General features: G+C 39.0%; 5 protein-coding genes across 13 annotated transcripts in view; 3 read left to right on the plus strand and 2 right to left on the minus strand.

The window, feature by feature from the left end:
- The window catches only part of MYBPC1 (myosin binding protein C1), a 68,843-nt gene extending 62,808 nt beyond the window's left edge, over positions 1-6,035 (plus strand). Inside the window, exons 28-31 of the mRNA XM_083860135.1 lie at positions 1-93; positions 2,405-2,463; positions 3,963-4,002; positions 5,921-6,035. The exon at positions 1-93 is cut by the window's left edge and continues 94 nt beyond it. Coding sequence (XP_083716261.1) covers positions 1-93; positions 2,405-2,463; positions 3,963-3,983 — 173 coding nt within the window. The 3' untranslated portion in view covers positions 3,984-4,002; positions 5,921-6,035. The remainder of the gene's footprint in view (positions 94-2,404; positions 2,464-3,962; positions 4,003-5,920) is intronic.
- Positions 6,036-11,139: 5,104 nt separating this feature from the next.
- On the plus strand, positions 11,140-51,736 carry CHPT1 (choline phosphotransferase 1; the record flags this gene model as incomplete). Of its 4 annotated transcripts, none has more annotated exons than XM_083860343.1 (9): positions 11,140-11,382; positions 21,011-21,158; positions 21,957-22,098; positions 25,503-25,587; positions 33,397-33,528; positions 33,914-34,072; positions 35,014-35,139; positions 35,630-35,740; positions 51,713-51,736. In XM_083860343.1, the coding sequence occupies 9 exons, from the start codon at positions 11,140-11,142 to the stop codon at positions 51,719-51,721; spliced, it is 1,155 nt and encodes a 384-aa protein (XP_083716469.1). In that variant the 3' UTR covers positions 51,722-51,736. The 4 variants fall into 4 exon arrangements, with proteins under 4 accessions (XP_083716469.1, XP_083716468.1, XP_083716467.1 ...); XM_083860342.1 differs by lacking the exon at positions 51,713-51,736 and adding an exon at positions 39,869-39,901; XM_083860341.1 differs by lacking the exon at positions 51,713-51,736 and adding an exon at positions 38,695-38,853.
- Positions 38,529-46,864, minus strand: SYCP3 (synaptonemal complex protein 3). 2 transcript variants are annotated; one of them, XM_083860346.1, is made up of 8 exons: positions 44,894-46,864; positions 44,330-44,402; positions 43,261-43,295; positions 42,156-42,273; positions 41,053-41,152; positions 40,196-40,294; positions 38,910-39,014; positions 38,529-38,774 (listed from the first exon to the last, which is right to left on the minus strand). In XM_083860346.1, the coding sequence occupies exons 1-8, from the start codon at positions 45,021-45,023 to the stop codon at positions 38,721-38,723; spliced, it is 714 nt and encodes a 237-aa protein (XP_083716472.1). In that variant the 5' UTR covers positions 45,024-46,864; the 3' UTR covers positions 38,529-38,720. The 2 variants fall into 2 exon arrangements, with proteins under 2 accessions (XP_083716472.1, XP_083716471.1); XM_083860345.1 differs by having other exon boundaries at positions 38,529-39,014; positions 44,894-45,040; positions 45,115-45,127.
- Positions 46,977-86,833, minus strand: GNPTAB (N-acetylglucosamine-1-phosphate transferase subunits alpha and beta). Of its 4 annotated transcripts, XM_083860338.1 has the most exons (22): positions 86,677-86,833; positions 82,787-82,872; positions 76,793-76,912; positions 75,093-75,134; positions 74,143-74,348; positions 73,379-73,443; positions 73,050-73,184; positions 66,635-66,796; positions 64,779-64,958; positions 63,621-63,791; positions 61,820-61,943; positions 61,047-61,250; positions 59,035-60,143; positions 57,833-58,032; positions 57,347-57,566; positions 56,175-56,288; positions 55,351-55,436; positions 54,381-54,479; positions 51,371-51,538; positions 49,635-49,725; positions 48,996-49,053; positions 46,977-48,504 (listed from the first exon to the last, which is right to left on the minus strand). In XM_083860338.1, the coding sequence occupies exons 1-21, from the start codon at positions 86,791-86,793 to the stop codon at positions 49,006-49,008; spliced, it is 3,747 nt and encodes a 1,248-aa protein (XP_083716464.1). In that variant the 5' UTR covers positions 86,794-86,833; the 3' UTR covers positions 46,977-48,504; positions 48,996-49,005. The 4 variants fall into 4 exon arrangements, with proteins under 4 accessions (XP_083716464.1, XP_083716463.1, XP_083716465.1 ...); XM_083860337.1 differs by lacking the exon at positions 48,996-49,053; XM_083860339.1 differs by lacking the exons at positions 48,996-49,053; positions 49,635-49,725.
- A 246-nt stretch (positions 86,834-87,079) lies between these two features.
- On the plus strand, positions 87,080-111,112 carry DRAM1 (DNA damage regulated autophagy modulator 1; the record flags this gene model as incomplete). 2 transcript variants are annotated; one of them, XM_083858673.1, is made up of 8 exons in its annotated part: positions 87,080-87,514; positions 89,376-89,505; positions 101,903-101,970; positions 103,177-103,319; positions 105,511-105,688; positions 106,742-106,800; positions 108,066-108,158; positions 109,453-111,112. In XM_083858673.1, 7 exons carry the CDS (start codon positions 89,486-89,488, stop codon positions 109,495-109,497), a joined length of 606 nt encoding a protein of 201 aa, XP_083714799.1. In that variant the 3' UTR covers positions 109,498-111,112. The 2 variants fall into 2 exon arrangements, with proteins under 2 accessions (XP_083714799.1, XP_083714798.1); XM_083858672.1 differs by lacking the exons at positions 87,080-87,514; positions 89,376-89,505 and adding an exon at positions 95,798-95,955.
- Between the last annotated feature and the right edge of the window lie 27,369 nt (positions 111,113-138,481).

Below are 138,481 nucleotides of genomic sequence, written 5' to 3' on the forward strand. Positions count from 1 at the left end.
GCAAACCAAGCCCCTACGATGGAGGCACTTATACCTGCCGAGCAGTCAATGAGCTGGGAGAGGCAGAAGTGGACTGTAAACTGGAAGTAAGAGGTAAGGGCTTTTAAACTCTGCAAACACCTTCTTTGCCTGAGCACTGTCTACAGAGCTGAAAGAATGCAAGGCAAATGCAAAAGGGAGTTTGACTTTCCTGGATTAAATCAATAGCTCTGTTAGGACAAAATAATATTGGTTGCTTTCTTTTGTTTTGTTTCTATTAATGGATATTTTTTATGAATTTCAGGTAGTTTAGAATTAACTGGGATACCATGAATGGCAACAGGACTTGGATAGGAGAGCTAATGAATAATCTCAGGACCATATTTTTCAGAAAATTCCGTCCTAGGAAAAGATAGGGTAATATTTAACTGGAATAATTCCCACCAAAGGTTTAGTTTCAACTGTGGAATAAACTAAGTGTTTCTCAAAAAATTATTCCAAGGTTATAAGTAAGGAAAACTGTCTAAAGCCAGCTGATAGGAAGTGTCTAACTAAGGAATTCAGAGAGAATTTAAGTGACATCAATATGGCTTTAATAACATTACTTCCATCATGCTAGTCTATAATGAAAACCTCATTTAAAATTTTTATGGATTGCCTTGGTGTTAATTTTGCATTTCAGTTTCCATTTTCTGTATCTTCTGATGTATCTCGTCCCATGGCTCAGATTTACCAGCAAGAAGGCATTTTGATAAATGTTTGGTCTATTTTAAGTTTAACACTTAAAAAATGTAATGGAAATATGCATAATGTATTTCTTAGTTTTTATTTTTAAGATACTGTCTTTAAAAGGCAATGTCCTCATCCTGGAAGTAAGATTGTTTTCCTTAATCACAAGCAAACTTTCTATTTCACACCATAACAGAAGATCTCAACACCTGAGAAAGTTGCTTTGTCTGGTTTTTTATACTGAAAAGCCAAATTATGTTACTAAGTGAACACAGCAGCTGAAGCTTAGCAAACCAGGATAGGCTCAGGGTTTGCTCTAGGCAAATATAGCAAATTAGTCTAAAACAGCCAGAGTACAAAGACATCATTATATCTTATTTCTCTCTTTTATTGACTTACATGTTGATTTATCATCCTCTTAAGTTTCCCAGCCTGTTTGTTCATTTAGGAGGGCTCCCCAGATGACTGCTCACCATGCTGATGCAGAGCAGAGACCTGCGGATTTCTGACTCTCTGGAAATGAATTGCAGGGTGTGCGTGTATGTGTGTGTGTGTTTGTTTTCTTATGTACAGCTTTAAACTGATTCAGCTTTATTCCAGCAAGTAACTATCAAGGTCTGGATTTGTAAGATGATGAGATAGAGTTGACTGTTGTCTGAATAAGACTAACAGGCTCAAGGCTCTGCAGCCTATCTGGTGAACGTACAAGCTACAGTGCTATTACTACAGGTAGTAGGTATGACTTACGAGTAAGTCCTGCTAGAGATCTCTATGCCATGCAAGAATATTTATTGTAGCAAGCTATGTTTCCTTATGTTGGCTAGAATTACTTTTAGCCATCCATCTCTGACATATTGGAGAACTTAAATTATTGTGCCTATATAAATGCTCAGCTCCAAAAGTATCTGAACAGCCTAGGATTTCAGAGTGTGCATAATATTCGAACAACTGACTAGTTAGGAATACACTGGCAATGAATACTATCAGTATGCTACAATTTTCTACATTTTTAGCCATTTCCTTACACTATTTTAGGTATAAAATTAACCCCCCTAGTTGTTGCTAAATGTAATGCTCGTTTCCTGAAACCATTTTAGTGAAACTTATAAGCACAGTAAAAATAATAAAAACTTATTCTGTCCTCATAAGAGGTTTTTCATTTACTGATGTTATTTCAGACATACAATCTTTTGTTCTTTGGTTTTAAGTTTTGCTTAGTGAATTTAAAGATGGAAGTTATATGATCTACTCGCTTACTATTGCACATATAGTGGCTTTTTTTGTAAACATGTAAAAAGTCATGTAATAGATGATTCTTTCTCATCTATCTTCAAAGATAACAACATATGCAGAATCTCATTACAAAAATTAGTGTATATATCTTTTGAGTTTGTTGAAATTGATCACTATATTTGGGTCTAAATCTCCCATTACAAGCACTAAAGAACTGATTCCTTATTAGCTTCACTGAGGTCGATGAAAAGAATTAGATAAGGTGCTGTGCTTCTTTTATCATGGAAAAAACAGCTTTAGAGAACCTTTATCTTAGAAGTGAAACAAAGGTTGGTGATTCTAATAATAGGTTAGTGATAGCAAAGTTGCTGTATAAGAAATTTTATTTTTAAAAGGTGTTAAGATCAACTGGGAAAAATTTCAAATGTGAATAAATACCACTATAAATATTCTAATTCTGCAGTGATCTATCATGGAGTAATTAACCCAGGAGAACCACTCAGCTTTGCGGGGGATAATCAGGTTTATAATGCGCGTACTCCTCTGGACGTTCCATTTCATTCCCACCCTCTCTTTCCACATGCAAATGCATTTTCTGCATGCAAAGTGTGTATTTCTTTGCTTTTTTAGATTAAACTAGCTAGTGACTCATGGCATACATTGTCTATGTCACATGAGCAAAGAAGGCCAAATTAATCAAGAAAATATCCAATCATATGGATATTTAATATCAGAATTACTGAGGTTTTAGACATATTGCATAAAAGTAGATGTATCTATGAAGAATTTATTTAACGACTGTGAATATGTTTGACCACAACACTTAGATCTTAGATCTTTCCAGGAGAAAGAAATATCCATTTCAAAAAAACAGCTCTCATTTAGTTTGTGGAATTATTGAAAGACCAGAAGTATCATGAAGTCATTTGCTGCACTAAAAGGCATTCTTTATAACAGATTACTCTGTGGCTGCAAATTAGTGCTCAGAATGATAATCCATGTTTGAACTTAACCTACCAATTCTAAGGATGAAATCTTGATTTAATTACTTAGAAGCAGAAAATTTGACTTCATTTACTTCATTTCTTCTAGAGCTTATTTCACATTCAAGTTCATTGGAGTTCAGAAAATTTTACTCTTTCTACTCTTTCTAGAAAATATCTCTCTCCTTGCAATCTTGCCCAGAGTCAGAATATTAACTGTGCAGTTTTAAAATGACAGTGATGCCCAGAAACTGGTCTGCAATATATTATGCATCTAGGCTTACAATTTCAGTCCTTAAATACATTAGGAGGTCAGACTGGATAATGTTTCTGCAGCTTGTGAAGTATTGGAGCATTTTTGTTAAAGGCTTCAATAGGTAAAATGTTTAGTGCTTTTACAGACATACACATAGATAAGTGTATATATATGGGTGTTTTATAGAGCCAAAATATTTAATTAAAGGCAAGGGCCCCTACAGAGTAAATAGCATGCTTTAGTAATGTAAATGTAGATATATGACAAAGTACATACTTTAGCAGACAGGTGTGTAATTAGTCTGTACTTGATTATTTTGCCTTACAGAGTTTCAACATATATATATATATGCTTAGGTGTTATGTGTGTGCCTTTTTTTTTCCCTGGTGGAAAATACTGTGTATATATATATATATGTGTGTGTGTGTGTGTGTGTGTGTGTGTGTGTGTGTGTCTGCGTGTGTGTGCTAGCTTCTTTGAAGCTACATTTTGGAAACTTTTATTATAAATATAATTTGGTTACAATCTATACTTTAGACTAATTAGAGGTTTTTATAGTTACTTGTACCTATTAATCTAGCTTTTACATATTAATGATAAATTTGAAGTGGAACTGGATCCCTACCTTTTACTCTTCATGTGCTCCTATTCCCACATATTTTACATGACTAAGGATTAAATTATCATCTTGACATAATTGCAATAATAATTTCACTCAACATTTTCTCTCCACTTTTGTGTTTGCAATTAAATTGTTACTTCTCTTTCTCTCTCTCCCTTAGTTACACAGTAAGGATTTTTGAATGTATATTGTCATCTAAGGTAAGCTTTCATATGGTTCTTGCATATGAAGCTTATGTCTGTTTATACGTCATACAATGTCTGCCTAGTATGGCATGATTTTCATTATGTCACTTAATGAAAATGTCTTTATAAGTTAGCAGCATGATGGATTTAAGGCATATAAATTCAGATTCTAGTAAATGCTTGTTATGGTAATTCTCAGTAGTACATCCCATATCTTCTAATGGTGCACGTTTCAATGGAATTTAACAGTGCATGACTTAGCATGATTAATTAGCATGAATAAAATGCAAGTAATAAAAAGAGCATTATGTATTTTCAGCAAGTTATTTTTATAGGAATATGCCTCTACATAAACAAAATATTTATTCCAGCGTTAACTTCTTTTAAAAATGAGTGATTTGTAGCACAACTTGCACTCCATGAGCTGAAAGAATGCCAAAAAGCATGATTTTTTTTTTTTTATTTTTTTTTTTTTTTTTTTTTTTTTTTGTCTGTATTGTGCTTCTACCTAGGGTTGGAAGCAAACTGTTCTGCCACAATGATGACAATTAAATGAGACAGCACAGTCTCATAATCACTAGTAACTAATAGCATTTTAATTGAATAATCCTTGTGTTAATAAAAGTTATAAGTTCTTAAAAATCTGTACTCAGCATAAAAGTTGTAAGTATCAGCTCAATTGCATTTAGCTGAAGCATTCAGAGAGTGTTATCTTTACCCTGGCAATGTACTTTTGCTTTAAAGCTTTTGGTGTGCTCCAGAGAAAGCTCAGAAGGTAAGTGCAGCTATCAGTGAATGGTTTGCAACTTGCAGAACACAATATTCATGCAGATTTGTAAAGAGAAAAGTAATGGTATATAGCTTTCTTAAAGCAATTCACACCCTTTGTCTGGAGAAAGAGCAGATTCTAAAGTTTTTAGCAAAATATTTATCTTTTTTGCACTATTTCTTCCAAACATCATTTGATTTCAGTGAAACTAACAGAAATACTTCCATTCAATTTTCATGGCTTTTATTTCAGTTTCATGGGGCATCCAAAACCTCTGTGGGAAATGTGTGCCAGGGCCCCATCACCTTCACAATAAAGAATGTCTTCTTTTCATCTAACCTACACCCACCCTTTCCCAGTTTGAAGCCACTACCCCTTGTCCTGTCACAATAGGCCCTTGTAAAAAGTTCATCTCCAGCTCTCTCCTAAGTTCCCTTTAGGTAATGGAAGGTGCTCTGAGGTCTCCCGAGAGCCTTCCCTTCCCCAGGCTGAACAAGCCCAACGAAAAGGGAAATTTTGAAGTGAATTTAAAAGCAAATCCAAAATGATTAGACTTAGACTTAGACTTCTCCAGCAGATGAAAATTTCAGCTTTCATTATCATCTCTCTCTCTGGAGACTGTATCTGAAATCCTGGCTTTTTTTTATATGATTCTTTCATTTATGGCATCTCGATTGTTACTTCAAGCAACATGGTAAATATTTTGCTAAATACCTAGAAACCATTTTAAGACCCAAAACTAGAATAAATTGAGTATCTCTGCATGTTTTCCACAACTCATCCTGGTCAGTGTTTTCTACATTGTTCCCCCTGCACTGACTTCCATCTCTGACCATACTCCACCCAGTGCAATGGAAAGCCAGGAGAGTTATTTGAAGTGAAGCTTATCATAAACTATTGCACGTGGTGAGATAAATGACTGAATATATGATAGCCTAGAAATGAAATTCACCCTGCACAAGAGGACAGAAAAGGTCTGTCTAGTACCAATTAAATAATGGTTAGATGTCATACTGGACTTTTGAGCAGGGCTGAATTTTACTACATCTCAAAGTATGTAATAGGGACTGACTAAAACTTGTCACTTGCGCCAGAGAATAAAGGTTCAAATCTGTTGCTCTAGGGACCTTCAACCTGAAGATTACCTGTTTTCCTTGCTTGCAGGTGGGCTTTCATTCTTCAAGCTATTAATGGATGGAGTGCCTCCGCATATCATTGACTCGTATATGCGTGAAGTGCAGGCAGAGAAAACTGAAGGGAAGTGAGAGTCCATCCACAGCGCTTCCTCCCACTGCACTCGAAGCTGGTAGCAGAATAACAACATTTTAGTTCTTGCAACGACAGAATAATATGTGCGGTGGGGGATTTTATGACCTTTTTTTTTTTTTTCTTAATTGTCCTTTTGTTTTCCCTACCTGCTCTTACTGAAAAGAAAGAATACGCATGGATTGCTTTGAGGTTGAAATGAAATGAACTGAAGACAACACATCTTTTGTAATGTTCGGCTTTATTTTCTGTTTGATATCGTGTTCTGTTTTTTAATGAGGAAAGAGGGGAAGCTGTGTAACAAGCATAAGGAGGCAGTTAGTCTGTACTCAGTGGTACAAAGCATATCTTTTTCAGACTGGAAGTACATGGGTTAGCCAGTAGATGTGCAATAAGATCCTTGGAAAACATACCTCTGATAATGTATCTTATTCACCAGAGAATTGTTTAAAAGAATATGGTTTTACTATAATGTAACTAATGCATATGTAATTGATGATCATTTAAGCTGAACATATCTTCCTATAGAAGTTTTGATTTTCTAAATCTGACCCATCAGTCTCTCAACTTAACGGAAATTGTTTTATTTAATGTACAATAAACATGAAGTGTTTAAGATCTATTAAGTTCTTGTTTACTTTTTTTTCTGTCTCATTTTACCACATTTCTTGTTTTATTTCCACTTACAATAAAACAGGAACTCATGCACACCACATGGAGCGGAAAACAGTATCAGCAGTCACATAACCCAGTGGGCTTACACCTTAAGATACATGACACAGAATGTGAGTGGAGATAAATGCTGCAGATACATGCAATTTTTAATCAATGGGTTTTCAATATTTTAATGTGATAAATGCCAATCACGACAGCTGTCACCATTCTGGATCCACTCCCTTTCCCCAGTAATTCATGGAGCTCTTGCAGCTGTCACATCAGAAAAGGGACATAGCACTGGTGAATCCACTGTGTGTGGCAAAAGTGCCTGAGATAAGGTAGAATGGCTACATTTCTTCTCCAGCTCCAGCTTCATTAACATCCAAGTTCTTTAGGAGAGGGGGTGATTGTCCCTAAATCTCCAGCAAACCCTGAAGCATGTGAGACACAAGGTCACACATATTTTGGCCAGGTTGTCAGTTCCCTATTGCCCTGTCATTCATTTACCAGTTCTCACTCTGGCTATACAAATAGGGCAGGTTATGTGCTCACTGGCTAATGACTGATCCCCAGTTAGGGTTTTTAAAGATAAAGGCCTACTTAGACCAGTAGTACATCACAAGATGTTTATTTGATGTCAGTGCATTTTCAAACATTCAGCAGTCAGTAATTATGCAATAATAAAAGAATGTGTTACTCTGAACTGCTACAGCTGAAGTGGTGTTTTTACAGTTGTGCTCCCACTTCTTTTGCTTTGGGGATCTGAGTGCCTTTTCTCACATTGTTCTGTGAATCTTACTCTGAGAGATAGATAGATAGATAGATAGATAGATAGATAGATAGATAGATAGATAGATTAATTCTTTTTCTTTTCTCCCTTCTTATCTTTGTGATTTCTTCTGTGGTGCTATCTGTGCAGGGAAGCAATTCTGCACTCCCAGTGATCCCGGACCCCCCCACACACCCACCTGCATTTCACCCTGCTCCTGCCAAAATCAATCCTCTCATACACATAAATGTGCAAGAAAGCAACACATCTACTAGGAAGAGAATTTCACACAGGATTAATAATTTCCATTTATTCTGTATCTCACCAGTGAATTGAGACTCTCTCCATCTATTCTGAAGCACAGAAAGCTGCAGGAGAAGGTCAGTTTTATTAAATGCCAGAGGTTTTAAGCATTTAAGCACATGGGCCTCATTTTAAGTAGTATCAGTCTGTTATAGTCAGCACCAGAAGCTACAGTTATTGTGAGTTTGTGCTTGTCAGCCCAAAAATGAGGCACACAGCCATCTGCACTTTGTATGAATAATGTTTACAACTTCAAGCTTACGTTTATCTGCCTCCTCAGTCTTAATATTCCAAGCATAATAACCTGGAAGGCAGCATAACCTCAGCTTCTGTGGGCTCTCTGTGGAAGGAATTAAGTTACTCTAATTTCTCCCAGATGCCAGCGTTGTTAAACGACAAGCTGAACTAAGCTCCTTTTCCCCGTGTGAACAGTGACCGTTGTACTCGGCTGCCCTCAATTCCTCCCTCCTTGTGCTGCCCAGCATTTGCCATTGGCCGTCCCTCGGGCTGGGAATGCACCAAGCGAGCAGGAAGCGCAGGGCACCAGGCCGTGGGTAGGGCTGGCAGGAGGGGGCATTAACGCGCTCTAAATGCAGACTACACTGAGCAGCCACCACTCTGGATTAAGAGTTAACCGACTCACCGAGAAATGACTGGATGGCGTGGGACAGGACAGGGATTTATAGTGATTTAAAACAGGCTGCAGAACCTTATCTAGAGAATAATAGAAGGTAAAGTTTTGATTTATGATAATTTGCCCTATGGGATTCTCCACGGGTGATATTTGATGGATGTAATAGTTACCAAACCCACAGAGTTAGGGAAATGAAAATGAAATCTGCAGTTAATACCATCTTGAGAAAATAAAGAGGTACCAAAGACAGCAACTACAGGAAAAGCAACTTAGAGCAGAATATCATGCTGTAGAATATGGGACACAATGCTCCAAAGAAATTTCTCCAATGCCACAGGGATTTTGAAGTAACTAGTGAACCTGAAAGAAACCTAGGAGTAACAGAGGACAGCAAATACATGTAAACACATATAGATGGACACACAAAGATAAATCAAAGTTAATTTCAATTCTTTTTTGTTTGTTTTTACTGCAGCCAAAGTAAAATATTTGTTCTTATCTAGGTTTCTATTTGCTTTCTTTGCCCACGGAAAGTTATTTGGCATGCAAATATAGAAATACAGCTCCATTCTCAAACTAGTGTACATGGAGTTTGATACAGGCACTGCAGTTACCCATTTGCATTCAAAGAGCAAGCCTGCCAGCACACTTTTCCCTTACTGAAAATAATCTCACAAATATAAAGGAGAGGAAGAAAAAAGAGACAAGTAATCTTTAAAAGATTATTTGATTGGGATATACTGTTAATAAGGTCTTTATGGAGAGTCAGAAATTTTAAGCAGTATTCCTTTTATAAGAAATATTTCAAGCTTCCTGAATTTTCTTTTAGGGGGAGAAAGAAAAGTGTAATAGTTGTATCTTTTACAGAGCATTATGAAGGGACCCTTACTTTATGAAAGTCTCTTGTTGCATTTGGAGATTCTGGGGCAAAAGGCATTCTATTTTAAGCACACTTACTGACATTTGATGTTCATGTCCTGCTTTCCTGACTGACAGGTAAAGCTGCTGCTTTGGAAGCAAAACTATCCTGAATGCTGAGGAAGCACTGGAAAACTAAACACACTGGACTTAAAATTCTGTGTTCTCTTATTCTATGCTTTGTTGCTGAATACTTTTGAAATTAAAACAACCCTTCCCCAAGCCCAGTGATAAATTCAATAGGGAAGGTTTCTTCCTCTAATGTGTCCCTTGCTTTTAATGCCAATTACTTTTGCCTCCACTTCTTTCCTTAGTTTCTCTTTTTTTCCTCCAGGTATCCAAAGAGCTTGAGCAATTTCTCCACAAATAGCAGTTCTATTATGCTCATTGACCACAGTGATGCACAGGATATTAAATTAAACAGTTTTACCTTCTTCCAAATGTAGTGATTCCAGTGGACTGGGGATCTGATTGGTTGTCAATGTCAGATTTCCCTTTTGCCATTCTCTAGTTAGCTGTAACTGAACCTTTCTTTACTGTATTATACGCTACCTTCTCTTTTGCTAGCAGTTCCTATTCCCTCTGCTTTGGCCTCTAATGACAATTGCTGCATCATACTGGTTTTAATGATCTGTAAATTAAATCAGCTGATGAAGAATGTAGCACTTGGAATGTACCTAGCATATAATGGGATTTGGAAACAACCATTTAACCTGTGTCAAGCATTCCTGACTCTTGCAGTAGAGACACCTACTCAAACTCGTATCAGTTGAAGTGGATCAACTCACTTTGAATAACAGGAAGTGGCTCTATCCAGGAAATTGTAGTGTCTGGAGAGAAAGATGCACCCTCTGGCTCAGAGTGAAGTAACTTAGAATTTCCAATACTAAGAAGATGCCATTGCAGATCGTATTTTTCACTTTCTACTTCAGCTACACAGCTTTTCCTTGGCCTCACTCAGAAACCACACACCTTCCTGGAGATTCAGGAATACATCTAAAATCCTTCATATGGCCAATTGAAATAATTTGATGTGCCACAATTTCTGAAAAGGCGCATTTGCTTTGAAGCACCCTCTCTAAACAAGTCAAGGTGGTGACGTAAGTCCTGTCTAACACCGTGTGCAGGTGTTAGACCAGAACTCCCCAGGCAATGGGTCTGCTCCGGGTGGTGGAGGGATCCTTGGATGATACCGTGGGGTCACCTCCCTGCAGGCACGGCTCCCCTGTGCTGCTGGCTGCAGGGAGCCCACTTGCTGCTCAAACCCTGCCTTTATGCTTTGCTCCGGCAAAAATCCTTCTGGCCACCTGCTGCGTGCACCCCACTGCGGCCACTATCTGCATGATAAAACTTGTGAAAGGCAAAGAAGCCGAACAAGGCAAATCACCGGTGAGAGTGGCTCTCATTCACGCCGCGGATGAGAGGTGCGCGCACGGGCGCATCTCCCCGGGGACAGCACCGACCCTGAGCGCCCGCGGCCTGCGGAGGCGGCGGGATGGGCCCTGCCGGGAGCACCCCGCCACGACCGAGGGCTTCCCCGCCGCCCGGGCATCCCCAACCCCACGCGGCGAGGCGGGACCGGCGGAGCCGTGCCCGCTGCGGGGCTGGGGCCATGAGGGCGCCGCGCATTCGGGGTGAAGGAGCCAAAGCCGGGCCGTGACCGAGGGCGTTCGCCGCGCGTTGGCCGAAGAAGGGGCGGCCGTTCCCCTCCGGCCAAGCCGCTGTGGGGCGTCGGCCTCTTCCGCCGCTGCCCCCGGCTCGGCTCAGCCCCGCCCCGAGCGGCGGCGGCGACAGCGGCTCCTTGACCTCGGTGCTGTTCGTCTCGGTGGTGCGGGCATGGCCGTGTTCTGGGCGCTGCCCGCGCCCCTCAGCCCCGCGCAGCTGAAGCGCCTGGAGCAGCACCGCTACAGCGCGGCCGGGCGCTCGCTGCTGGAGCCGTGGCTGCAGCCCTACTGGGGCTGGCTGGTGGAGCAGGTCCCGCGGGGGCTGGCGCCCAACGCCATCACCATGGGCGGCCTCCTGCTGAACTGCCTGACCGTGCTACCGCTCATCGCCTGCTGCCCCAGCGCCACCGAGCAGGTACCGCCCGACACAGCTCGGCCCCGCTGCTGCCTCCTGACAGTGTCCAGAGCCGGGGGGCCGTGCCCGCCGCGGGTGCGGTGCCCTGCTCCTTTGGGCTCCACCGCAGCCACACGCGTGGCCCGTCCCTTGGCAGGAAGCGCTAAGGCAGCGCTGCGGGGTTGTCCTGAGAAATCAGGGGAGCGGTGACGAGCGGCTAACCCTTTGGGGCAGCAGGGGTCAAGCTGGAGACGGGTGTTAAGGTTGAAAGCCAAAATGCTGTAGGGATCACGTGGAAGGGCGAGGTTCAGCAGGCGAACTGCGGCCCTTCGCTGCCCAGAGGACCCCGTGAGGCCGGGGCTTTGGAGTGATGGGCACTTGGCCTGCCCTGCACGCTATGGTGCGGAGGGCACAGCCGGCCTCACCTGAGACGTGGGACACCCGCCTCCCCCTCGGCCCATCCTGCATTCCATGTGCATGCCTCTGGCTGGGAAGGGAATGCCACCCTCCTCAAGAATGTGGTTGTCACACGGGCCGTGGACGTAGAAGCAGCAGCTGGTCATGATAGAGGGTGCGGGAGGTGCCCAGGAGCAGGGCAGGGCTGGGCCAGGAAACACGGCGGATGCCGCTTCGGTATCCGAGCTGCGGCTGGGTTGAGTAGTAGATGTGTTAGCTGACAGTAGCTCAAATGGTTCCTGTCCTTGTGTGGGAAACATTTGATTGCTTTAACTTCTGGAGGGAAGACAAGCTTGTTAACGTGGGCTGGTGCTGCTCTCAGTTGAACTGCAGTACCTACAGTTTCTCAGTCAATTTCAGGAGCTCTATCAGAGCTTCCCAGCCTGTTGCATGTTTCCCATTGCAGAGTCTTTATGGTAGTTAGGGTGGGAAATTGCTTTATGTGGGTAAAATACCTTGAAAGGTGGCCATTGTTTTTCTTGTGTTCTGATGGGCTTAAATTCTAACCGCAGAGGTTGGCAGTTGGTTGGGACTTTTTTAATACCACAGCTTTACCCTGATGAGTGCTCCTGCCTGAAGAACATTTCTTTTTCTCTAGTTGCTTTGTGCTTTGTGTTTGCAGAGGTATTTGCGGCAGACATATCAGGAAACTGATCCAGATAGAAATTAACTTCGGTTTGGTCTCACCCTAATCACTTCCCTGGTGCACATCACCAGGTAGAGGCATTCGAGCGTTGCAGGTAGTAGAAGGGAAGACAGAGATGATAGCGAGTAGTTGGAAGCTACAGATGGTCTTCTAGTCCCACTTTCAGAATTAAAATGCCTGTATACTGCTACTGTTAGCTTAGTTTTGTGATGAAAGTATCAGTTGTGCCAGCTATGTGCCTGAATGCTCATTGTAGTTTTTCCTCTTTGCTATTCAAAACTAAAAGCAGAAAGTAATTTTTACTTAAGTTATTGTTCCCTTGAGGACTCTTGTACAAAAAGAAAAACGTTGTGTTGCAGATATACAGGGAATTATTCCTTCCAGGAAAACTTAGGCTGGGATTGAGGAACTTTTCTGTCTAAACGGTCTTTAATTTTTTTTTTTTTTTTTTTTTTTTTTTTTTTTTTTTTTTTTTTAAATTTTGGAAGCTGGATTTTTTAAGAACTGAAGCACTGATTTAGAAGAATTAAAGACTTTAGTCAAAATAGATAGTGCTGAGATAATGTAGCTAGGACTTCCCTTTTTGTTAACAGAAGCCGGACTGAAGGAAGTGATAAATCATGGAAGGAACTGATAAATCATGGAAGCTGTCAAACTAGGCTTTTGCATCCTGAATAATCAATAGACCCCATGAATACAATACAATCATAAATCAAACAGTCCTGGAAAAAAACAGGATTCAGCTGTCACTAACACTAAAGGTTAAAAAGTCAAAGAGAGGAAGACCCATCTTACTTCATCATTTTGGGACTCCACCCTATAAAAAAGACCACCGACCCATTTTAAAGAACAAACTACGCATGCTTAATGGCTTTTTGGGCTAATTACCATACGAAGCGGGGAATGGGATGTACCAGAGTTATGAATATGCATTTGTGTTTTGGGTATTCAATAGTCCTGTACATAAAAGACCCTGTGATCATCTGTAAATTGCGTGTGTGTATTTGGGAGCGATCCCGCACGCTGCCCGGCGTCGTAATAAACATACACTTTCTAACTTTAAACTGTTAGAGAGTCTTTGTCCGTCATAGTTGGATATTGGTATTAGATCAATATCCATAGGTTTTTTTAATAAATCAGAACCTATAGTTTGGACTATACTTTCATGTTCAGATACCAGTATATCCTTTATAAATATGCAGTGTGGACCCAGCCTGTTACTTTGTTTGTTGCCCCTGCTCTGTGAGAATAGCCCTGATTGACTCTTGCTGCATCACTTAGAAGCATCATTCACTCTCCAGCTTGTTTAATGACTCAGTTTATCTTCCGCCTAAGCTGAGGTCATGTTTCTGGATAGCTTTTTGGAAAAGCTAAAACTGTTGCAACACTAACAGGTGCTGCACGCATTGTTGTAATACCTACTTAGTAGTTTTGGCCGGGCTGCGTGGGCTGGAAAGGATAGGTGGAGCTGAAAATTACGTTAAAGATGGTTGAAATCACAGACTGAACTAATACCATAGTTCACTTCAACAGCACCTCTTCCCATCCTGAACATGTCTTGATCACCTGAGGGACAAACAAGAACTTGTTATAGTTTCATAGGTAGGAGCACTGAATGGAAGACTTGAATAAAATTACAATCAGGTTTGGGTTTTGGTGCGTGGGGGGAGGGGTTAGAGTTGGTTTATGTAGTTGTTTTTTATTCCCTAACCAATTTTAAGTGGGTAATTTTGGTTAAACCTTTATTGAAAGCACAAAAGTCTTGATGTTTGTACAAACCATCCAAACCAAGTTGTTGAAATTCCTGGAGAGCAGCTGCTAACAAATGCTTAGAAAAGAGATCTTTCTCCAGTATACCAGTCTTCCAGCTGCCAGAAGACTGTGGTTTAGCAGTTTCTTTGCAAGGGATTCTGCTTGGATTACTTGCTAAAAAGCAACTGATGGATCTCTTTCCCCACAGACACTTTCCACCTCATGATTTTGGTTTTTGAATTAGTTGTTTTGAACCTATTTGTACTTTCAGTTTCCATTTTGTCCTATTGCAGTGATTTCCATGACTTCATACTGCTTATTCCCAACCCCAATGCAATTAATGTCTCAAACCACAAAATGCTCTCTTGTTCTCCTAACATAGAGCTATTATTTCCCTATACACTCTCCTTTTTATCTTCATCAGGATCAGTAGCCACTAAAAGCCAGTTTGTTACTGACTAGCACAGTAGGTTTTGGAATTATAAAATATTGTCTGTTTCAGTAATGTTTCCTTGCCTACCAGGAACATGGCTTGTACCACTGTCTCCTGTAAGTGCGTGTTTTGATACAAGCTTTCTTATTTACAGCTAAGCCATTAGCAGGTTGCACCCCTCAGGCATTATTGTAACCATGATTCACGTGTACATTTTTATTGAGTGTTCATCCAGTTTCCTAATCTCTGTAATTTAGGATGGCAATCTATAAAACAAGTACACAGGTGTGGTGGTGGTGATGATACCACCGGCACGTTTCATGTTCTGTGGAGCACTGAAATATTGTTTTCATTGTGACTGCAGCCTGAGTTGTGTTCCTATTTTTTCCTTTTTTTTTTTACACTCACTAGGAAGTATTTAGGAATAAAAACTCTTGCTAACATTAAGTAAGACCAGTGTGTATCTGGTGTATTAGAGTGTGAAAGAAGCACTTTTTAGGTGAGGATTTCGATTTTATCCCCACCATAAGACAGTGAATGTTGTTTCGCTCTACTGCTGGCAGACTTCTTTGAAGCAGCAATTCATAAGGCTTTGCAGGGGAATCTTGCATATCCTTCGCCTTTCTAGGGAAAACCAAGGAAGAAACATTACATTTTTTAAAGAGAGAAAGGAAACTTTGATCCTCTGCTTTCATGGCTCCTCATGGAGGGGTCTAGCTTTGGTAATCCTTGAAGATCAGCCACAGGTCTCTCTAAAATTATAGAATAGCTGGGTGGAAGAGACCTTTAAAGGCCATTTTGTCCAGCCTCTCTGCCATCAGCAGTGACATCTTCAGCTAGATTGGGTTGCTCAGAGTCCTGTCCAGTTTGACCTTGAATGTTTCCAGGGTTGGGGCATCCACCATGTCTCTGGACAACCTGTGCCAGTGTTTCATGACCCTCATAAAAAAAAATCTGCTTTATATTTAGTCTAAATCTGCCCTCTTTTATAAAGTCATAGAATTGTGGAATGGTTTGAGAAGCTAGAATTTTAGACAGAAGTGCATGCTAACTGTAATTATTACATTGTTAAAAATGGGGGGAGATAATATTTTTCTCCTTAAAATGCCTTTATTAATCAGCTCTTACAAGGGTGGCTTGAGGGATTTCGCAACCGGGTTCGCCCTTGAGGAGGAGGGTCCTGGTCAGCTCTGCAGCAGGAAGTTCAGCAGAGCTGGAGAACTCTTCCCTCGCCGGGAGTCTCCAAGAAGTTCTGATTTCTGTTTGTTTGCCTCAGGGTCTCACCTTTTGTTTGGTATTTTTAGGTTACAGCGAGTTACAAAAATTGTATTAATTAGCTCTATTGATGCTCTAGGGTATATACAGCTTAGTAATGGTTTTTGTGGGTTTAAATCTTACTTAGATTTATCTTTATAGGGGGTTTTTGGTGTTAAAAAGGGTCCCAGAATGCATTTTGGATTTCTAATCTACATGTTCTACGGGGTGGTCCCGGTGGGGCAGGGGCTCCAGCAGCCTCATGGTCATTTCGCAGCTGGTATCAGTGAGATGGCCGTGCTCGGGGAGCGGGCGTCTCGGAGGTCCCGCGGGCTCGATGGTGGCGGCGGGGGGAGGGGGAGGGCGCCAGTGGCGGCGCTTCAGCGGCGATCCAGTGCGGCTCGGGGAGCGGGTTCTTTTTGGAGCGGAGCCGGGCCGGGGTGGGCGGCACCCCATCGGTAGAGTCACGCTGCCGGCGGTGGCGGTCCGGCGGCGGCTCGGGGAGCGGGTTGGGTTGGGGATGGGCCGCCCTGTCGGCAGAGCTGCGGCGGTGGCAGCTGCCCGGGATGGGAGCCGTGGGCTGCCAGCATTTTGCAGGGGTTGGGGCTGGGATAGCCCGCTCCAGGGTCTGTGCAGGTTTTTTTAAGGTGGTCCGGGGTCTGGGGGGGTTGCAGGCTTTTTCAAGGCAGCAGGCAGTTCACTCCGGCGTCGGGGGGGGCCTGCGGGCGGCCTCCAGTGACTAAGTAGCCCCCCCCCTCACTGCCCCCTCCAGGGGGACCACGGAGGTGGCTCCTTACTGTTACATTACAATTTAAGATTATTACATTTAAAATATTAATACACTTATTCTATGACAATCAAGGGTTTCAACTCTTCAAATCTTTAACATTTCTAATTTTCATTTTTATCAACATTGTATTGAACTATAACTATTTGAAAATTAATATTGTAGCACTTACAGCATGATCTAAGCAAAGAACTGGGAGCAGAGGAAGACAGGAAGATAAAAGCATGGATTATGGATTTGCTTTTTGGGCAGTAATAGGAAAAGGGGGCAGGAGCCCAAGGGTTTTCCTGCAGAAAGCTAAGGGAAGGAAGGGAGGTTTGTGGTGGCTAGCTCTGTAAGATTGTTCAAGGAGTGGTGTAGTGAGTTTATAAAGGGTATCATACCTTGCTGAAATGTGCTGCTTTGAAAGCCATATATCTAGGAAGACCAAAAAGCAGGGAAGGGTCTCAATGACTTCACCTGGCTTTACTATCAGCTGTTTGGAGGGAGAGGAACACTGGTGAGATGCTGTTTCTGTCTTTCTGTCTCTTAAAAAACACAACAGCAAACCCAAACAACCAACCAAACCACCTTTAAAATTAAAGAGGCCTGCCAGAGGGCAAAATGAGGCAAAGATATTGACAGGTATGATATTATGTAAACAGCAGGAGCACTGCTGAACTTCGTGGGAGAGAGAGTAGAGAAGTAGAAAAGAAGTTGAGCTGGAACAGCTGGTATGAACAGGGCATGTGTGGGGGCGGGAGAAGAGCATGAAGGAAAAAGCATTTCTCTGACTTGCAAGAGAAATGTGAAGCATGGAGTGGGAAATTCAGCCAAAGCTCACGAGTGTGGGGGGACAGATCAGTTGTGAATGGGAGAAGGAGGTTATTTTGCATAAAGTAAGAAGGTACTGGAATCATGACACAAGGATAGGAGCTCTTTCAGACAGGGCTGGTTGGAGAGATGAGGATGCTAAAGGAATGCAGAGAGTCCTTGGCATGTATGGACTATGGTATGATTATTTGATTATTATTTTTATTTTTTTCATCCCTGCTGTAGTTCAGGTTTGAACAGCTCCTTCCCTCACCTTGCTGTTAGTACAATTGCAGCAGTGCTTTGTGCTGAACAGAAGCATGGGAAATGATCCATGTTTAGGGAGTGGAGGAGAAGGAAGTCCAGTCAAACTATCTCCCTCTGTTCTGGATCTGATCCAGAGAGGAGCCATGTAAACTAGGGCAACACTGTTAAGCATGGATTGAGGAAGCGAGATTATGGGTAAATGTGATGAGTAATTAAGGAACTGAATCTTTAAGTACTGCAAAACCTTTGCCTGTTGATCTCTCTGGACTTGAGAGCTGTGCTTTAAACAAGTTCTAAGAGGTTTCGCTGACACATGTAGTCTTTTGCAGCTGTTAATGTTCTTTTGTGGGGTGGAATCATGGGAGCAGAAGAATGCCTGCTGTTCAATCCCCATTTTTTTCCTGAAGGAAATGCAACACTACATGTACATGGCTTTGTTTTGACATGCTCTGGGTCAGTAAATGACCAATTCTACTGTTCCCAGCCTGTGTGTGACAAGATTCTGGGGTTGTAGTATCTTCAGACATCCCTTTGAATTGAAGCACAGAAGCAAGGGGCAGACAGAGTGCTTTAGTTCTGGAATCTGGAGGGACTGTTGCTTGCATTTGTTCCAGGAGGAGCTAATGCAAACAGACTTGGATCAGCCTGAATAATCATACCTGTACCATAACTTGGAACTGGAAAAAAGCTACTGCTTTGTCAGAAAGACCTAATAGGAGAAATCTGAGTTAAAGCTGATGTATGTGTTTGGTTTTGCATATGTTGTGTAACACTTGCTTTGCGGGAAGCTAAATGTAGATCTCAAGCTATCTTTTCATAATGAATGGAAGTATGTTGCTGTAAGGACATCTCACAAAACACTGCAGATGACTTTGGTGGCACTTCACAGAAACATTGCTGATAATTTGGCAATGTCTTTCCTTTCAAAGTCAGCAGTGAAACCACTGATTTCTCATGGCCTTTCTGCTCGTAGGTCTGGAGCTGCAGTGTTTGAGATTCTGTTATTCTCCATGTAACAAAGTTAGAGATTCTGTTATTCTCCATGTAACAAAGTTATTCTGAAAACCAATGCATATACTGCGGTAACTTTAGTATGTGGATTATATCACGACTAAAATTATCTCAGCTTCAGCAAAGTCCTAATTGTGCTTTTATGTTCTGAAGTACCTGAGCAATGACTGACAGCCCTCTGTTTATGAAGGGTGGAGAGCAAGTGGAGGTAGCCACAGTCCCCTTGCACAATGTGAGACCAAGTGAGCTTGTGCCATGAGAGACCCTTGAGTTCTATGTGCCTCCATGGGGCTCTTGGTGATCCTCACTCCTGGGGTAGCCACAGGCACCTCCTGTTCTCCTTGCAGGCTCTATCCTTTCCCCTTCATTAGAGGAGTGAAACTTTTTCAAAAGGTGGCTAAAAATTCCCTCCCTTGTTTAACCCCATCCCCCAAGACAAGATTCCTTTGTGTAAGTAGACTAAAAGGGAGAAGAAACCTAAGAAATTTGACTAATTCCATCAGTAAGCATCGAACATGTATTGCTGTCATCACCTGACATGGTTTTCTATAGTGCGATCTTTGCAGGAGTTACCAAATGCCAGTATATTAAATGTCCATTGGAATATCTCCTCTTTCACTGCTTAAGTCTTCCTACATGACTTGTGATAACAATTTTTCTTGGTTTCTTTGGATTAAGAGAGGAGACAGCCTTGCCAGTTTTGAAGAATGTTTTAAGTTTTCTAGATTTTCATTTGCATACACATGCAGAGCTTGCACCTAAAGCAAATTCCTGATTCTTTGACTGTCTTTTCCTTCAAAGCTGGGTGAAGCAGCCAACCATTTGACTTTGATAACAGTGTGTCAGCCAGCCTGAAATACATGAGGAATTCTTAAATAATAGCAAAAATGCTATTCAGAACTGCACTTTCCTTAAGCATGTCGCTGCTTAGTGTGAAATCCTTTCCCACTACCTTAGTGTTTTGTGATCAGTCTAACTGGAGACATAACTTTTTTCCTAGCTCAAGACAATGAGTATAATGATGATGAGACAATGGAATGTCTGCAGGAGCAGCTGCACCTCATCTGCATTCTTACTGCTGCCTTTGAACTGACAGATGGCTGCCATTTTCCCTTCTTCCCCAGCAGTGACACTGGGTTTACTTGAGTGTGGATAAATGTCAGCACACTGAGATCTGATCTGTTGTCTAATCTGCTTAACAGCCTTTACTAGTGTTAGGAAGTAATACATGGACACATGTTGATCAATTTCTGCTGCAGGAGAGGAGTTGCAGAGGTGTAGCTGCACCACAGCTGTCGCTGAGCAGGGAGTGGGAAAGGATTCATGTGACTGCCTGTGGGTGTTCACTTGTTTACCCTGCAAGTTGCATTTCCAGCATTTTTACCTGACTTTGTTTTCATGAATGGTATTTCTGAGTGCTAAGGGTACCTCTGGAAACTACATGAGGCAAAAATGTTGCCCGTGCTTTGTTCCAAAGGTATTTTAAATAATTTTAAACAAAACCTAATTCTTAGACAAAGCCAGACTGAGTTTGCATATGAAAGTAGTGCTTTTGAAAGGAATTACTGCAGAACAGTTCCTTTGAACCTAAGAGTGATGTTAATGTGACAGCTTGGTTTGACAGTGATGATGTACATTAAGTAGATAGTTTCTCCTTCATGTTTAGTGAATTACTTAATTTTTTGAGCCCTGTCCAAAGTGCCTAGGTAGTAATTTTTTGTGTGTTGGAAAAAATATCTTTCCCTAAAGGCTGAAGTCTTTATTAAATAAAAAAATTAGTGGGTTTTAAATATGAATATAGTGCGTTGTGAATATGAACAAATCGTCTAAGTGTCTGTCACACAAACTGCTGGAAGCTTAGCAAGTGCATTGCCAGTATTTTTTTTATATATGATGTTTATTTTTTTAACTTTTCAGCACAAAGAATGCAAATAATTACAGAAATACTGTGGGTTTAAGGTAGAAAAAAAAGTCAGTTGATGCAGAAGAGAGGCTAAAGTTTTGGATTTGTTTTTGTTTAAATAAATAGAAAGACCTGTGTTCCACTGGTGTATCTGGAGTAGTTAATTACAGTAGTTACTACAATCCGTGTAGAAATTAGTGCAAGGTGTTTGGTTTGTCCATTAACTAAGTAACAAATAGCACAATGTAGTGAAGTTTTGTGGTGAACATTATTTTACCTTTAATGAAACAAATTATCACCTAGGAAGTTGGGAACTACCTGGTGACCTTTTATGTGAATCTCTTTCAGGCACCTTTTTGGGCATACATCCTGAGTGCACTAGGACTTTTTATCTACCAGTCTCTGGATGCCATTGATGGGAAGCAAGCCAGAAGAACAAACAGTAGTTCTCCTCTCGGAGAACTCTTTGATCATGGTTGCGACTCTGTTTCCACAGGTAGCCTTAACCTACTGTTGCCCATCCTAGTTTGTAAGTTACCTCTTTCCAAGAGGAGCTGATTAATCATAATTTATTGAAGTTGTAAAGGACTTCTGGAGATCATTTAGCCCAAACCCTTGCTTGAAACAGAGTCTTTTAGAAGTTCCTTTGGCAGATGTTGGGTAAGATGTATTCTGCACTTACTTAAGTAGTCCATCTACTCTGCTTCAGGAGTAATGTGCCAAAATATCAGTTTGGTAATAGGGTATCCAGCCTGGCACTTAGGAGAAGGGTAATTTATATTCCTTAGAAGAAGCAGTTTTTAAAAAGTTGGGAGTCCTTAGAAAGTAAGCCTTGCTCAGTTTCACTTTCCGTAACTGAGCATAACTGAGCTTAGTTTCACTTTCCATAACAACTGCATTGGTGCCAATGCCTGTAGTTCTGTAAAACTCATGGCTGAAACAGTTGCTCTGGGAATTGGTACTTCTTTATGTCTCACTTCCCAGAGAAGTGCAGCTGCCATTCTCCCTGAGCTTGGTCCTTGAGCTGAATTCGTCAGTGTTGCCAAGAATACAAGATGACAAGGCCAGGAGGAAGGAGAGCAACCACTGTAGGCTAGAGGGCAAGGCCCTGTCTTGGTAGAAAAGGAGTGTAATGTTTTGGTCTCTCCTGCCAGGACTGCCCCTGAAGGTCAGCTACTTAGTTATCAGTCATAGTATTACTTTGTTAGAGTGATGTACATTGTCCTGTGTTTTTAATTACTCTTAACTTGAAGCAAAGACTAACATGACTAACATGTTCATTTTTGCTTTTCAGTATTTGTTGTCCTTGGATCCTGCATAGCAATCCGACTAGGAACAAATCCTGACTGGTTGTTTTTCTGTTGTTTTGTGGGACTGTTCATGTTCTATTCTGCTCACTGGCAGACATACGTATCAGGCATACTAAGGTTTGGAAAGTAAGTAGGTATCTTTAGAAATACATGTGGCTTAATGTCTGAGGCTGCCAGCTCCTTGATTTCAGTTTCTTCTTGGTTTAATCCCTGCTTTCTCTTTCTCTCACCTTCTTTCTCATCTCCCTTCCAATCTAGCAGACTTGTGTTTTGCCTGACAAGAACTTGAAACTGCATAATACCGAGGGTTTGTTGTTTTAGCAGTTGATTTTAGCTCTATATGCTTTGTTTGCATGCATTTCTCTCTTTTTTTTTCTGCAGATTTGTTGTCAGAAGCCATACAAGCACCATGCAGGTTCAGGCCAGAGAGATCTTGTTTACATTGCAGACAAGTGCCTTGTGTAGGAGTAGGGACAGAATAAGCATCTGGGTATCTCCCTTTGTAATCTCCCAGTCACAGAACGGTTTCAGCCCCAGGGCTGAAAACCACATGCATTTTAGAGAAATTCCCCTGCTAATGGCTTTCCTTTTCATAGACATCTTCAGTCTTCCTTGGAATGAACTCTGTGCACCCACTGCATCCTCAAGGACTTCCACAGATCTATGGCAATGCTTGAAGAATTACCCCATGTTTATGTGAGGGCCTTTTTTTAATCTGGCTCATACTGGCTTTGAGATTTTATGTTAGGTCAGTTCTAGAGACTGCTGTGGTGCTGTTCATGACTTGATAGAAATTTTATCTGTTTATTCTGCAGCACAGGAAGAGAAGTCATGACATTCATGTAGAAGACAATAATTTCAATTTAACTGCTAATAGTGTGGGGATTGCTCCACCCTCCTATAGCTGTGGTAGTGCTTGACCATGGCTTTTTGCTGATTTTAAGCAAGGAGCTTCACTTCAGTATAATTACTTCTGAAAAGAGGAAAAGGTCTGAGACTTCTGTGGCAGCAGAGCTGAAAGGAAGTGATACATGAAGGCTGTCCTTCTGCTAATCCTAGTCACTTGCTAAATCACCTGTTCATAGTCCTACTTAGCTCTGCCCTGCAAGAAGTGCCTTAACAGGCTAGTGATCCCTGCACACTGCAGCAAATGCAGCTGTCTCTGCAATATTGATAGGAACTCTTTTTTATTTGCTGGTAATGCATTTTACCACACAAACTGTAATTCTTCTGCCTGCCTGCACATCGTATTGTTTTTAAAGGACATCTTGTGCTATAAACAAAAATAGGTGCTTTACAGTGATGGCTGAAATAGGATTCTTTCTGTCCATGACAGTAGGCTACTTTGAAGGGAGGTGGACTAGGCCTTGAGCTCTGGCATTTTGCAGACATGAGTGCTTTTCTGTACCTTTTATTCTTGCAAAAAGCATGAGAATGATTTCCCCACATCAGGAAGGCACTGAGACTTCTTTACCACATAAAGATTTTGTTAAAAAACTTGGTGACTTATACTGTACTATAATGATAGTGCGTAGTACAAACAGCTCAGAATGGCCTGGTGTTCCATGGTTACTGTTTAAAGTTAAACAGACACAACTTTTCCACAAGATAACTTACTTCTGTCCAGTGAAAACAGGTCACAGTTTTTTCAAGGCTCCAAATTTTGTTTGTCTTAAACATAGAGGTGTGAAGAAGCCATTACTATAGTGCTCCAAATATGATGGTACATAATAGATGGATGGAAGTTTTCACTTCATGCTATTTCTCAATTAGCAGCACTTGATTTTAGAAATAAATCACAAATGAAAGATTGCTAGTGCTGATGGCCAGGAAGGATCAGAGAGCTGAATAATGTGACACTGTCAGGTTGTGGAATACTGTGCAGTATCTGAGTAAAGTCTTTGGACTCTGATTTTGGGCTCTATTGCCACCAACAGTTTTGAGCCACTGTAAAATTAAGTATTAAACTTTGGCACAACTTCAACTTTGAGCCTCCTCCCACCACCAGCAACAGCAAAGGCAATGCAGATTAGAAATCCTGGTGTTAATAGTACTGAGTGCAACCTCTGAACACTTGCACATGGCTGCTTTTGCATAAGGTAACTGGCAAGTTCAGCAATGGCTGGGTGGATGTAACACTTCATCCCTGGCAGAGAAGGAAGAGCCTAATCCCAGCCCCACTGTTCCCTAACACTCTCATTTGACCTCAAACCATTTCATGAAATGGGCAGAAGTTAAAAAGCCTACACTGGACTGGCAGGCTGGACTGGTTCACCTTACAGTCCAGTGTACAGTACAGTCTAGCAAATAAAACTGAGGGAATACAACACCTTAGGAAGACGAGGACTCTGCATGCTCTTGGCTTTAAGAGGTGATGAGCACCTCAGCTTATCATTTAACTTGTTGAAACTCTAGATCCTCTAAGAATCACAAAACTGTGATGAAATTTAGCATATTTTATCACCATCTTTCTGATGAAAGAAGAGAGTTTTAACTGAGCTTATCAAGTTCAGATCAATTTTTTCCATTGCCCAAGAGGTGATTGCTATCTCCTTTTAAAAATCCACTGTTTCCTGTGCAGACAGGTCATGTGCATAAGTAAGTAGCAATACACAGTGGTCATAATACCTTAAAAAAGCAAATTTATTCCAACAGCTAAAAGAAAACTTGAACATTCATTATCACTGTTTACTGATAATTTTAGTATGAAGATAAGGCACCTGTCTCAAAACTTTTGGTACCATAAAAGGTACCTTTGATATGCACCTTTTTTTGTCATTATTTTAATTATTTATGTTAAAGGTTAAAAAGTACTGATTTATTTTTTCTTGAACCTTGGCTTCATGTGAGGTTTCATCAATTAAATACAACTATAAAATGTTGTCTATCTTGTCTGAGAACAAAAGAAGGTGAAATATGGAGTCTGGACTTCACAGGGCATACAAGGCCACCTTTCCTAAAATAATGGAGGAAGGCAAGATAGCAATTATATGTCTTCAGAAATATAGCAAATGCTTACCTATCCACTGACTCAGTCCTCACTTGTTTTGCAGGCTATTTCTGTCAAGTTTTCATTATATGAGGCTTGAAGAAATCCTTTCTTTCCCAGCCTGCTCATTATAGTCTCTGCTTTTATATGCTGTGCTTTTAATGGAAATGTTTGATTGTGTTTACTATGAGTTTACCTTAAATCTTTATTTGACACTTACACATCAACAAGTCTAAATTTGTACAGAATTCTCAAATAGTTAACAATGTATTCATTAATGAATCCCCCTTTTAAAATAATATGTAGCTTGCTCCAGAAGAGGAGTATAGCTTCTATTTTAAATCTTAGCCAGAGATGTGTGCACCATATAGAGTAACTTTCTCAGTCAAGAAAAGTAATATTATATATATATATATATATATATATATATATATAATTTTAACTGCAGTTACTGGGGTTTTGTTTCCCCCTCCCTCCAGACACACTTTACACTTACAGTAAAAAGTCCTTGAACTAAATCTCTTTTTCTTCCCCTTCACAGAATTGATGTAACTGAAGTTCAGATTGCCATAACAATGCTGCTCTTGATATCTGCCTATGGAGGAACAGCAATATGGGACTATAAGGTGAGTGTGTTAAGTGCTCAGAGTTCCTGTTCAGTATTCTTGTTAAGTGTCCACACTTCCTGTGGTATTTGAAGCTGCTCTGTGCAAGTACCATCAACACCTACTAGTTGTGTAATGTTGTTTTAGCTTATTGTGTAAGTGTAGGTTATTTTAATGTCATAGTTAACTTAGATCTATTGGTGTGACTCCCTGTGCACAGATTTATACCTACATAGAGGAAAAAAGACCCCATCTGCCACATATAAACTTCTAATCTGGAACTAGTATTCCACACATACTTAAGCTTTAGCAAATAGTTTTTGTTCTGGTTTTATGTATTTTGTATATTTTATTGTAAGGCATACATTTCAGTTAAACAATTTATTTAAAAATTTAAGGATTAAATGCTTCAATCTAATGAAACCATGGGATGAAGCCAGGGGGTTTTGGTTTAGTCATCCATATTTGTGTCAGTGCAGATGTACTGATTTTTAAGAATTATGTCACAGCCTTGTAAATATTTATATTTAAAACACTGTTTTCTGTCCCAAAACTTTTTCATAGCTCTGGCTTTTATTCTGTTTAGTGGGCAGTATCAAAAGATCTTCAGCCTTTCTGGGGCCTTTACTCAGAAATTTATAGTTCTGCTTGGTTGTAGTGTGAAGAACTGAGACTTACTTTTTCCATACTATTGATAACCACTAGAAATTAACCTAAATATAAACCACCAAGAAATGAAAACTATTTCAAAACTGGACTCAGCAATTAAGGAATGCTTCACTAAACTTTGTTTCCCTTTCCCAGCATTTTTTTTTCTATTTTCAAAAAGTTTGTATTCGTGTTGGAAAACAATGTAGGTGGATTAAACTTAAATTATGATTAGTTTTTCCCTCACTGTTAGAATCTGTTGTACTTATGCTGTATCTCAAAAAACTATAAATTCAAAAAATGTAGTTATGCTGTACCTCAAAAAACTATATATTCAAAAAATACAGTAAATGGTTTCTATTTATCACTTTTTTTTTTAAATCCTCTGCTGCCTTTGGAAGTTTCCTTGAAACTGTAATTGATTCCAAAAGGTAACTTTTGATTAAAATTTGTATTTGGAGACTATTCATTAGAGTCTTGTAACATGCAAACATACAGCATACAAATAACATGCCAAAACACACAGCAGGCAGATGGTGTTTGTGTTTCCTGTGGATCAGTGTTGTTTTATGCAGTGGAATAGAAGGAACTATCCCTCTTCCTGCACCTCTGTCATGGTGATTGATGGCAGTAGTCTGTGATGTTTTTGTTTATTTGGTGAAAATATCTGAAGAACATATTAAGGAGGATGTCCTGGGTTGTAGTGTAGGATGTACACAAAGTATTTATTCTGTCACCATCTTTATGAACTGTTGAAACCAAGTGTTTGCAGGCCCTCTGCCTTTGGGCTGTCTTCTGCTAATGGCCCATCAACGCCTTGCCCATGACTCACAGATAACTCCCTCCAGGAGTTATCTCTGTTTAATGGGCCATCAAGGACCCACTTCACAACTCATCATCCCATTGTGAGATGCTGCACCCAGGGGGAGGAGCCAAGCATTCTCACCTGGATATAGTCTGGGATTTGGAACAGTACAAACAGCCCTTACCTACTGGATTCCCAAAGGACCAGAGCTACCATACCTTTTCTACAGGATCACTGCTTCAGGAAGACCACCTCATCTGGACTGCTTCCACCATCCTGCTCAGGTTGTATTCTAACTCTGTCACTGGTCCTTTGTGTTATTGCATTTATTTTATTTTATTTTATTTTATTTTATTTTATTTTATTTTATTTTATTTTTACCTTTTTACCTTTCTTCTCATTAAATTATATCTCTGACTTGGAGCCTCTCACTCGTTTTGCTTTCAAACCACAACATTTTTTGGTGCCCAACGTGGGGCACGAGGCACTGAGAAAAGTCAGAACTACAGTTTTGTATTTGAGAAGACACATGTTTGCTATGATGCTCAACATGCTTACATGTGTCTTACACCTATCTCTCTATATTTTTCCACACAAGGGGCACTGTCTGCCTGTCTTAATGCTCCTGAGTAGACCAGGGTATGGTACTAAGATTGCCTTATTGGTCTATTATGTCCATTGCTTGATAAACTCTGAGGCAATGAACAGCATTCAGAATATATACCCGGTTTTGGATTCGTGTTCTGGTCTAGGATGCTACATCTGGGGCCTCAACAATCTCACTCAGCCCCTGTGGGGAGGAGTAAAGAATGATTTTTTTCCAGCTTTTCAGGCATAACACAGCAGTTTTTGAAAATATTGAGTACCCTCTTGATACCAAGGATAGTATGATGTTGTTAGTCCTGCTTTGTCTTCTCTGCACAGCCCTTTGTTTTTTCTGCACCATGCTTAGGATCAAAACACTACATGGTGTGATGCAGCGTGTTCTTAAGGAAGAGGAAGAGGGAAAAAGAAGCAAAGCAACAGCATCAGCATCTACACAGACTGTCACAGAGGAGAAAGAAGCCAAAGGTGAGGCAACAGTGTCCACATCTACACAGACTATCACAGAGGAGAAAAGAACCAAAGGTGCCATCAGCATCTCCACACAAACCGTCACTGAACTGGAACCACCTAAACCAGCAGCAGTTGCCACCACTCAGAAGAAGAAGTCAAGGAGCAAATCAGTCCGCGTAGTGACTGACGAGGATGCAGCAGGACCTTCACAGCCAGCAGAAGAGACAGAGATAGAGATCATTACTCGCTCCCTCTCTCTGGGTGAGTTGTGTGACCTGCGAAGGGAATTCACCCGCCAGACCAACGAGTCCATCCTGACCTGGCTGCTCTGCATCTGGGATGCTGCAGCCAATGACACCATTCTGGATGGAACTGAAGCCAGGCAACTGGGATCGCTGTCCCGGGATGTGGTCATTGACCAGGGGATTGGGAAAACCCAAGAACCTTTCAGCCTCTGGCAGCGACAGCTAACAAGTTTGAAAGACAGATACCTTTGTAAAGAAGACCTCCAAGTGCACCAAGGAAAATGGAGCATAATAGAACAAAGTATCCAACACCTGAGAGAATTGGCTGTGCTGGAGATCATTTTTGCAGAACACGAGAGATTTCCTAGAAGCCCAGATGATGTCCAGTGCACATCATGGATGTGGTTGAGATTTGCACAGCTTGGACCAGAGATGCACTCACATTACCTGGCAACACTGCAATGGAGGGAAGGTGAGGACAAGGTGGGTGTCTTGGCTAATAAATTAAGAATTTATGAGGACACTGTCACCGCCCCAGTTCGTACCCACGTCTTGTCTGTGGAAACAAGACTGGCTGAGCAAGTCCGGAGCTTGATTGAAGAAGGCCATCAGAAACTGAAAAAAGAACTTAAGGAAGAAATTTACCATATTTCACCAGAGCTGACGAGAGTCTCTGCCATTAGGAGCAGGTGTCCCCCAGCCAGGGAGAGAGGATACACACCACGGGGTAACCTCTGGTCTTTTCTTTGGGAACATGGAGAAGACATGAAGAAGTGGGATGGAAAACCCACCTCCTCCTTAGCAGCCCGGGTACGTGAACTGAAAAGAGGAACACCTACCACAAGAAGCCCATCTAGAATCAATGTTGCCCCAGTCTCTCAGAACTCCAGATGGTACAGGAATGATGATATGACTGATCCTCTTGAAGGGACCTCAGAAACATACGTGCAGGAGGAGAACAATATATGCCATGACCAGGAATAGGGGGGCCCTGCCTCTAGCCAGGAAGAGGAAAGGGACAATTGGATCTACTGGACTGTGTGGATCCGATGGCCTGGCACTTCTGACCCACAAGAATATACGGCGTTGGTTGACACTGGGGCCCAATGTACCATGATGCCATCAAGATATGTAGGAACAGAATCCATCTCTATATCTGGGGTGACAGGAGGGTCCCAGGAACTGACTGTATTAGAGGCTGAAGTGAGTTTAACTGGGAACGAGTGGCAAAAACACCCCATTGCAACTGGCCCAGAGGCCCCATGCATTCTTGGCATAGACTATCTCAGGAATGGATATTTCAAAGACCCGAAAGGATATCGTTGGGCTTTTGGGATAGCCGCAGTTGAGAAAGAAAACATCAGACAGTTGAATACTTTGCCTGGTCTCTCAGATGACCCCTCTGCTGTGGGACTGCTGAGAGTCGAAGAAAAACAGGTACCAACTGCCACAGCAACAGTACACCGCTGCCAATACTGCACTGACAGAGACTCTATGATTCCCATACATGAGATGATTCGTAAACTGGAGAGCCAAGGGGTGGTCAGTAAGACTCATTCACCTTTCAACAGCCCAATATGGCCCGTGCATAAGTCCAGTGGAGAATGGAGACTGACAGTGGATTACCGTGGCCTGAATGAAGTCATGCCACCACTGAGCACTGCCGTGCCAGACATGTTAGAGCTTCAGTACGAGCTGGAGTCCAAGGCAGCAAAATGGTATGCGACCATTGACATTGCCAATGCCTTCTTCTCCATTCCTTTGGCAGTACAGTGCAGGCCCCAGTTTGCTTTCACCTGGAGGGGCGTGCAGTACACCTGGAACCGACTGCCCCAGGGGTGGAAACACAGCCCCACCATCTGCCATGGGCTGATCCAGGCTGCGCTAGAGAAGGGTGAGGCTCCGGAACATCTGCAGTACATTGAAGACATCGTCATATGGGGGAACACCCCAGGGGAGGTCTTCGAGAAAGGAGAGAAGATTATTCAAATTCTGTTGAAAGCTGGTTTTGCCATTAAATGAAGTAAGGTTAAGGGACCGGCTCAAGAAATCCAGTTCCTGGGGGTCAAGTGGCAAGATGGACGTCGCCAAATCCCCACAGAGATAATAAACAAGATCACTGCCATGTCCCCACCTACCAACAAGAAGGAAACACAAGCTTTCCTAGGTGCCATAGGCTTCTGGAGGATGCACATTCCTGAGTACAGTCAGATCGTGAGCCCTCTCTATCTCGTTACCCGCAAGAAGAACGATTTCCACTGGGGCCCTGAACAGCAACAAGCCTTTGTTCAGATCAAACAAGAGACTGCTCACGCAGTAGCCCTTGGCCCAGTCAGGACGGGACCAGATGTGAAGAACGGGCTTTACTCTGCAGCCAGGAGCCATGGTCTGTCCTGGAGCCTGTGGCAGAAGGTGCCTGGGGAGACTTGAGGCCAACCATTGGGATTCTGGAGCCAAAGTTACAGAGGCTCCGAAGCCATCTACACTCCCACAGAGAAGGAGATCTTGGCCGTCTATGAAGGAGTTCAAGCTGCCTCAGAAGTGATTGGCACTGAAACACAGCTGCTTCTGGCACCCCAATTACCAGTGCTGGGGTAGATGTTTAAGGGAACGATTCCCTCCACACATAACGCCACTGACACCACAAGGAGCAAATGGATTGCTCTCATTACACAGTGCGCCCGTATTGGAAACCCAAAATCGCCCTGGGATTCTGGAAGTTATAACAAACTGGCCAGAAGGTGAGACTTTTGGATTATTGTCTGAAGAAGAAGAAAAGCAAGTAACACGTACCGAAGAAGCCCCACCATATAATGAGCTACCGGAGACTGAAAGACGATACGCTCTCTTCACCGATGGCTCCTGCCGAATTGTAGGCGCTAACCGGAAATGGAAAGCTGCAATTTGGAGCCCCACACAACAAGTTGCACAGGCTACCGAGGGACAAGGTGGATCGAGTCAGGTTGCAGAGCTTAAAGCTGTCCAGCTGGCTTTAGATATTGCTGAACAAGAGAAATGGCCGAGGCTCTATCTCTACACTGACTCATGGATGGTAGCTAATGCTCTGTGGGGATGGCTGAATCGCTGGAAAAAGGCCAACTGGCAGTGCAGAGGAAAACCCATCTGGGCCGCTGACATTTGGCAGGACATCGCTGCCTGAGTAGAGACCGACCGTGAAGGTTTGACATGTGGATGCGCACGTACCCAAGAGCTGGGCTAATGAGGAGCATCACAACAATGAGCAGGTGGACAAAGCTGCCAAGGTGAAAGTATCACAGGTGGATCTGGACTGGCAGCACAAGGGAGAACTGTTCCTAGCTCGTTGGGCCTATGATGCCTCTGGTCATCAAGGAAGAGATGCAACATACCGATGGGCTCGTGACTGAGGGGTGGACCTTACTATGGACAGCATCTCACAGGTCATCCACAACTGTGAGACCTGCGCTGCAATTAAACAGGCCAAGCGAGTGAAGCCTCTGTGGTATGGTGGACGATGGCTGAAGTACAGGTATGGGGAAGCCTGGCAAATTGACTACATCACCCTTCCCCAAACCCGCCAAAGAAAGCGCTACGTGCTGACCATGGTGGAAGCCACCACTGGATGGCTGGAAACCTACCCTGTGCCTCATGCCACTGCCCGGAACACCATCCTGGGCCTGGAAAAACAAGTCCTGTAGAGACACGGCACCCCTGAGAGAATTGAGTCGGACAATGGGACCCATTTCAAAAACAGCCTTATAAACACCTGGGCTAGAGAACATGGTATTGAATGGATATATCACATTCCTTATCACGCACCAGCTGCTGGAAAAGTTGAACGGTGCAATGGACTACTAAAAGACTGCCCTGAAGGCACTTGGCGGGGGAACCTTCAAGAATTGGGAAATGAACTTAGCCAAAGCTACTTGGATGGTCAACACCCGAGGGTCTATCAATCGAGGTGGTCCTGCCCAGTCTGAACCCTTGCACACAGTGGATGGAGATAAAGTCCCTGCAGTACATATGAAAGGCATTTTAGGGAAGACTGTTTGGATTAATCCCACCTCAGGAAAAGGCAGACCCATCCATAGGATTGTCTTTGCTCATGGACCTGATCACACTTGGTGGGTAATGTAGAAAGATGGGGAAACCTGTTGTGTACCACAGGGAGACTTAATTTTAAGTGAGAACAGTGTGTAACGTTTTATTCTCTATTTGTATGCATATCTTTATAAGAATGTATTAATTTGAATATGATGTAGATGGTAATAGAATAAGGGGTGGATTGTGTCCTGGGTTGTAGTGTAGGATGTACACAAAGTATTTATTCTATCACCATCTTTATGAACTGTTGAAACCAAATGGCCAATCAGCGCCTTGCCCATGACTCACAGATAACTCCCTTCAGGAGTTATCTCTGTTTAATGGGCCATCAAGGACCCACTTCACAACTCATCATCCCATTGTGAGATGCTCCACCCAGGGGGAGGAGCCAAGCATTCTCACCTGGATATAATCTGGGATTTGGAACAGTACAAGCAGCCCTTACCTACTGGATTCCCAGAGGACCAGAGCTACCATACCTTTTCTACAGGATCACTGCCTCAGGAAGACCACCTCATCTGGACTGCTTCCACCATCATGCTCAGGTTGTATTCAAACTCTGTCAGTGGTCCTTTGTGTTACTGCATTTATTTTATTTTATTTTATTTTATACATTTTTACCTTTCTTCTTATTAAATTATATTTCTGACTTGGAGCCTCTCACTCGTTTTACTTTTCAAACCACGACAGAGGAGCAGAATAAGATTTAGCTGGATTTCAAGAACACAACTTAAGTACTCAGTAGTGGAGTTTAAGCATTAGAAAAGATACTTGTTGTTTCCTTACTAATGAAAGAAATTTTAAACACTGTTGTCCTGAGCTTGTTCCCAGGAAAGTGAAGGTTCAAATAAAACATTTGTTTAGTAGGTAAGAGCACTGCTTTAATCACTTCTTTAAAAAGATAGTGTGTTCTTAGCTTTTAATATACTTCTCTTGTTTTGTTGTGGTTTGTTTTTTCTTTTTTTGTTTTGGTTTCTTTTGTGTTCTCCTAAGGTCCCTTTGCTGGACTTAGAACTGAAGTTCTTTGCAGTTATTGGCATCCTGTGTGGAACAGCACTTTCTTTTTTCAATTACTTCTGTGTCATCTTTGGAGGAGGGGTTGGAAAGAATGGATCTACAATAGCAGTAAGTTATTCTAAAAATCCAAATGGAGTTTGAATCATTTATGCCCATAATTTATTGTGTTTCAAATGATCCATAAGGGTTTTATTTGTTGAAGCATTTAAGCAGATAGGCGTGTGAGTGTTAGATGGCTAAAGCAAAGTTCATTATCTGTCTTCTCTCTGCCTGTTACTGGATTTCTTCTGTCATGGGAAGCAGCAGTGAATTTTCTCTAAAAATGGATTAGTGGTCACTGCAAAGTTACTAAGAGCAGTGGCATAATGCTAATGGATTTTGACAAGTTTGGACAACTCTGGTTTTGTTTAGTGGGATTTGCAATATGTATAAAAATTGGACTTTACGGTGTGACTGAATTTTATGACAATTTTTCTACCCTTTTATATCTTAGGGAACAAGTGTTCTTTCACCTGGCCTGCACATTGGACTGCTTATCACACTGGCCATTACAATTTATAAAAAGTCTACAACTCAGCTGTTTGAAAAACATTCTTGCCTGTATGTCTTGACATTTGGGCTTGTGAATGCCAAAATCTCACAGAAGTTGGTGGTAAGTCAGTCCTAAACCTCCTAAAACTAAAAACTGGTTCTTGGCTTAACACTTACTGGATCAGGGGGCACTGTTTTCCCATTTTTCTTTGCTACTGTATTACCAGATTCATTGTGATTAAGACACTGAACTAGACTCAAAGTTCCCCAGAGAGATTATATGTGACACTGATACAAACACGTATTTGCCACTAAATAGACTGGTTAGGACTTTCAGGTTTTTTTAACTTCTAGAAATGCACTTACTGCATTTAATAATCATTTATGAAATCATCTATAATGCATTTAACATCCCAGTTAGGATGTTAAATGTCATTAACATCCTAACTAGGGTCTCTTTAGCCTTACTAACAATGCTGTGACTTCTCATTTAATTATCCGAAATAAGAATTTACTGTGATCATTAAAATGAAGAAACTTTTCTCTCTCTATTCTGTCTTTGGTCTTTGCCTTTTTTGTACATAAAACACTCCTCAATGGATTAAAAAAAGTTGCCTTACTACATACTTGCTAACATCAGTAATCCAGCCAGATGCCTTTTTTTTTCTCCAAGGATGATACTTTTCAAACACAAGAACACAAGAAAACAGGTATTCTACAGATTTTCTTACTAAACAGTGAGAACCAGTGTTGCCACCTAAGAAAAGGTCTGCTTCCTAGTTAGTTTTTTGCCAGGGAAAGCCAAAATTCTTAAGTTAGACTTGAAAACAACATTTCAAGTGGATAGTGTTTGTTTTCAGTAATACACTTGCATAGTCTTAACAGTTTGAATACAGTGCAGGAAAACTAGACAGTGGGGAACCCCTGCTGATAGCTGAAATGCACAGGTATAGATGTAACTTGCAAGAGGACATTGTTGGGCAAGGATGTGATGCCTGTTTGCTGGTAGTTACACTAATCTTGAAGGGATGTACTTTTTAATTTATGTTTTTTTAAACATAGGTGGCTCACATGACAAAAAGTGAAATTTGTCTTCAGGATTCAGCATTTATTGGGCCAGGACTTCTGTTTTTGGACCAGTACTTCAACAGTTTCATTGATGAATATATTGTTCTCTGGATAGCATTGGTAAGTGTTTAATACTTCTTGTTTGAACTCTGCTTTAAGGAATGGATAGAGAATTGTCCCTGCTCTGCCAATTCTGACTTGCTCACATTTCTGCTGTTACTGCAGAGGGACTGCCATGTAAGTATGTTTTTGGGAGCTGACTGGCTTGCTTTCCTCAGAACAGAGATGTGAAAGTAAATCTATAAATCTCTCCTGAAATTATGCTTTAGTTCATGTAGGTGTTTTGAAGTCCTTCTGTGAACTGTGGATGAACTTTTTTTTATCAGATCTTGTGTTTAGTGCTGTTGGGGTTTTGTGATGGTTTTGTTTTTAATTCTAAACTACACTATATGTTTAATTCTAACATACACTGTGTAGCTGTATGTTACAATGATGTATGTATGTTACGCTTGTCACTTGCATAAATTCTGATTAAAGTATAGCATATTTATAGTAGGGACAATTAAAAAAACCCGTATTTTTTAACCTGTTCTGTTTTGTTCTTTTTAAGTTCATATCCTTGTTTGATATGCTGAGATATGCCAGTGGTGTGTGCGTACAGATTGCTGCTCATCTTCATATACATGTCTTCAGAATTTCATCTCATCAAGCTCCTGAGCAGGTTCAAAACCATAATGACTGATTAAATAGGTCAAGGACAAGAGAAGAAGCAGTTAGGGGAATGAAGCAGCCTGTTTTTTGGGAAGACAGATTAAGCTTTTGAAGAAAACAGTTTTATGAGAAAGTTACTGTGTTCCAGATATTACCAGGTGTTAGAATTAGTAGATACAACATTGTGCAGATGCTGTTGTACTTTTGAATGAGTACGTATTTCCCTGTGTTTCAGACCACAAATACTACATTTGAAAATGTTGCCATTTCCTGTTAGGTAACTTTAATTCGGTACTTCTCTTCTGGTGAATTTAGATGCAAACCAAGGTGCTACCAACCAGAATTTGAAGAGGAATTTCTTATTTCCCTAACCCAATTGTCTAATCTTGTTGCATTAGTTTCTAAAGTTATGCTGGAACTGCTCTGAAGTGGTTGTCAGATATACCAATGAATTCAATCCTGCATTATTAAGACTGGTAAAATGAGGCAGCCATGAGGTAAAAATCACTCAATCTCTTCTGGCACTTCTAAGGAACAAGCTGTTAGATCAGTAGATAAAGGAGGTACAGCTCAGGAAAATTTTCTTCTGCTTCAAAGTACCATTATGAGTGCCTTTAGAATTCATGCATTCTCTAAGTACATGACCTACTGCTACTACATAAAACTTTAGCTTGCACTTTTTCTTTCAAGGCTGGTTTCTGGCTTTGTGGTCTAGTCAGGTTAGTCTCATTGTGCTTCACCCTTATCTAGACTACAGGTAGCTGTGTAAGGACAGGACTCTTAACTTTAGGCACCCTAACTTGTATCTGTAAGCCTATGCAAGTGAAGGACAAAAGTCATTGATAAACTTCAATGCCTGTAGCTCCAGCACTGCAGCCCACCTGTAATTGCCTCTGTGGTGTTTTTGCTATCGCTGTGTTCATTTACCTTACAATTGATCCTATTATCTCATAGCTACCATTGTACTTTATCCAAACAAAAGAGCACAAAACTGAACCATAATGTAAACCTCTCCAAAACAGGAACTCAGGCTCAATATCAGCCTTTCTCTTCCTTTAAGAACTGGGCACCACAATATGTCCAAGAGGACTGTTACAATAAAGAATGCCATGGTTTGTTTTAAAAATACTACCACTGCAGCTTCCAACCTGCTTATTAATTCAAAAATACTTCCTGCGGCATTCAAGGAACTTTTAAGGTGATGTGTTGTCTGGAGGGAATAAAATAGCATCGACCACCTTCCTGCTTAAGAAAATAATGATCCTTTTGAGGGATAACTGTATCAGTTACTGCCAAAGAACTACAACTCAAAGTGATTAATATCAATTCAGAATGAATCCTACTACTCCTGTTTGAGGCTGGAAATGACACTGCATCTACACATGAATTTAGCCTGATGAAAAGGCACAGGCAATATGTTTAGAGTAAAATGAGTCAGTTCTCTACAATGGTCAAAACTGTGTCCTGGCATACAAGGTAGAAATAGTTTTGAGGATATGATTGAAGTAGTGGATAACAGGAAACTAATGCAGAAATCACCCAGAAAACCAGAACCATGACTCAATACTAACAATTAAACCAGAACCAGGGGGTAATGCTAACAAATAACGTATTGAAGATCTGAAGCAGAACCTGTCACCTATTTCATAATTGTCCTTAGAAGGCCAAGACTCAGTAATTACAAATCAGCATTGTTACTAGTTACCCATGAGAGGCCCATATCACCTCATGCATCAGTGTAGCAGTGTGACTTCCATGTTTGCTTTTGTCCTGAATCCTTAGCAGAGGCAGATCAAGAAGTTCCATACTCATTACAGCCAAACAGCTGAAGTTACTGCAAGTTGGCCATTATTAAGCTGGTTTCCAGACCTGCAGAAGCATCATCAAATGACTTGACTCTGACCTAAAAAATGCTAGTAGGCTGAGAAGAAAAATATAGTTTTGAAATACATTGTTGTGAAAGCATCACATTATGTGTGTGGAGATAGTTTTTGTTTTATCTACTGATGTATTAAAAGCATTAAATATGTTGCAAACTACCTAATTTTTAAAAGTAGATATTCAGGTGTAATGGTTTTCTACAAAAACAAACTGCATGCACATTAAGCCAATTTAGTTTATACTTATTTACTGTAATGAGGTACATGAAAGATAAATGCTTTACCTTTAAAACTCAGGCCTCCCTAAATTGCTAGTCATTTAGAATTGCAAAAAGTTATATTCCGTCTCAAAGGCTTGTAACAGCCTGTACCAAATAAGTGAGGTAAATTTCTTCCAGCAATGGTTCTACAAAAAGTAGACCCCAAAATGCATAATGTTTAATTATTGTTACTTGAGCTGATACATTAAGCTCATCATTTAACTAAACCCACAGTTTCTGGACAAATCACAGCAGTTTATAAATCTCTTACTAATACAAAGATAGTACAATCTCTGGATTAACAAAAGAATTAACAAAATGTACTGTAATTTACCGTAATACACGTAATTAAAAATAAATAATTAAAAATTCTATCTGAGCTATGTCATACCCTGTGAATTTTTATAACAGCAAATATATCAGCAGACTGAATGTTGAAACTGAAGATCTTCAGCTTGTTAGAAATGCTTCTATTTGCACAGTGTACCTAAAGGCCTCAAGTTATTATGTAAAATTAGGGTAATGCATGTTACATTAATTCTTTCCCTTGTTAAATTTTTGTATTAGAAAAAGTGAAACAATTTAAACAGCCCAAAGTTGGTATGAAATTTTGGAAGTTGATATGAAATTTTTAAAAATCAGCTGAACAGACAGTGAATGGTTTGGGGTCCATACTACCCCCCAGTAATAAAAGTTTACTAAGGTATGTTCTTACAACATTAACAGACAAGATTAGAACAATCCAGGAAAGAGTTTAATAGGAACCTTGAAAGATTTAAATCTCAACATCCTTCTAATGGCTGTACTTGTATCATGCTACTTAGGTACGAGCTGCTCTTCCACTGAGCCATCAGAATAACATAGATTGAAGAGACTTGCGAACAGTTGCCATCTCCTGCTGTTGCTGTCACAAGAAAAGGAGATAATGCTGAACAAATGCTGTATCAATATGATTCCTTTGAATTAAATGAATGTCAAATGACTTCTAATTGGATGTTCTATTTTTGCATTTAATTAACTTCATGGATCTGATACTTACAGTGTCCATCATAATCTTCTTCTGCAACATTGCCATTTCCTTGCGAAGTTCATTTTGGGCACCAGCCAGAAGATTTTCATTGCTCTTCTCCAGCTCTTCCATGCTCTGAAGTTAAGGATAATAATAATTCTGAACTCCGCAATGTCAAGGCATTCATTTAAAGCAACTAACCAACCAAATCATTACTCATACTACAATTTAATTTTTACAGTGATCACAGATAATTGATGAGTTTGTCACAAACTTGGCAGAGGAATCATACAGGACTTCATACTCCAGTCTACATTCCTATTTAAACAGTATGTACCCAGAGAGGAAAATAGAATCCTGCAGTCAGCCTCTGAGGTCTCAGCTACTTAATTCTGCATTTCAATTAGGATAAAAGTTCTATAAGAGGAGATTGAAGAAACATCTGTCAGGAATTCTAGGGGTTCAATATTATGACAAGCTTGTGGGAATCGAAGTGGGAAGTATAAATCCCAGTATGTTTCTTTGCACAATTCTCCCCAAATAAGCTAAATAAAACTCCCTGGTTATCTTCCCTTTTTTACATACAATTACACTTACCTCTGTGTATATGTCTAGTTGCATTTTCATTAATTTGTATTTATTTAAGCTTATTTGAGGCTTGACTTCTTTTGATCTTCTTTGAGGAGAAAAATCAAAGTAATACTTGACCTTCTGTTCAGTTTTTCCTCTTTGATGAAAACATTTTTGGCCTTTTTTTAAAATGGCTGATATTTATTAATGCTTCTGTAATATACTCAGTAAATTCTGACTATTTTAAACTAAGAGTTGCTCCATTTCAGATCATTTTTATCAACTACTAGGCTTGAAAAAAACCCAAACCAAACACCAAGCTTATCATAACTGAAATTTCAAAACCAGCTAGGAAATTACTTGGACTGCAATTAAGATTTGTCAGAAACTGACAGACTTGAATCTGTCCCATATACTAGGGGCCACACAGCTGGTGAAGCCACACCTGGAGTGCTGGATCCAGTTCAGACTCCTGAGTACAAGGGAGACACGGACATACAAGATAGAGCCCAGCAAAGGGTCATGAAGATGATTAAGGCACAGAAGATTCTCTCTTGTGAAGAACGCCTTTAACTAAAAAAGTAAAATTTTTGTGCGGTTGTACTCAAAACAGGTTTTTTTTTTCTTGCTGTCTAGTATGTTAGTTACTTTGTTAAAGAAATACCAAATAACTTAAAACAGTGAATTAATACAGCTTTCTTAAGTGATGTGATAAGGATCAGCTACCTGACAAGAAAAAGATTTACCTTTAAGAATTGCTCATAGAGTTGCTTAATGGTTTTCAGTCTCTGACTTTGAACTATTCTTGCCTGTTGAAAAACTTTTTGTTGCTGACGAAGCATATTCTGAAGCACAAGCAAAAGAAAAACATAATTGCATCAGTTGCTAACCAGAGTGCTTGGACAACACACCAGTGTAATTTTTCAGAATCAGAAATTCTGCCTTCATTGGAAAACTGTGCCTTGTAATGGGGATCTCTGCCTGGAGAAGTCACCCCGGCTGTTATTAACAAAAGTAAGACTGAAGACTGGATAAAGCCCCAAGTCACCTCCTGAGGTCTCTTGCAACCTAAATGATCCCTGTAAAATCCCATGAGAATTGCTATGCCTCACAGCTTCTTTGGGTATCCCAGAGGAATATGCTACCTAGGGAAAAGCAAAATTTGCAAATGTGCTGGAAGTACAAACACAGCAACAACACATGATTACATTCCATTGTATAGCTCCTATCCTCTTTCAGTGATCAAATTCTCTTACATTTACTATATACAGGCATATTTTAAGCAGTGTATGCTAAAAGACAACTACTTTCCTTTATTCCATTGTTCCCTGAACCCAAAGACTATGAATGGACAGAAACAGCACGTCTTTCTTCTCCTTAAATCGTCTGTGCTTTTCTCAATCTGTATGATGGCTTACGGCATCACTTAATAGTGTTTATAAACTTTATTCCAAGTTTATAAATGCATCCCTCTTCCCAAACTTAAACAATCATATGTTTAAACTACATAAAGTGTTTTTACATTTCTTGAGTATCAAAACAACAGTATTCCCCCCTTGTGGAAAATACCGTGAAACTCCTGCCAGCCATGCTGGAAACTCACCGCTAGTTTTTCTTCCTGCTCCTCTGCCTTTTGCACATCTACATCCCATTGCTGAAATAAAGTCAGGAACTGCTGGGAGAACTCATTGTTGAGCTTCTGCCTATAAACAGACACTATTTGTAAGTACGACAAATGCTACAGGGAATTACAAGGAAAGCTAAGGTTCAACATAACCATGGAATAGAGTAAAAGCTGGCATAGATGAAGAAATAGGCTATTTTGACATCTGACTCCATTTAAATACTGTATGTTTTGAAAAACTGAACGCACATACACACACTGTATTCATATACATATACATATACATATGTATTCATAACGCATATACACACATGTGGAATACATCTATAGACAGCACTCCCATAAAATACTGGTTAAAAAGAAATTGTAACAATTCTTCCTAACAGTGTCAGGTTTTCTGAGATTTACCATGTTTTTCTAATCCAGTTACAGATGCTTGCTTTAACACAAGGGGTTTATGATGCAAAACTGATAAGCTCATTTCTTAAAATTCTCTTCATACAAATTTCAGATGCAAATAAACGCAGAACAACACCAAGACAGTTACAAGTATTCCTGACTTTAGTTTTTAACTGTCTCCTTTTTCACTTTGCTCTATCTCTGGTATCAGATGTAGTAATTAAATATGCCTTAAGAGGTGAAAGGAATGTTAAGCAAGGTGAAAATTACTTACTTTCTTAACTGGAATGGTAATAAAGTTTTACTGAAGATTTTTCAGTTTTTAAGTAGAAACAGAAAATTCCAAAGTGGGACCCATCCCCCCCCCCCCTCCCCCCGCATTGTTTTAAAATACATAAATAACATCAAAGGTCACTTTCCATAAAGATAAAGGTAAGCCCCCCTCTTTAATGTACCTTGCTTTCAGAGTTCCAAATCTTACATTTGTCTATTCAAAAGAGAATGTGCTTAACTATTACTGTCAGATTAACAAAGTGGATGCAATGGGAGGCAGCAGAAGTCCTGAGCAGATATTTAACATTAGACACAGTACTTGCTATTGCAAGGTGACAGACCAACTATCCATCCTGTGACCCAGAAGGGAACCTAGTTTCCACAGGCTTAAAACCAAGAGTAAAGGTCACCTTTGCTCCTGCTGCGTTTTCCAAACGTGTTCAATCTTCTGGTTACTGGTTTTGAGTGAGGCTTTTGTATACATTTCTAATCGTTTCCTCTTAGCTAAGAGAGCCTTGTTAATGTCAGCTGAAAGTCAAAGAATATTTAGAAATTAGGCATACCGGATACATTGTGCCATGTATTAAAAAGGCTGATCAGTTACACTTTGGAGAAGCAAATGAGGTGTCTTCTAGCAACAAAAAGCTCCTGTGAACTGATGTGGTGAGTGTCCCTCAGCCTGCTGGTGGCACTGGTGTGAACACTGCTTCCTTATGCCCCCTCACATGCCCTAACCAACACCTGTTTCAGAGTCATATGCAAATTTCTTGAATTTCAGAAATAAATTAAGGTTAGTATGTGGTTACTATCCCTGTGAACATACTGAATAAATGAGTAACTATTTTTATACTTCAGGGACACAGTACTTTTTAAGTATTAATGTAAGTTACTGTGTTTGTTTCACTTCAATTTACATTTGGAGATTTATCAAGTCATAGCTTGAGATTAATACAGTAATTTTCTTCTTGCTGCAGATTTCAGAGCAAACCTCTAATTTGCTGAGGCATCTGCCTCTGCTAATGCCAAACCCACTATTTTGTGCAGACAGCATCCTCTCTCTGATCCATTAATTTTCCCTTCTTCCATCTTCCCCTTATTTCTCACTCAAGTCCTGCCATCCCCAGTATCCTTTATATCAGTGTAACAAAAAGTTAAATGAGACCAAAAGTAAACTGTTCTTGTCCCTGTTCTCTACGATATATTTACTACATCTTAAATTCATTGTAAAATTGGAATTGATTATACAAAGCACTCATGCATCTTTCCCTTTTCCTTTGTAATTATCTACACTTACAAACTGTGACTCGTTAATATGCAATTATTCCCTCCTCTTCTTTCCCTTTGCTGTCCTTAGCTGTAACCTTTTTTTTCCCTGAAAACTGGCTTTATTCAGAAATGCTGAAAAATCCTACAAAAACTGGTCATTTTATGTAAATCTTGAAAGTTAGTTATGGTAAGTGACTACTTTCAACTCTGCAACTTTTTTTTTATTTATTAGAATATAAATGTACTTACCTCCAAATCTCTCCAACATATTCTGTACTTCACCCCTACAAAAAAGTGTTTCAAATTTTTATTTGCCCATTTTCTGATTTCAGAGTAAGACCTGTTGAATATGCTTAAAATTTAATTTTATTTACATGCCTATTACTCTTAAGCATTGACAGAACTGCCACTGCCATAAGATAATTATATTCCTTTTCTCCTCCTGTGAAAGGGGTTTTTCTTCAGACTAATCTGCTCTTAAAAAAAAACAAAAACAAACAAACAAACAAAAAAAAAAACCAAACCACCACCAACTAGAATCTATTAGCTTACTCTCCAGTAAAGAGGCACTATTAGGCATTTAAAAGGGTCTTGAGTGATGGCCGTCAGTAAATAAAATTAATTATTCTCTATAACAAAGAAAACAAAAAGGCTATTTGGAACACCAAATGAAAACAAGTCCATCTCAGTCAGCATGACTAGCACAGTAAAAATATCCAAGGCAAATAATATCAGGGTTGTTTTTACAGCATCTTTAAGATGATAACACCAGTGTGCAAGGCAGTGTTACAATACAGTAAAAACAGTGTTTTCAACTTAACAGATATAAGTTGAAAACTATTTTTTGCTTGAAAACTATTTCAGCATATACTTCTATATTACATTTACTCTGCCCATGAATATTAAATTTTATAAAATTTATCTGTAAAAAGAATTTCTTTTTCATGCTGTATTTGGATCATTTATAGTATTAGTAATATCTTCAAACAACTAAAATGAGAAGAAAAAAATTAATGGAATTTAATGAAACTACCAACAATCTAGAACAAAACAAATAATCTTTTAAAAGAAACAAAAATTTGTAAGAACACACAAATATATAAAATTTTTCTACATGTTAAAGAAGTATCTACAAGAAACTGAAGAATTGTAGTATTAAAATTGCAGTATTTTAACATGGTACATTTTCTTTTTTTACCTACAACTACTGTATTATCTATCACCCAAACAAAGCAAAAATAAGCGTAGTGAATAACTGAAGTTGGTACCTATTTAAGACCTGCTTATTTTGGAAAAGGCCCCAAACATCTAGCCTTACCCCACATCATCTGGAACATGAGTAGTCATGAGAGGTCTTTTCTTTCCATGCTTGTCCATTACTGGTGTTTCACCTTAATAATAGGGATTACAGAAATATTTACAAAAATACATTTTAAAAATGTAATTACTTTTCTGTAATGCCATTTCCCTGATCATGTCTCATGGTCAGTTGCCATCAGTTACACAGGCAGCTCCTATAACTTTCAGTCTGGAGTTGACAGATGGTGGTGAATTACTCTGAAAGGCCAGATTGGAGCTGGCACTGCTTTGAATTCTCTACCCTGGTCCCAAACAGTTTTACTTTCTCTGTCCACTACTACGAACTGTCCATTACTTCCAACTCGCAGTATAGCAACCATCAGAAAGCTAAAAATTATGAAGTCTCATCTGAATTTTACTGTAAAATAGGTACTGTAATTCTGTACCTTTAAAAAGCAAAACTACAAATAGCTATTTATATTATTAGTCTCTGGTTGACTCAGAAGTTCTTCCCTTCTATTCATAGTCATAAACGTGAAAATCTTCCCATTTTACAAATGTGTTAAAAAAGTAATATAAGCACCTTCTCTAATATCTTCCTCTGATCCACTCAGTTCTTTTCTTTCCTCCTCAAAGTCGTAAGCTGGTATGGTCTGATCTTCCTGTGCTGGTTTACCAGCTTTTCCTCCATGCTTTCTTCCCGATGGTGCCATGGTGAAATCTTTTCCTACTGGAACAGTATATTGTATTTGTGAAATAACTTCCCTCACAATAAATTGAAAATAAATATGTTTTCATGCTTACATGGACCTATTATGGGTCTTCAACAGTTTGCACCTGTAAAGAAAGATATGCAAGCAGTCAAAGGTTTAGTTTTGAGGTATTCCACAGCACTGCCCATCAGTGATGCTTTTAAGAACATGCTAGCAAAATGCCAGGGATATTAGGAACATACTTGATTCTGCTGGAAAAAAAAGATAAATTATCCATTTTCTTAAAATGTCTGCCAGCTTAGCTTCCATAAGGTTTATTACACATTTTGTCATATCCAGTACTGCTTTTCCCAAAGACTGTGCCAGTATTCTACTGTCCAAAATAGAGAAATTATAAACCACAGAGAACAATGTGATTCTACATGTCATCCCACACTGAAAAGACAAATACACATAAGCTTATGCTGTTTTTTAAAGTCCTAGGCAACTTCCAGGTTCTGATTTATCTTTTTTTATAGCTTCTATACCTCTACATTCTGAAATGTAAGTAATGCCATTTCTACACTAGCAAACATTTTTACACAGACTATCCTCTTAAAAAATTATTCATTTATTTTAGTAAACCTCTCATTCTAGACACAATCCAACACAGCCAGAAATATCAGTAGGTTTTCTATTATCCAGGGCAGAGACAGATCTGAAAATTAAGCTCACACTTGAAAACTGAGAAGTACTGTGACGTGCCCCCAACATTGTCAACTCTTTCACACACCTCAGTTTCCTATTTCTGGTTTGGTTTGGTGATTTTTTTTTTTTTTTTTTTTTTTTTTTTTTTTTTTTTTTTTTTTTTAAATTTTAGTTATTTGTCAATAGCTGTGAAAATGTTTTTTAATCCCAAATTCCATGGATCTGTACAAACATGGCCACACTATGCTAAGGAAAGAGCAGTGCTTTTTAATATCGAGCTTTTTCTGAGGTTTCTCTATCTTCTCTAGTATGAAGAATTTTGGATTTTACAAGTGTCTTGAAAAACAAGTATCTTTATTGACTGGAAAATCAAAAGCCCTTGCAGTAGAATTATCCTCAAATGAGAGAAAATGGTCAAGACTTAATCTGCTTTTTGACTACTGATTGTTGAGGGTATGATATAAAGGAGGAGATGCTGGTCCACAGTGTTTGGCTGTGCCTGTCCCTGTGCTGCCAAGTCACTTTAACTTTGAACTGCAAGCATCTGTTTTTTCAGACATACGGACACTTTTCTTTGTGTCTGTACTAAAAATCAGTTTACAAAGAACTTCTCAGTCCTCCTCAGCCTGTTGTAAAACACTCCTGCCACCTCACAAGCCCACACAGCCCCTGCCTATCCCTCATGTGTAGGTACCTGTTTTAGCCGATCTGAGCGTCTTCAATCCACAGCTATGTATTTTAACAGTGATTTTTATAGAAACTCACCTCTTTTTTTCCACCGTGCCCCAGAAAGATATTAAACAAACCGGTGCTTGTGTGAATTTCCTGTGTGGGACTTTTCACCGTGGGGACCCACCTCAGAGAAGCAAGGGAGACTTGGGCCCTGAGCTGCACTCTGACGGGACTCACAGGCGGCAGGGACAGGGCTCCTCCCGTTGCATCAGAGGGAATCCCGCCGGCCCCAAAGGCCCGCGGCCCCGGACAGCCCTCACGCTCGTCCCGCGCTGCCGCCTAAGCGCCTCCCGCCGCCGGGAAAAGGCGGGAACGGGCGCGGCAGGGAAACGGCCTGCGGGATCCTCAAGCTACTCAAAAGCTTCGTTCCACTCTGAGAACGGAGCCGTGCTTCCAATTATTATTGAATTATTAAAGCTGGAAGGTTTTAACGGAAAAAAACGAGAACTTTTGACATAAAGATTTATACAGATTCCCAGCTAATTTACGAAAATGTGTGAGCTTTCATTGACTTTGAAAGAGAAACAGAAGACAAAACTTTCATCACGTTTTAATTAATTTCAAAGCAAGCCAAGTATCTTACAATACATATGCACATATATTTTGTACATCATCCGATTACAAAAAATTAATGCCTTTTGAATACTGCTAATACAATTAAGTGAAGATACACCACCAAAATATCTGCTTGAAAAGGTTCAGTACCCTTTCCCACATAAAACCACACTACTCCGATATCTCAGCAAAATACAGGGCCAAACCCTGTTAAATTTAAAAACACCACAGTTTTTTAAGTCAGTACAAATATTGTTTTATGAAGTGAAACACTGCTCCCCGTACTTTTCTACTTTGAAACAGTTTGTTACTCATTCATATAGAGGCACTTTTGCCTTTTTGTTTACAACACTTATAAAATATTTTACCTTGATCATTTTTATTACAACCCTCTCTTTTTAATCAAGCCAGGAAATAATACCATTTCTTTGTGTATTCTTTGGACTATAATACACCAGATATTTTATGTGGGAATACACGAGACCGAGAGTGAGACAGACTTAATTAGCGTATCTAGTCTGGTGACTAGGATGCCATTGCGAGGACAAACAGAACTTTGAGCTTATGAGAAAATGGGATTAGAAATCTGCTTAAGGGAGAAGATTCAATCAACCCCCTACGATGAAGATGTTGTTAAATGCATGAGTTGCTTGTATGATCTTTTAACCTAATTATTGTAGTAGAAATTATTAACCTTACTGAAATGGTATATAAGTTCTTGGAAAACCTGAGTAAAATCAAATTCTGATCATGAATCAGTCTTCCCGTCTCTCCATCAATCACCGATAATTTTATATCTTTCAAATAAACCATTAGATGTTGTTACAGTGTAATTTTTAGTAGCATACCTTGTCTTTGAAATCGCAATTATACACTACAAATAGGGAGAGGAATTGTCACTGTGCTTTAAAGAATGTCAACATCTATAAACATATTCTAAATTTAAATGACAAGTTACATAATTCTCAATTTTCTCCTGAGGGCTAAAAAAAGCAGCAATGACAGAAATTTGCAAAATGCTTTGGAATGCAAGATCAAGGACTTCTTAAGCTGATCCCAAACAACTTTTCCTTCCAACATTTTATCTAGTTGGCAACATCCACTGCAATAAATGCAGTTACATTTGTTTAGGTAACCCTTTTTATAAAAAAGGATAACATTGCCATGAACTAAGAATTGTAAAGTAAGATCTGTTGAAAACTGCCTATGTACAGGTGTTCTGCAATTATTTGTTGTTGTTATTTTGCATTGTCACAGCTCCAGCAGCTTTTATATCATTAAGAGTATTGCAGAGATTTGAATGTAGGTGCATGATTTTTTTTCTTCATATCATATGAGTTTAACAGCAAACCAGAAAAGACCCTTATGAAAGACATTTAAAATGCTTAATCACAGCTTGAGGTAGACTGATCTCCAAAATAAAGCTCTTCTACACTTTGATTTGTTCATGACCAACTTCTTTTTGGATCCTTCTCCTTGGAAAAATCTTTCGTTTAAGTGCAATTAGCTGAGAAGAGAAAAAAATACAATATGTAGTTCTCTGCTGGGCTAAAGGTCCACAGCTGGTCAGGTTTTCATTCTAGAAACTATCAAATCTATACCACTCATGGTAAATACTCAGTACTGTACTTTTTTTTTCTGATTATACCAGAAAGGCATTTTTTACTCCAGTTCATCTAGTAGATGGGCACACTTCCACTAGACTTCTCAAGAATCGGAATACAAGCAGAAAGTGAAAAATACACCATGCCTTTATTCTGATTATTTAAAAGATAATTTGTGTATTTAAATTAACACCAGACTACAGTCTGTTTTTAAAAGATCAGCACAAAGCTGGCATCTTAAAATGGTATTTAATTCCTAATTGTACCACTGAGTTCAGTATCCCCTTCCAAAACCAAGTTACTAATGGAGTTTTCTAATAAAAAAGGCTGAAAATCAAGGGAAAGAGTCATGCAAAAAGTTACAGGTAGGAAAAAATAATAATCAAAAGCCAACCTTTCAAGAATTACACCCTCTTCATCAGACCACGGAAAGTGTTACTTAAGGCCCCAACCTGCAAAGAATTACCCATATGATTTGTTCCATTGACTCCCTCTGAGTTTAGTAGGAGTAATCATGTTCAAGAAAGCCATTTTAAGTGTGGAGAAGTCAAGCTTTTCCTGTTAAGTCAGATTCAAAACCTCTAGAATTCAGTAGGAGTCCTTGCAATTACTTGGGGAAGAGATTTTGATAAGGTCTTTAAGTAATTTAAGATCCTCTTCTGGACTAATTTTCCTTCCTCTTAACTTAATATATTCTTCTACCAATATCCATGTTAACAGACCAAGAATTTCAAAAACAATGACTGAATTTGAGCATTCAAATTTAGCACACTGGTGATGAACTTCACTGTCCCCTGAGAAGGTGCCACTCTCCTTCTCCCCATATGACTCTCTTTTCAAGGAATCTCAACATGGTGACTTAAAAATTAAAGCAACCTAATCATGAGTCATGTAACATCTTTACTTCTTTTATGAAGGGAAAATCCTAGCTATTCTTCAAAACCTATTTAAAAAATCCATCCAGTGCGGAATCCTGAGGATTCCAAAATCTGTTAAGTGTTATACAGGTTTGATAAGAAGACATTAACTTTACCTGTTCAGCAAAAAATGAGATGACTGTAAATACAATAAGTGCTACTAGAACACAATGGGTCCAGAATTTGAGCTTGTCTCTATATGCCCTCCTGGACAAAGAAAGAAGGAAACAGAAAAACAGCTTTATACATCATAAATGCAAATATTTAAAGAGTTTCCAAGAAACAGGCAAAGAAAGATTTTTCCAGTTCCTAAAGGCTGACTAAAAGGAGGCTCTCTCTTCACAAAGAACCACATAGAGAGGACAAGGGGCAACAGCTATAAGTTGGACTGGGAGAGGTATAAGGTATTTCCTGATATAAGGAAATCTTTTTTACAGTCAAAACAATAATTTCTGGAGCAGTCTCCCCAGAGACAGGGTGGAGTCCACACCACTGGAAGTTTCCAAGATATGACTGCTCAGGGTGCTAGATCACAAAATCTTTTAGGCTAGAAAAGATCTCAAAGATCAAGTCCAACTGTTAAGCAAGCTCACACTGCCAAGTCGACACCTAAATTGCATCTCCAAGTGCCACATCTACTTGTGGCAACTATGGTTTTGCAGTCACACTAAGTCCTTTCTGACCAAACTGCAATTCCCTTATGTACTACAGTTATATACCTGCAGCCAGGACTTTTGAGAGCTGGCAAAAGACAGTCTCATCTAGGCACCTTTTCCCATAAAATGTTGGACCAGATGATCTTTCAAGGTCCCTGCTAACCTGGGCTGTCCTGTGATTCTGAAAATACTTGGATTTCCACCATTACTTTACAGCCTTAACACACTGTGGTAGAATCATCTTTGGCTACAAACAAGTCAAAATAAAGTGTCTTTTTGAAGCTACAAAAGTCTTGATGGAGAGTCTCTAAAAGGGAGCCAACACTGTGTCTACTCCTCCAGCCCAAATTTCTAAAGCTAACTGCTGAAATAGGTTTGCCCATTAACTAAGGTGGAACATACCATTCTTGGAGTTCATGCATATGAAGGAAACGATTCCGATATTCTCTTGGCAGTTCAAATTGGGAAGGGATGGGAAACATTGACTCATAAAAATCCCTAAGCTCCCTCTGCCACTACTACAGCAGGGCTTGTAACACTATAGTTACATCTACAATCCTTCTGATTCCTTCTACAGTTCCTCTAATGTTTTCTATTTTCTTATTTACAGCTATTTTTCATGGTTTGCTGATCAGCAAGAGGTTTACTTATATTAGTCTTGTGTCATTTTTGTCACTGTATCTGTCAAAGTTTTGCTTGTCTTCTCAAATCAGCTACTCCAATTTCTTCAGTTGTTATTTATAAAATGATAAGAGATAAGCATAGACAAAAACTTCACATATTATGTAACAATGTGACACACACATCTTTTCTGATTTTTATCCAGATGGTTATTGTTATGTGACAGATTGAAAAAAAAAAATCACTTAGTAAGAAATAACAATGTTTTGGGGGTTTTTTGCATTTAAAGAAAGAGTTCCTGTTTTATTTAAAAATAAAATAAAATTTAAAAAAATAAAAAACCAACAGCTTTTGCTTGCAGTAGGTTAGGACCAATTGATAAAACATTGATGACTATTTAAGCACTGGAAAAACCCAAATCCTGCAGACCTCTTATTTTAGTCCATTCACATCTCACTATGCTATTTTCACAGTTAACTCTTTCATGACAATACTGAGGGAAAACCAGCTTGTTAGCAGTATTTTAGGTGATTATATATTACTGCACTACAGTAACTTCAAAAGGTGGAACGTACCATTCTTGGAGTTCATGCATGTGAAGGAAACGATTCCGATATTCTCTTGGCAGTTCAAATTGGGAAGGGATGGGAAACATCGACTCATAAAAATCCCTAAGCACTGCTTTCACTGTTTGTGCATCCTTATGATTATGATCAATATTGTCATTTAGGCAAACAAATTTTCTAGGAAACAAGATGACGCTGTTAGACTATTTCCTTGATAATATAGCAACAGTATTGCCAAATCAATAACACAAACATAATCCTTTAAAACAAAATTGAAATCATATTATTTTAAAACCAAAAAGATTTTTTTTGTTGTTGTATTATTTTAAATTAATTTTATTTTAATTCTAGGAGCATTAGGATTGACAGCAAGTCAAAACCTCAGAAGAATCCAGTGACGAGCCACATTTCTAGTTATATAATGCTGCCATCTAATGGGCACTAGAGTTTGCACCATCCCAGAGCCCATTGCACAGAGCATTACAATCTGGGTAAGGATTTTTATACTTTTGAATTATCATGAGTAAAGTCCCTTAAATAACAAAATGAGCTCTACTGTAGGAGGAAAATATACTTAATTATTAATATTTTGGAATGCATGCTGAATTCTTTAGAGAAAATCAACATAAAATCTATATTAGATTTGTGTAAGAGAGGACAAAGCTTGGTCCCTAGGCTTTGATTTACTGAGAACATGATATAAATTGGTCTGCCAAATCACAGACCCAAAGCTAGACTTGTATAACCAATCACAATACAAAGAACAACAATCTGGATAGAATTTACATAGAAATCACTAATAATAATAAGCATGCTTCCAATAACGGCTCCTGCAGAGGGCTATTTCTCATGTATGAAACATGGAATTAAGTTACTGTAAATAACTGAAACTAAAGCAGCAGGTAGTGTTCTAAACTAGTATGTACTCTTGGCCATTCTGGCCTGGTGCTTGACAAGAAAAATTCCCGTTCCCACGTTTGGGCAAGGCTGTGTGCTTTATTTATATTGTGAGATACAAGACCCCTACATTTTCCCCAGAGGCAGAAATCGTATCTGGTGATATATGCCTTGTCACTGCTAACCTTTGTGAATAAGCAGTTCTGGTCAACTGTATTCTCTATAGTATGGTGTGCTCTTTCAAGGAGCAAAGTTCAGACTTCTACAGGAATCTGGAAATAAGCAGAACTCTGGAGCCTGTACATGATCCCACACAGGGAATTAGCACTGAATGGCAACGTACTGCATCTGGCATAACTGGCAACCTTGCTCTAGACAATTATGTGCAGGGGATAACCAGACATTCAAATTGTTACATCCGAGAAGAAAAAATATGCCTCTTTAAAAACGAGCAAGCTGTATCTCCTGTATCAAGTAATACTATGCAAAGCAGCTGGTTATGGCAATCATGGCTACACTCTAAGCATTTTAGGAGTTTACTCTGGACTATCCCTGACCTCATCCCTTGGACTGGCAGCTCATTAGCCTTGGGAATGCAGTAGCTGTATTCCTAGAGTGTATATTCCTGTTAGGCTTCATCAAAAAAATATACAGGTTACAGACTGAGGGGTTGCTACACAGAGTAAAGTATGAGACTGATGAGGATATTAGCCCATTTCTAATGGAAAGACTGTTTAAATTCATCCAAAAGAAACCAAACATGACACTCCTTTGGATATTCCAGAATTAATGCCTAGACAATTAATGCTCACTTTGCCTTAAGGGGGCTGCCAAACATTTCTGGGGGATCAGTAAGTGACTGACACTTTTAGTTCATTCCAAGACAGGCACTAAAAACCTGCTTTTAGAGACTGGTTATAATTATTGGTTTGTATGCAAGGAAAACATAGAAAACATAGCAAAGAGAAGGAAACGGCATGCCTACATAACTGTGCCAGCTCTCCTTTGTTAACAAGATGACTACAGTACTGCACTGTACTTGGCAGCAATAGAGCCCAGGTAATCAACTCCTCACTTTGTGAACACTGAAGGTGAGAAACTTACGTTACTCATGCCTCTCTGAGCCTAAGCAGACTTGAAATCGCCTCTACCTCTAAAAAAATCCAACTTGTAGCCAGTAGACAAAGAAATAGAGAAGGAAAAGAAAGCAGAAGGATAAGCTAGAACACTGCCTACATTTCTTTTAATTGGTCATTGTGGCAACTGGAATGCAGGAGTTATGTGGCCAGAAGGTATCTTTGAAAGGAATAGCAATAGATGCAAATCACCTTCAGCTGTAAAATGTCTCAAGACTAGTATTTCCCTTTCTGAATAAATAACCCAGCAAAAGTAGTACAGTGTTGAGAGAAAAGTAGAAATCTACTCTTTATCTACAAATATGAATTATGCTATAGCTTTACAGGCAGCTGAGATTACCCAACAGCTTTCTGTGACCAAAAGAGGAGGATTCACTTTCCCTGGCCCAAGGTACCTCTTTGCTCTGCCTTTTGACACTTGTCAGACCTCTTCTTGCATCCAAATTCATTAAACTGGCAGAAAACTCTGGTTTTCTGAAGACAAAAGCAAGATTCTTTCCATGTAGTAAAAGAGCTTGAAAGCACAATGAATATGCAAAACTGATTTAGTAACAAAATAATCCACACCTAATTCCTAGTAAAAAATACCTGCATAAAGCAGGTCAAAAAGTTCTTCCTTTAAAATAGAATTGTCTGCAATATAAACTGTATGCTCTCTAGAATGGCAAAAATGAAAGCTTCTAAAATAGCTGAAGTTTCTATGTTTTCAAAGATTTTAAATCAATAAATATGTAACAAAGTATTGAGATAACCTCTGCTATAACAGAGAGAGAAGTCAGCTTCAGTCAAACAGAAAAAATCAGAAGTACTTTTTGTTCAAATTTGTCTTACTCTGTAACACACAGTTTTACATGATCTTACATGACAATAAGTTATCTTTTAAATACCATGACAATAAATTATCTTTTAAATGCAGAAAAAGTTTAAAAAGTCAAATCAGAAAATTAAAACCATCTCAGCCTCACACAAATCATGAAACAGGATACCTGGGATTTTTTCGTATGTCATCCAGCTGACCAACTACGTGAGAAACATTTGTGCGAATCATTTTGAAGGCAATTTCCTCTTCTCCCATGATTTCAAACCTTATTGTTGAAATAATATTTATACATTAAAACAGCCTAAAGTATGGTTCAATAAGTATCAATCCTTTATATAACATTATTGAGAAACACTTCTAATCTGACTGGCCAACCTTCATTAAAATTTGCCATTTTCTTTCTATCAATACATTTAAGCTTTTCAGCTAATGCTCTTGAACAGAACCACTTTTCTGAAGATTTATTAATAACCAACTATCAATCATAGATCTGAATTTTAAGAGAAAGAAAATGAAATATGATCATTTGAGTTGAGGTTAACAGTCTTACTAGTGGTAGATACCACATTTATATTTTTCACTTCTCTTAATATAAGAAAGCACCCTGAAGGCTTCTTCAAGTCTCACCTGAGAACCTCCTCTACTTAAAAAGCTCATGCCACTGTCACTCCTCCATCTCACAGGAAAGGTACAAGGTAGTTAAGACTAAAATGCTTTTTCTGTTCTTTTCCTTTTTTAAGCTTCAGTAGAAGAAGGATGAAGTAGATTTACAACTTCTAGGTACAGGAAGGCTGTTTCCTTCTTTATATGCTTCTTGAACTGCACTCACTCTCTAGCCATGCAAACATACTCTGGTTTACTGCTGTACTACACAAATTAGGAAATGGCCCAAGATGACACAAGTAACATTGAAAGTATTTAGTCTTGTAAACAAATTAAGAAAAAATGCACATCACTCTGCACAATGAAACATATGTAAGTTAACAACAGTATGTTTCTTTAGTTCCACTATTAAAATAGGTTGAGCTAAGACTTGCTAGCACGCACATACAATCTTGGGTTATGTATGTATTTATCCCTCCTCCTATGGCTTTAAAACAATAAGCATCTCTTTTCACAGGACTGCCACAACATACCTGTATTTGGTTTTGTCTTTGTAAGCCTTATGAATTCTGTCAGTCACAGGTTTGCAATTAGTCACTAGGTTTTTGGTTACTGGAGGCTGGAAGAAAACACTGTTTAGATTATAGGTTACTAAAAATTACAGAGCGCTATAAAGGTGTATTTTGTAAGAAAATTTGTATTACAGCTAGAGAGGCCTGCATACTTTACTCTGCTGGAATCAAAAGCTATAGTTTTGTTATCAGCTGTGGAGGGAAAAAAACAAAACAATACTAGTGCAAAACATCACAATTTCCTATTTTACAAATAATATATGAAAAATACAAATTACTTTTTGGCAAAACACTGCAACTTCATTCTCAGTAAAATACTCAAAAATTCTAACTCACTTGACAGCTATCTGATATTCCTCTGACAAGAACCACCAGTAAAACTGGCCAGGCAATCTCTGTACAACAGATTTTTGGATTTTAGGGTGATTTTCAAATACATGGGTTATAATTCAGATGAAGACTTATCAGGAAGCTCTAGTCAGAGAGGTATTGGGCTTACAGTCTTTTTGTTTCCAACAGTAAATTTTCTTAACAAGAATGACTTTTTAAATACCAATTATAATAACATTCTAAATCTCAGTTTTTCTCTGCTTTTAAAGAAAATTAAGGGTTAGTAAGTTAGGAAGCACCCTGTAAAATTTTCATTTTGTACCGCTTACTTCATGTACATACAAGTAATAATTTTTGTGACTACTTTCCTTCTAGAAACCAAAACAGCTTTTAAAGTAAAGTAGATACATACTCAGGAAAGCAAATAAGCATCTTTTAAGATCTGTGTTCCTTACCAGATTTGGATCATAATATGCTTCCTGAGTAGGAGGAATAACATGGATCTGAGTGATGTTGGCAGGGAGAGCCTTAGAACAATTTATTAGCATTTGTTCTAGACCCGTCAAATCCTAATAGAAAGAAAGGGGGGAAAAGAGACAGTTAAAATCCTACTGATTTTTTCACTGATCTAGTTCTAAAAACCCAGGGTGCACAAATGTATTTAATGTAATTTACATAACAAATTTCTATACTACTGTCCACAAAAGAAGACTTAATATTCAGCAAACTGAATTCCCATTTCAGTAACTGCTTAGTCAATGGGACTCGCTATAAAGTAAAAAATGCTCAGTACAGAGTTTAATTGAGACTAGATAACATATTACTTAATATAATTTTTATTTAACATTAAAAGCACATCTCTACTAATAATGTCAGGACAGCACAGAGTTCCCAAATCAACACTGGCATATTAAATTCCAAATCAAGCAAACAAACAGAAGAGTTAACTGCAAGGACAGGAAGATTTTCTGATTAAGGTACAGGACAGGAACACACTAAAGTGGGGCTGTGTTCCGACTACGCCAACGATTTTGTGCCCTGTGTCACAAATTGTTTCACTGGTTTGTGTCATTCCCTCTCTGTAAAGTAAAACTAGTACACTTCGTTCTCTACCTGTATGTTTAAGAATGCAAGTCCTACAAAAACCATGTCTCTGTTTACGAGGTTCCTAACAGAACAGAAGCATGAGTCTTTGTATATGATCATACTGTTTACTAGGATGACTTCCTTGCTATCCTTTTTGTCAGTTCTTTCTTAAGCCATAAGTTCCTCAGGGCAAAAACTATCTTTTACTATGTACAGAAACTACAGTAAGCACATCAGGATCCAACTCTTGGCAGTGAACTTTTTTTGAACAAACTCATACAGTTTTCTTGAACTCAGCAGTGAGCTGTTTTCTGAAACTGCTAGAACTCAGTTTAATTGCAGACTCCACAGAAAAAACAATCAAACAATGGTAAATAGAACAAAATAGAACACAATGCTATATTTTCCAGGTAACATTTAAAAATTGCCAAATGTCACTGACGCTACAATCAAGGATAAAAATTTGACTCATTTTTATTTTAACCATTTTGGACTTTAAAACTGAAATTGTTCTAAAAGTTAATCAGTATGGAAAGAGTACCTGCAAACTTAATGGTAGTTCATGGATCCTTGTGGCCAGCGTGCGAATCTCTCGGTCAGACAAGATGCCTGACTGGTCTGTATCAACCTCATCAAAGATCTGAGAGATGTTCAGTGGCTGAATTGCACTCATAAGATAGTAGAAATATGAAAAAGCGAACTGCATATCTTCAGAGTGACGTACTTTGTGAAATGATGTCTTGTCAAACTCCTCAGAAAACCTAGATAAGAATGAAAACTCATTTAGCACTCTTATTTCTTGAAGGAAACATTCCTTACCTACAAATAAATTCTTATCCAGAATTCTGAAAGTGCCTCAAAAATCTCATTGTATCCCAACTATCATGTTGTAATAAATTTCTTATTTTCTTTTCCAAAATATAATTTTAAAGAGTAGCTATTAACACACTGGAAAAGGCTACAGCAAAGCAACAGAAAGGTAGAATTTCCCACAGTTTTACATTATTCCAAGCAAAATCACACTCACATATCCTGGAGCTCTTGCATGACAGTGCGGTCAATCATGTGAGGCATATGAGCAGGGACTTTACGAGATGTAAATCCAAACTTGCTGTTTAACAACTTATTCACATATCGAAGGGAATCAGCAAATGTATCTTTCAGCTGCCTTCTAAAATGTTTGCCTTCAGTAAAGTATGACATTTGTTTGAGTAATGATTCTTCTTCCTAAAGAGCAGGACAGGCACAAATCTAGGTTACATTACTGAAAAAGTCAGAAAACACTAGACACACAGAAAAAATGACATTTCAGCCAGCTGCCAACTCTTTCCATATCTGAAAATGGGAAGAGAACTTTTTAATATTTTTCTTCATATTCCTTAGATCTTCCATTAAAAAGATATAAAAGAAACTTTTCCTTAAAGCTTTCATGCTTTGAAGAAAACTATAAAAACCTTCCTTAGTATTTGTGCTCTGAAACCTCACACACACTAAGGGCCCTATTTGTCATCAGATTTATTTGTACTACTGCCTTTTTTTGCAATTATCCATTCATATTTGATAAACTGAAATCCTATATTATGAAGATGCTTCATGCAAAATTCAATCTCAGATGAACAGAGAGAGATAGTCTTTTTAAAACATAGCCCTTTGCTATGTGAAATAGGACAAAGCAGCTGCTACCAACTGAAACACAGTATCTTCTCTTCAAGAGCTTTTCAAAACTGCCAAAATGCTTTGGATGGAAGCAGAGGAAATTTTCTCTACATTTTCTTGATACAATCTAGATGAGCAGTTTCTTTGCAGGTTTTCAATTTAACTTTTAGAATTTAAGTATTTATCATTATACCTATTTTCTGCATTTTTTAAACATAAACTGAATCCATACCTGCATCAATGCAATCAAAACAAAATTTAAGCTTTTGGTTTTAGTGCTATACGTGTCTGAGCAATAGCCCTGTGACAACATCCAACAAACAAAACATGAAGTTGACCAAGAAAAGATAGTAGAAAGGAAACAGAAATAGTTATCTGGCTTTTACCTCCTAGCTAAAAGAGGCCCAGATCATAAACAAGTCACATTTTATGTAAAAAAAAAAATCTTTTAAAAAACTCCAGCATTTGCCTCAAAGACAAAGCACATATCAAATGTCTAAATCATATTAACAGTATTCCAAGAAATGCAGAAAGATGCAATATTTCAGTAAGGAATGACATTAAGATACCCACATCAAGAAGGTCTTGGAAATACTTCTTTTTCTCCCATGGCAAAAAGCCTTGGTAGCTTCCTGCATAAGACTGTAATTTTCTTCCCACTAGCCCCTCCTTTATATTTGCATCCACCTGCTCATGTCCTTTTACTCCTTCCATCTCCTGTGCACCTTCTCCAGGAATAAAATTCCCAGTATGTTTTGATTTCTGTGTTTCCCTTAATATGAGTGCATTCAGTACTTTTTCTCGAGTTTCATTTTTTTTCCCCATGCTCTGGGAAGGATGTATGGCTTTACGCTGTACGTTATAAATATGTTTGTTTGTATTCATTGTCACAACAGTCTCCTTTGTTCCCATAAGCCTCGAAGGAACTTCTTCCTTTGCTTTTACTGAGTTTTTTTGTCCACCATTTACATCTTTATAAGGCTTATCCCAGATGCTCTGGTTCTTATGATTTTCTGAATGATTATGCATGCCCTTTTCTTCCAGGCCTACAATACTCTTTGCTGTGGTTAAAAACTGGAAAGGTCTCAGGAAAGCAGCCTTGGATAGGTTATATCCTTTCTGAGTTATATCACCATTTAGTAGTTTTAAGTCCAGTTTCCGCAGTGCTAGTTGGACACCCTCAGGAAGAAGAGACACATTTACTGATGGGATTATCAACTCTTCAGGTGCACTCTCTTTTGTGCCATTTTGACGTCTCCTGGCTCTTGGAAAGCGTTTTTCTTCTGGAATATCCTCAAATATCATTTCAGCTTCTGGTACTGAAGTTACACTTTTAAAATCAGAGTTAGATTTTTGCACGGAAGTTGTGTTCTGTTTTGGTTCCTCCCTAGTATCAACTTCAACAGCTATTTGCATTTTAAATTCTTCATCATTTTTATTTAGGAATGTAAGGTTAAGATAGATCACAGTTGTGTTCATGCCATTATGCATGATTAGGTGGATAGTTTTCCATTTGTTAGCAACTGACGCATGTCGGATAATTGGATTATCACTGTATGAACCCTCAATTCCTTTCTTGGCTATTTCACTGAAGCTGAAGTAGGGCAAACATTCACCTTTGGGAATAACATAGTAGGTCTGATTAAGCTTAAGCACCACCTTGTACATCTCTTCAAAGTGATCTGGAAAAAAAACAAACCCAAGAAAGAAACAAAACAAATTTCTGTCAATTTTCAGCATAACATTTATCTTTCACTCTTTTTAAAATAGTAATATGCCCAGCTACAGTCACTATATTAACAGCTTTCTGAAGGAATACTTACTCTAGTTTCCAGCTTCTTGCTTACTTATCTACAATAAAGGATGACTAGAACATACTCAGAAATATAAAGCTACCAGACACTCCCATGCTAATTCTAAAAGCCAGTACAATTCATCACTTTTTCAGTCTCTACCTGAAGAGCCTGAAATGTCTTATTATCATGTCACTTAAGATTATGTATCAGTCATAAGTAGCTTGCCCATATTACATTTTTGCCGTATTTTAGGAGAGTAATGTTACAACAGCTGGAGTTCACTGCTGCAGTACTGCATCTTGATTTGAAATTTGCAAAATCAGATAGGCTGAAAGGAACTTCTCCCTCCCACAGCAGAATACAGATTATCTGTCCCCTCCAAGTTGAACAAAACCTCACTGCTAGCAATAAAATCACCAGAAACACATTTGTTCCAGCTGAAATGCAGAGGAGCCTCTGCTCCTCCAAACAGGACAAATTCTTCTCCTGCATATAGCAGACAGCACTTCCAATCACTTTGTTCACTCCTTGCTAATCTTTCATATCCAAATGAACTTCAGATAAGTTCACTTGTGACTGAAAGTAGCCTTTGGCAAGAGCCCAGAGCCAGACTTGAACTCACACTGTCAGCAGAGAGGTTCTTTAAACTTTTTAACTGCTACAGGCATCATCAATTCAAGCTGTCCTTAGTCAGGTACTTGTACACCTTAGCCCTATTTGAGAGTAATGATGAACCAAGAAAGGTCAGGCAGTTGAAGAGAATAGGAAGCTCATAAGCTGTTTACATACCCTGGCCACAGTCACCAGCATCAAATCCACATGAGAGGACATTGCAGGCCTGGTCACAGAATTTGTCTGCTAGCCAGGAATTAGCACAGCCTTGGTTACAGTATGAAACACCACTTATTCCTGCTCCAAACTGCCATGGTGGGCCATTCCCAATACCTCCAACTGCACCTCCACCAGCAACATAGCGATTACTTCCACTGTTACCTAGAGAAAAAAGAAAAACCAAACCCACCAGAAGTAAGAATTTCAAATTCTTCTTACAGAAGAAAAGCACATTTAGGCCACCATGTTTAAGCTAGACTGAAGACTAAACAATCATCAGTGAAATTAAAAAGGGGAAAATCCTAACTAGACCTCTGTGAGCCAATCCAGAAGTACCACTTCATTTTATTACACTACAGTCCCGAAAATTTTATCTTGGAACTAATAGTGCAGCTTCACAATCCATTATTATTTGGATTCTGAGTCCAAATAACATGTAATACTGTATATTATTAATATATAATAATTTAAATTTCAAAACCCCTTCTTTCAGCTAAATCAAATTTGATATCTAAAGAAAGATTATCCTATGCCCTACTATTTCCTGTCATTTTCCATAGAAACTTGTAGTTTGCAAGGTATAAGGTAAGTCTGCAAGTCAACTTTTAATTTTTTTTTTATTACTAAAGAAGGTAAATTCTGTAGTTTAATGAAAAAGACAAATAACAGAATTATCCTTGTAAGAAAAAAAGACAGTTCACTATTTCATAAATTAAACATTGCTGTTTTACCGATGCAATCACCTCCATCCCAATCACATGCTGAGTTATTACAGGCCTTATCACAGTAACCATCTTTAATCCATGAGCCAGGACATCCCTCAGCACAGTTTGGCACAGGCCAAGTCAAGTACACCTGGAACAACATAACAGTTTGAGACAAGGACTTGCAAACAGAAGTCAAATGAGCTTGTTTCTTTGACTATGGAGACTTACAATGATGTCCCCCTGTGTACAGGGCCTTTAGATTCCACAGAGCTTGGCAAACAGCATTCACACACCATAGCCTGTGAAGTAAATGTTATCTCTTTCAAATTGAAGGAAGAACTGAAGAATTCCCAAGGCCATTCAGCAAATAGCAACAGCCAGAAATGGCAAGTGGGACTTCCCAAATCTACTTCTGCAAACCATATTCCAATGACAACTAATATCTTCTCTTTTATCAGATAGGAAGGGTGAACTTAAACTCTGAAACAGCTCTGCTTTCACTCATTCTCCTGACTCAAAATGTTTCTTCATTACTAACCAGTCATGAGATAAGCAGCACATGTTGAACATAATCCCTGAAGCATCTCATCCTCTATGACTTAAATAATCCTCAGAATTGGTATCATAAAAAAAAAAGTAAGTGTGTGTGTGTGTGTTTTCTTTCAACTGAGGAGACATTAAAAATCCCATACATTTTCCTTCAGACTTTATTGTTTAAAGGTTTTAGCAGCACATTTCCTACAAATGTGATCACTTGCTGATCAGGTTATTACAAACAACACTGCACCTAAGATGACTTCATCATCATAACTGGGATGAATAACTAAAGAACAGTACAAATGCTGTAACAATATGGTTTTGCAGTTATATGCCTCCATCCTTAAGAGATTTAAAACAACTAAAAGCCTCCTAACATCCCCAAGTACTGAATCAGTTATTTTAATGTAGCTTAAACTAATTTTGCTTAACCCTTCTGTACGCAAGTGTGCATATCTGCCAGCATAAAATGTTTAATTCATTGGTCCCTGGTGCCTTGTGTACTCACTGCTGTAATAGAAATAATAATATATAAATCTCCAATTTTTTCCTCCATGTCACTCTTGTAGATCAAGCTAGTGGATGAAAACCCTCCTGGCAGCCAATGTTTATGCATAACTATTGCTCATGTTTCCTCAGCCTGCTTTCCTTCCTTAAACCCCAGTTGTTGATAATGGGTTTGTTGAAAGATTAAATTCCTTTACACTCTTAAATGTGGAACAGTATCTATTATTTTAGAAAAAAAAAAGTATATTTGTATTATATGATTATATATAAATCAGCCATTATGGGTGTCTGAATAGAGGCAATTAATGTAAACTTCAATATTAGACCAGTTCAAATGTTATCTGACCTCAGTGTTCCCACAGAAAAGTTGATTCTTGCTTGTTTTGAGTATTTCACACAAAACAAAAAGAATTTACAAGGAAGGAAGACTGGCAACTGCCAAACACCACATGAGTTTTACCAGTGCTCCAACAGAAAGCAGGAGAATTAGTGAATAACACTGAAACTAAAGTGAATCCTGACAGAGAAACCATTATAACCACCCAAATGTTGGAGTGAATATGAAAAAGAGTAATCCTACAAACACAGCACACATATGAATACAGAGAAGAGCCTTCCACACCCTCGATCTTAGCCAACGGTTCTCTGGTTAAGAACAATGAACATTTAGAGATAAAAAGGGGACTGAGTGCTCTCCCTTTCAAAGTAGCATTCCTTTGGCTTTTATCATTAAAGTAGAGAAGTTCTATTTCCACTGAAATATCTTTTCATAACAGCTTACCTTTTGACCTTTAGAGTGACTGTAAAAATCATCAGGCCAAACATCCTTCCCAAACATGACATCATCATTGAGATAAATAAACTTCTGAGAAAGGCCACTGATACGATGAATATGACTTTCAATAGCTGGTGAACTGAAGGTAGGCAAGTGACTCACATTCTGAAATATTTCCTAAAACAAGAAAATCCCCAACAACCAAAACCTGTTTCAGTCAGGCACACAAATACTTCATACTGATCTACTAAAAAAAACTTTTCAAGAACAAGGATAGATACAAAACAAAAAATGTATTAAAGCAAAAAAACAACAACAAGAAAGACTTGAATATCTCTTTCCCCACACAAAACCATCTCCAGTTCTGCTGCTTAACTAAGAAGCTGCACCTGATTTGACAAAGTCACAAACTTTCACACACTCCTCTTTCAGTGAGACTGGACCAGTCTCAGAGTACACATTTAGAATTCTCATGAATTTCAGGCTGCACAAAATTTCTAGCCAACTGAACCTATTGTAGCATTCAAAAAGTCAGGGCTGTTCCATCTTTTTCAAGTAACTTCACCAACAGACAGCAGAAGAAGTTGTTTAAATATCTCTTCAGCACTTCAGTTGTCCAGAATTCCTACGGCATGTCCAGATACCAAAACTACTTCTCAGTTTGTAACAAGCTACTAGGGAATTTGGTTTCACTTATTCAGGAAGCTTGAACAATTCCTCTTCTCTTTTTAAATAACATTTTTAGAATGCATAGCTTCTTTTTTTGTAGCCATCTTCTTAGTTCCAGTAATTGTAATCCATCCTATCTCAACACAAGCTTATTAGGTTATTACTGGTTCTGAGAGACTGTTTATAGATTCAGATTACATTTTCTTCTCCCCAGGGTTTTATAAATAGATGTTATAAGGGAAATTAGACATGCGTATATGTCAGCTGAAGCCTTAATATTTGGAAGAGTGTGCTAAATACAGGCTTTACATATATTCAGCTATCTGGTTAATCAAAGTATAACGACATACATATAAAACCCTGGGTGAGAGAGGGAAGAGGTTGTCACTTCTTCGAAATAAAGTCATCCTTTTGCTGCAAGAGAATAACTGCATTTCAAATCAAACAGGATATCTTTGCTGGCTCTTTCACAGTGGCAGTTTTGTTGAGTTTTACCTGATGTGTCACAATAGTTATCCGAGGATTATCTAGGTTAAGCCAGGAAGGAATCTGCCCATTGGTGACAATGAAAATATGCCGTACCCACGGGGCGTGTCTCTCTATTGATCGCAACGAGTACCGCAGCTCTTCGTTGTCCTCAAAGCGGCTGGCAGAAACATCCTCATCCTGCTTGTACTATAAAAAAAAAAAAAATCCTTCCTTAGATTTTATTTAGAACACTAAAGTTCTGATCCAGCTAGGTAAGGACAGTGTGCTTTGGCATATGGGTGTATAAGCACTTCTGGAGTTAGACATTCAAAAATAGAAAGTACATTGATTATAACCATTATTCTTACAAAGAATCCTATTCTTCCAAATTATCAAGGTGAACCATGCAGTGTTCTGACATCACTGGCTGATCACCAGGTATCATTAGGATGTCTACTGACCATGCTGAAAGAAGCTCTTGAAGTATGAAGCAGAAAAAACACCCCCTCCTGCATTTGAAACCAGTAACATCACTATTCAGAAATCCAGTTTCAAGAGGCTGGGGCCTTTTAAGTACATTGCATCATAAGCTGTATATAAATGTCACCTAATATAGATATTCTGGAAGTGCCATGATGCAGCTGCTCTTTAATTATCCCCTGCTCTATTATTTTTAAAGAATTTAAGCAGGAGAAAATGAACAAAACTTAGCCTAACATTCACTATCAAATAGCTAAATGTTTCCATAGATTTTTATTCAATAGAAAATGTTTCCATTAGAAATTCATCAGTTAGATAAAAAATTTAGGTTATAGTACACTGAAACGTATATTTCTTTCCCAATTCATGAGAACTTAATGACCTCTCCTAAAACCAGCAAGTAAGGCTGCCTAAAAGGAACTTTTCTAAAGCCCAAACGAAACAGAAAACTTAAGAAAATAGTTGAATGTTTAATAATTACCATTTTCATTGCAGATTTTACACACTGTATGTAAATGTTCTAGTATGTACAGTAATGCAGCTTTTAGATTCACAAAAAGAGTAACAACTGATAACATTTTAGCAAGATCAGCAGCCATTGGCTAGGTGCCCATTCACAAAATAAAGTGTAATTTCAACATGAGCAAATGTAAACTTTGAGCTCAGGGTTGGTAGATTTCCCCAAAAGTCCAGATCACAGGATATGAAGAGAGACTGCAAGCTTTTCAGGAGTGGGCACACTAACCATGCCACTTGACATTTACCCTTAAATTAAATTCCAGCAGGAGGAAAAATCCCAAGATTACAGAATATCTTATCTTGAAACAGACACCTTGTTATTTAATTTCCTGTTCTTAAACTAAATATCCTTCATTGTATCAAAAGCATTTAAAATAAACCTCCTTTCTTTACAGATATCTGTATTTCAGGATTTCAACATTTTTGAAAGAGAAGCAATTAGCACTTGCTCAGCATAAATGATACTGCAAAGCAAAAAAATGTTTCAGAAATATATTGGGAATGAGATAATCATGTTTGTTAAAAAACCCTCTATCTCCCCATACAAGAAGCCTGCTTATCTGCCAGTCAGGATCAGTTAAGCTTTTCAGGACTTGAATGTATACAGCTTTATCAGAACATGTGCAGAGGGCAACATTTTTCTCTTAGTAGAGAACATGAAAATTTAAATTAAATATCACACTGTTTGATTCTTATTTCCTTCCAATTGATTTGAGAACCGGACAGTGTTCTTGTGATGTTTTCTTACAAGCTAATAAATATTTGATTCTTAATACTTCCAAGCTTCTGGAAAAAATCCCATGTTCCTTGTCATTGACTAGTTAGCTTCTACTTGAAGTTTTGAAATGTTGTAACATTTACCTGCTGTAAGAGAATTTACCCACCTGACTGACAGAGCTGAGGTCCCACAGTAAATAAGCAGGATTAAGCATCAATTCTTTCCCATCTATAGTCATATTCTTCTTCGCTTGCTTGCTCAGTTCTTGGAAACCCTTGGGGTTATTCAGTTGCAAGAGAGCCACACTGGCTTCTGAATAGAGCTGCAACTATACAAGCAGAGAAAACAACTCCAGAGCACTCTTCAATCTTTTTGTTGTATTATTCTTACTAGAGTTACTTATAAGAATGACTGGTAAGCACTGTTTTTAAAGAGCTACAATATTGTAAAAACATGAAAAGAAGTAGTAAAATGCAAACCAAAAAATATTTAAAGATATAAAACATTATGCTTAATTTTCACTTTGCAAAGTAAATGTCTCTTTACACAATGATCCAGCAAGAGTAAACCTTCTCATGTTTTAAATACTTTGGGTGTAAATAAATAGTAAGTCTCCATCCATTCTCTGTCACTCCAATAATAAAAATCATGTTTTATTAACACTTTATCATATGACTGAAAGAATTGCCCTTTTTGTTCTCATCTTAAACAAGGAACAATCTTCCCAGAAAATTAGGGCATTGATGTACCATCACTGTAAGAAGCATGAAATGTTCAGAATGGTTTACAGTTAGTTCAACCTACAGCTCTGAAATCTGAGATACAAAGGCCTCCAGACTTAATCCATGTGGATCTCCAAGTCCTTAGTGCTGGTTGCCAATATGCTGCTAAGGTAATTTCTTAGTTGCGGACTGTTTGATCTGTTTGCTGTTTTTATCTCTTGCCACCAGTAAGTCTGTATATCAGGTTTCATAATGCACAGGATCAGGGGCTTGCACTACACACCCTAACAGCAAGTATAGTTTACAGATCACAGGGCATCAAAGCAGCTCCCTAGGAATATAGCATAATCCAGTAAATGCTGTGTTTGCCATACAAAGTATGATGAGCAGACCCAATCAAGCTAAAAGCAGGACTGCACTCTGATTTTCCAAGTGCATGCATTCAACAATATAATTAAGAATAAACACAGTTAATCATTATTATTTATTTGATGCTATGCTTAATTTTTATTCTTTCAGGCAACATAAGACAACCACATCTACCAAATTTCCAGTGTAAACACAATTCATAAGCTATCTAATTTGAATAATCATGTTCAAAACAAGCAAAAACATCACAGTTCCCTTCGTAACAGCTGTAAGTGGTTTTATTTATTTATTAAATCTGACCCTTTCTTCTCATTTTAAAACAACACTTGTCCCAAAGTTAGCAGCCCTTCCCTTAGCAAGACCAGCTGTTCCACTTATGACATTTTAAAGCTGTTGATGCTTTGACTCATATGCTATTTGAGATCTTTCAATCTGACTTATGAGGCCTGTCATTAGAAAAATCTGATAAATCTCAGACCTTCCATGGAATCATCTGAACTTACGGGTGGAAAGGATGGCTTCAGTACCTAAATGTCTGAGGTATAGTTACAGACTGCAAGCAGCAACCTCCAAAAATACCAGCACTGAAATGCTGCAGATTGCAAAGCTGCCAGCACTGGGTATGTGCTTTATTTAGCAATACAACGGTGTCGTACAGTCCCTTAGAATCTGTCTTGTAAATCATACAACAAACCAAAAATATTACCATCTTAGAGCTTTGAAAGCATGTAAGAACATGTATTTTCTCTTTAACTTGCTCCCAAACTTGGCAAAATAAGTACCTGTACTACAAACTCCTAATTAGAGTTATTACAAACACTTACCCCCCACTAACAAAGCATACATGCTTGTAGGTTTTTTTTTTTTTAATTTGTAATATTCCAAGCACACACAGGAAGCAGTGGAAAAACTTGCTCCATTTCTCAGCATCAGTTTAGCTAACCCCTGCACTGAAGAGATCATTTTTATGACATCAAAGTAGGTTTTTTCCTAGTAATATCTTTTGAAGAAACCAGTCTTTTCCTAAGCAGGTTATCAATAAATTAAACTTCAGTGAAATCATCAGGTGAAATAACTACCTAGATTCTAATAAATTTCAAGCTCTGCTCCAAGCATTTTGTTGCTGGTACATTCAAAATGGAATTGTCTCCTCGCAGACTTTTTAACGTATCACAGGTAATCAACCTCCTCTCTGTAGAGATGGATGCCATCACCCATTCCCTTAAAATATTACCTTCCAGAGAACATCTTCATCCTACCACAACAGGTCAGCAGATGCAAAGGTATTGTCAAATAGAACAGGAGAACAAGAAGGTAGATGGAGAGAGTCAGTGACCAGGTGAGCCTCTGCTAATGCAAGTGGGTAGAGAACACACCTTGCAGGCACACACCCTGACCACCACTGGGATACATTATTATCACACACTTGAAAGAGAGATAGGAAAACTGCATTATCTCTACCAGGGAACTTGAAATGCAGGTTCTCCAGCAAGGAGCCAGCATGTTGCACTTCTAGCTTACTAGACTAGGAGCCAGGTGAGCCCAGACACCTCATGGAAAAGTAAATACTCTCACTTCCGCTTTCTCAAGGTAAATGCTCTCAAGAGCATTCTTTTTTTTTTTTTTCTGAGGTGTGACTTAGATTCTTAACCAGTCCTTAAATTATTATACTTTGTCTTCTAAATGACCAAAGCTGATTATTAAGGAAATAAGAAGCTCCCCTTTTCCTACTCCATTGTGGATATTGGGAAAACTCATATGTCGTCCCTGAATTTCTTGCCTTCAAGTGTTTGAGTCTTTGCAGCAGCTTTCTCACGCTGCTTCATGTAAACAATATGTATTCTTAGAAATTATCTCTATGTTTTGCATTCTTGTTCTCTGAGAGAGAACTTGACTGATGGTCATATTGACCAATGGAGTCAGGAGGTTGTAACCTCCTTGGGCCAATCTTGGCCCTCTGTACAAAATGTATATAAGCCTATTGGAGTCAGATAATAAAGAGCTTTCCATGATTCACCAAGCTGCTGCCTGCTGTCCTCTGTGAGGCTCCACTCCCACGTCTCAACGTGTTGCCCCTCTAAAGGCTTGGGGTAACACTCATATGCCTACATAGCAACGGAAAGGAAGCATATGCTGAAGAATTACAAAAAGGTTTACAAATACAAAACACTGTTGTATTTACAAACGTCTCAAGTGCCCCTTATAATATGACATAGTAGGAGGGTAATTTCTGAGTCAAAGCTAATGCAATGCCTTACATTTTTTTTCTACAAAGAATCAGAATCATTAGTTTGGAAGAGACCTCCAGGATCATCAGCTTACTTGCTACCTCTGTGTGATCATAACACCATCTCCTGGAGCCACCTGTTTGCTCCAGAAATGTTGATGAGCAGCAGTAAGAATGCCAGACCCCATCCCATCCTCCAGTGAGGACAGCGAACACCAAACATCACTGTGCCTGCAGTTTCCCATGTGGATTTACTTCCATTAGTAAGACAAGGTCATTAAGACATCCCTAAGTTTCCAACATAACTTGTCTATATTATGTATGTGTGTGTGCATGTGGATTAAAGGAGATGATATTTTGCAGGGAGGGAGATCTACAAGTTTTTAGTTGTCAATGAAGCAATCAGGATATTAAATCTTGAAGAAAAAATGAACTGTCTCCAGAAATTTTCACTACTGGGTACCATTTCAGTAAAAAACTGTTAGCATGACAGACTCAAAAAACCCAAAATCAAATCAAACAAATCAAGTTCTTAAACAAATGTAGTTTTTAAGTTACAAGCATCTCTTTATGCTGAATAATAGTCTCCTTTAGAAATGTAGTTAAGGTGGGGGGCAGGAGGGAAGTGAAAATGAAATATTCAGTTATTCTTCACATGTAGGTCCAAGATAAGGTCTTTGGAACCCATAAAGAAACAGCTCAGCAACCATCAGTTTCACAACCAGAGTAACACCTCCATCTAGTGGCGTTCTAACACTCGGTTAAGAATACATGGACAATAAAAAGTTGTCAAGTATCATTTTCAACTTCATCTGTCATAACACACAACCTACAACAACATGACCAGGAGACACGCTGCTGCTCAATTTTCATCTTGAAATAAACTTCTGTACCATTATATTACAGTGCAGGCCATAAGTAAAGAAAATCAGTAGACTCTAACAGATATAATTCACTTTGAAAATAGATCCATTATATCATGAATCTCCAGATTTTAATCACCTCTAGTTGAGCTCAGCTGCTTTGCTCAGAGATTTAGGTTTTTATAACTATCTGGTCTAGATGAATAATTTTTGGTCTTCCTTGGATTTAGAAGTTATTTCAACCAAACTAAAGCAATCAAACCAAAATAGCATTATCAACATTCAACACAAATGCACCAATAACTACACTCCTCCCTTTCTCACATTACTTCCTTTCTAACAGCAGCATTGTTCAAAGTTTTTATTATTATTTCTTTGTTGTGGTGTTGAAGTAAGAAACAGCCACTTAAAGCACACAGAAACCCATTAAGCATCAGAAGGCATCTGTGAGACATAAGTCTAGTTCAAGCTTAGTGCAACTTTCTTCCTCGCCACCAAGCATCTCACACCACTTCAGAGATTCCAGAAATTATAGCAAGAGAGGAATTGTTGCAAATGTCAGTGGAGACTGTAAATAATCAACCTTTTTTCTACTTAACTGTACATTAACCCTTTGGTAAGAAGAAAACCACACTTGGCTGTGTTTACTATTACTGGCTACCTACCATATCCACTGAAAGAAGAAAAGACTCTGAACTTAGAATCTACCAAAGGCTTCTATAGAAATAACCACATCCACACTTGATGTAAAAACCAAAATAAAACATTTCTTACATTCACATACATAAGTTTCTCCATAACATACAAGAATTGCTGCTATCAAGAATAGAGGGCTGGTTGGGAAAAAATTCACAGCTGTGACCAGGCAGGGTATAATAATTCCAAGTTAATTGCTCTGAAGCATCCACCACCAGGAAAAGAAACACAGACAGCAAAGATGACTGGAAAGAAAACCACAGAATATTGTGGATACCTGAGAAAAAAATTGTTTATACAGATATATATATCTGCCTGACCAAATTGCAGAAGAGGAGCTCTTAGGAACAATCACAGTGGCAATGTTTACACACAGATAACACAGCATGGAAAAGGAAGTCAGCACAAACAGATGACACATGACCAATGACAAACCAAAAAAAACACAACCAAGACAGGGTAAGAAAAAAATCATATAGAAAGATAATAGGCACAGGATGTCACTTCCATAAAGACACACAAGGAGATGGGAAACATGTCTAAGACACACCCCAGAGATGCAGCCTTTATGTTCATCTGGACAGGAAGGGGCCATATGAATATCTATTGTTATTTAACTGCCATGACACTAGAGATGCAAAGGCAAAAGAAAATACCTATTTAAACTTAAATAAGTGCTTAGAAACTCTCTCTATTAATCTGTTTTAGGGCATGTAGGAAGAGAGGCACAAATGTGTTTACTTTGCAAAGTTTCTGCCATTAGTAAAGCTCCAAGTCAGCTAACACAAGTCAAGACAAGAAAGAAGAATTTCAGATTGCATTATGTTGGAGTGTGACCAGGCTTTCTGTGACCAGAAAGGAATTACATAGGATAATTTCTGCAACAGAGTACATGAGTTTTTAGCCCAGCCTACCAAAGGAAAAAACAGAAGAAAAAGGAAAGGGACTTCATTCTCACCTGAGCACCAAGAACAAGCTGCAAATGAATTAGTCCATATTACAGGTGTACATCAGACTAATGGAAAATGAATTACCTATGGATTGCCATCCCATTATCTCTGCTAACTCCTTCTCCTCAACAAACTCCTTGGCCTCAATCCTTTTCACCCCATGAATCACGTCTATCTCCAGAACAAAAGCCAATGCTTTCAACAAACTTCTTAGACTTTCACCTATCCATTAAACCTGACTGGAACTTTACAGATTAATAGCAGGGAAGAACAGAGGGCACTAAATGGCAGTCACACAAGTTGCAGCTGGGTCAGCTGACGTGCAACTTGCTTAAGACCCTAGAGAGCATCTGGCAAATAGAATCGCAGTGTTCAGTACTGTTACTGTTAAGAGAGCCAAGAGGAAAGAAAAAAGCTAAGAAGCTAGATAAACAAAATTCTCTCACATTAAACAAGCCAGTGATCTAGAATTCTACAGCAAGAAAATAGCCTCCTGTAAAAAGCTGATAAGGCTGCCTTTTAATCAGCTGCAGGCTAGCAAATGTAATGCCTAAGAACTTGTAGTCACAGAATGGACAATTGGTCTTGGCAGGCAACTCTTTGAGTCACTATTTGCTACTCTTCACTACTCAGGGAAGTGTCACACAAAAATCCCAGATTACTCTCAGAAAAATCCTAAGTCTCCTAGGTGACGAGACTCCATACCTGAGCCATTCCAAAAGACCCTAAGGCACTCTTTCCTCCAGAGCCTTACCAGTTTTACTTTAGAGGCCAGTCTCTCAGGCAGTTTTGTTTGTAACTGGTTTGTTTCTTTGAATGTAGCTGGAAATTCACTAAGAATGGCCAAGTCTTGCATTAATACCAGACCTGGAACTTCTTTGTCTGTAGTCTAAAAACAAGAAAACAGGTTATAAAGACCATTTTAAAAGTAGAATAATTTACATAACAATAAGGATTGCTCTGAATGTTTTCACTTCTTACTTCATGTGAATTATGGAAAGAGAATAGCACAGAAACTTTCTATAAATATACAGAACATTTAACACATACAAAAACTAATCAATAGATTGTCCAGATACATACCAAGTAACCCCTCCATGCTATCTGTCTGCTGTTGTCTTTTAACATTCCAGAATGGGCAGCTTCAACTAGAATACATAAAATTGCAAATCAAAAATTTCTTCCAGTATAAAGTCACTTTTTTTCTGTTTTGTAGTAACCAAGAAATACTTTTGCAAATAAAAGATATTTGAGTATTTATAGTGTGAAAAGTTGTCTTTATAAATAGTAAATAATTCTTGGTGGTAAAATAAAGAACAGTGGTTGGATTAGTGGTCAGGCACTCCATATTAAACAAAATACAAAATTCATACCTGCTCTAAGACCTAAGATGTTAAACACATGAATAATTTTGTTTTACAGTTGCCAATCCTTTGAACAAGGTCAGAACATGCAGTAAGCATGTTATTCAAACTAGACTTCACAGCAATTAAAAGAGGATTTCTAAAACTAATCTTCCCCAGTGTAAACCGCAGCCTCTTGAAATTATCAGAGCATCACAGATATTCAGATATCAAACCTGTTTTGCAATAGCTTTTTAAAACACAGTACTCTAATCATCTGTAATCTGTTGTCTGGGAGGTAAGCAAACAGTATCATTAATGTCAGCATTTAGAGAAACAGTTTGAGGGCAAGAGAGACACTGAATGACTTGCTAAAGTCAAACAAAAAATCAGCATTGAAGTCGGTACTGGAGGAAAAAAAAAACCCAATCCCAAAATTAATTCACAGCAGCTTACAAAACTTGCTCTAGAAAACCGGATAGAATCTGACAAAGAGCTTCTTACCGTCCTTAGGACTATCAAAAATAATTACGGTCACATTGGTGGAAGGATTTTTTGGTTTTGCTACAAAGAACATATTGTTAGCAGCTTGTAAAGCAGGATGCATGGATGGCAGGTCTTTCAGCGTGAAGTTGGCAGGCAGCGCAGGATCCAGGACAAGCATGGGCACTTTGATGCAGTGTGTCAGCAAACACTCCAGCTGCTTCTCACTATAGCAAAATACCAAAGGCATATTTAACACCACTAGAAAATTTAAGACAAAAATCAATTTTGGATGCAATGGGAAAAGTTTTTGTAAAATCTGATTAATTATTTGTAACATTTGCTGTGACAAGGGGAAATTATTGAAGAGCACGCTTATTTTCCTGCAGAAGGCAAATATCTGACTGGTAGTGTTTAGTCCATTCCCATAACTGTTTTTTCAAAAGTTTCCAAGATTTCCAAGTCTGCCCCCAGAAGAGACTTCATAAAAATCTCTAAATAACGAAAGGACCAAGTCAAATGACTGGGACAGACCTGGTCCTGCTGCTTCCTGGCAGCAGAGCCACAAGAGGCCTGGACCCTCTACAGAAAATTACTTGCAGTGCCATGGATACAAATCGCAGGTGGAAGTGACATTGAATTTTTAATGAATATGTACCTGGAGTTTTATGATTCAAATGCATGACAAATTTTTCATACTCGGAACAGGAGCTAACCCTAAACACTGAGAGGGATATGCATTCCAAACATTCCAAACTGTTATTTTTTGAGAAGCTCGTTCATATATGTCACAATAACATTACTTTTATTCAGCACATATATTATCATGCTGTCAGCTCTTGAAGTGACATAGCAAAGCCTGCATAGGCTATAGAAAACCAAACCATCCCTCCAACCAGCATCTGCTTTCAGCTAACAATGAGCAGAGTATCATTTATTCCAATTTGTGTCCAAAAATCCCAAAAACTCACCTCTTCTTTGTTGGTTCTGTTGCATTCTTTCCAAGGATTTCCCTATTACAAAGTTAAAACAAGGATATTAAATAACACCGAATAGACAGTGAGGAATTTCAAACTAAGTAAGTCTAATTTCAAACTGTTAATTGAGTCAGGGACACATTGTCAAAGCACCAATAACCCAGACAAAAAGCTGCCAAGGCCATGTCATTGGCCTTGCCAAGGCAAGCACAGACTGACACGTGCCCTTCACTGCTCATGGGCAGTATGGAGCTCAAAGATGCATGGCTGTGCTGAGAACTGTGGCATCAGGACTCCCTCTGCTACTACAACTTAATGGGTCATTATTAGGTTACTTAACAAAAGCAATGTTAATGTGAAAAACATTGATAAGAAATCAGGATGAAGTAACCTGAAACTAGGTTGACTTGATTGTTTTGCCTAACATAAATATTCTGATAAGGTCTATAAAACAGTTCTTTTTATAGCAATGCTCATTGATTTCTAAGGACATGAAAAAAATTATCTACAGGGGAGGGAATGAGGTCTCCCTGTAGATAGCAAACATGGTATAAACAGCAGTTTTATTCATAAGGTAAACTCAACTTTCCAAATCGTATTATGGAAAAAAAACATGTGCTTTTCCCTTCCTGAAACAGGAATCACAGTATGAGTAATGGCAAAGCTGAATCCACTAATATTAGCTATAGGAACTGCAAAGAAAATATTAGCATAAATCTGAAAGCTTTTCAGAGCAGAGACTGTCTATGTTTAAGGTCACTGAATTTAAATTTTTAATATTTCCAGTATTTAGGTAACAAAGAAAAGATCAAGAATTTCCCTTGAGATCATACTGTCTCATCATACTGCAGATGTACCCAAACTGCAAGACATAGCATGCCAAAAATCAGATCAATCCGCTTACTTGTGGACTTCTCATTATACTGAACTAAATTATTATAACCCTTAAAATACAGACTTGTGTTTCCACTTGGAACATTTACTGGCAAAAAACAGATCATATGAGTGGAGTTGCTTATCAGAAACTAAATCAATGCTTACAAGACATAATCCAAGGTATCTGCAACAGCTTGTGCTTGTAGGCTTAGATCAGTAATTTTGCAGAACTCTATAGCACAATTTACAACAGCATATACAGCAATGCATGTCTTTGGTTCTATAGATAAAGGCCAACTCATACCTTTATAACATGCATAAATTATTTTCCCATTTTCGGTTTCAGTATTTGTGAGACTAGGAATCTAACTAATCTAAAAATGAGAACTTAAAAAACATGCTAGGTTTTACGAAGCCTATTATAAAAGGAAATACCAGGGGGATGGGGAGAGAAAAAAGGGATGAAGAGAGGTTATATATCTGAGGCATAGTTTTATTATTATTATTTACAAACTGTTTTAAAAATCAATACAAAATTACATACACAATGCACAGTTTTCTACATGGCATTTTACAAATTCATAACAGAACAGCCTTAATTATTATGCTTATCTTAAACAATTTTCTAGTTAGACAGTACTTGACAGTTCTAAAAGTAGAACGGAAACAAGGTTTTGAGAATAATCAAATGAAAAAGTGTGAAAATGTGCTTTTAATTTTCATGTTGAGTAACATGGGAAAAAATAACAACGAAGAAAACTAGTACAGCATTAGATTGCTGCTGTTAGTTTAAGAGAAAAATAATCTAAGATTATTACCTCATTATTTTCTGTTCTTCCTCCATCTGTTCCCTGACCTGTTGCAATTCTTTGATCAGTTCCACATCTGTGCCATTCACCCAGGTGTACACTACATCAATTGGCATGGGTAAACAAAGCCTACATAATTCAAAGGAAAAGCTACATGAGCTGTTTAATATTACAAGTGTTCATGGCATCCTACAATAGCAATTTCTGTCTAACAACAGAAGTACTCGGTGTCTGGGCCGCAAACAAGACAAAACAAAAAGGTTCATTTAACTATACGTATCATGTCTTAATTACACACAAGCCTTTGACAAAAGAGCACAGACATCAACCAAAAGGACACAAAGTGGTTTTAACTGTTTACTAACTAAAGGAAATCCTAACTTTATGCTCTGAATTTCACTGACTCAAACTCATGGCCCACCTTCTTTAAACCCATCAAATATTTTTCAAGCCAGTACCAAGACCTACTTGTAGTTCATCAACTAGTAATTCACTAACTACTTCAGACAGGACAGCATAAAGCATAACTTAAATCATACTTACTATTATTTAATTGCACAGCCAGTAAGACCTCAGCAGGACCAGGTCTCTACCCTAGGAATGTCTCTCAGATTGTATTAACAAGGCATTTCATAAAACAACAATCTCATTTGGGTACATGAATTCAGACTCTAGACATGGCAGACAAATTCCTGACACAATTAAATATCCTGGAACTGTTTCTGGAGAGTTACAGATTTCCTAGCATGTATAAGGCTAGGTTTGGATACCTTTTTCCCATTTTTTAAAATCATAATCCCATCTCCAAGGCCCACAGCTTTGTGTCAGCAGGTACTCCAGGCTACTGCCATGGGTGAATCTGAGTCCCATATAGCAGAAGTATACCTCAATTATTATTTTATATAAAAGTTCAAGTGTCAAGATATTTAATACCTTCCTAAATTGTAGATGGCCTAGTAAACATTGGAAAACATCCTCCTGTGAACCCATGCATCTCAGCATTAGAGAGGTTCGAAGAAGTTCTCTCTCCACCCACTGCATTCTACCAAAAGCATTCTAAGAGAGACAGAGCTTACAGGCAGGTATTTTGCCCACCTGCCCTTCCACAGCATGCCATGCAGAGAGCTTGCACCCAGCTTCATTTTCTGCTGGCTCAGGCTCAACAACTGAAGGACAAAATTTGGTACAAGGTCAGCCAGTAACTCATCACAATACAAGGGGCAGGAACATTTTGTACTCAATTTATCGCTGCTCCTAACTGAACTGCAACACTCAGAGGGTAACAGTGGGGCATTCTGAAACAATTAGAACATTTCAGCAGCAGCGCTGCCCTCCTCAGCAGCACCACCCAGAATGTCTCTCACATTTGCAGGCAGATACTCTCTATCCAAAAAAAGTCAATTTACTGAATACAATTACCCTTCTATTCAATTATTTCACTTGTTTTTTTACCAGAGATAACTAACTTCTGGTTCATTTACAAGGCATGTTTTGAACTAAAATGTCCTCCAGAGGAGTAGAAATTCAATGGCAGGAGCTCTTCCAGCTTTTCTGCATTTGCTGTGATCAGTTAAATTACTGGTTTGACAGTCTCTGGAATGCTACAGCTCAAAAAGGAGTGTTTTAGGAGGAAGCGTCTGACTCAAGTCAGCGTATTTCAAAAATGCCCAACCTTCAGTCTTCTGGACAAAGTGCAGAGTTTATTCACCCAGGCTTCACTGAAGAACACAGCATGTCCAAAAAACTCTGACTCTTTCTATGGTATGAGGCAATTTTGACTTCTGTAAAGCCTCTCTCCATTTTACCATTTCCTAAGTGTGTCTCTATGCGGCAGCACATATACCTATGTAATTTCCTACACTATGCCACATACAGCCAAAAGCTAGTAAATTCCACAGAGGAAAAGCATTTTTGGTCAGATGCAGGCATTTCAATTCAATCAACCCTGGCACGGCAAGCTCATTCTTCATTACCAGTAGCAATAGAGACAGACCAGTTTAAAAAAAAAAAAAAAAGTGAATTGTTTGCAGATCTGCTAGTCTAATTGCTTAAAATTTATTCAAATACTCAATAAATTTTCTTAATGCACCTTTACAGCACACACTATTTCAGAAAGTAATGTTTATCAAACATAATAATAAAAACCAGATATGCCAAGTCAATTTGTTGTTTCCAATTAAGCCAAGTAACTCTTAAAACGGTACCTTTCTGGACTTGGCCAAAGCTTTCTCCATGGTTTCATGGCTTCCTAAAGTACACTGAGAGTTTATATTTTCAGAAGTATGTATTGGAATTTTGCTGTAAAATGGTTTAATTGAAAAGGAACAGATACTACACTTGAGTAGTATGGCTCTCAAACACTATTTTAACATTCAGAGTCTTTTGCAGATAGTTGAAGTTTAGAGAAGTTCAAAAACTCTCTCAAATTCTGTAGCTGTGTTTCCTTCATATGGACTTATACATTCGGTCTTCATCAGAAACACCAGTCTGGCAAATGGGTTAAGCCCAAGATGACCTGAGTTAATTTACTAAATACAGCCACCATTCTAATCAGCTATTTCCCCTCTTTGACATGACTACTGGTTCACTAACAGATGTGACTCAAAGGTGTAATTTGATTCCAAATGGGAATTATCTTAACATCTTTCCATAGAAAATCAACACTTTGGAAAATTGCTTGAAGATTCCCAAACAATTATTGAAGTTTTTACAGTTTTCTCTTTACAAAATATACCCATTTTTACTTGCAAATCTAAAAACATCATAGGCTCCTGCTGGAAGACAAAACCAGAGCCACCAGTCCCCCAGATAGGGCAGGGGAACACTTGCTGGCAGGAACTTCCCATACCCATGGTGTGTTTACATAAGAGAATCATCATCACAGCTGAGACTGTAGGTAGAAGACAAACTTTTGCCTCGACATCCACTGTTGCTGAAGGAGTACAGCAGATTTTGGATCCCTCCCAATATACCATATGGTGATCTCCAACATTGCTGAACCACTTTATGAACAATAGAAGTCTAAGCTGCTCATAGTAAACCTGTTCCAGCTCTGTAACTACACACTAACAGTAGCCGAGCTGTTCCATTGCTATTCCTGCTCCCTGATTTGTACGTGTTTTCCTCTCTCCAGTTTCACTCAGCTCAGCAGTTAATGGCTGGCCAACCACTGACAGCTCTCGCTGCATCATACTGAAATCAGTCTGCACATTTTAAAAGGTGGAGATTATTCCTGCACATCTTCCCATACATATTTTTCAGTTTTAAACAGGACATCCTGGAATAGTAAAGTTACATTTTACAGTAAGTAAACTATACTTACTATACCATTTGCAAATAGATAAAATAAATTGCAGTCCTCACTCAAAACACTCATTGATGGACCTCCATTATTTAGTTTCCTTTTCTCCTCTTTTATTTTCATATCAAAACTTAGTCATCAAAAATGGGTTTGGATAAAGTGCCTTGGTAAAAAGCCCTGGAATTTCTAGTGCATTCTCTCAAGCTGTGTAAGAGCCCAAGCTTACACAGTTTAGCAACTGATTTGGCTACCTGAAAAGTTCTACAGTTGGGATGCCAAGAGTTTGCAACAGAAAGGAAAAACAACCAAAAGCAATTGCTAAAATCTAAGGCAAAACCAGAAGTCTGCCTTCGTCTGGCAGAGGAGAGTGTTCAAAAGGCGTTACTAATGATGACATTGTTCCTGTGTGATGAGCTTTCTGAGTTTATCGTCACAAGGAGCTTGCCCACATACACAAATTTGTCTACAACTCACACTGAGGTTTTCTCCATAGAAGTTGTAAGCTTCTATGGAAAGAACAGAGAATCTCACCTGCAAAGCTCCTAGAGAACAACACAACTCAAATTCAATTAAAGACCCGCTAATATTTCTCAAAGGCCATGCAGCTTTTACTTTCCACAAAGCAGTACACCTGCTTAATTTTATAACCAATAAGCCTCTTGCTCTCCAATTCTGAATATTTTTTCTAGCACTAAAATAGGAACTGATTAAAATCACTGGACAAGCTAGATTCAATCTGGAAGTCCTCATTTTATGCGTAGCTCTATATGTTGCATTGACGCCAGCCTAAAAAACCCCACCAAACCAGCCCTGATGCAAGTGCCTGCTGCAAGACAGGGTCCATTACTGCATTTGTGAAGTTTGACAATAAAAATTAATTGAACCCCTGCCAAGGGACATCTAAAAGTTAACAAATGCCTAAAAGTATTGCTCCACAAAGGTTTCTTGTTGGTATGAATCATTAGAGGAAGTTGATAGCTGCACACAAATATTGCAGCAAACTTCCCTTTTACTCCTGGCATAAGATTGTTAAAGGCATATGGGTGAACTGGAATAATTTAAGCACCCATCATAAAACCTTAAGCTTTTGCTTAGGCAGCCAATAGTTCCTTACCAGGCACTGGATGTTTTGCTCACAATCCACAGAAATGAACACTAGCAAAGAAGTACTTTACACAACCAAAATGGAGTAAGGAAACACTGCAGAAATGGGAACAGACTAGATCTACACCACAACAGTAAGATCTGTCGTTTTGTTTTGGAAAAAGTCAATGGTTTTATAAAAACACTCCAGTTAATTATCACTATGCCAGGCATTTTAGTAGTGACAGGACCAGACTACCATGTTTTACTTCAGTACAGCTAAAACATGTAAGCATTAAGCTATCCATCCATATGAGCTACATCATTCCTCTTTTATCTGTCATCCGTTGGAAAATGGGGGAGAGGAGTAAGAGAAGAGACTACGAAAGTTCCTAGCATTCACCAACACCATGCAATGCATTTTACAGAGTTATCTCACAGCAACTAAAGCATGACAAATTGATCTGATAATTTCTACTGTTCCACAATGCAACAAAGGCAGATTAAAGCTTCTGCTTTCAGTGTTAGTTTTTATCCTGGTCAAGTGTATCAATATTAAGAGTCAAATGATACCTGCTTAGTAGCTTTCTTCCACCCACCAACTCACAGTCCACTTCCTCCCTGAGCAACAGACCCCATGGTGATTGTCCTGAGTTGCAGTGTAGGATGTACACAAAGTATTTATTCTATCACCATCTTCATGAACTTTTGAAACCAGGTGGGGCAGTGTTTTCCCAAGCCCCTGCCTTTGGGGTGTCTTCTGCTAATGGCCCATCAACGCCTTGCCCATGACTCACAGATAACTCCCTCCAGGAGTTATCTCTGTTTAATGGGCCATCAAGGACCCACTTCACACTCATCCCACTGTGAGATGCTCTGCCCAGGGGGAGGAGCCAAGCATTCTCACCTGGATATAAGCTGGTATGTGGGACAGTGCAAGAGCACTTATCCATTGGATTCCCAGAGGAGCAGGGCTGCCAGACCTTTCTACAGGATCACTGCCTCAGGAAGAGCACCTCACCTGGACTGCTTCCACCATCCTGCTCAGGTTGTATTCTGACTCTGTTAGTGATCCTTTGTGTTATTGCATTTATTTTATTTTACTTTTACCTTTTTACCTTTCTTTTTATTAAATTATATCTCTGACTTGGAGCCTCTCATTCATTTTGCTTTCAAACCACAACAGCTAGATAATGATCCTCATAAGACATCACAGAAAACATAAGATAATTTAAAAACAACTTCTCAAAACACTGAATATTGAAATGTTAAGCACATAGGAACAGTACTTATGTTTTCCGATCTTAACTTAGAAAACGTGTCATGGCTTCCCTTCACTGTTAACACTGTCACCATTTTGATATTTCATTAGAGACTGGAGGAATTAAACATATTAAAACCATAAATTTATTACAAGACTAGAGCTTTCAAAAGCCAATACTCCAAACTGGGAGATTATGCACTAACTAAGCATTCACTAAGTTAAAAATTTGCCGCAGATTTAGAGTCCATACAATAAGGTTCTAGTCAACAGTATGTTACTTCAACTAATATATTTTATTTAAGTATTTAACCAGAAAGTAAAATATGCAATAGTGTCAAGTGTAGGTAAAGCTCACCGATTCTGAAATGATTTGCCAGCAACGTTGTCTCTGTATGAATCAAACATAACATGATACTGGTCTCTACTCCACTCCAAGACAACCTGCAGAGAAAAAAAAACAAAACTACTTGATGTCACCACCTTCTATAGTCAGACACTAATTTTCATCTTTTGAAATGTTTAACCACAATCAATTTCATTCAAATTGATCCATGCATTAATGAACAATCCCACAATCCCAACTAAATTATGTCACTGAGGCAGCAATCGGACCCAGAACTGAAGAGCACTGAATTTAAACAAATCTTGCTTTTCTCTGCAACAAAGAATTTCATTACTTACGTACACTCTTTTTAAACTACTTTTTTTTTAGGTCACCTCCCTCTTGTTTCTTAGCATTTAAAAATTCAGGAACGTTTTCGCAAAACTGAGACCTAAATCAAATATACTTTGATACAAGCAGGAAAACCCTAAGACGTACACAGCCCTGCACAATTTTGCTCATCTTTTTCTATTCTCATAAAAGATATACTGAAGTATACACACCTCCAAAATCTGAGCTTTGCTAACAAACAGCCAGGAAAAAAACCTACAATTTTTCAACACTGAAAGTGGTAACTATGCTTTGACAGAACAAAGAAGTCCAAGTATTTCGAAACAGAAGTAATATATATGTTCTCCTCTGAGATAAACTTGATATGACATCATTTACAGTGAAAGTCCAACCTTGAAAACTACACTAGCATTTTTTGCTGTTTTAGAGTTGAAGGCACATTCACCTAATTTACTGGGGTAACTACATATTTGTATATATTGGAGAGGGAAACCCCCCCCCCCCAAACAAACAAACAAAAACAACAAAACAAAAAGAAAGAAAACCAGGAAAGCACAGCACTTACAGTATTTGCTTTACATCACTCTTCCTAGACTTTAATGTTATTATCCTTATTTCTTGTATTGTGGGAAGTATGAAATATACCATTTCACTAAGGTCACCTTCAAAACCATAAACAAATCATCTTCCCTCTTAAGAGGCTACACATCCGTCTACTCTCATTGCCGCTAAAGCAAATGAAAGCCTTCCATAAAGCAGGGAAGTTCCACCATGTACCTGGGTGACAAGAGCACACATGCAATTCCTGCCAGAGCTGCAAGTGGTCTCTTTGCAACCAACATGACATCAGCATACTTCCATGCCCTGTCTAGAAGAAATACGGAAGTATTTGAGTAAAAATATATTATATAAATAATACATCTGTCCAGAAGAACAACATTACCCAGTCGAGCCTTTTTCTTTGTCTTTTGTGTAACTATAGTGAAAAGGAAGAGGACAGATATCTTAGGAACACATTAAGGAAGAAAGTTAAAAACTCTTCCTACCCATTTTTTCCCTGCAACTGTTTCCTCCTCACACATTATGCATGGTGAATAATGCCTGGAGGCTGTTTTGTTTCAACTTTATATACTGGTATTATAAAACCACCACGGGAACATTAAAAAACAAGGGGCAAACACACTGCATCAGACATGATAACAATGTCTCTGGCATGTTCTTGTTATAAAGCATTTTACAAAGCAGAGCTACCTATAGAAGTATGGCCAAGAAGGGTTTATAATCTAACTGCCCTAATACTTAAAGTTCATCTTACAAACAGGGAACAGGATTGATTTAGACCTGGCTGCCCTGTATGTTTTTGCAGAAATATTTCTCACTCATGTTCAATGCCCTAGTATTTCACTGAGCTCAAGGTTTTCCTTCAAATGAAGCTAATTTGCAGCTTCTGGTTGTGAGAACACCATTACCAATCTCAAATTATTTGCCCTAATCATCCATTTTTACTCCATCAGTAATACTGGTATTATCATGAATCTAAGAAATCAGACCTAATTTTGCCTACTAGAACAGAAAAAAACCCTGGTTCTGAGGATGGGGGAAAAGCAGAAGTGCAAATGCTGTTCAGACACCAGAGTCTGATAAGCGCTGCCTCACGCTGCTTTTTATTGCTTGAGTTTCCTGCAGACAGCTAGAAGTGGTTAAACTGTTAATTTATAGAAAGATTTCTTGGTTTCATTTTCCAAACAACCTCACAGTCTTTTATTAGTTGCTGCCTTGCAGATTCTGTATGGAAGAAGAGAAGCATCCATGTTCATTCTCACGAGCCTTGTCTCTCCTAAGTCACTGAACTACCACTGTTTACCAAATTGCAAAGGCAAAAAGCAAGATGCATGCAAACATCTCTCACCAGGCTTATCTGATACATTGGGGGGGAAAAAAAGTGCAGGTGGTTTTAGCTGGGGTTTTTTTGGTTTTTTTTTTTGTTTTTTTTTTTTTTTTAACCCCATTACTAGTCACATTTGTTTTTTCTTCACATATAATTTGGAAAATCTACTCCTAAATGAATCTTCCTGTTCTTTTGCTCACTCTCTAAATTGTATCTAAGCTTTCCAAGTAGCTTTTAAAGGGCTGGAAGCAGCTTTTTTAAACTAAGCTTTAGCAGGAAAATCTGAGCAGTGATTTTGACTGACTCTCACCAAAACCAGCCATAACTTAGACAACTACTGACATATTTTTGAAAATCTTCAAAGTTCTATGATATCCTAAAGTTGTGTTTTAAGTCCACATTCTGAAGAAACGAAAAATTATGTCAGTTTCACAGCATCAGGAAAACTACACCAATCCAAGTTGACCATCATGAACAAACAGCTGCCTATGAGTACTTTACAATTACTTAATTTGCTGATGGCTTTGAAGTGTTTCAGGAACTTGTGGTCCCCGCAAGACAGCAGAGATTAGTACTTTATGGAAAGATGTGTTAGTACACAAAAAAAAAATTCGACTGTGGTACATGCAAGAGTTTCAGATAATACTTTTTACGGCTCTTCTTTTATTCCTCTCTATCTGAAAGAACTCATCAAATTAAAACAGATAAGGGGGGGGGGGGAAGGAAAAAAAAAGGAACAGGTTAGGAATCACGAAATTCCAGCCTGTTTGTATTGAACACTGCCATCCTTTCAGAGTGACAAAATACTTGATTTACCTGATTCCTCACTACATTAACAAACACTGCGCTGAAGTAGGATTCATTTTCTCCTCTCCAGATCCCTTCACTGATAACTTACCAAATCGATAGGACAATGTGAAATGAAGATTTAAATATTCAACACATCCATGTAAAATCATATTTAGAAAAAGTGTAATTACATTGCATCATTTACAAAATAATGCAAGCGAACTAAGTAACAAGTAGCGAGCAAAGCAGACCCCGCTGCGCAGCTTGGAGGCAGGATACATTTAACTCCTTAAACCCCGGAGAGGGAAAAGATATTGTCACTCCCGGCCGACGTGTGAAGGTGACATCCAGCAGAGGCTTTAAAAGACTCAAACAAAATCACAGCACTAAAAGTCACCTGATGAGGGAAGCGGAAAAGAATTGTCCAAGATCAGCAAACAGCAGCTGACGAACACGCAGGGCTGTGTCACCTGTCAGACCCCAGCTCACCCCCGAGGGGACACCCGGGCGCTGCCATCGCCGACGCCCCCCGCAGCCCAACACGTGCGGCCGGGGCAGCGGGAGCGGCTGCGCTCCGGGACGCGGGCAGAGACAGCCCGTTCCCGCGGGCACGGCGGGCCTGTGGCGGCGCCGCTAGGCACAGCGCGAACGGGGCACATGGCGGCGCGATGGGCGGGACCTGTCATACGCAAGGAGCCCGCAGAGGGATCTCGCTGCTCGCGGGATACCACAAGTACCCGACTCCCCCGAGGAACAACAGCCGCAAATCCCCGCGGGGCCGTGCAGCCGCGGGGCTGCGCCTGTCTCGCCGACACCGCTCGGCTCGGCACGGAGGGAGGGAGGCAGGAACGGCAAGGGGGGCAGCCACGCCGCGCCGGCGCGACCCCGTACTGACCTCCCCGAACTGCAAGGCGGAGACGATCATGAGGACGAGGCCCCCGAGGCAGAGGCAGGGCCCATACCTGTGCGACAGGCAGGTATAGGTCTGGCGCTGCAGGAGCTTGAGCAGCATGGCCCGCCGGCAGCCGCCGCCCCGCACGGCCAGGCCCGGCCCCGCTCCCCGCGCTGCCTGCGCCAGGCGGGGCCGCCGGCTCGGCGCCCTCCCCGCTTCCGGCAGCGCCCGGCGCCGCCTGGCGGTAGCGGAGGGGCCGCGCTGCAGCGCTCGCGCCGCGCCGCGCCCCTGGCGGGCCGCGCAGAGGGAGAGGAGCTCCCGGCGCTCCCGGGGGCGGCGAATTGGCTGTTCCCATCGCTGGGGGCTTGCGGACATCACACAGATACAGCCGAGCTGCGTGCTGAGATTTAATTTAAGCAGTCCGTGCGTATTATGGCACAGAAATGAAGTGTGAGGATGGGATCGAGGAGTGGAAATCAGCAGGCTAGAGAGGGTGGCTGATGGAGTTCTTCAAGAACAGCTCTTGAGGAAAAAACATAACAAGAAACTAGTTAGCGTTCAGTAGCTGACAGCACACTCTGGATACTGCCATGAAGTTCAGTCACTTGCACAGGACGGACGCTCTTGTTACCGCCGCTGTCAAACATCGATAAGGCACCGCTGGCGGCCGGAGCAGAGTGATGGGATGCAGAATGAGGCCTGCAAGAGGCCCAGCATGTAGCCCCTGCCTCTGAAGTCTATCCCTGCATCAGAAGGTCTTCTCAGTATTTTTTAAAACTCCCTGCAGTGACTTTTCAGAGTCACAAACATTGTCCTTGAGATCTTCTATTTCCTGTGTGAGGTAACAATGGCTGACCCTTTCCAGAACTTTGCCCCAGTATATTTACACAGTGGTGGTGTGGGAGGACTACAGCTGGCAGTACTTTAAAACTGTCCAGGAGGGCACGGCTCTTTCACACATCTCCCTCAAGCCACTGAGCCCTTCTCCTATATAGTTTTTAGTGTCACAGCATTTTTGTCTTTCTCCAGGGTTAGAGTAAAGCTCATGTCCCTACAGACAATTTGATGGGTGAAGGTATGAGTGTTAACGTATTTGAAATGGGACTTTAATGTCCCTACTGACTCTGGGCAGCAGGTCTGTTGCAAAGCCCAGACAGCTCGGCTCCTGAAACAGACTGCACGAGCCTGAGTTTCTGAACTTTGGGGTAAAATAGTAGGTTCAAGGGCCGGATATGTGGTAGGTGGTTCTGGAAGGCTGTACCTTCCCTGTACCTCAGCCAGTGGGGAAAGGAAAAGGGCAACATGTGGCCTGGAGTTAGGATAAAAGGAGCTGATGTCCTCCAAAACCTTGAGAGAGAAAACCCTGTGGGTGTGTGCCCCAGTGGACTCTCTCACTTTATTCGATAAAGTTGCAGGACTCCTGTCTCCTTTTTGGACATAAACCTCTGGCATTTGTGGATTTTTCTGACAATGGGCCATGGGACAGGATGGTGAATTTACCAGGGGTTCCCTGCAGAGCCTCAGAGCCCACCTCATAGTTCTATGTTTCTCCTTAAGGTGTGTTATCAGCCTGATAATACTTATTTGGCCCTTTGTGATAACTCAGCCTTCCAGTCCTGGTACACAGAAGACTCTAGCTAAACTTTTCTCTCCTTCACATGTTCTCACCCATGTGCCAAAGTACTGCCCTAGGGGAATATAATCTTTCCATATTCCTTCACCTGCCCCTCCTGCTCAAGAAGTGTGCTATTATTATTAAACTATTAGTACTCAGCTATTATTACTGCCTAGCAACATCTCTTTACCACTGCCTACCGCACTTTGCTGTGGTACTAGTAGTTAGTTTCTTGCTAACTAGTTTCTTGCTATGTTTTCTCCTCAAGAGCTGCTTTTGAAGAGCTCCACCAGTAACCCTCTTAAGTGATGGTGTGGTATTCTGAGTCAGGAAATTGAGGTTTTCATTGAGAACTGAGGTATAGCACATATTCAGATTATGAGAATACCCCCTATTTCTGGTTAAAAAAAAAAATCTATTTTTGGTTGATAATCCAATGTAAATGCAGAAATGAAACTGAATGTGCTGAAAAGATGAAGCTGAGAGATACATCACCAATGTATCTCTCACCAAAGCAGAAAACCAGTCAGGAGAAGCTGATTTACTTCAAGACCTAGATTAATAATTAGTACAAAGTATGAGATGATAAGTTTATACAGACTAATAAATATATCCATATGATACTAGTGTAATAAAGCCATTAAAATTCACATATTCTTTAAATTATTTTATAAAGTATCAGACAAAGCATACCATTAGACACAGAGGTATAAAAAGGTGCTGAACAAATCATGATGGCACTATATCTGTCCTTTCTTGTAGAATAGTTCTATTCAAGGAATATATATTTAAATTGAAATAGGTGCATGGAAAGGAACAACCAGATCCTACTTTCTAAAAAGATACAAAAAGGTTTTGACACACAAAAAGGAGACAAAACCATGTTCTGGAATATATTTCAAATAGGAATAGCATGAATACCTAGCAAGCCTTGAGAGACAGCCTCACCAGTTTGTGACAGGAAACAGGACTCTGTATTCCAGATGTTCCCCTTTATTCCATTTTGCCATGGACACATAGGCTCTTCCTGTCTTCAGTCCATCAAAGTTTTAATTATTCTGAATAAATGAGGTTGTTTGGTCTGCAGGAGGAGGCTCAGGTGGGACCTCATTGCTCTCAACAGTCGTCTGAAAGGATGTTGGAGTGAAATGGGAGTCGACCTCATCTGCCATGTCTCAAGTGAAAGGATGAGAGGAAATGGCCTCAAGTTGTGCCAGGTAGGATTTAGATTAGATATTAGAAAGAAAAAGAGTCACTGAATGACTGGTCAGGCACTGGAATAAGTTGCACGGAGATGTGTTAGGGTCACTGTCTCTGGAAGTGTTCAAGAGGTGTCTGGATGTGGCACTTGGGGATGCATTTTAGGGATGATTATGGTGGGTTGATGGTTGAACTGGATGATCTTTAACCTTAACATCTTCCAACCTTGATGGTTCTGTGATTCTGTGAAAGGCATGGAATATGGATGAAAACAAGGCCACCCTCAGCTTGCTAATTAATGGAAAGTGTCGTCCCTGAATTTCTTGCCTTCAAGTGTTTGAGTCTTTGTAGCAGCTTTCTCACGCTGCTTCATGTAAACAATATGTATTCTTAGAAATTATCTCTATGTTTTGCATTCTTGTTCTCTGAGAGAGAACTTGACTGATGGTCATATTGACCAATAGAGTCAGGAGGTTGTAACCTCCTTGGGCCAATCTTGGCCCTCTGTACAAAATGTATATAAGCCTATTGGAGTCAGATAATAAAGAGCTTTCCATGATTCACCAAGCTGCTGCCTGCTGTCCTCTGTGAGGCTCCACTCCCACGTCACAACGTGTTGCCCCTCTAAAGGCGTGGGGTAACAGGAAAGCTATTAAGGTACACATAGCAGATGCAGGCTCAAATACCTTTTGAGACAATCTATCAATGTTGCTGGGATTATTTTAGTCCATTACTAGAAATTATTTCCATGATCAAAACCAGAAACCAAATGAGGGGCCTTGTATCTCTTAGTAGCTGTCTTTGTGGGCATGTGTCTGAAAGGAGCAGGGCTTAGGCCAAATTCTGTTTTCACATTTTATCTAATGCACTGCTTGAGCAATTCTCCAGGTGAGAACTTTGTAATTGTATCCAAGAGAGCAATACTTAACTTACTCCATTTCTCAGAGTCATTGGAGATGCAAATGAACCCAGATATTCTGCTAGGAGCAATAAATTCCACTAGATGTCAGGATCTGTAAAAATTAGGTGCTGCCATTATAATGTAACATATACCTAAGGGCCTTGCCAAGTCGTTATCCATGTAAACCATTGGACTCTTGGGATAATCTACTTGACTGTTCTTGTATTTGTAGTAACTCAAAGGTGCACGTAGCAGCACACAACACAACGGCATGCCTCCTGTGGATTATGATGTAATCTAAATAAGCAGTCAAATAGTTATAAACACACTTGATCTTAATCTTGATTTTCTGCAAGTTGCCTTCACTAATTTTTTTTTTCTCTCTTGGCTCTTATAAAACTGAATTTTAGATGTTTTTCTTACTACAATTACACCTTTCTAAGAGGGGGTAGAAGCTACTTTGAGAAGAAAAGTAATATTTACTTTCTTTGAACAGGAATGGAGATTCTGTAATGCTCAAAATCTTGAGGAAGGTAGAACTTCTTACTGGACATGGTAAATTGGGCCAGTAGTAGTTTTTTCCAGGTCTTTTGCATTCGCATTTGCTGGGGAAGGAGAACAGTAAGAGCTAAACATCCAAGGCAACAGTGTAATTATCTTTGGTTGAGGCAGAAGACTAAAAATATTTAACTAAACATCTCAAGCTTTTATGTTAGCCAAGAATATTATTCACTGGACATTTTGTGAATCTTGTTCTAAAGAAAAGAGAATTAACATCAACATAGGTCTCCTGTATTTGTCTCTGTATAGTCTCTTTCATAAACATGAATTAAACTTAAACTTGTAGCACTTTTATGAGGCAAAAATTATTGACCACAAAGGTAGAGACAAAATTCAGCCAGTTTGATGCTTGTTCCACTTGAAGTCTGACTTTTCAAAATACAGGAGATAACTCATAGTATCCTGAAGGCCCAGCAGTTCACTCTTAGGGATTTTGGTTTCATTTGTGAATGCTCTGATCTTCTGAGCATTCAGAGGTGTCTGAAGACAGGCAAGTAAAACTTCAGAATAGAGACGTAGTGACTTGCCTGTGGAAAGTTTGTCACTACTTTGAAGAGCTGAATAAGCAGTCTTTATGGAAAGGAACTGTGAGATAACTGTGCCTTCTAGGACTTCTCTCTCTGCCATTCCACCCTCCCAAAAACTATGATATCTATGCTTCTGAAATTAATAGCTTGGTATGGCACTGTGAATTTGGTAGTATTACTATCTGTCAAATGCAATAATTAAATCACATTAGTCACTCAGGACACAAAAGAGTAAAAGACAGTGACTGAGCAGTGTTCTATCCTTCAAAACATAATCTCATTTTGACTCACCATTTATAGAGCTCTTAGGCTCTGGTGAGACTCAATCCCACTGACATTACCTCTAAAATAGAGATTGAATATAAGTAATTGGTTTCTGAGAGGTACTGTTAGACCTTGCTTCTGTGTCTTATAATGGATTATCTCTTAATCAGTCCACAGTAATTTTAGACTCATGAGCAAATGCATTCTAATTATATACAGCTAGTGAGTGTTTTTACTTAGTACAGCTGCAAAAGTGAATATTTTAAAATCGTGTTCAGTATTTCAGTACTTTTGAAAACCCTCAGATGTTCAGATCCCAACCCTCTGAACAGGTATGCAAGGAACATTTATGATGTTTACTTGAAAATTTTCTTCATAGCATATAGAATCCTGGCTTTTTTTTAGCTTTTACCCATTTCTCTACTGGAAAAAATGTCTCTGAAACATCAGTCAGTTCCTACCATTTCCTCTTCCTTTTTATTTGTCCAGATGCTGGAAAGAAGGTTTAAAATAATCTGAAGAGCATGGCTGGTAAAAATGAAGTATAACTAAAGAGAAAACAGTAGTATCTCAGAAATAGATGAAAAAGCAGTGCCTAGAGAGCAAAGGACTGGAACAATGCCATTTAAAAAATCTCTGAAAGTGAGCATCTAGATGAAGCTGAGGCAGCATGTGCATCTGGCAGCAAAATCAGATTTTCTAAGCATAATATTTGCCAACATTTTACTCTAAAAGATCTGTTATTTCCTGCACACTTCAAACTAAAATAATAAATGCTTGCAGAAAGCCAGAAGAAACCTTTTGAAACTCTGCAGAATCTGGCATTTGCTCTTGGTTTTGGTTAGTTTGGGGCTTTTGTAGTTTTCGTTGGGGTGTTGTGTTTTTTGTTCTTGGTTTTCTTTATAGCAAGCCCTTGCTTTTTAAAGAGATATGCTCTTAGCAATGTTAAACTAAAATTTAAATAGATGGTGGCCTTCAAACCAGATCATATCTGTATGTCTGTTTCCAAACTCCCTAATGAAGTGAATGAAATATCCTGGAAAATCTCTGCAGGCCGTGATTTAATATATTTAATGTATATTAGAAAATATATGAATGTAGCCTTATTTTCAAAATATTAAATTTCATCATTCTTTTTGAAAATATACAGGTAGAGTTGATTATCCTTGATACTTAACTATCATTTTAACTAGAGTAGAATAGAATAGGGTAGAATAGAATTTCTCACAGTAGTCTGGTTCTATGAAATGTTTGATTATTCTGTAGGGTAAAAAAGGCATTATTTTTTACTTTAACACTAGAAACACAGAGACTTTAGTACACCGATGGCTTTGTTAGATCATAGTGATGGAATTTTTATTTCTTGTGTTAATCCTGCCAGGTTGCAATGGCACAGAGAACAGACTATAGATTGGACAGTTGAAATGGGCAGGGTAGTCTTTTAAATCCACTCAGCAGCACAGAGCAGAAAATAATGGAGGTGCTTTTAGTGATTTACAGTGGGTTGGATTTTGTGGCTGGATCAAATAGCATGTACCTTTTACATCACAGTAGTGAAATAGAGACTCAGAACATTAGAAAAGCATCTAATTTTGGTTAGTTAGCTCTCCATCATTTGGTATGGATCACAGTATGAGACAGAAGAATTGAATAGTTAAAGGACCTCTTTAGGATTAATAATTTCCTTTGATAGTTGAAAATATACTTTTATATTTTAAAATGCTCAAGAGACTACATAGAGAGTAGAGTGGGAGTAATTGCTACAATACCTTTTTGGAAAGCCATATTAGCTTTTCTTCGTATCTATTTTATTTCAGAACATAGAGACAAAGAATAGTTTGAGCAGGAAAATACCTCTAAGACCATTGATTCCAGCCATTAACTGCTGCTCATGAGTGTGAAGGAACTGGTACAGACAAGACATGATCTTGCCTCTGGGACTCCCAAGCTGCGCCAGCTCTTCCCCAATCCAGTTTCATCTACAAAAATCCCATGGAGCTATATTAAAATCCATTGTTATTTTATATTTTTATATTGCTAGGGTTTTAATATAATTTATTGAAAACAAAATAAATTAAAATACATAGACCTTCTATGAAATAGTGTTCTCAAGTCCAGTAAATGAAACTACTCATCCCAAGTTTATGAGTAACCTGAATTTGTTACTCTGTACAGTTTCTAATGATCTTTAAAGATCATGCTTCTGATAAAAACCAATTAAAGATCACTGCTCAAATTATATGTTGTTACTGACTCCCTTCTACAATAAAGTTATAAAGAAAATGAAACATCATGTGAGCTGTAATAAATGTTTACATAGCAATGGGAGCCTTTGCTAGTCACCAAACAGTCAGTTGCCACCTGCTTGAGCCAAATGTGTCCTTTTATTCACTCCAAATAGTGTCCAGGCACTTCAGAAAGTCATGTGAATTATTTAAATACTCAACTCACACTTAAGAGTAATTTATTTACTACTTACAAAACTATAAAGGTAGTACAAGGAATTTGCAGAACTGTGGAGGGAACATTTTTCCAACAATGTGACTTAAATGTTGATGCAGTAAAATAAAGTGAATTCCATCCTCTTTGCAAGGGATCAAACCAGAATAACTAAATTATTGATACACAAAAAATTGTAAAATTCTAGTGCTATAAATATAATTATCATTGAAATGTTTCTGCCATTCATTTATTTACCAAAGACGCTAGATTTAGTTCCTCTATAGTATTTCCTTGATTTTCAGTTTCAAGAGGAAAAAAACTAAGATACCTGATATTGAGGCATGCTTAAACAGAATTTTTTAAATCAGCGTGTTAAGACAGCTCAAATATTAGCTCCCTTCCATTATTTTTGCACCTTTAACATAAAGAGAAATAAACCTGTTCTTCCAGTCAGAAATTTCTGTCACTCAAAATTACTAGAAGGCAGATTAGCTGTGGAAATGTGAAGTATGAATTTGTGACATGAACTATTATGCTTAATTTATATGTTAAGAACATGAGCAACTTGCTACTGCAAGAAGAAGGTTGTAGACTATCTCCAGTCTCAGTGGTAATTTTTTTTTTTTAAACTTTTCTGTTAACTTCTGTTAACTTTCTTAACTTGCATTAAGATATACTGTCTCTAGTCCTTTCATTTAATTTTTATCTCCCTTCCTAATACCTTCAAAGGCATGCCAAGTACTCACATTGTGTGCATCCACCAGAGAGAATGTGCACCAAAGGCAAGACCCTCAATACATTCTCAGGGAGAGAGGCAGAGTATGCACACACGTCTTTGAAGCAGAATGGTGACCTTGGGTTTAGATGATTTGTAACTACAACAAACTACAAACAATCAAAGGAAACAGAAACACCCTTGGCAGATGTTGTCAAGGCTCCAGGACATGGCTTCATGTCCAAAGTGAAAATGCTGAACACGGCATGATTTTGAATTAAACTACGACTAAGCATGTGGAAAAGTGAATCTCAGGGAAGATTTGCAAATCAAAGCTACATTATGTGTTTGAAACGAAGGTCCAAGGCGACTGAGGTGTGTGCAGGACTCCGTAATGGGACCTGCACAGTTTCTGACTCGGTTCCTCTGTCCCCACGGCCTCTCCCCGGCCGGCGAATTGCAAAGAGCACGCTCATACTAGACCCCGTTTTTAGCCCTTTTAAAGACGACTGTGAAGGCACAAGCCGCCGGTACGACCCGCAGACCCCGGCTAGCACTCCCTGGCAGCACCTCACCGCCCGCCTCCCTGCCCCGACGGGGCGTGTGCGGCCCGGAGAGCCGGCAGCGACGGGGACACGGGCTGTGGGCTGACTTTCTGCAGTCACTAACTCTCTGAAGCGCTTCAGGTGCCGGCAGCGGTGAAAGGCGAAGGGGCCCACGGCTGTCCCTGGCTCTCCGCCGCCGTCGGGGGCGGAGAGCGCAGCGGAGAACCGAAAGTGAAGGGAAGCCAGGGGCATCCCCTGGTCTGCCGACGGGGACAGACGCGGGGGGAACGCGGATGCGCGCCGCGAGTCCCCGCTCCCGGGCCGCGACTCCAGAGCGCTGCCGCCCAGCTGCCGATGCCCCGGGCAGGGCAGTCGCCGGCGATGCTGTGCTGCATGCCCGGCGTGGCTTTCGTGCCCGCTTTGCTCGTCAGCTGGTCCTCGGCTGCCTTCATCATCTCCTATATGATCGCCGTGCTGGCGGGGCACGTCGAGCCCCTCGTCCCCTACATCAGGTGAGGCGGAGGCGCGGGGGAGCGGCCGAGGTGCGGGGTTTGTATGTGACCATGGGCTATGTCCTGAGGGGCTTCCCGGAGGGAGTGTGGGGTCCCCAGGGGAGGAGAGGCAGTGGCGCCGGGGCCTCCCGGTGACAGGGGGACACGTTGGGCACTCCCGGCACCCAGCACACTTCCCACAACTCTGAGAGCCACTGCACACAGACGCTGGAGACACGATGGAAAGGACATGAAAGTTTTTTGCTGCAGTGAACGCAGGCCTGATCCTAGAAAAACTTCACGATTACCTGGTCGAAGTGTGATTTTGTTTGTATAACTCCAGAAGTAGGCCAAAGTGCACCAGTGGACCCAAAGTCCTGTGATGGCTTTTGCAGTACACACATCCCCACAAACATGCATTTTTTATATTTCACTATATGCCCAATGGGTTTAAAAGACTTCCTGAGAGATGCCTCACATCTCTTTTCTATAACCTTTTTCATTTAAGTGCAATTCTGTGTAAATCATACTTTGTGCATGGCTTATGTTTAACATTTAAATCTAAACTATGAAATTTAAACTAGTATTTATTTCTCAATCGATTGAAGGTTAGCCAGAAATCCAAAAGTGTCTCTGATATACAGAAAATCTAAACAAAATTTTAAAATATATCTTTCAAGATACATCTGGACCTAATTCCTTGAAGGACTTTTTGGACATACATCATTTTATGAAGCCTGCTAACCTGATCATCACATGCAAGAAAATTTGATTAAAAATTAGGGTTTGCCATCACAGGCAAGAGCAAATGACACCACAACCCACAAGATAGCTGAGCTTCATTCAAACTGAGCCAGAGAAAGTTGGGCTTCATGCTTATATTAGCAAACTTTTTAAGACTCTCTGCACAAATCTGGAAAGCTCTTGGAAAGCCTTGTTCTTGTACTTGAGCAAATATCCCACTGCTCATCCTTAATTACACACAAAGCTTTACTAACACAAAAGTGCTTGCCATCAGTACAATTTATCCATTATTAACTAACAAAAGAAATAATTCGATAAAACTGTACATGATGTGTTCAGAAATATTTTGAGATCCTGTAGTAAGAAATTTGACAAATTATGTTTCTTATGTTAAAGTCATGTCATAGAATAAAATATATGAGAAAATGGGATGTGTTTTTTATGTATAGTTTTGTTTGCAGTTAGGATTTTGACAGCCCAGCTATCTTAATTGTGTCATTCTTTCTAAAAGTGATGGACCAAACCTTTATGCTACAAGTGTACAACTCTAATGAATGTATCACAGCTTCCATATCAACTTAATGGAATAGCTCCCAGAAAACATTGTTTTTATCCTTTAGCTATGGAATCACAATAAAACTCCATATGCCCTAAAAAAACTAAATAAAACAAAGACTCAAGAGGCTGCACCAGTTATTCCCACTCACGTTTCAGGCCCTCTGCATTTACTAGTAAAGCTTTTTAAAACACTTTTTTTATGTTACATCCTTTCAACAGCACATTTGGACTAAGGCTGTTTGTTGACTATTGGTGAAGCACCTGCAATAATTCTAAAGGCGCATGGTCTAAGCATAAGATGGAAGATGTACTTGGGAATAATACAAGATTTTCTTCTAAGTACTCAGGACAATAGTCATACCATATTCACATTCTTAATAAGCTAGTCATTACTTTAGCCTAAGAATCTGAATCATATGATTGAGAATGTGATTTAGTAAAACTAAGAGTGTTAAAAAAGAGGAAGAATGTTGCAACATTTCAGTTGTGCAATATCTTAATATGAACTATAAGAATTAAATAGAGCACATATGGGGAAATTCCAGTTACACAAAGGAGAAGGATACTGACAAACTTTAGTTCAACATTGCTGTGATTCTTATATACATTCCCCAAGTACTCTGTGTATGTCTTGAAGTAACATGAATTTTATTTGCTTACTATGTAGCAGCTGTCACAGCCAGAGACCACACCTAGATTTGTCATTGAGGCTGTGCTAATGTCTCATCAAGTAAACCATATAAATACATTTCTTGGTCGATAAAATGAATATGATTTTGTGTTTTCTAGCAACTGAGTCCTAAAGAATGATGAGGTTGTGCCCAGGTTAGTCCTGTTGCTCGTACTGCTCAAAATCCAAACCAATTTTGATGTGCTGGGATGGCTGTTTGCTTGTTTGAACTGTCAGTGAAAGAGTAAAGGAAATTTTCCTGAAGGTATTTGCTACCAGTTGGTGCCTCTGGAGAAATCAGAATCCCTGTAGGTGGAATAGAATCTTCCTATTTTAAAAATTTGGGACTTCAGTTTGAAGAGAAATAGTTTATGATGGTTGTGAAGAAAATTCAATGATGATGAGTCTTTTGGTCCTAAAATATTTATTCCTTGTCTCCTTCACCTTCTTGTCTTTCCACTCTTGAGAAGACTGTTTTTAAAATTCTACTGCATGAGATGGTGACACAAATTGCTGTCATTTTCATACAGGGTTCCTCATCTTTTCCATGGTGATTGAGCTCACCTATGTACCAGCTCAAATAAGTGAGCACATTTTTGCTTCTCATATGCTGTTTCCTTTTATCTTCTTCATAAAAAGGAGGGGGCTTTCACTAATACTTTTTTTTGCTGGTTTTTTTTGGTTTTTGTTTTTTTTTTTTTTTTTTTTTTTTTTTTTTTTTTTTAAGCAGCAGACTTGAAAAAAAATTAATATGAACCCAAATCTTCATTTAGCTTTATGGATTTTTTAGTGGAAAATATAGCATTAAGAAGATTGCATCCTTCAAAGTCTAATGCAGTAATTTGTAAATAGATTGTGATACAATATTCCTAGTATGAATTTTATTTACAGCATAATCTAAGATTGTTGAGTTTAAAAATCCACAACAGCAAAAATCACCTATAAACCTTTAGCTTGAGAAAATATTTTATTTAAAAATGGAGATCAGTGCAATTTCAGGTTATTTGGATTGCTCTTAAAATGTATTCCAAGAACTTCAGATGGTTTTCTATGTGTGTGCCAATTCCATCCTCTTCTCACCTAAAGCCTTTCAAAAGCTTTGAAGTGATTACAGTCCTGTACTTACCACAGAGTGGTTTCTGATTTGAGAAAGTCCTTGAAGATTGTCAGAAGTGGCCCACGTTTTAAATGGACTTCTTTGTCGTGTTAATGAAAACACTCCTGAAACAAAAGGAAAATATGAAGTTCAAGGTTAAAAAATGGGCTAAATGAAACATGAATTAAGATGATTTTAAGGAGTGTCAAACAAGCAAAAATACTTAGTTTATTGTTTTCATCAATTTCACTGTCAAAGAGAAACAAGATTAATACAGACTGCAAGCTGGAACAAGCTTTCAGAAAGCATTACAAGAAGAAAATTCAGGTGAATAGGGATTCCTAATGCCTGACAAGTTGAAGAAACTTGTCTAGAAGCCTCGTGCAAATTTTGTTGTCTGAGAATTTGGAACTAATCTAGTAAAAAGAAATATATGCATTTTCTCTTTTTTATTTATTTTTTTTTAATCAGCTTTTCATGGGAAACGATCCTACCTTTATTCTAAGATTCCTCCTGTTGCTGATAAATCATCTTAGCAACTTTTGTTTAACAAATTCTTCTATAACATAGAAGGGAGTGGAGAGCAAACATGAATTCCTAAGATAATCAAGTAATTTGAGATGGTCATACTTTTCTGTCCTAAACTTAACAAAATTGTCAAAATCCTTGAGAGTGATTGCTTAAGTAGAGAGTGCTTTCTCTTTTGCATGTGGAGAGTGTTCATGCTGGGGTCATTTTGGCTGTACTCAGTGGTAGCTTTAGAATCTTAGCACTAAAACCTAATCCAGCCTCCCTGTTGGAATGAAGAGTATTCATCTTCTTGGATGACAAAAAAAAATCCCCTAGCTAGTACCTACTTGTCCCATTATACACAGAATCACAGAATCAACATAGGTTGGAAAGGGACCTCTGAGGTTACTGAGTCCAACTTGTGGCTGAATTCCACCACATCAGCCAGACCATAGCCCTAACTCCAGGCTTTCTTTTAGCATTTCCAGGGATGGTGATTCTACCACCTCTCTGGACAGTCCATTCCAAAGTCTAAACACCCTTTCTGTGTGGAAATTTTTTCTTAACATCCAATTTAAATCTCCCCTGGCACAACTTGAGGCTATTTCCTCTTGCCCTATTGCTTGTTATCTAAGAGGCCAACCCCCACCTGGCTACAGCCTCCTTTCAGGTGGTTGTAGAGAGCGATAAGGTCACTCCTGGCCCTCCTGTTCTCCAGGCTAAACATCCCCAGCTTCCTCAGCTGCTTCTCATCAGACTTGTGCTCCAGACCCTTCACCAGCTCTGCTGCTCTTCTCTGGACATGCTCCAGCCTCTCGGTGTCTTCCTTGCAGTGAGGGGCCCAAACTCACAATAGCACTCGAGGTGTGGCCTCACCAGAGCCAGCAACAGGGGAACAATCACTGCCCTGGTTCTGTTGGCCACTCTTGCTGATACAAGCCAGGATACCGCTGGCCTTCTTGGCCACCTGGGCACACACTGGCTCATTTTTAGCTGCTGTCAACCAGCACCCCCAGGTTCTTTTCTGCTGGGCAGCTCTCCAGCCACTGTTCCCCAGCCTGCAGTGCTTCCTGGAGTTGTGGCCTAAGTGTAGGACCCAGCCCTTGGTCATGCTGAACCTCCTGCCATTTATCTTGGCCCATCAATCCATCCTGTCCAGGTCCCTCTGCAGAGCCTTCCTCCCCTCAAGCAGATTGACATTTCCACTCTAGGAGAAAGGTTTGTTCTCAGAATCTTTGCTCAGTGGCCACTAAACTTTGGCATTAGCTAAAATCCTTATGTGTTCACATACCTGATAGTAGAGTTTTTGTATGCTTCTGTTCAAACACACTATCCTGCCTCTTGGTATTGCCCAGCAACTGAAAACTTAGCTCACATCCAAGTTATGTAAAGATTGAAGAACATGATGTTTTCCGTGGGCTTGACCAACAGAACCTGATCAAATAGGTATAAACTGGTTGTATGTAAAACAAGAAAAAGTAGACATCAGAGAACAAAAAATAGTACAAAGAGGTGGCAAGATCACAGTACTGTTCTTTCAACAGAGCACTCACCTTCCACAGAAGAGTTCTGCTTGGGGGGGCTTGAGCCCACATACTCCCAGGAACATATGTTCATTCTGTGAGGAAAAGGCATTCTCTGGGCGGGTGTTTGCATATATGTAGGGAAGAGAGGGAAAAGGATTCTATGGTGAAGATGTTCCATTTTGTACAAAAAAAAAAAAAAATTCTATACATTACATTTTTCATATATATAGACATGCATGTAGATATATATAAAAATTCTGTAAACATTCTCTCATGCTCCCTCTCTCTGTCCCAGCAAACTTCTAATAATACCCTATAAAGGTGAATTGTTTCATCAGAAGAGACTTACAACACCTTGGAGATAGAGTACTCTTAAGCTATATCTATATTAGTAAATTAAATAGTTGCTAGGAACATTCCTGGGCATTGGAACACAGTTTGTTTCATAGCGTAAAGTCCTTTTAAGGAAATTAAACCCAATTCTCTCATATCTTAAGATAGTGATACCATTAGATATATTTTTACTCTATCAGAGTGTTAATTCAGCAGATAAAAGAAACGTTAATTCTAAAATGTCATTCATGTAATCATGTCATTCATGAACAAAGTACGGGTCTGTCACATCATTGCATATTGCATACAGAAAAAGAAGAAATACAGATCAAAGAGTATGCTTTGAAAATATGAGAGGTTTTTTAAAAGAATGATTCTCTACTACAAATAAAGGCTAAGAGTGCAGCAGAAGATTAATTGTCTTACATACAGAGCAGCAGTTCACGCAAATTATATTTCTCTTGGGATTTCAGTTGTCTCATTTATGTTTCACAGGTCTCAATTAACTTTTAATTTCTCTTTTTGCTTTAGCGACACTGGAACTAAACCCCCGGAGAGCGGTGTCTTTGGTTTTATGATTAATATTTCAGCACTTCTAGGTATGTATCAGGTATTTGAGTTGACCAGAATGAAGAAATGAGAATTAATGATAGCTCCCTGCTTTAATTAAAGAAATGTATTCAGTATTCTACAGAACAACTTCTCCACAGTCAAATGGCATTATCAGGTAGATATAAGTAATACCTGGAGAGTTGGGTCCTTAGGAGCAGTTAGTGCAGGCTTAGAGGCACTTGTGCATCTTCAGAGCACCTCGTCAGAGCAAAGTAGTCCACATACTTAAGAAAAAAGTGGAACAAAGATGGCATAATTACTCTGCAAAAACTCTGATGTAGGGAAACTTTAGGTTCTAAGATGCTGCAGCAAAGGAAAGAGCAGTGTTGAAGCAACACCTGGTTTTCTCCACAATGTGCCTATTTCTCCACAAAATGACTGATGTAAATCAGGAAGTTTGGCATTTTTCTATTATCTTTTAGAGGATGGAGGATCTAGAACTGTGTACCTCTGTATACATGCAGCTATGGTGGCCTTAAGGCAAAGTGAAGATCACATATTTTGCCTTTTATAAGAGCCTCGTTCAGTCACACTATCTTGGAGTGTTTCATGTAACCTCATAGTGCCTGGGCAAAGTTACCTGATTTATTTTTCCAGCTGTAGATAGGCTGAAACTGTGTTCTCTGTTATGGAACTGTGGAATTCAGTATACAGCTTATCTTCAGCCTGAAGAACCATGATTTCCCAATTCAGTACAGGTGTTTTCCAGGAGTGAACTGCATATTAGGGCCAGGTATGCAGTGACTCTGCAAAAAGGAGTTAATTCTTCAGACCACCCATTATAAGGAGATGTAGTTCTGGTACAAGACTGCATCTGAGAGCAGAATAAAGCTTCCCACTTCCAGCTTATGGTTCTTATATCCCTGTAACATCTGCTCCTAACGTGGAATGGCAATGCCTCTGTGCCCAAAACACCCAGGAGAATGGGATTTAAATTAGTGCTTTTCTTGAACTGATGTGCAGTTAGTTCTAGAGAACAAGAATGTGCAATTTTAAGACGAAGATAATGTTGAAGTTCTGTCTGAAAGTTCATCTGAATTATCTTTTTCATTCTAGTAGAGTTAAAGGTACTATTTTTATTATATTGTGTTTATAATTCTATTCTGCATGTCATGTGTTACAGGAAAAGGTGTTAAAATGTTACCAATATATGATCATGGAACAAAACACTTTTTGTTGTTTTTTTTTTTCAGCTGCAATTACAATGTACATCAGATATTTATTAATAGAGAAACAAAATGAATCATCACACTTTGTTAGGTCTTCATGCAATATGTTTACATTATGTATCGGATTGATGGGCTGTACTGGAATGGGGATAGTTGCAACTTTTCAGGTATGACCATAACTTTCGTAGCAAAAACAAAAATAAAATAAGATTGTTTTACCATTAAAAGTTTCAAATAGGTAACAGTGTTTAATATTATCCCCATGTGGATCCTTGGAAAATGGAGTAAAAATGCCTTCCTTACTCTTGCCTTTTTTCAGTAGTTTTACTGCAACAGATTTATTTCCTCCCTATACATGAGAATGTTTGCTTGTGCAGTTTTGCTGTTAAGGAGTTTTCTGTGTGCTTGTCTTGTAATAGGTCTGTACTATACGGGCTTTTTCCTAGAAATCTTTTTCTGCGAAAATTTGAATGTAAAAAACTTTGCTATTCCAAGTTTAGTTTGCCTATAATCAGGTAGAGCAGAATAAGTCAGACTAACAAAAGCATCTGCATTTTTGGATGAATGATGGTACACTCGCAGCATTTTCTACAAAATAATCTTACCTGAAAGGTTAGAAGATTGACAACAACATCATCCTGTTAAACTTTTGAGTCTGTAGGAGGTGGTGTAGAACTAGTGCTTACTTTGCCAGAAAGGATTAGACATCTCATTACAAATCAAAGTCCACTTCTCGGTGTCTGAAGGAAAATTCAAGAGGCAGAAAAAATTACTGAAGCAGATTATTAATTTCACCTTTTCTAGTCATAAAGTACATAATAAGGTAGATTCTAACACAAGTATTAGGACAATTGCACTGAAATCTTCAGCCTAAAATCAAATTAAATTTAATTGGCAGGCAGCTTGAGATATTGCCTTAAAATCTGTGGAGTTGCATTATTCCTTTTAAAGGATGGTCTACCTTGGAACATTTTGTTAAATACTATTGTGCTCATATAGTGACATGATGACATACAGAGAAATTGAAAATAAGGATCGTTGGGGCTTCAACAGCCACTACAGTTTTACATGTAATGGAAATGCTATTTTCAGACAAAAAACCCCTCTGCCTTAAGATGATAACTTGTTCTTTTTAGCTTTGCATCCAGGCAGTGTGTGCAGATTGCAAACATCACAAGTACTTCAGTCTATTCTAATCATATTTTACTTTAAAATATCTCTGTTCTTATTGATAAGATTTATATGTAGTACAAAAAAAAACCCCAAAAACCAAAACAAAACAAAACAAAACAAAACAAACCAGTTGAATGATGTCTGACTGAAATAGGAAACAAACTTGGCTTCAATAGGGAAAAGACAAATCAGGAATACAAAATAATTTGTGAGAGTCAGGGAAGCAGAAACTTTTATCCTGATGTTTCCAAAGGGATTCCTTGACATTTATAACACTGGTTCTAATCTAATCTTTGTTGTGTCTCATTGTCAGTCCATAAACTCCTTCCTGTTGCAGACAGGTAGAGATATTATAAAAGAAAAGCCTTATAAAATATGGTTTAGGCCCTACTACTCTAGCTAAGCTACAAGTAGCTTGTAAGTTTCCATAATGAAAAATTATAAGAATGAACACAACAACCTATTCTTGGAGAGAAAAACAAGTCTGTACCTCCATAAATGATAGATCTGTCCCATGAGAATCCACAAAAGAAAAATGTAAACCCTTGAATCATAGAACATCCACACAAATCACCTGATGGCCAATGAATTAAATAGTAAGTAAACTACTAGCCAATTAAAGTTGCACACGAGGTCTGTGAAAACTGTATAAAAGTGAGTTATGTGGATAAAGAATAGGCTTTTCTTGCATGAAGAAACGAGAGTCCTGGCTGTTTATTATTACAACACCTTCCTCACCTAATTTTTATTTCTTCTGCTTTGACCCCGCTTTCCATATTGAGTGCAGTTTGTAGAAAGGGTTCTGAGCATAATAAGGATCTAATCTAGCTAAACATCTGACCTAGCAGATTTTCAAGCATCCTTAATTGCCCAGGAAGTTGGAAATGGTGGCTTGCAAGTCTTCAATCTTTTCACTGTACAACTAGTACAACTAGTGATCAGTACATTCCAATCCCCATTTGCCAATAGAATAACTGAGACATGAAAACGATGTGAGATTTGCTCAAGGTCAGGTGATGTTTCAAGTCAGGAGACCAAAGCAAAGCTGGAATTAGAAATTACTTCCTTAGTATTCAGTCTAGTTCCTCTAATCAGTGTATCATACAGAAAAATTACATTCATGTTCACTATCTGCTAGTTTCTTCAGGTAATAGCAGCTAACCATTGTGCTGATTCTCTTTCCAGGAGCTGGCTGTTCCGAGTGTCCATGACATAGGAGCTTTGGTGGCATTTGGCTCGGGTGTTGTATACATCACACTTCAATCTCTAATCTCTTACAAGTCCTGCCCACGATGGAACACTTACTTTGTGTGTCACATAAGAATGGCCATATCTGTCATATCATGCATTGCTTTCATTCCCAGTATCCTTTACAATGTATCCCATGGTTTTCCCTTTATGTGTTCATGGTTTTCCTTTTAAGTTAAATCATTGCTGATAAAGAATAAAAATAAGGTCACATTCTTTACTTAGGGCTCTCTAGTATATTTAATATAGCATGTTGAGACACCATTAATAGCATAAAGATGAGTTTGGGGGGCTTCTAAAAAGGTTTATCTCTTATTTCAGTAGTAAATTTAAAAATAATGCCCTAGAGTTCTTCACAGAATCATACACTAGTGAAGCTAGAACAACTTTCTAGCCTCCTTTACTTGAAGGAGTGTAGGGAGGAACATCTGAAAAAGGGAACCACTGCTTCTACAATGAACACACAGAAGTTAAAAACATAGGTGGCATACAAGCCTAAGCAGATGATTTTGACCATGTTGCTTGTTTCTTGACCTCAATAGCCTCTTCTAAAGTCACACTGCATAACTTCCCTTGGCATGCTATAATTAGAGTCATCTCACTAATTTTATAGGCCTTGCCAGTGTTGAAAACTGATTGCAGCGGCTCATTGCGTGAGTCAGTCAGCTACAGCCCGCTTTTGGTTTCAGCAGCTGTGAAAGGGCTTTGAAAGAGGGCCTCAGTCGAGAGAGGAAGTTGTACAAACAGATCAAGGCACTTATTGTGCATCACTGGAAACCACTTGTTCCACTTCTAACAGTGCAGGACTCTGCTCCCACAGTTCTTGGTCACAAATGTCAGCCAAGTTTTGGAGTGTCTTCCTTACTGTCTATACTTTGAAAGAACCTATGGAAACCTTCATTTGTGGAGAATATGTGTTTTGATTGCTGCTACCACTCTACCTTGCAATAATATGTTTCATTTACTTGTATTCTTAATACCTTGATCTGATATTCTGGTTGTTTCAAATCTCCTGTGCTACAGAAAGGGAAGATGGTCTGGTTTGTTTAGAATCTCCTGTGCTACAGAAAGGGAAGATGGTCTGGTCTGTGTTTTTGTAAGCAGGCATTTTCACTTTTACTCTACTATAGACTACATTGTATAGTTTCCTTTACACTGTTTTCCCCAGTGATTGTGTTTGCTTCAAAAGTTTCCATGACAAAAATTGATTGGACTCCAGGTGAAAAGGTAAAATCTTACTAGGTAGCCAATTTCCCTTGTGTGATTTTATTTGGGGAATGGTGTTATATTTATCTTAAAGCATTACAAACATGTCAGAGACTTCAAATAGTACATTATCATGAAGAGTTTTGTGCAATGCTGGTTTCCAGTCACTTCTTTATTAAAATGATGTCTTTAGTGTGGGTAAGAAAACTTGTCATGGATGATCAATCTTCAAAGAGTTAGACTTTCATTTTGACCAAGAATTTGAAAGTTTCCCATAGAAAAAGACTAAAAAAAAAAAAAAAAAAAAGCCTGGAAATTAAATGTTTTACTTCCTTTTGTAGTCAATTTTCTTGGAAATGAACTTCTCACATGAAACGAAAAGGGAACCAATTTAATTCTGTAGTTTTTGGGGTTTTTTTACAACATTGATTTTCTCAGCTTTTTTTTTCTTTATTAAATGATCTTTGATATTGTCATAAATTTTTGGAGTCTGACCTAAACCCTAAATCAATTTGAATTGATTTCAGTGTTTTCAGAATGCCAACTATGAAAACTAATTTTTCTTTTTGGACAAATTTTGCTAAAAGAGTGTATTCAAAAAACAGGTTAAATAATGCAGAAAGTATATCCTGCTTGAAGAGCTTAATAAGAGCACACTTAGTAAATGTACTTCAACCGAACAGTGGCAAGGCAGCTGAGATAAATCTTTACAAATTAGACAATCTTAGTAATATCTTCAAGGATTTTGTGGGTTTTTATGAGATGCAAGGATGAAAAAATGGTTTTACTGAAACAAATGGTATATTTATTGATGACATGTTAAGAAACATTTGGAATTCTGACATAGATTTTCTATGACAGTCTTAAAAACAAAAATCTGGTCAGGAACTGTCATGAAGGGTAGCCCTCCATTTCAAAACCCAGTGAGAATTTGCTCAGGATTACTGAGCTCAGTGGCTTTGAGTGAAAGTTTGGATTGTGGGCACTTCTGTAATCTTAACGTAACAACTGAATGTTTTCAGGTTTATATTATATTCAACCTTTGTTTTAATACTGTGCTAACTGCAGTTTTCTTGCTCTGCCTTTGATGTTACTGCACAATGTAACATGTGCAACCTTGATAAATTTACTCACCATTCTGTAAAAACAAAATATGAATTGACTTTTATGCAACAGGGATGATGAGTTATAAATCTTACTTGTTGAATTTGCAGAAGGAATTGTCTATATCATTCCACCCATATTTTGTTTAGCTGTTTTATCTGATTTTTTTTTCCTTCCATCAGGATTATACTTACCATTTTATGAGTGCAGTCTGTGAATGGACAGTGGCCTTTGGTTTCATCTTCTTCTTTTTAACATTCATTAGAGATTTTCAGGTTGGTATCTACATATTTTAGCAGTTACTAAGTGCTATGAATTGTGTAACAACAAATGCAATAGAAAATTACCATTCTTTACCTAGATAGATGCATCAAAGCTATAGAGAAACAAATTTTACCAGCCACAGAACTGATTTCTGTTTACATAATGAATATTATATCCCTTGATTATACAACATAAAATTCAGTTTATTAGTTCAACGTGTCTGTTCTTGAAAGTTACTAACAGTCAATTAATATATTCTTCTTATTTACCAATCTTTTCATAGAAAGAGGCCCTCTAAAGGTGGCATAATATTAAAATAAATGATGCAACTAAAACTTCCTTTCGTTCTACCTGAGGAATTTTATATACTAATCCAAAGCATTTCAGCCATTTTGCTATATGTTTCCTCACAGCATGAAGAATATGAAATACTTTTTGGAAAAGTATTGACACAAAAAATGTCTGGTTTGGGTAGCTAGATTCAGAGTTAACATATATTTTGCTAACCAATAGCAAACATTTCCATTTCTGTTTAGATTTGACTTACTACTGAACAGACCATGGCTGTAGGGCTTTTCCTTTAAAAAAAAAAAAAAATCTAGTTTCAGCAGAAAAAAATCCCTTCTTTTGGAAAATAAATAGTTGTTCAAAATTACGCAACATATGATCTTAAAGGTATATAATTGCCTTCTAAAACTAACAGCATTATTGAAGAACCATTCCAAAATGTATGCATCATTTGCATCATTTAATGCATCATTTTTGGAGGGAGGTATTCATTGCCAGTCCATCATTCTCTGATGTCTATGTATGTGATGGCATCTCTTTTATCAAAAGTCAGACCCTTCCCTTGTAGATAGAGATTTGCAGGGCAATGCAGTAATTCTGAGAATATTTATCAACAATCCTTAGTTGATAATTCTGCTTTAGACACGTAAAAACTGTTACTAAGAATAGATATTATGAAAATAAGAGAAAGTGATGAAATTAAACAAAATAGAATCATGGACATTTTAAATTACAGGCTATAAAATAGCACTAATCCAATGTTAGAGTTTGACAATAACAGAAATTTTTTTTAGATTGTACGGTCTTTTTTCTCAGTGCTCAGAGAAAACCAAACTGTTGATTCAGTAAAAACCCCCTGCTACACTCTAAGAAAACTAAGACATTTTTCTAATTTTTTCCCACAGTATTTCACTTTAACAGTTTTTTCTTTTGTTTTGTTTTATCTCCTTTTACTTTATATTGCAGAACCGTAAAATTAAATTACCTTAAGCTGATCTTGCTTTATTTTTCTTTTAGAGATTTTCTATAAGGATATCAACAGAAATACATGAAGACTTCTGATAGTGAAAAACCAATATTTTATACCTGTGAATATTCTAGGTTTCTTTTTACATATAGAAAAAGTGGCAGAGGGACAGGGATTGATAAGGTTGTATTAAGAACCCATGCCATTAGCTTTGCACCAGCAACTACTAAAAGGTTTTAAAAACTCAGAGCAAGGTTTCTCTTGCCTTTTTGCAATATTTTGTAATTTTATATGGTTTGGTATATTAAAAATACTGTAACAAAAGCAATATCTAGAAGCACATTAAAATCACTCTAGGACTTGATCTCCTCAGCTCTTCAATTTTGGACATATCTGTACTTTTTAATTTGCTGTAGTGTGATTAGTAGCATTAGTTTTAAACTTCAGAAAGTACATTTTGCAAAGAGGGAAGTGTAAAGGCAATGGAAATCACTAGGACTGAATTCCTACTCTGTTAAGTTGCAAGCGCTGGAAAAAAGGGTGCGAGCAGGAGTGGGCACCTTTGTTTGAAGAAATTTGAAGTTAGTAGATGGCAACACTATGCTACATATTTGTGATACTGGGCACTGTACTGGAAATACAAATCCTAAGAGAAATTTAAACTATATTGCTTGAAAAAAGTTTTGTAATTGTAACTGCACTACATGTTGTAAAAATTCACCCCTTTTTCCCTTTTATGCACTGATGGCCACAGGAAACATAAAACGGAAGTGGGAATAGAAACTAAATGTATATTTAAGCATGATGTGCTAGAGAAATCTTATTACAATTTTGTTAATATAAGCAGAATTTTCCAGCCTGTGTTTTAATCTACAGTGGAGTGAAGAAAGTCTAAAAAAAGTCTTTGGGAATGAATGGAAAATAAGAAGAGGCACCAGTAATTTTCAGGTGCTTAGAAATAAAATGTATGAGTATTATATACATATAACTGAATTAAAAAACAAACCTGGAGAGCATCGGTAATGAAAATATTTGCTGCTATAGAGTTACTTCTGTAATGAAAGACTTGGAAAGGAACTAATTGAGATGTCAGAGGTTACAAGTATCTGCAGGTTCTTTCATGGACTGATTCACCACCTCCATTCAGCAAGTTAACCACTTGGCTGTCAGTTATGTTCTCTGAAAATTATATTTTCCAAGCTCTATCACAGTTTATGCAGAAATATTGTTGATTTTCTGTAGCTAATATCCACTAACTAACGTGTGTTTTGGAGAGTGATGTCTTAAGATTAGTCAGCTGTTGATATTTCTTTTATTGTGTATTTTAAACTGTATTAAATTCAGCTGTTTCACAACTTAAAGAGTTGATGTTTTCTTTATAAGTTCTTCTAGATAAAAACAGTAAAAGTGTTTTGTAGCTGAATTTCTTAGGGAAAGAAAACATGATTTATACATAGATATTGAACTACCCTAACTGAGGCCTAGCTGAGGCCTAGTTGGGGCCCAAGGCCTGTGGCACAGTAAAAATTTCTCAGTTAGTTGTGGCGTAATTAGAATTAGGTATTAAGGTGTTTGGGAAAGATAATAGGGTGTTGAAGGTCACTGAATAGAATTGTTAGTATGCAGGTGTAAGCCACCTTAAGGGTAAACCAAACAATGTATGTTTACATTCTTTCCTCTACTGTGTGCCAATTAAAAAGTTGTTACATGTATAAACAATGTAGAATAGTATATATGTAGCTGCACTGCACTTAATAAACGGACTTCATAGAATTAACCATATTGGTCGTATCTATGTCTGTCTCAGTCCAACCCTCTCTTATTATCAGGATCCCTGGCCTTTGTGTTTTTCACTGGCAGACTTGCTTTCCATAGTATTCAGGTTATCTTGCAGAGGTTCATAGCTAAAATCAAGTTAAAAATCAAATCTAGTGCTAAATAAAGGAAGGACCTTATGTCTTGCTGATTTGGTATCCTGTAAGGGACACACATTTCTTCAAGTGGAAATCATAAGGAAAATATGTGTCAACCACAAAAAGTGACATCATATTATTTTCAAAGCTCTGTTAAGAAAACACCATATTTCCTAGTGGATTGTGTACTATTCTTTTATTGCTTTTTATTCTTAGCTTTCATAAACTAAAGTATAAGAAGCTTGAAGTTGCTATTTCAAATGATAGCCAACCTTTGCAGTGCTTACATTATCCTAAAGGGAAGAAAAAAATTTCAGAGAAAGTGGCTGAATCAAGATCACTTTGTTCCCTGAAGTCAACTGGTAAATTCAAGTACTGAATGATATATTTCCTATTTTTCTGAACTTTATTGTGATACATTTTAATATGAGTTATATTTATGACTAAAAGAATGCACCAATTGTGTGCCTTTTATTAAATCTGTTAGGTCTAAGACCTCAATTTGCATTGACATGCAGATAGAAGCAATGGATTATTAGTTTTTTATTTGTGCAGTGAACAACTATTGAAAACACTTTGATTATTCTATGGCTCCAAGCAGATTTTCAGTCAGCAGCTTAACTATTTTTTTTCAGTTGAAATGTGAATTGACAAGTTGCAAGCAACTGCCAAAATAATATTCTAGCAAAGTATAATTTAGCTGTGGCTGACTCTTTTTAAGTACTGCACTTTAATTTTTTACAGGCAAGTGATCTCTAGAGGTTAACACAGATAATGTCACAGCACATTTCTGTTGCTTTGCTCTTTTTTCTATATTTTCATATTTCTTAGCAACAAGAAATAGCTATTTTTTTGTTGGAAGCTATGCTAGAAATATTTTCATCATCTAGTCTGCATGATTTTCTGTATTTGTCAGCCCATCATGAGTGATTGAGAAATTCCTTTTGCATAAACTACAGTAAATCACATGATAGTTGCTGTTATTTTTAGTGGTTATGCTAAATCATTCTACTGCTTCCAAAAGTGGAAAAGCTCATTTTTCTAGGTTGTGCAGCTTAATCTGCTGATGAAATACCACTGTTGTGGTCTCTGTCACAGTTCCAGATTGTGTAAGGATGAAACTCTATCAACTCAAAATGCCTGAAACCCCCTTTGTCTTAGGTCACTGTTACTTGCTCTGCCTTGCCTTCCAGTGTGCACTAAGACAGTGATGACCTTATCTTTGGCTTTTCTCATAAGGCACTCTAAACTTTAATTTCTAGTCTGCTCTGTTTGCATACTGCCTTACCTGTGACAGCATCATATGTTTGACAGGAGTACAATAATATTGATGGCAAGGCATTTATTTCTTGCCCTTAATACTGGTAGCAAAACTTCCAAGCAGATTAGAGGCATTATGGCAACATGCCAGTGAATTGTGAACATTCCATCATGAAGTTTGTAATGATGTTCAAGAGCTTGGTATTTGAAACTCCTCTGTAAATACAGTCTTAGTCTCAATATTGACCATATTTTTACAACCCTTCAGGCTTTAGAAGGTCTGTTTGAAGACTGCAGAGGGGTTTGGGTTGATTCCCAGTGGTTTACAAAGACCATTGGAATATTGTCTCTGGAAGAGGCTGGAAGAGCTGTTCTCCTCCAAGAAACAGTGAAAAGTAGCATGTGCATGTATTTTAAGAAGGGATAATGTTTGTTTTCTTGGAAGATGAATTAGTTTCCATTTATTTGTGAGAAATGTGGGGAAGTAGCAATAGGCTTTAATTTATAAGTTCTCTATAACTTTGACTAAAAACTGTTAGTTTTATGCAGTCTTTGACTGCATTTGTGTGTATGGCAGTGCCTGTGTGGTCACGCGTGCAGAGAGACAGAACTGGTATGATGAGGCCTGGCAGTGGTCAGAGTCCTGTATGCTGCTGAAATACACAGAAATAAAAATAGATGCTGTACTTCATAAACAACTGCAGTGATTTAATGAGCTTTGGCTATATTTTGGATTGATAATGTGATTCAGAAAGAGCATTTCTCTCATCTTAAGGAGAAATTAGGCAAGTCCTATATGTGATGTCTGTATTTTTCCCCATACACAATAGATGGCACTAGCAGACCACACGACCTGGGTTTATTTCCCACGTTCAGTCAGGCAAGTACAGTAGTTTTGTTGGTAGCTTTAGCTGATTTTAATAGTTGTCTGGAGGCCCAGTTAAATGGGTTTTGTATTGTGCCTTTGTGGAAAACAAGTCAGATCTAAGTTTCTTTGCTATCCCTTCCTGTCTTAATCTAAGTAAATATGTTTTGCTACTGTAACATGTAGTCTCATAGCAACTTCAATTTCACAATAGTTTGTCCAAGTCAAAGGAACCACTTGCTGCAATTATCACTGACACGAGCTGATATCCAGCTCTCATTACTGCACAATTTCTCTTGGGAAGGTTTTCCTACCCTATCACAAAGAAGGTACATTTCACTCGGTTGCTTCAGTAGAATCCTCTCAGTTTGCAGTGGAACTTTAGAAGACAATATAGGCCTTGTTTTCATAAGACAACAATTTAGAAAGAACAAGATTTTAACATTTCAAAATTGCATTTAGTCTGGACCCAGGAAAAGTTACGTGCCTGGTTGTAAAAAGAAAATCAAAGGTAGCTGCTGTATCTATTTAAAAATGCACTTTGTATGTAAAATGTCTTTTTTTTCAGTTATGTCCTTGCCTAACAAAACAGTTAGCATTGTGTTCTATGAAGTGTAGCAATAATGCAGGCTTTCAAACATTATCTAACTTGGAATGACAGAAATTTAGCATTCACAGTCCTAAATAAACTGTGCTGAGCAGTATGGATGTTTCTCTAGAAACTCCCATCAAATGTTGTATGGATTTTTAAAAAATAAATATTAAAAGTGCTCTGACAAAGTATGAGTGATTCATTATTAATAAACATCCTTAACACAGTAGAAATTTCTTATTTCATGAGCACTCTCCCAACACACACTCATAAAATTCATTATAGGTACATTTCAAAGAAAGTTTCTCTGATGAACATCTAGACTTTCATCATGAGACCTGCAGGAACATTCTCTGTAGCTCTGCTTTTATTAGAGATATTAGCAGCTGATGGATCTCCATGCAAAGAGGTGTCTTTTCTTCCTCTCACACTGCATCAATTGGCTGAAACATATTAGATCATTTGCAGGGAGGTATTTCTTCTGGTTTGAATTATTCAAGAGGATTTTTTGATAATAAAATAATTTGTAGGGCTTTTTCCTTTAAAAAATTATAAATAGAATTTTCTGTTAATTCCAAATTTTAATGCGATTACATATAAAATCTTGTCTACTACTTAGAAAGGATTTCGACATAGGTCTTGCTCTTCAGGCAAAAATGTAATGTTCAGAAATTCCACCAAATGAAATATCCCTCTTTTGTTTTAGAGATCTATTTAGCCTTTGAGAATACAAATTTAATAAATTTAATAGAAGATAAGAACCTTTGCTTAAAGGAAAAGTGATCTTCTTGACTTTAATCAATTAAAATCAAATTACAAGTCTTCTACTGGCTTCAGCTGTTAGTATTTCTTGCTCTGCTGAGCAAGTGCATATGTTGTTCACAGAGCCTAGGGATGTTTCCTGGATAGATTCTGGTGTCAGCAGAATAATATCATGGACAAATTTGGAAAACAAGTTATCTCCCTGTAAGCAGTTTGAAGGAGACATCAAGCTTAAGGCTCTGCTTGTTCTGCCTCTGCTCCTTAAACTCAGCTTGTTTTCTTGCTGAAGAAACAGAAATTGAGAGTTCGAAGTGAAGTATTTAGACCTGAGTTCTCAGAACCAATATCACAAGTACAACAGGATGTAGATCTGATTAAGCCTCTAATGACATTTAATTTGAAATTCAGTGCAACTGTGCGAAGATGGCACTGTGACAAGATCTGATACATCCCCAAGTAGCTGTAACAGTCTTAGAAGCAAGGAGCCAAGCTACAGCAAGCACTTGTTTTCTCAGGAGTGTGGAAGCTTTCCTTTGGCTTGGCTTCCTCTGGGTTTTGGGGGCACAGAGATGGCGCCATTTCTTATTTCTCCCTTTGTCCTCTGTCCTTCTGTGTTACCTAATACTCAATTCACACAAGTTATGTTGGCAAACAGCTCTCCCAGTATGTTAGTGTTAGGATGTGGTTTCTGTGATTCTGTTCCAGAAATCATCTTTCTTCATGACGGTCAACAAATTAGCCTTACTTTCTTCCATTTTGCAGTCTCAATCTGATGTCTGGGGAATTTAAACATATGCAGGTAGTAAGTCATGGGTGCCCTCTGACCTGACTGCAGACCAAAATCAACTCTCAACTGAGATCCTGCTACAGCTGGCATGACTGGTTAGCTTAAAAGTGTTGAAACCAAATATTTGGGGTAATAATAGTATTATAGCAGATTTTAAAGGGCGATTGCCAGTGCTGTCAAAGGGCGAAGCCGACATTTTCTCAGTGCCCCTCCTTGCCAAACAACTTTAAAATTCGAACACTATTATTGTATTAGCATAGTTCTTTTGTCTTGAACTGAATTTAAAACATGCTTACTGTTTAGGGTAGGCAATACAAAATCCTGATCGCTACTTTCCTGGAATTTCAACCAAAAGGAATAGTAAAACATTATATAATCATGTTTTTTAAAAATCAACTTGTAGTTTTACATGGCATCTTGTGTCTGCTCGTAGCAGCCAGAACTGAGCGTTGCCATTGAAAACAGAGAGTCATGGCAGTATATTCACTCCAAAAATACCTTCTGGTTTCAAAAATATTTAACAATGTTAAGACTAAAGAGGAGTGAAAGGAAACTAAAGAAAGACAGGATTGGAAACTGTTCATTGCAGTGTCAGATAAAAATTCACCATGGAAAAATGCACAAACAGACAAAAAAAACAATTATTGGAGTAAAAATGCAATCCAGCAGACCACTGGGTCTTCTTGAGTATGGTTGAAGGATTAAAACAGGTTGACCCTCAAACCACCTGGTTAAATTCACTGAGCAGAAAGCACTGGGCATTAGGCGTTCAGCTTGGGACTGGGGACAGATAAGTCTCTCATGAATTTCTAGGAAGAGCAGAAACTCTGACTTTGCATGTGCGTCTTTTGGAAAAGAGATTTAGGAAAAATAGAAGTCTTGGAAACTGAAATCCTCGCAATACCATGGATAGGTTATTGAAACCATCCCATAAATCACAATAGCAGTTAAACAGTAAGGCAAAGCAGGGATTAGTGATGCCTTTTTCTTCAAGGGGAGCTGGAGATGGGTCTTCCTCTGGATTGTGTAACCATGTTGCAGAACCAGTAGTTCCCATGTGTTTGGGGCAGTTTTGTCAGTTACTCTTGAGGCACACAGACTCAGAAACACGCCTAAAGATTGGAAGCTGAGGGAATGGGTAAGAAAGAGAGGAGTCCCTGTATAAGAGAGGGGAAGGAAGAGGTAGCAGCTAGCCTCGAAGACTGTGGAAATAAGCATGATAGTTATCGCTGGCCTCAGTGGAAGTAAAGAAATACAGACAGACTCCTTTATTACCCTGTAAATAATTACATTAAATTACATCAAATTACATAGAGGAATCAGGAGGCACTTTTCCTCCATTTTCTGGACACTAAGGATCAATACCTTGGCAGGTTTCTTGGGAGTCAACTTATACTGAAATCACAGTCCCAGGACCTGGAGAAGAGTTTCCTGCTCACAGATTGCATAAGGAGTTCCTCTTTCTGTGTATTTTCAGTGTAGAATTTGGAATAATAGGAGGTTGTTCTTGCTTGTAAAGGTCCCCACAATAGCTTCTGGTGGGAAGACACCAGATTGTTTGGCAGTCCCATAGGGAATACAGGGGAGATTTTTTTGCCAGCAAAATCACTGACTAGAAGAGGAACAGAGTCTCTGTAATGAAACACTGAGAAGTGAGCTACACAAGACAGTTGTGATGATAGGCTTTTGTCCCCATTGTCATGTAGAAGATTCTGAATAAGGTGTCACTGTGGGTACTTGATTGAGATGGGTTCTCCATTCCTAGCAGCCAAGTGATGGCTGAAATACGTCTCAAAGAAGCATGGGAAGACTGAAATCTAAGTCCTAAGTGAGGAGACTGAAACCTAAGTGAGGAGACTCGTGCTCATCACTGAAATTAAAAACAAAAAACAAAAAACCAAACAACAACAACAACAACAACAAAACCCCAACAAAACAAACAAAAACCCAAAACAAACAAACAAACAAACAAACAAAACAAAACAAAACAAAAACACCTCCTAAAAAAACCCAAAAAAAACAACAAGGAAAAAAAAAATCAGTGAAATTGGAAATACAATGAATGGCAGATCTACAAACCTCTGGTCAGTCTAATGGACCAGTACTGGTCTGGGGAGACATAAAAGGAAGAGGACAATGCTGATCCAACTGGAAGAGCCTCAACCTAAATGATCACCTTATGTAAGGAAGTCTTAAAACATCTGTTGATGATCAGGAGGACAGAGACTCCAGCAGAAAAGGGTGAAGATGGCTTTTCTTACCAATGTTTTTATTGGCCTGCATTAGGATCAAATGTGCAGTGATATTTCACCTAACCAAGCCTATGGAATTAATGCTCATCTATGAAATACTCCACACAGGAGACAGTTCTGTTGGTCTACTGCTAAATCACTGCTTAACAGAAAATATTGCTGATCTGAACCCACTCCTTAGCGTATGTTTATTGCTGCCCTTATAATTTCTTTGTGGGTTGTTGTGAATTTTCAGTATCATTTTCTTTAAACAAGAGAACACATTATTCAGAAAGTGCCAAACAATATCTTTATAATTATTATGAAATGTCCTATAGACCATTTCCTGTTAATTTTCATAGTGTTTTGAAGAAAATTCTTTTGAAGGCTTTTATAGGCTCTTGTCCAACATATCTGAGGAGTCTGTTTTTCAACATCTAGTTTTACTCCTTACCATTTATTTATGGCCACTTCAGTCCCTTTAACTTCCTAGAATTGTAAAATATTTTTTAACCACATTACTGATCTTAGATTTGCACAAATTTGGACAAAGGCCAGCTGATTCGCTAGTAATTAAGGTATAATCACAAAATTGTTCCTAAAGCAACTTCATTTACTGCTGGTGTTCTGCTTTGCAATGCTGTGTGTGAAGAGGTGCACAGAGCTGGCTTTGTTTGGGCTGCCCACAGCTACACCAGATATACTTTGTCCAGGGAATGGGAAGGAAGCTATAGAGGCTGAAGTTCACTGCAGGTAGGACATGTTTTTCAGTGAAAGTGCCTTTCAAAAACCAAGTCATTTTTGTCACCTTTTTCCTCACTATTTTTTTTACTTTGTTTTTATACCTGCTTATTTTTAAAGAATTCCAGTTGAATTTTCCCCACCCCCTTACTTATGAGCGCTTATCAGGGCTGCAATATAAGATCTATAACAAACTGGAATTATTTAGGCTTCTGGTACTTCCTGGCTGCTTGTAAAAGTGAAAGTAGCTGGCAACTTCTTCTATCTGTATTTACAGTGATGGAAGCAGCTGTTTTTATAATGGATCCTCTTAAACTTGAAATATAAATGGAAATGTCTATTCCCTTGAGATCATGTCCTGCTTGCTGCTGCTTTTGATTCTACATATTGTTCATGGCAATTCTTCTGCTGGTGCAGTAAAAACTGGTTCTCCTTTGCCTTTCAACTCTGCCCATAACACACTGCTTTGTACACAGCTCATTTTACAACTACTTCTACACAGGGACAGTCCTGTTTCAAATAGGGCAGGAATGGCTAAGCCCATCATCCTACTGCCCAGGTACCCTAAAGACAGCATGTCTTTCTGCAGATCATAGTGCAGCTGACATCTGGCATCCCACACAGAAAGAAAGGATTCTTTGGGTGAAATGTTTTCAACCAGTAAATACTTGAAGGAGCTAGAAATTGGAAGTATATGAAGGGTCTCCTCTTATGTAGGACATCTCTCTGTAGGATATTTCAAAAGAAGGCCCCAGGAAAGAAAATTATGAAGTGAGAAACTGTGTTAAGGCTAAATTGTTCAAAAAATTAGTATTGTTATTAGTTCCAAATTAGCTCCTCTGATGCTACATCAAGCCTTATTAGCCTTCTTTTAGCAGAAAATTAAGGTTATTGCTTAACTTTCTGGAGCAAGCCATGAATTCCTGAATTCCATTGTTTTTTCCAAGGCTATGGTTTGATTCCCAGAACCAAAATTAATCTGATTCTTGAGCTGGCATATACTCTTGCAGAAAAAACCCTACTGCTTACTATTTTTGGTTGAGAGCAGCTTGTGAGTCAGGTAATCAGTGGTCACCAACACTACTTTTATCTACTGAGTACTAGAGTACTCAGTGCACAATTGTTACTGGTGGGGCTGGACTGTGTAATTTCTGTTTTCTGTTTGTCATCGCCTGTCAAGCAGTTGAATGCATTAACAAAAATTTAGTTCCAGCCATACAAATTTATATGGGCTTATCATTGCCCCCACGTGTGTTTGAATAACTGGCCATGGATTCTGTACGCTGCTGTGAAACACAAATAAACATGCAATTCTCCTCTAAAGAATAAATTACCTGTACTATACAATGACATAGCAATAAGGGTATCACAGTAATCAGCTTGTTTGGCACCATGTCTCTGGGCTATTCACCCTGACACATTGGGTTAATTAGCAAATTACAACTGGCCCTTCATTTATCATTGTTTCCAATTTCTTATCCAGAAATGCTGTTCTGCGTACAGCAAGACCTATAACAAGTATTTGTGTGCAAGAAGACCCAGCAAAAAAAAGGTTTTGTGCTCATTTACGCTCTGCCTAAGACTACAGGCTTCCCTGAAGAGCTTGCTGATACCTTCATGGTATCAGTGTGGAAATGCCCAGTAGAACTGGCAGGCCAAGGGTTTAGCATTCATAAGGCTGCAGATGTAGAAGTCTGGGACAGCTCTGTTGGTCAGTCTAGTCTGCATATGTGACTCCTTATTTGACCTGATGCTTGTAGCAGTGTCAAAAAAACATATCTTACATCATAGGTACCTATCAGAACTATCTAAATATGTGCTGGACCAGGTATCTGGATTCAAGAGTAAGGACTCCTGGGTGGAAAATTTCAAAGTTATCCTTTTTAGTGACTGATGCTGCTCCATCAGATGTTATCTAATTAGTAGAAGCTTGTCTTGGTTTCACAAAATGAAATCTCCAAATGGTTGTTTTCTCCCCTGCTTTTTTTGTATTTTTTTAATCAGTCCTGTGTTTAAAATTATACTAGATTGAGGCAGAAAACTAGAGAACAGATAGCCAAAATCCAGTGTATATCAGCTTTGATGACATACCCAAACTCCACAGACTTACACTGTGATTATATTTGTTTGGGAAAATTATTTTATGTGCCAGGATGAAAACTGTTAAGTTGCTGTCTTCTGAAGCTATTTGGGGCAGCAAGTCTTTGATACTCTTGTGGAAGAAGCCCTGGAAGGCTACTAAACTATTTTGCCTTTTTTTAGGGGACATCCTGAAGAGTAGAGCGGTCTTTCTCCCTTACCCAGCACTTAAGCTCTCCTGCAGTCTCAGAACAAACTCATAAGGCACAAGTACAGGCCCTGTGAACAAACAGATCTTAGAATCCTGTTGCACAACAGTGGAAGTAGCAGTGAAAAAATTCTCTCGGGTTGTTAGTTGCATGCAATCCAATGTCATTAAGTGCCAAACCTTCTGTTCCTGTCACAAAGAGGCAAAATAATGTAGGTGACAAACTTTTCTTATGAAAATCTGCACTGTCAGCCATCAGCATTTAATTACCCTAGAATAGAAATGTACTGCAGAAGACTTATTAATAAACCCAAGGAAAGTTTTTCCTGGGAATGAGGGAGGTTTTTTAAGTGGTAACACAAAGCTACACCTCATGAGATGAAAGAGGAAAGATGTACTTATAGGAATCACTTTGGGCTTTTTGAGGAACAAGTGGCATCAATCTGGGCAGAAAAGTCCATTAATTCTGAGTGAATACACCTAAACTCAAGAACTTTTCTGGAGACAGGCCAGCCAAATGAAGAAAATCAAACTATAAACTCCGTGAACTTTGTATGATGCTGAGATTTGTTTATTTATAAAAAATGGAGAAAAAAGAGGCAGGAGCACCTATCTTGTAACATGAACTTCAAAGTGCAAAATAAATATAAAGCTAAGAATCAGTCAAGTCCAGGAATCCAAAACAAAAATGTGAGCAGAGGCACAGCTGTTACAATGCTGATTTAGCATTCTTCAGGTTTCAAAGGAAAGTCAAGCCCATCAATATTTCCATATCCAAGTAAATCTATACCTAGTGTTAGTTGCAGACACTGCTCTCATTCACCAGAGAATAACAAGTCAGTTGTCCTTAGACATTAGAAAAAACCCCAACAAAACCAAATCAACCAAACAACATGTGAATAATCACACAGTGATATCATATTTCTGCTTGCTATATAGAAAGCAAATTTAACTTAAAAGTTGTCATAATTTCAGTTATGATTTGGAAAAGTGATTCCCAAGGAGAGTTTGTGAACCACTAGTCATCCACAGCAATCCTCAGAACCATTGATAGTCCAGGCTCCTGACAGAAAAAATCTGCAGGTTGGCAATAATTCATTGCTTTAAATTTTTAAATTATTACTGACTTGGAATATATTTTTTCCCAATTCTTTTTCATAAGAGCAAATCTTTTTCTATAGTCAGTTAAGTATTTCACTAAGTTTAATCCACAGCATGCAGTTTAGGGAGCACATTTTTTGTCCTTACTACCTAATTGACTACTGCAAATTGCCTGGAGGAAACTTATAGAAATAAGACAGGTTTTTCATAGGTGAGTTATGCTTTACCTGGAGAAAACAGGCTTTATTTTGCACAGTGTATGTAATTTCTTTTTTTAAAAAGGGTGAAAGTCTACAGAGTGTATTTCTGAAATGTTAATATGCTGACAGATCAGTAAATACAAAAGCTGAGAAATGAGAATTCAAGTGATTCACTCAATTTAACCAGAAAGAGAATTTGCTCCCTGTCTCTTTGAAGTTAGAGAGGTCAGTGGAGTTATTTTCCACAGCCTTGCTGACCCATGAAGAAGGACAGGTGTTTCCATGGCTGGCCAGACTAACGGTGGCAGGAAGGATGGAACCACACTACATTGACTTCATCTTAGTTCACCAAAACAAGGTTTCAGCTGCTGTTTTGAAGAAGCAGAAGACTTGAATGGCCAGTGGCAGCAGCAGCTAATGAGAAGCAGAGCAGAGAGCAGCCTGCTGTGAGATGGATGGATAGATGGATGGATGGATGGATGGATGGATGGATGGATGGATGGATGGATGGAAGAATGGATAAATGGATACGTGGGGCTGTCTTCAGTGGGCTCTCATAAAACTGTGGCTGGAATGAACACCTGTGGGCTCCCACCTGACAGAAAGTTTCATGTCACTTGTGAAAGCTGAGTACAGGAAGGCCAAAATCCCAAAGAGGAGCCACTCTTGGGCATGATGAAAAAAAAAAGTGGGTCTTCCTCACTGCTGCCTTCATCCTCACTTCAGTTCATTGCTATGGCAGTCTTGGCATGGGAGGCTTTTACAGTGCAAGACTTGGCATTAATTCTCCCATTATTGTTCCTTGTTGCTGTTTCCAGTCTCTTCCTGACAACACTTAGCTTGGTAAAGTAGCACAACTGCTCTATAAATCTCGGGTACAGTTCTGTTGTCTGTGAGTTACACCAAATGGCAGGTCAAAATCTGGCAACTCCCTGCAGTCTGCCTGCAGGAGGACTTCAACTTCTCCTGCCTTTGGTGGATTAAAATCAGTGGGAGGTAATTATTGTTATTTTTAGCAGAAAGCTAAAGTACAGGAACTATAAACTGGCTGGAAAGGTCTAAAATGTGGAAAATCTGAAATTATTCAAAGGCTTGTTTCCAGTCCCCAGTTATTATCATAAAGCAGCAAAAGCTGATTCTCTATCACTAAAGCTTTCTTACTGACTTGTCTTCTACATTTCTGCTGGCACCTCTCAGCACATATGTATTTGATCCAGCATTTGTATCTCTGATTCAAACAGTAACAAAGGAATGCAAGTATTTCAAATCTGAATTCGTTTGGATTGAATGTGAATTTTTTAATAGTTTTGGACAGATTGACTTCTAAAAGAAGCAACATAGAAGCAAGGAAAAGGACTCCCTCCATCTTTTAAATTCAGTTTTCTGCACTGACATGGTGGTCTTCCATTCCACTCCCTCAGACACCCTGCATATTTACTCTAGTATTTGTAGAGTAAGTTCCTTATGATTTTGCTTTGTGGAAAACTACGCACCAGCATTAAAGCTTCTACAGTAAGTTTTTATTTAGGAGTCATTTGTACCAAAACCAGACACTTTTGGAATCTAATGCTGCCCAGTTAGGACATCTAAGGAAAACAAAAATGAAAATTAATATTAAATCTTTTTTAAAGTTCCTTACAATGATCTGACAGCAGGAAAGCCCCTGCCTCACATGATATCTAGAATTTCATATTTTGTCATTTACTCACCTAATTATATTGAAAGAACCAGACATAATAATTTCTATTTAGGCAGCATGTCTGCATTTTTGCAACAGCTTAGGCATTATTATACTTGCTATTTTAACACAGGTGATACCAAGAACATTTTTGGAGCTGTCACCCTTTGGCCATATGTCCACATATGCTGGTGTAGAACAAAGGTTTGCTCAGCTGGAGCTCACACTTTCTGCACTACCCTTACCTACTGGAGACCTCAAAGAACTTTTATCATGCTGATCCAGGTTGATATCTCTCTTTCTGTCTTGCCTTGATGGGTCTATGACCAGAGCAAGTGATGGAAAGAAAGAAAACATTCATACCTGCAACACACACAGTTCTGCTTTTTCCTTGAGTCTTTCTCTCCCGTGTGGCAAACCATCTTCTACACAGATGAGAAAAGGAATGAATGCAATAATCAGTAGAACTTTGTCAATCAGAAATGCCTTCCGGTGTGCAATCCAAGCCATCCTTTTGCAAGTACAAGCCTTTTTCTTACTGCAAGGGTGCTGGGGAAGTTAATAAGCAGATATTGCAGATCTTACACTGATGGTGTTAATAAAGACCAGAAAGACTCACAGCTTTTAAAATAGGCAAAATCACATAACATGAATCATGCAACATTTCCATCTCTGGCAAGGTTCAAGGCCAGGTTGGATGGGGCTCTCAGCAACCTGCTCTAGTGAAAGGTATCCCTGCCCATGGCAGGAGCAGTAGAACTGGGTGATCTTAAAGGTTCCTTGCAACCCAAACCATTCTGTGGTTCTATGACTAGATGATATTTCCTATTTGCATGTTTTAAGTAAGAGAAAAAGTATGGGCTCTCTTGTTCATTCAGTTCCTCTTTGGTAATAAAATACTTCTGGATTAAGTGTGAATAATTCTAAAAAGCTACATATATAGAGCAAATATGAGTCTTTCTACTCCTTTTTTTGAATTTAAGACAGGATTGGGATGAAAAAGAAAGCCAAATCAACTCACGGTATAGAATAAAGAGAATAAAATACATCATATCTTCTTTAAAACAATATTAACAGCTTTACACAAATATTTCTGACTGACCATAAAGATTTTCTAAAGGAAATGTGACAAAAATAATTAGTTTAAAGTTTCATATATATCAATTACACCTCCTTCCAAGTAGCTTTAAGTCTTTCAAACCCAGAAAACTGCTTAAAAACTGTTTTTTTCCAGAGTGTTTTTGTTTGATAGACAGGTGTTTGCTAGAGAAGACAGGAGCCTCTCTTGGAATGAAAAAATGTAACACCCTTCTTTCTGAATTATTATTATGAAATTAAGGGGCTCTCAGACAAAGAAATGAGAATAGGAATAACAGTTTTTTACTATTATGTATAACAAGGCAAAGGAAATAACAACAACTCCGGCATTAACAACAAACAAACAGAACCACAAACTCAGCGCCAGCCTCCTCAGCCGCAGGCACTATCCCGTCGGTGCAGTTCCGATCACAGCCGGCAGGGGCGCTGGTGGCTCCTGGCTGGGCAGAGATGCTGCAATGATTCCTCCGAGGCTGCAGGGGGCGCTGTGGCGCGATCTCAGGAATCATGTGGCAATGGCAGCTGGGCCGAGATGGGAAGGGATGGAGGAGAGACTTTGTGTCACAAAACCCTGGGGCAGTTGATCTTGGTGTCCCAGCAGGACTCTGAGGAGCACCAAGTTGGAATGGCAGGAATGAGCAAAACTCCTAGGGGGTTAGACAAGATGTATGAGGAGCTCCGGAGCTGTGGCTGGAACAGCAGAACATGTTGGCAGGCAGGGGGTGCGGGCTACAGAGTAGCGAAAGCTCCGAGCGGTGCTGAAGAAGCAGCAGGGGCAGGACTGTGATGGCCTGGCTCCCAGCAGGGCAGAGATGGGCAAGCCCAAAATCCCGGCACTCGAGCAGATGGGGACAGGCCCCTCTTTTAGTGAGGTGGGTGTTAATAGGTTCCCAGTTCAGTGGCTGCTTTTACAAGCAAAGGCTCATCCCATTGCAGAAGAAGCAGCTCTGGGCTGGGCTTGGTGGCAGCAATGAATTCCCTTCCCAAGCTGCTGCTTCAACTGTTGTCCTCTGAAGCCAAGAGTGAGAGAGAGTGAGTAGCTGCCCCAGCCCCATCCCCTACCTACCCAACTCTTGCCACACCTCTGCCCCTCCCAGAAAAACTCTCAAAAACAAGAGTAGTGCTACCAGACCCTCTTCTCAGGCTTCACCACCTTTCTTTTGTCTCAAGTACCCAGCCATCAGTGCTTCCTAGCAACTCAATGGGAAAAAATTCCACAATAAAAAGGAACAAAAAGAAAGAAATCCAACACCCAACACAGAGCTTTCTATTAAACTTTTCCATCAACTCTTTGAAACTCACTGAAAACAAAATTGCTGCACCAACATAGATGAACATCTTTGCAGTTGTGGAATTCAAGCTGCTGCCCATGTAGTGCTCAGGCAAATGATGCAGAGTCATGCTGACAGTTGTTTTGGTAGGTGTCTTGTTTGCTTGTTTGTTTCTGTTAAAAGGGAAACACTAACTTTTCGTATCTCCATGGTTCCACCTAACCAATTAGAGAAAACTTGCTAACATATGGGGCAGATGTCACCACTTCTGTGTTTAACTATTTGCTACTATCTTTTTTCATTATCAGGAATCCAAGTTACTAACCATATCAGATGGGAAAATACACATTTACTGACAGCTGCAACTGAGTTTTGCCTCTGAGGAAATGCAGTTCTAACACGTTGCCTCAAGTCTCTGCCTATATATTTGGAGATGGCCAAGATACACAATTTATACCATTCAGGCACTTTCCGGACATTTAAAGTGGAATAGAATTTTCTTTAATCCTAAATTTGCCTATTTTTCCACTTCACCAGCAAAAAAAATATGTGTTTAGAGGATGCACTGTCAGTGTCTGTAGTAACTGGGTATATTTATCAGGGCATCAGATGTTGCACGTTTTTACTGGACTGTCAGAAAAAATATTACCTTTTATTACAATCAGAGTTTTCAGTTTTCTGTCAAGAAACCCCTCCAATATTGAGACAGCCTTTCAGAGTGTACTACGAGTGCCAGAAAATAAAGTTTTACCAGACTTCTTCCCAACATCTAGTTTATATGCATCTCTGCCTATTTTTTATTAGGTGTTATTTGGTATCTTTTCCACACTATCCCTCCTCACACAAGAAGAATGAGTCAACCCTTTTCTCTCAGTCTCTGCTGCATATACATATCACAGTTTCAAGCCAAAGCCAGTCTTTGAGAACATTATACGTTCTCTTCCCCTAAACACGCAAGCTGTAAATCGTCAGTTTTAAAGCTACCTCTGCAACAGTATGACCTGAGAGTCCTCTGTAAGTGCAGTGCCATTCGTGTTTTGATTTTGCAGTCATGCTCTGTATTCCCACAGCGAACCTCCAATTTTGTTATCTTTCCTGGACAGAGGTGCAGGGAAGCCATTATTTCCATGATTCTTGTACATGGTCTTTTGATGATTTTAAGCTGAAAAGTTGTAGCAGAAAGGGACAGGGGAATCTCTGCTGTGGGCTGCTGCTCAGGTCCTGAGTCCCTCTCACTCCTGCTGTTGTGGTGCCAGGCTGGGGGCTAGCAGGGGCACCATCCTCACTGCACAAGGGGAAAAGTGGGGCTTACAAAGATTTTACTGAAGGTTGTAAAGTTCTGGTGGCGTTGGACCTCTCTGGGAGGAGAGAGACAACTGAGAAGGCCAATCACCAGTCTTGAAATTCTTTAAGAACACCCTCTGGTCTGATTTTCTAGGTTGGCTCCCTCCACACAACAAACATGCCTGGTGATCACTGCAATGTGCAATGACTGGGTGTTCTCTGGACTGGAATGTGAATTGCAAAGTCAACTTCACTTCAAACCTACCCTGCCACTATGGATTTGCCTGTGATCAGGACTTTCAGTTCAACTTGGCCTGGCATCTGGACCCTGCCTGCTCTCCTCCTGCATGGTCTGTGGGACTGTGCTGGTGCTGACCAGCTCTGCTCCTGCCTTGCCACCAGCCCCAGTTCCTGTCTTGCCCTCCCTCAGAGAAAGAGAACCTCTTCCCAGCCCTGGGTGCTGCCTGGCAAAGGCCTTCCCTCTGATCTAAATGTGAGAACACTGAAATTTTAAAAAGTACTATTTTTAAAAAACAAACAGAAAGAAAACCCTGAAATTTTCCCCCAATTTTCTTAAGAAAGCATTTTGAATCAGAAGCTTCAGAAACAAATCAAACCAAGCAGGGCACCTGGTCTGGAATATTTAATCCCAATGGTTAGAACGTGGCAGCTCTAAAAAATCTGCTCTAAGTGGGTCTGAATTTTTTATAAATAATTTTCTGACCTTTTGCAGGAAATGGTTGCAGGGGATGAGGAGAGGGGGACTAGGCAAGTCAGTGAGGCATCAAGAAGGAGCTGGAGGAACCAAAAGGAGCAGGTCAGTCTTTCCTCTCCAGGACCTCCAGTTGTTCCTGTGAAAGAAAAATGAACTGAAAATTGACTCAAGCTGCTGCAACCAGCTCAGATTCACCACAAGTGTAAGAGCTGGCAGGAATCTGAAGTGGCATCTTGACCAGTTGCACTCAGAGCTGACATACCTTTGGGAAGTATGGATAAATGCTCTGGTTTAGAGAGCTAAATATTATTCCTTCTATTGCCATGGGACTTTTTATGCAAATGAATGTAATGCAGAAAGGTTTTAGAAGGCATGAAAAACATGACAGCCTGTAAGACAAAACACTAGGGATAGCAGAAATGAAAGAGACTCTTAAGTCAGACCCCTAAACTTTAGCCTTTGTTTAATCTCAGTGACTCTCAGTGACTCATGGGGAAAAGAAAACCTTTGCTCATGATGTATTCTTTATCTTTTACTGAAAGAGCTTCTACATATAAGACACAAAAACCATAGAGAAACACTGAGAAATAATAGGGCTGGTGCTTCTTATATTTGGAGTCAACTACAAGTTCAATTTGTATGTCATCTTGGGAGTAAAATGGAGCTGATAGTGGTTAAAGCAGTTGTAACTTCCCCATCCTCATACAGTAGAGAACTAAGAACTGGAGATGTCCCTCCTTGAAAATCAAACATTTTCAAAAATACTTACTTTACTGTGTCTTGTTCTAGAAATTTTTTGTGATTTTTGTTGTTGTCTTGATTTTTTCCCATTTCTTCCTTCCTTGTTTCACATGCAGCACAGACCATTTACAAAGAGAATTAGAGGTGGTTTCTTGAGAATGATGATACAGGAAAAGAGGAAAGGGACAGCAGCCCTAGGATGGATGTTTTCTATTTACAAATCCTAACCAAGAGGCTCTGTTCCTTCTCATGCAGCTTTACAAAGCTGTCTTGTCTTGAAAACAACAACCAAACCACAAAATAATTCTGCTACTGCTTTCCCAACATTACTATGAAATAATTCAGATACTGAACACCCTAGTGCTTTGGGTCTTGTTTTTTTCTTTTTACTTGTGTTCTGTTAAAGAACAATTTTTCTAAGGCTAACCTAACATATCTGTGATTTCTTCTGGGACTCTTGAATGGAGGAGAAAATCTTTTATGTGGTTTTGACTTCTCCATTTCTTCTTTCCTGATCTAGAACCATCTGATCTTGGTTTGTGCCTTAAGGCAGATAGACCAAAGCTGTAACTGCAGTGTGATGGTGTCAGTGATCTACGGAAGGTTTCATCGCAATGTACCCCCTTCAAATCTTAAAGTAAAGTAAAAAAGAGTAAAAAACCCACTATAAACCAAAGGAAAAACCACTTCAGAGCAAGGTGAGGAGAAGCCAGAAAATAGTTTGTGATGGCAGGAATTAGTAATGTGTATTGCCACCACTCCCCCACTTAATGAACTTCAGCTGAGTATTTTTAAAGGCCCTTGGGACAGCAGTAAGACAATTTCTGATCTCTGAAAGCACCAAAGAAGTTAACTTGGGGTGGTTTCCATTAAATTACCAGCTGCTATAGTTAAAAACCAAACCTGCTATAATCTACTTTGTTAATTCTTTGTTTATAAAGAAAAAGAGTAGTCCTTGTAGACAAAGGTCATGTAGGTCACTAAGGTTGCAAAAAATACTATGTAAATGTTGTCATAAAACCAAACAAAGCAAAATTATTCTTCCTTGAATAACATGTGGTTACCATTTGTTTACAATTTATTCCAGCTATCAAAACAAGCTAAACATTTTGCTAAACAGTTCACAGTCATTTTAGAGGGAACACAGATTAGGGGAGGAAAATGCAGCATTTGCTCTTCTGGCGTCAGCAGTGCTGCTGAAGCTCTGCTCCCTGACCTGGGCATCAGGCAAGATACACAGGCTGATTGTATTTGCTGCTCACTGCGCTGTCCACTGAGCAGCTGATCCCACTGCAGCCACCCTAACATCTTAAAAGAAAAGAAAGAAGTGCAATGAATTAATTCCCTCTTCTTTTCATTTCATTCTTTATGAAAGAAAGCATAAAAAGAAGAGTGGGGTCTGGGGTTGACAACACATCATTTTTCTTAGTACACAAAAAACTTAAGACCAAGAATTGTAATTTGTCTGGAGGACAAACAGGGAAATGTTTTGCATGAAAGAGCTCTTGTAAGTGATGTGCAGAAGAGGAATGTCCGGTTGCTTATGGAGGCTGAAGGGAGGCCTGCTTCAAAGCCAAGTTTCAAATATCATCTGTTTTCACTATAACACTATGTAACAAAGCAAGTCACAGTAAAATTTTTGTATAAGTGGGGGAGAATTTAATTGTTTTGCTTTTTTTCACTGTCATTTCTTCTCTGATTCAGAAAGATGTTTGAAGGTATTCTGTTTGCTTGCATCTTGAACATAAATAAAGAATGCGCACTGCTCAGGAACAGAGGAAGTGTTACAAATTGGAACTAAAAATATAAACATGTTGGGAAGTTAGGAGAGTGCATGTGAGAAAGGGTATGTGTATGTGTGGATGCATTTTTTTTTGTGATGTGGAAGAGCTCATGTAATAAAAACTTCCAAATCTGAGGATAAAGATTCTGTCCATAATGAAGATAAGCATCAATGAATTTTTTTTTTCTCCCTGTTCACTGTGTTTGCTTATGTAAGCTAGAGAGAAAAACGATCAAGCAAAACTATTAAGTGGAGAGTGGCACTGAAGTGAATTTGCTATGCAAACCTAAAATCAGAAATGCTGTCTATCCTCTAGCTAAGCTGATGTGCATTGAATAAAGGACATGAAATGCACTGGTGTCAACTGCTTGCAACTGACAGATACAAAACCTGGAACAGATAAGCAAATGACTGCTGATCATAAGTTTCTCTTGCATGACTGGGCATTCCTCTTGGCAGATGATTCCTGTGTGATAAGGAATCTCCCACAAAAAAAAAGAGGTATACTAGAAAATGGCCAAAGAATGGCATCCAAAATGGCATGGCTACCACCTCAGTTGATTGTGTAACATTAATTGTGGCTCTAGCTTGACTGTGCGCTCAGTGTGCCAGTAAAATGGTATGTGAGTTGCCCAACAGATACATACTAAAAGCTAACACACACACAAAACCCATAACCTCTTTTCAAAAAGGAAGCCCTTTCAGGGGAAGGTGGTGCTCATGGCTCCTGAAGTCAAGTTTGTGGGTCAGCAGAGCCCCATTGTGTGTCATATGGAAAAGCCTGCCTCTGGCAGCATGTCCATTACTTATCACATTGTCCCAGCAAAGGCATCTGACAAAAGAATCCAGTGTCAAATATGAAAAAAATGAAATTCGGAAAACTGAAATCTTTAATTGTCATACAATAAGTGTATTAATGTTTATTGTGTAAAAAGCCCGGCACCACAGCCCCCCCCCCACCCCCAACGACGAAGCGAGAGGGACCAGCGGAGCAGCCGGCGCTGCCGCCGGTGGCGCTGCCGCCGCCAAAGACAAAGAGAAAAGGCTTCGAAGAAAGACGAGGTGCGGGCCTCGCCCCCGGTCTCCCCCCCCCGCTCCCAGAGTGTGCCGCTGCAGCAGAGCTCGTCCCCGCCGGCACCGTGCTGCGGTGTGGCGGCGGCGGCGGCCTGGGGCGAGAGCGAACAGAACCGGCCACTTCTCCCTGCCCACAGCGGGGACCCCAGTGAGTGGGGCCGCCCGACTCCGACGCCCACAGCCAGCTGCTGCCGGAGCGAGAGAAAGAGGGGCCGGCCGCTCCCCCGTGCCACCGCGGAGCTAGTTCCCAGTGTCCCCGAGATTGCCGGGCCCAGCGCTGCCCGGCACGAGAAACCCCAGCCGCCCGCAGCCGCCGCCGCCGCCGGAGCGGGAGAAAGAGGGGCCGGCCGTGCTCCCCCAAGCCCGGTACGAGGAATCCCAGACTCCCGCAGCCGCCTCCCCGGCGCGGCTCCAGCCGCCATGCTACCCACCCGGCTTAAGCCCAGTCGCAGAGAAGCCCCAAAGCCCGCACGTGGCTCAGCCCGCCCGCGGCCAGCCGCCGCTGCTGGATGGCGCGTCCCCAAACGCCCCTGGGCCGCCGCCCCGCTCCAAGAGGAGAGAACCCACGCCAGCCACATCTAGCAGCCCTGGTGCTGCCCAGCCCCAAAACCTCCGAAACGCCATATTGGATACTATAAAAGCTCACAGCCCCTGCCGCCCAGGCCGACCCCGCATGCAAATAAAGGACCTCGAAATGCATCTCGGGATCCCGTTTAACACCAAAAACCCCTTATAAAATAAAACCAAGTAAAATTGAAACGCACAGAAACCAATGCTAAGCCATGCGAACCCTGGAGTAACGAAAGAGCTGATTTCTCCGTTTTTTCTTACTAGCTGTAAGTTAAAAAGACCAAACCAGAGATGAGACCCCCAGAGAAAACAAAAGAAACTCAGAACCCTGGGGTTACTCCCAGCGAGGGCGGGTTCTCCAGCTCTGCTCAACTCTCTGCAACAGAGCTGATAAAGACTCTCCTCCTCCACGGCGCGCACGGGCAGCCAAAAACCCCTCGAGCAAATATTGTAAGAGCTGATTAATAAAGGCATTTTAAGGAGATTAATATTATCTCCACCCATTTTATTCATAACAAAATATTTGTTGGGCAAGATTGAGCAATTCAGCCCCTGGGAGAGGTGAAATTAGCAACACAGGGAGAAGCATCCAGCTGGGGCCTGAGGACGGGTAGCTGTGTTTGGTGCTGCTGGTGGCTGAGACTTATTGCAATGCCAGGACATCCTGTGGAGAGAAACAGCACATAATGGAGGGAAGGGATGGATGCCCAGGAGGGACAGGTCCTGGAAAAAACAGCTCTTTCAGGGTGGGCTGATATATGTGATGATATAGACACAATAATTGAAATGGAAAAAAAACATCTCTAACAGCAGAAAGACAAGTTCAGTTATGCAACACACTCTTTATATAGCAAAAGGAAAGTTTGTACTCCCACCTGATTTCCTGAGGATTGCCTTACATAGCACCAGCACAGCATGGTTTGCTTGTGAGCACAATATAAATAATTCCCAAAGAGAACTATCCTATTGTTCCTGTCCTGTTTGCCAAGGCTACAGTCACCACAAAAGCATGGCATCTCTCCTGATCCAAGCTGGTCACATTTTGAATTTTTTTCTGGTCACAGTATCCTTAGAACAAGAAGTTCAGGGAAATGAACAGAATTTGACTTCCTAGGGAGCTCAAGCATGTGCCTGACTGGCTTTGGTTTCTAAGATGCAAATTCACGTGGGCATTTCCTACAGCAGGGCTACAGACCACTCAGCCTTATGCTCATAAAATGTTACAGGAGACCCTGGAAGAAGGAAGCTGTTTACTGCACCTCAGGTTCTATCTGCTGGTCAGACCAGTGGCCACTGGTTATAACCTCATTGATGATGAATCAGTGTTGTGGTGTTCGGCTGATTGACATGTGTCTTGAATAAAGAAAATCCAGGAGACCATCCTATAGTTGAATCAGGGCTGTAACCAGAGAGGGTTAAAGGCGTCTGTTGAGGGAGCACATCAGGGAAAAGTGAATGGGGTACTGGGTAGCATCTCTTTGTGGCATGGACCACTCGGGGTATATGAAGGCTTCAGCTAGGGATGCTTCAGCTCAAATGCTGTTACACCAACTCTCCTTTTTACTTGGTTATTTTTTATCAAATCCATAAAAACCCCTTTCTTTGGGATACCTTCCTACCCAAATTTGACTGAAACTAGCCAACAGGTTCTGAAAATTGAGGGAAACTAAGGACAGACACATGTATAAAGTGATTTTTTTTTTTCATAATAAATCAAGCTAAACAGTTCTCACAATTAAAATGTGCAGAAAGCATCACAGAGTTATCCTGTAAAATGGAAAAGCTCAAAATACAGCTTGGTTACAAATATGGTACTAGGCCAGCTCAACAATGACTGAAGAGCAAGGATGACAGGAGGATGAAAGAACAGCAAGAAAGCCTCACACAACAGAAGAGGAAACAAATACAAAAGCCAGGTAAAAGGCAAGGAGAAGCTACAGTGGCAAAAATTCTGCTAATAAATTCCCACCCATGATATTTTAACTGAATTCAGCTGTTTTGAAATTATCTTCTTGACATATGCTTTTGTGCAGGCAGGCAAGCTTCTAACATCAGTTTCCTAAACCACAACAAACACATCATAAAACATTATGAACCATTTTTTTACAATCAATTTTTTACAAAACTAGTGGCTGTCCTCCAAGGGAAAAGCAAATGATGAAACATCTGAGAAAAAGACAACTCATTTTCTCTGCTCATTTCCCTCCCTACTTCTGATTTACTTTAAAAGTAGGTGAACTGGATGCAGAAGATCAAAGGATCATCTCAGCACACGGAAGTGTTCTTTTCCAAAGAGTTGTTGGGAAGTAGTAAAGAGAAATCAGTACTGCATGATGTTAATTGCGAACAGTTTGGCTCTCACTCGGAAAGGATTCCCCATGTCCTGGATTGTGCTATACGAAATCACACCAGGATTATGCAATCTGCTGGGAGCATGGACTCAACTGAACATTAGAGATCATTTGTTTGAAAGCGAAAAGTATAATCACAGTTCTCAGGAGAGCTATTATTTAAAACGGGCCTCGGAAACTTATTTTCACTGCCCAATTCTTCACAACAGGTTGGTTCATGTGTACTCAACTTCTCACAACTACAAGTGACTTAAAGGATAAGGTTTATCAAACAATTGGTAGTAATCACCTATAAAAAGAACTGTTCATATAAATGTAAAAAAATGCTCTCAGATGCCTTTGTTCTGCCTTGTATTTTCAGCACTCAGATACATGCTCTTTCCAATAAAAGACTGGCCTATTATTTACTTTACTAATACTTCTGATTCTATAGACCAGGGCAGGATGCTATAGTGAAACCCAGGAAGGGATTTCTAGTACATATTCTAGAACATACAAGAGCTTGAGAGGCAAAGAGTGTACTACCTATTTACCAATTAATTCCTTCAGGGCACCAGTTCTGAAGTCTGAAGCAAAGAAAATCAACTGTCTGCAAAGTGAATGTTCAGTATTTTCCTTTTCGCTCACTCATTAACCTGAAAATGGGAAATAAACTGAATGAGAATGAGAAAATAATCCATTGATTGAAGGTCAAGACACAGTCTTTTCTTTTTTTCTTTTTTTTTTTTAAAGCAATAAAATGGAGTGCTTTGTGCTGCATCTGTCCTTGCCCCATGACATGCATTTTAATTTATGGCTATTCAGACTTGTTTCTTCAGAATGTGACACATCCTATGCTAAACTTGTTTCTGTCACTCATTTTTTGTATGGCATGAGGAATATTATTTTAATTTTCTGCTTCATTACCCTCATAATGAACAAGCCCATGGAACTCCCCTAAAACAATATTATATAAGCAAAGTTACAAAGTCAAACTAAGCAGGAATATCCACAGCTTCCCAAATTAATGAAATTATTTTTGGAAGCACCAACAAACTTGTAATTTAGTACTGAACATCAATCTCTGCTTGTGGCTGGAGTGAAGTCTTGGTGGCAGGAAAAGGGACTGCAGGACCACTGCGTGCTCCTCAAATCTTCCCGTAAGGCACTCGGTACTGACTTTTAGCAGAGACAACTGCACAATTAAGCAAGCCACTGGCCTCAGTTAATGTGGCAGTTCCTGTTTTGCTTGCAAAGTGCCCTGAATGGAGACACCATCACATCAGGAGAGTAACACTTTGGACACCAGTGCAGGCATTTCAGACAGCAGGATGCCAAATTTTCAGAATAAAAAAATACATGTCCCGTTCTGCAGACCAATTCATTTTAAGACTGTTACCTCGGATCAGCTTTTCAGAGAGAAAATTGGACTCCAGACAAATTGAGCCCATTATGAACTTCAGTTTCTTGCTATGTAACACTATGGAAAGCAAAACTGACTTGATCACACACAGCTCAAAGTGCTGATCTTAGTGATATTCTCTTTCCAAGTACAGGATATAGTTAGTTTGGGGTTTTGGTTTTTTTCACAGAACATCAAACTATACACTTACTCACTGGTGTAAATAACACACACTGGAAAGAAAAGCAACAGAGAGGAAGAGACTCAGCTTGGAAAAAGAACCATCAATTTTCGTTTCAAATGCAGCTGAACAGAAGACTTGTGAGGGAACAGATTAATGATTACAACTGCTAAACCAGGGCTTTACTGTAAAGTTATCATCATGTCCAGATGTTGTTTTTGCCTTTGATAGTTTTTGCCTATGAGGTTTTACTTACAAAAATACAGACATGCATCTAGTCTAAGGGTATCTACATACATTTAAAATGCCTGTAATACCATTAAGAAACAGACCTGTATGCATTCTACACTCCACCTGCAAAATGAGGAATATGGTGGTGGGGTTAAAAATAAGTTTGTTTAAACATAGAAGTAAATAATTAGTATTAACATATGCATTCATTGGTTATTCCAACAATGCTCTACAGTAGTTTTCATGCCTATAAATTGTAATACTGCCCTAGATAATGAATTTAAATCCATGCAAAATTTGAGTATATTAGATGTGTATTACTGACACTTCTTAATGTATACTGTATCTTCTAAAAGTTCGTTGCTGTTGGAAGCTTTTAAAAATAAAAATCTCTTAAAAATGGACTTTTTCCCTTGAAAGTATTACATATATCTGATTACTGTGCTGCCAAGCTGAAATACTCCATCTTCTATTCCAAAACAGATGGCAAATAACAAGCACCTTGAAATATTCTCTGCTTATAGTATTTAGCTTGCAGTTAAGGACTTTTCAGCTCCCTTGGTTAGCACCACATCTCTAGAAAACTGCTGCAGATCAAGGAGCACCAGCACAGCTGACGTAACTCAGTCTCAAACCAAACTTCCCATACTTAATAGCTCTTTGTGTCAGTGTGTCCTAAGCTGAAACATCTCAGGTTGAACTTGGCTACTGCTTAAGAGCAAAACACAAGAGCCTAAAGTGGCAGAGGCACCAAAGGCAGTGGAAGCACTATGGCTCCTGAGACACTGAATTTAAAAAAGGGATGGTTTTATCTTCCCCCTGCCCACGTCCCTCCCCCCCCACCCCGCCCCTCACAATTTAGACATTAGATTTTTTCTGTGTACTGTGTCACCACTCAACTGGGAGAGAAGACAAAGTGGCAAGATCTTTCTTAATGTTTCTGCAAGTTTACCAAAGTTACTCTACTCCAAAGTAAACTTCTACCCTGAAAAAATAATCCAATTCTTAAGCAGTTAAATTCACAATCCCTGTTAATGAACTGTTATTCTGTGACATATATAATTATATAATATCCCTTATTTTAACAAGTGTCTGTAGGCCAGAGGCTTTCTTTTTCATTCCACATAAAAGTGTATCTGCCGTGGTGTAAAAGACAACTTAGGGTTTTTTTCAAACTAAAATTATTTTACACAAAAAGTTTCTTCAGGATGTTAAACAACTGAAGCTGTATCTTCTTAAATGCCTTTTGGTAACCTTGCTTATTTCTTTAGAAGAAAAATTAACTCCTATTTCTCAGTTCAACTCTTAAAATCATGATACTTCCCTACATAGGTTCATGTCAGTTCAAAAGTATCAAACATGTAACATCCATTAATTTCAGCCTTCCTTAAATTTGCTTCTTAGAGCCGTGGCTATGGGATATTCAGTTCTCCTGTAGTCAGAGTGCCATCTGGGTTAACTTTAACTCCAAACCCAATTTCCAAAACTCTTCCTTTAGGCTAGGCAGGTTGATACAACTTCAGCGAAGTTAGTTTTGGAAAAACATGAATTGCAGAGACATTGGAAGAATTTTCATTGTCTTGTTTAGAAGATACAGGAATAAAATAAACCTGCAACTTTGGTTTACAAAGTATAGCTTTATTATACAGACTGCTTAAATGAGTTTTCAAATGCAGATTTTAAAAATGAGTGTTTCAATATATACATTCTGAAATAATATTATTACATTTACATTTGAAATACTTATTGCTAATATGTTAATATTTTTTGTGTTTTACCAAGTGTTTACTATTAAGCACATTTTAAGTGTTCAATAGTAATGACGCCATCATTGAAATGCCATCTCTAGACATTCTCTAGTGCATATATGCTTTTGTAGGGACTCAGGCATTACTCTGATTTACTGGTTATGGAGAGCATAAATATGTCTGCTAGGCTTAAATGTGAACCATGCTTAAATTACAGACAAAAAAAAGCAACCT

This window comes from Zosterops lateralis, assembly GCF_965231275.1.
Source record: "Zosterops lateralis genome assembly, chromosome: 4".
NCBI classification, from domain to species: Eukaryota; Metazoa; Chordata; class Aves; order Passeriformes; family Zosteropidae; genus Zosterops; species Zosterops lateralis.

Coding starts and splice junctions, on each gene's coding strand:
- SYCP3 (XM_083860346.1), bottom strand. CDS start 45,023: ATGGCACCATCGGGAAGAAAGCATGGAGGAAAAGCTGGTAAACCAGCA. Junction 42,274..43,260: donor TATGTTGGAGAGATTTGGAG/GTAAGTACATTT, acceptor TTTGACTTTCAG/CTGACATTAACAAGGCTCTC. Junction 41,153..42,155: donor AAAACGCAGCAGGAGCAAAG/GTGACCTTTACT, acceptor GTCTGTTTATAG/GCAGAAGCTCAACAATGAGT.
- GNPTAB (XM_083860337.1), bottom strand. CDS start 86,793: ATGCTGCTCAAGCTCCTGCAGCGCCAGACCTATACCTGCCTGTCGCAC. Junction 60,144..61,046: donor TGCTGGTGACTGTGGCCAGG/GTATGTAAACAG, acceptor TTTTTTTTCCAG/ATCACTTTGAAGAGATGTAC. Junction 54,480..55,350: donor AAAGACAAAACCAAATACAG/GTATGTTGTGGC, acceptor TTCAACAATAAG/GTTTGAAATCATGGGAGAAG.